Source organism: Pan troglodytes, chromosome 2, assembly GCF_028858775.2.
Source record: "Pan troglodytes isolate AG18354 chromosome 2, NHGRI_mPanTro3-v2.0_pri, whole genome shotgun sequence".
In the NCBI taxonomy this organism is placed as follows: Eukaryota; Metazoa; Chordata; class Mammalia; order Primates; family Hominidae; genus Pan; species Pan troglodytes.
In genome coordinates, this window is record NC_086015.1 from 122,424,574 (window position 1) to 122,568,752 (window position 144,179).

Genomic DNA, 144,179 nt, shown 5'->3' on the forward strand with positions numbered 1-144,179 from the left:
GGATAAGATCTTCAAAGTGTTAAAAGAAAATGACAGTCAACTAAGAATTCTGTCCAAAGAATCTCTCATTTAAAAATGAAGAAGCGAGGTGAAGCAAGATGGTGGAGTAGAAGGTTGCACTAATTGTCCCTCATGTAGGAACATCAAATTTAACAAGTATCTACACAAAAAAGTACATTCATAAAAACTAAAAATCAAGTAAGCACCACATAGTACCTGATTTTAATTTCATATTTCTGAAAGAGGCACTGAAAAGGGCAGGAAAGTGTCTTGAATTGCTGATGTTACCCCTTCCCAAACTCCTGGCAGCAGCTACATGGCATGGAAAATCTGTGCACTTGGGTAGAGAGAACACAGCAATTTGGGGACTTTGCATTGAACTCAGTGCTGCCCTCTCACAGAAGAAAACAGAACCGAACTGTATATAGCTGATACCTGCCCACAAAGAAAGCATTTGGACTGGCCCTAGCCAGAGGGAAATTGCCCATCCCAAAAAAACTTAAGTTCTAGAAAGTCTTGCCACTGTGGGTTGAAATGCACTGGGGCCCTAAATAAACTTGAAACGAAGTCTAGGCCACAAGGACTGCAACTCCTAGGTGAGTCCTAGCACTAAGCTGGGCTCAGAGCCAGTGGACTAGGGGAGCACATGACCTACTATCAGCCAGGGCAGCTAAGGGAATGCATATACCACCCCTCACCCAACCGCAGGCTGTATAGCTCACAGTTCCAAAAGAAACTCCATCCTTCCTCCTGGGAGAAGAGAGAATTTTGTCTTGCATTTTGGGTACCAGCTCAGACACGAGGATGGGGCACTGGGCAGTCATGAGGCCCTAGCTCTCAGACATTTCTAGACCTACCCTAGGCCAGAAGTGAACCCACTGCCTTGAAGGTCCCATCACCTGCTGACTAAGAAGCCCTTGGGAACTGAATAACCAGCAGTGATACTCAGGTAGTACTCTGTGAGTCTTGGGGAGACTCTCAACCATGCTGGCTTCAGGCGAGACACAGCATATTCCCAGCTGTGGTGGCTACGGTGAGAGGCTCCATCTCCTTGAGAAAAGCAGAGGGAAAAGTAAAGGGGACTTTGGCTTGCATCTTAGGTACCAGCTCAGCCACAATGGGGTAGAGTACCAGTTGGGCTCTTAAGAATCCTGATTCCAGGCCTTGGTTCTTGGATGGCATTTCTAAACCCATGCTGGGCCAGAGGGAAGCCCAGTACTCTGAAAAGTGAGTCCCAGCCTGGCACCATTCACCACAAGCTTCCTGAAGAGCCCATGCACCTTACGTGAACACTGGTGGATGCCTGGCAGTACTTTCCGTGGGCCTGTGGTGGTAGCGGCCACAGGGTCAGGTTCCTTTGCCTGTGTAAAGAGGAGGGAAGAATGGGAAGGACTATGTCTTGTTGTTTGAGTGCCAGCTCAACAGCAGTACAAGAGAACACCAAGTAGATGTCTAAGGTTTTTACTCCAGTCCCTGGTTCCTGGACAACATCTCTGGACCCACCTGGCACCTGAGGTAACTCACTGACCTGAAAACAAGAACTCAAGCTTGACTAGCTTTGCCGCTTGCCACCTGCTGATTGTACAGCCCTAGGGCCTTAAGCGAACATAAGCAGTAGCGAGGGAGTGATTACAGCAAGCCTTGGGCAAGATCCAGTGTTGTATTGGCTTCAAGTATGATGCACTGCAGCAGTCCCAGTGGTGATGGCCACAGGGGTGCTTCTGTCATCCCACTCCCAGCTCCAGGAAGCTCAGCACAGAGAGAGAGAGAGAGACTGTTTATTTCAGAGAAAGAGAAGAGAACAAGAGTCTCTACCTGGTAATCCAGAGAATCCATCTGGATGTTATCCAAGACTGCCAAGGTAGCACCTCGATGACTCTACAAGAACCACAATGTTACTGAGCTCGAGGTGCCCCCTAATGTAGATATGGCTTAGGTCATAATACCCAAATCCTTTCGATTACAGGGAAAACCTTTCTGAAAAGGATGGGTACAAATAAGCCCAGACTGTGAAGACTACAATAAATACCTAAGCCTTCTGCCCAGACGCCAAAGAACATCTACAAGCATCAACACCATCTGGGAAAACATGACCTCAACAAACAAGCTAAATAAGGCACCAGGGACCAATCCTGGAGAAACAGAGATATGTAACTATTCAGACAGAGAATTCAAAATAACTGTGTTGAGGAAACTCAAAGAAATTCAAGATTTCTTTGAAGGAATTCAGAATTCTATCACAGAGATAGGGAAGGAATTCAGAATTCTATCACATAAATTTAACAAAGAGATTGAAATAATTAAAATAAGCACACATTCTGGAGCTGAAAAATGAAACTGAAATATTAAGAAACACATCAGAGCCTTTTTTTTTTTTTTTGAGATAGTTTCTTGTCACCCAGTCTGGAGTGCAATGACGTGATCTCGGCTCACTGCAACCTCCACCTCCCGGGTTCAAGCGATTTTCATGCCTCAGCCTCCCAAGCAGCTAGGATTACAGGTGCCTGCCACCACGCCTGGCTCATTTTCATATTTTTAGTAGAGACGGGGTTTCACCATGTTGGTCAGGCTGGTCTCAAACTCCTGACCTTAGAGTTCGAGACCAGCCTGGCCAACATGGTCATCAGAGTCTTTTAACGGCAGAATAAATCAAGCAGAAGAATGAATTAGTAAGCTTGAAGACAGACTATTTGAAAATATACAGTCAGAATAGACAAAAGAAAAAAGAATAAAAAATAACGAAGCACACCTACAGGATCTAGAAAATAGTTTCAAAAGGGTAAATCTAAGAGTTATTGGCGTTAAAGAGGAGCTAGAGAAAGAGATAGGCATAGAAAGTTCACTCAAAGGGATAATAACAGAAAAGTTCCTAAACCTAGAGAAAGATATCAATATCAGAGTACAAGAAGATTATAAAACACCAAGCAAAGAAGACTACCTCAAGGAGGTAATAAATAGTAATCAAACTCCCAAAGGTCAAGTATAAAGGATCCTAAAAGCAGCAAGAGAAAAGAAACAAATAAATACAATGGAGCTCCAATACATCTGGCAGCAGACTTTTCAGTGGAAACCTTACAGGTCTGGAGAAAGTGACACAAATTTAAAATGCCAAAGGAAAAAAACTTTTACCCTAGAATAGTATATCTGGCAAAAATATCTTTCAAACATGAAGGAAAAATAAAGACTTTCCCCGACAAACAAAAGCTGAAGGACTTCATCAATAACAGACCTGGTTCTATAAGAAATTCTAATGGGAGTACTTCAGTCAGAAATAAAAGAATGTTAATGAGCAATAAGAAATCATCTGAAAGGGCCGGCAGTGCCAAGATGGCCAACCTAGAAGCAGCTGCATTTGGAGGCTCCTGTTATGCGCGTTCGTATAAGAGACCAACTGAGCAGACTTAGTGTGAGGAACAAGGCTGTTTATTCACTTGGGTGCAAGTGGGCTGAGTCCGAGAAAGGGGTCTGCAAAGGGTGGTGGGATTATCATTGGTTCTTACAGGTTTCAGATAGGCAGTGGAGTCAGGAGCAATTTTTTAAGGGCAGGGGATGGACGTTACAAAGTATATTCACAAGGGCGGGGAGGAATGTTAAAAAGTACATTCACAAGGGCGGGACGGTGTATTGTCACAAGGGCAGGGAGGAATCTTACAAAGTACATTCACAGGGATGGGGAATATCACAAAGTACATTATCACAAGGGCGGGGGAATGTCACGATGGCCTGACCATGGTGCGGCCAGCTCAGAGGACTTTACAGCTCCCATCAAAAAAAATCATAATACGCCTGTGACTCCTTCACCGGCAACCAAGGTATCCAGGTTCTCTCATCAAAATTGAGTAGAAGGCTGGCATGACCCACAGAGAGAAGGGAGAGCAGTGTGGTGCTGCAGCCTACCTGAGAGCCACGTGGGGAAGGGGAACCACCTCTCCCCAGCCAAGGGAGGCGGTGAGTGAGCATGCTACCCAGCTGGGGAAACCGTGCAACCCACAGATCAGAAGACCCCACTCGCGAACCCATGCCACCGGGGCCTAGCTTCCCAGTCCTGGAATGCGTGGATTCTTACAGCTTTTCAGCTGGAATCTGCTTAAGCCTACCAAACTCCTGTGGGGAGGGGCGACCAGCACCGGCTGCTGCTGCCTGCTCTCTAAGCTGTTTGAGCTCCTCGAGGGAGGGGCAGCAGCCAGCACTGGGACTCACAACTGCCTAACATGCTCCCTGCGTGGGAGAAGAGTGACACCCATTTCTATAGCTCCAGGCTGCGCTTTTCCGCTGCTGGAGCCAGGGAGGCTGGACGGCTTGGTCCCAATACTTGTCCCCACAGCCTAACACATTGGCTATGGCAGTCAGCAGCCAGAGTGCCTCTTCAGGTCTAACCCTGACCCATCCTTCCTCAGTGGGCGGGGCTTCCCTGCAGGATCTCCAGTAACTCCAGCCAGAGGCTCAGGGACAGAATTCAGATCTCCCTGGGCCTGAGCCCCTAAGGGGAGGGATGGCTGCAGTCTCTGCAGACCAGCAAACTTAGCTGATCCTCCTGGTGGTTCTGAGGAATCCAGGCAGCCCAGACAAGTGGGTTTCCCCCCACAAAACACACCCACTCCACCAAGGGACAAAGTGCTTCATTAAACGAGTCCTGCTCCCTGTACCACCCAACTGGGTGAGGCACTCCAACAGGGGTTGTCAGATACTCTATATAGGAATGATCCTACTGGCATCAGGGTGGTGCCCCTTGAGGTCAGAGGTCCCAGAAGAAGGAGGAGGCACCAATCTTGGCTGCTCTCCAGCCTCCTTGAATGACATCTCCAGGCAAGGGAGCAAATCAGATAAGGCCTGAAGCAAATCCCCAGCAAACTGCAGCAGCCCTAAAGAAGAGGGACCTGACTATTGAAAGAAAAACAAGCAGAAAGCGACAACAACAGCATCAACAACAACAACAACAACAACAAAAAGGAATCTACAAAAACCCCATCCAAGGGTCAGCAGCCTCAAAGTCCAAAACTAGACAAACTCACAAAGATAAGAATCAATGAAAAAATGCTGAAAACCCAAAAGGTCAGAGTGCCTCTTCTCCTCCAAATGATTGCAATGTCTCTCCATCAAGGGCACAGAACTGGATGGAGGATCAGATGAAAGAATTGACAGAAGTAGGCTTTGGAAGATGGGTACTAAAAAACTATGATGAGTTAAAGAAGCACGTTCTAACCCAATGCAAAGAAGCTAAGAACCTTGATAAAAAGTTAGAGGAATTGCTAACTAGAATAGCCAGTTTAGAGAGGAACATAAATGACCTGATGGAGCTGCAAAACACAGCACAAGAATTTCATGAAGAATACACAAGTATCAACAGCTGAATCAACCAAGCGGAAGAAAGGATATCAGTGTGAAGACCACCTTACTGAAATAAGACATGCAGACAAGAATTTAAAAAAAAAATGAAAAGGAATGAAAAAAGCCTCCAAGAAATATGGGACTTCATAAAATGACCAAACCTACGATTGATTGGAGTACCAGGAGACAGGGAGAATGGAAACAAGATGGAAAACACGCTTCAGCATATGATCCAGGAAGATTTCCCAGGATATGATCTCCTGGGAAGATCCAGGAGAACTTCCCCAACTTTGCCAACATGCAAATTCAGGAAATACAGAGAACACCATTAAGATACTCCACGAGAAGATCAACCCCAAGACACACAATCATCAGATTCTCCAAAGTCGAAATGAAGGAAAAACTGTTAAGGGCAGCCAGAGAGAAAGGCCAGGTCACCTACAAAGGGAAGCCCATCAGACTAACAGCAGACCTCTCAGCAGAAACTCTACAAGCCAGAAGAGATTGGGAGCCAATATTCGGCATTCTTAAAGAAAACAGTTTTCAACCCAGAATTTCATATCCAGCCAAATGAAGCTTCATAAGCAAAGGATAAATAAAATCCTTTCTAGACAAGCAAATGCTAAGGGATTTCATTACCAGCAGGCCTGCCCTGCAAGAGCTCCTGAAAGAAACATTAACTATGGAAAGGAAAAGCCGGTACCAGCCACTGCAAAAACACACCAAAATATAAAAACTAATGACACATGAAGAAACTGCATCAACTAGTGTGCAAAACAACCAAAGAGCATCATCATGACACGATCAAACTCCAAACATAACAATACTAACCTCAAATGTAACTGGGACTGGGCACAGTGACTCACACCTGTAATCCCAGCACTTTGGGAGGCCAAGGCAGGTGAATTACCTGCAGTCAGGAGTTTGAGACCAACCTGGCCAACATGGTGAAAATCTATATCTATTAAAAATACAAAAATCAGCTGGGTGTGGTGGTAGGTGCCTATAGTCCAGCTACTAGGGAGGCTGAGGCAGGAGAATTGTTTGAATCTGGGAGGTGGAGGTTGCAGTGAGCTGAGAGCATGACACTGCACTCCAGCCTGGGTGAGAGTGAGAAAGAAAGAAAGAAAAGAAAGAAAGAGAGAGAGAAAGAGAGAAACAGAGAAAGAGAGAGAGAGAGAGAAAGGAAGGAAAAGAAAATGTAACTGGGCTAAATGCCCTAATTAAAAGACACAGACTGGCAAAAAAAGGAGTCAAGACCCATTGGCGTGCTGTATTCAGGAGAACCATCTTATGTGCAAAGACACACACAGGCTCAAAATAAAGGGATGCAGGGAAATTTACCAAACAAATAAAAAGAAAAAAAAAGCAGGGTTGCAACCCTAGTCTCTGACAAAACAGATTTTAAACCAAAAAAGATCAAAAAAGACAAAGAAGGGTATTACATAATGGTAAAGGGAACAATTCAACAAGAAAAGCTAACTATTCTGAATATATAGGAGTGTAAATTAGTTCAACCATTGTGGAAGACAGTATGGCAACTCCTCAAGAATCTAGAACCAGAAATACCATTTGACCCAGCAATCCCATCACTGGGTGTATTCCCAAAGGAATATAAATCATTCTACTATAAAGACATATGCACATGTATTTTTATTGCACCACTATTTACAATAGCCAGGACATGGAACCAACCCAAATTCCCATCAATGACAGGCTGGATAAAGAAAATGTGGACATATACACTATGGAATACTATGAAGCCATAAAAAATGAGATCATGTCCTTTGCAGGGACATGGATGAAACTGAAAGCCCTCATCCTCAGCAAAGTAGCGCAGGAACAGAAAACCAAACACCGCATATTCTCACTCGTAAGTGGGAGGTGAACATTGAGAAAACATGGACACAGAGAGGGGAACAACAACACCAGGGCCTGTTGTGGGGTGGGGGTGAGGGGAGAGAACTTAGAGGATGAGTTAATAGGTGCAGCAAACCACCATGGCACACGTATACCTATGTACCAAACCAGCCCGTTCTGCATACATGTATCCCGTTTCTTTTTTAGAAGAAATAAAGAAAAATAAATCATCTAAAGGTATAAAATTCACTGGTGATAGTAAGTACACGGAAAAATACACAGAATATTATAACACTATAACTGGGGTATGTAAACTACTCTTATGTAGAAAGACTAAAAGATGAACAAATCAAAAATCATTACTAAAATATGAGCCATTTGAAAATAATAATTTTTCAAAAAATAGTACTATAAGATATAAATAGAAACAACAAAAAGTTAAAAAGCAGGGGGATGAAGTTAAGGTGTAGAGTTTTTATTAGCTTTTTGTTTGTTTTCTTATTCAAACAGTGTTAAGTTGCTATAAACTTAAAATAACTGATTATAAGATAGTATTTGCAAGCCTCATGGTAACCTCAAATCAAAAAACATACAATGGATACACAAAAAATAAAAAGCAACCATGTACAATGGCTCATACCTGTAATCTCAATGATTTGGGAGGCCAAGATAGGTGGATCATTTGAGCCCAGGAGTTCCAGACCAGCTTGGAAAATATAGTGAGACACTGTCTCTGAAAAGAATTTAAAAATTAGCCAGGTGTGGTGGCACATGCCTGTAGGCCCAGCTACTCAGGGAGCTGAGGTGAGAGGATTGCTTGGGTCCAGGAGGTCGACGCTGCAGTAAGCCATGATCACACCACTGCACTCCAGTATGGGCAACAGACCAAGACTCTGTCTTAAAAAAAAATTTTTTTAATTAAAAAAATTAAAGCAAGAAATTAAATCATACCACCAGAGAAAATCACCTTCACTAAAAAGAAGACAGAAAGGTCTGGTTTCTGTTCCAAGATGGCCGAATAGGAACAGCTCCAGTCTGCAGCTCCCAGAATGATTGATGCAGAAGATAGGTGATTTCTGCATTTCCAACTGAGATACCTGGTTCATCTCATTGGGACTGGTTGGAGAATGGGTGCAGCCCATAGAGGGTGAGCCAAAGCAGGGCAGGGCATTGCCTCACCCAGAAAGTGCAAAGGGTTGGGAGATTTCCCTTTCCTAGCCAAGGGAATCCATGATAGACTGTACTTGGAAAATCGGTATACTCTTGCCCAAATACTGCACTTTTCCCATGGTCTTAGCAACCAGCAGACCAGGAGATTCTCTCCTGTGCCTGGCTCGGCAGGTCTCACGCCCATAGAGCCTTGCTCACTGCTAGCACAGCAGTCTGAGATGGAATTGCAAGGCTGCAGCCTGGCGGGGGGAGGGGCATCCACATTACTGAGGCTTGAGTAGGTAAACAAAGTGGCCAGGAAGCTCGAACAGGGCGGAACCCACCACAGCTCAGCAAGACCTACTGCCTCTGTAGACACCACCTCTGTGGGCAGGGCATAACTGAACAAAAGGCAGCAGACAACTTCTGCAGACTTAAATGTCCCTGTCTGACAGCTCTGAAGAGAGCAGTGATTCTCCAGACAGACTGCCTCCTGAAGTGGGTCCCTGACCCACATGTAGCCTAACTCAGAGACACCTCCCAGTAGGGGCCAAAAGACACCTCATACAGGCAGGTGCCCCTCTGGGACGAAGCTTCCAGAGGAAGGATCAGGAAGCAATATTTGCTGTTCTGCAATATTTGCTGTTCTGCAGCCTACACTGGTAATATCCAGGCGAACGGCCTGGAGTGGACCCCCAGCAAACTCCAACAGACCTGCAGCTGAGGGATCTGACTGTTAGAAGGAAAACAAAGAGAAAGGAATAGAATCAACATCAACAACAAAAAAATCCTCACCAAAACCTCATCTGTAGGTCACCAACATCAAAGACCAAAGGTAGATAAAACCACAAAGATGGGGAGAAATCAGAGCAGAAAACCTGAAAATTCTGAACACAAGAGCACCTCTTCCCCTCCAAAGGATTGCAGCTCCTTGCCAGCAACAGAACAAAGCTGGACAGAGAATGACTTTGACAAGTTGACAGAAGTAGGGTTCAGAAGATCGGTAAATAACAAATTTATCTGAGCTAAAGGAGGATGTTCTAACCCATCCCAAGGAAGCTAAAAACCTTGAAAAAAAGGTTAGATGAATGGCTACTAGAATAAACAGTGGAGAGAAGACCTTAAATGACCTGATAGAGCTGAAAACCATGGCACAAGAACTTCATGATGTGTACACAAGCTTCACAGCAGATTCATTCAAGTGGAAGAAAGGATATCAGTGATTGAAGATCAAATTAATGAAATAGCGAGAAGACAAGATTAGAGAAAAAAGAGTAAAAAGAAGGGAACAAAGCCTCCAAGAAATATGGGACTATGTGAAAAGACCAAATCTACGTTTGACTGGTGGACCTGAAAGTGATGGGGAGAATGGAACCAAGTCAGAAAACACTCTTCAGGATATTATCTAGGAGAACTTCCCCAACCTAGCAAGGCAGGCCAACATTCAAATTCAGGAAATACAGAGAACACCACAAAGATACTCCTCAAGAAGACTAACCCCAAGACACATAATTGTCAGATTCACCAAGGTTGAAATGAAGGGAAAAAGGTTAAGGGCAGCCAGAGAGGAAGATCAGGTTACCCACAAAGGGAAGCCCATCAGACTAACAGCAGATCTCTTGGCCGAAACCCTACAAGCCAGAAGAGAGTGAGGGCCAATATTCAACACTCTTGAAGAAAAGAATTTTCAACCCAGAATTTCATATCCAGCCAAACTAAGCTTCATAAGTGAAGGAGAAATAAAATACTTTACAGACAAGCAAATGCTCAGAGATTTTGTCACCACCAGGCCTACCTTACAAGAGCTCCTGAAGGAAGAACTAAATATGGAAAGGAACGACCAGTACCAGCCACTGCAAAAACATGCCAAACTGTAAAGACCATCGATGCTATAAAGAAACTGTATCAATTAATGGAAAAAATAACCAGCTGACATCATAATGACAGGATCAAATTCACATATAACAATATTAACCTTAAATGTAAATGGGTTAAATGCTCCAATTAAAAGACACAGACTGGCAAATTGGATAAAGAGTCAAGACCCATCAGTGTGCTATATTCAGGAGACCCATCTCACATGCAGAGACACATATAGGCTCAAAATAAAGGGATGGAGGAAGGTCTACCAAGCAAACAGAAAGCAAAAAAAAAAAAAAAAAAAAAAAAGCAGGGGTTGCGATCCTAGTCTCTGATAACACAGACTTTAAACCAACAAAGATGAAAAGAGACAAAGAAGGCCATTGCGTAATATTAAAGGGATCAATTCAACAGTAAGAGCTAACTATCCTAAATAGATATGCACCCAATATGGGAGCACGCAGATTCATAAAGCAAGTCCTTAGAGACCTATAAAAGACTTAGACTCCCGCATAATAATAATGGGAGACTTTAACATCCCACTGTCAATAGTAGACAGATCAATGAGACAGGTTAACAAGGATATCCAGGACTTGAACTCAGCTCTGCACCAAGCAGACCTAATAGACATCTACAGAACTCTCCACCCCAAATCAATAGAATATACATTCTTCTCAGCACATCACACTTACTCTAAAATTGACCACATACTTGGAAGTAAAGCACTCCTCAGCAAATGTAAAAAAACGGAAATCACAACAAACTGTCTCTCAGACCACAGCACAATGAAATTAAAACTTAATATTAAGAAACTCACTCAAAACCACACAACTACATGGAAACTGAACAATCTTCTCCTGAATGGCTACTGGGTAAATAACAAAATAAAGGCAGAAATAAAGATGTTCTTTGAAACCAATGAGAACAACGACATAACATACCAGAATCTCTGGGACACATTTAAAGTAGTGTGTAGAAGGAAATTTATAGCACTAAATGCCCACAACTGAAAGCAGTAAAGATCTAAAATCGACACCATAACATCACAATTAAAAGAACTAGAGAAGCAAGAGCAAACAAATTCAAAAGCTAGCAAAAGGCAAAAAATTACTAAGATCAGAGCAGAACTGAAAGAGATAGAGACACAAAAAAACCCTTCAAAAAATCAATGAATCCAGGAGCTGGTTTTTTGAAAAGATCAACAAAATTGATAGAACGCTAGCAAGACTAGTAAAGAAGAAAAGAGAGAAGAATCAAATAGGGGTGCAATAAAAAATGATAAAGGGGATATTACCACCAATCCCACAGAAATACAAACTACCTTCAGAGAATACTATAAACACCTCTATGCGAATAAACTAGAAAATCTAGAAGAAATGGATAAATTCCTGGGCACAGGCACCCTCTCAAGAATAAACCAGGAAGAAGGTGAATCTCTGAATAGACCAATAACAGGTTCTGAAATTGAGGCAATAATTAATAGCCTACCAACCAAAAAAAGTCCAGCACCAGACGGATTCACAGCCAAATTCTAAAAGAGGTACAAAGAGGAGCTGGTACCATTCCTTCTGAAACTATTCCAATCAATAGAAAAAGAGGGAATCCTCCCTAACTCATTTTATGAGGCCAGCATCATCCTGCTACAAAAGCCTGGAAGAGACACAACAACAAAAAGAGAATTTTAGACCAATATCCCTAATTAACATCGATGCGAAAATCTTCAATAAAATACTGGCAAACCGAATCCAGTAGCACATCAAAAAGTCTATCCACCATGATCAAGTTGGCTTCACCCCTGGGATGCAAGGCTGATTCAACATATGCCAATCAATAAACGTAATCCATCACATAAACAGAACCAAAACCACATGATTATCTCAACAGATGCAGAAAAGGCCTTTGACAAAACTCAACAGCCCTTCATGCTAAAAACTCTCAATAAACTAGGTATTGATAGAACACATCTCAAAATAATAAGAGCTATTTATGACAAACCCATAGCGAATATCATACTGAATGGGCAAAAACTGGAAGCATTCCCTTTGAAAACCACCACAAGACAAGGATGCCCTCTCTCACCACTCCTTTTCAACATGGTGTTGGAAGTTCTGGCCAAGGCAATCAGGCAGGAGAAAGAAATAAAGGGTATTCAATTAGGAAAAGAGGAAGTCAAAGGGTCCCTGTTTGCAGATGACATGATTGTCTATTTAGAAAACCCCATCGTCTCAGCCCAAAATCTCCTTAAGCTCATAAGCAACTTCAGCAAAGCTCAGGATACAAAATCAATGTGCAAAAATCACAAGCATTCTTATACACCAATAACGGACAAACAGAGAGCCAAATCATGAGTGAACTCCCATTCACAACTGCTACAAAGAGAATAAAATACCTAGGAATCCAACTTACAAGGGATGTGAAGGACCTCTTCAAGGAGAACTACAAACCACTGCTCAATGAAATAAAAGAGGACACAAACAAATGAAAGAACATTCCATGCTCACGGATAGCTTCCTATCTGTGATCAACATCATGAAAATGGCCATACTGCCCAAGGTAATTTATAGATTTAATGCCAACCCCATCAAGCAAAATGACTTTCTTCACAGAATTGGAAAAAACTAAAGTTCATATGGAACCAAAAAAGAGTCCACATAGCCAAGACAATCCGAAGCAAAAAGAACAAAGCTGGAGGCATCACGCTACCTGACTTCAAACTATACTACAAGGCTACAGTAACCACAACAGCATACACAGATACACAGACCAAAACAGATACACAGACCAATAGAACCGAACAGAGGCCTCAGAAATAACACCACACATCTACAACCATCTGATCTTTGACAAACCTAACAAAAACAAGAAATGGGGAAATGATTCCCTATTTAAAAGTGGTGCTGGGAAAACTAGCTAGCCATATGTAGAAAGCTGAAACTGGATCCCTTCCTTACACCTTATAGAAAAATTAATTCAAGACGGATTAAAGACTTAAATGTAAGATCTAAAACCATAAAAACCCTAGAAGAAAACCTAGGCAATACCATTCAGGACATAGGCATGGGCAAGGACTTCATGTCTAAAACACAAAAACCAATGGCAACGAAAGCCAAAATTGACAAATGGGATCTAATTAAACTAAAGAGCTTCTGCACAGCAAAAGAAACTACCATCAGTGTGAACAGGCAACCTACAGAATGGGAGAAAATTTTTGCAATCTACCCATCTGACAAAGGGCTAATATCCAGAATCTACAAAAAACTCAAACAAATTTACAAGAAAGAAACAAACAACCCCATCAAAAAGTGGGCAAAGGATATGAACAGACACTTCGCAAAAGAAGACATTTATGCAGCCAACAGACACATGAAAAAATGCTCATCATCACTGGTCATCAGAGAAATGCAAATCAAAATCACAATGAGATACCATCTCACACAGGTTAGAATGGTGATCATTAAAAAGTCAGGAAACAACAGATGCTGGAGAGGATGTGGAGAAATAGGAACGTTTTTATACTGTTGGTGGGAGTGTAAATTAGTTCAATCATTGTGGAAGACAGTGTGGCAATTCCTCAGGGATCTAGAACTAGAAATACCATTTGACCCAGCCATCCCATTACTGGGTATATACCCAAAGGATTATAAATCATGCTACTATGAAGACACATGCACACGTATGTTTACTGCAGCACTATTCACAATAGCAAAGACTTGGAACCAACCCAAATGTCCACCGATAATAGACTAGATTAAGAAAATGTGGCACATATACACCATGGAATATTATGCAGCCATAAAGAAGAATGAGTTCATGTCCTTTGCAGGGAAATGGATGAAGATGGAAACCATCATTCTAAGCAAACTATCACAAGGACAGAAAACCAAACACCACATGTTCTCACTCATAGGTGGGAATTGAACAATGAGAACACTTGGACACGGGGAAGGGAACATCACACACCAGCACCTGTAATGGGCTTTGGGGCTGGGGTAGGGATAGCATTAGGAGAAATATCTAATGTTAATGACGAGTTGATGGGTGCAGCGAACCAACATGGCACATGTATACCTATGTAACAAACCTGCACGTTGTGCACATGTACCCTAGTACTTAAAGTATAATAATTAAAAAGAAAAAAAGAAGACAGAAAGGAAAGAAAGAAGGAAGAGAATACTACAAAACAACCAGAAAATAAATAACAAAACAGCAGGAATCAGTTCTTGCTTATCAATAATAATGTTGAATGTAAAGGGACTTAACTCCTCAATAAAAAAGACATACAGTGGCTGAATGAACAAAAAGAAAAACATGACCCAATGATCTGTTGCCAAGAAGAAACACACTTCACCTATGAAGGCACACATAGACTGAAAATTAAGGGATGGAAAAGGATATTCCATGTCTATGGAAATCAAACAAAGAGCAGGAGTAGCTATATTTATATCAGATAAAATAGATTTCAAGACAAAAACTATAAAAAGAGACAAAGAAGGTCACTATATAAAGATAAAGGGATCAATTCAGCAAAAGTATATAACAATCATAAATACATATGCACCTAACATGGGAGCACTCATATGTTATTAGAGGTAAAGAAGGAAATAAACCCCAGTACATTAATAGCTGAAGATTTCAACACCCCGCTTTCAGCATTAGACAGATCTTCCAAACAGAAAATCAACAAAGAAACTTCAGATCTTTGTCTGCAGATCCAGATATAATCTTGTATTTGGAAAAACCTCGGGACTCCACAAAAAAAACTATTAGAATTGATAAACAAATTTAGTAAAGATGCAAAATACAAAATCAACATACAAAAGCCAGTAGCATTTCTATATGCCAACAGCAAGCAATCTGAAAAAGAAATCAAGAAAGTAATGCCATTTACAATAACTAAAAATAAAATTATGTGTCTAGGAATTAATTAAAGTGAAAGATCTCTACAATAAAAGCTATAAGACACTGACGAAAGAAATTGAGGAGGACACCAAAAAGTGGAAAGATATTCCATGTTCATGGATTAAAAGAATCATTATTTTTTAAATGTCCATACTACCCAAAGCAATCTATAGATGTAATGCAATCCCTATCAAAATACCAATTATATTCTTCACAGAAATAAAAAAAAATCCTAAAATTTATATGGAACAACAAAAGATCCAGAATAGCCAAAGCTATCCTAAGCAAAAAGAAAAGTGGAGGAATCACATTACCTGTCTTCAAATTATACTACAGATCTATAATAATGAAGATGGCATGATACTGGCATAAAAACAGACACATAGACCAGAGGAACAGAATAGAAAACCCAGAAGTAAATCTATACATCTACAATGAATTCATTTTTGACAAAGTTTCCAAGAACATACATTGCGGAAAGGACAGTCTCTTCAATAAATGATGCAGGGAAAATTGGATAGCCATATGCAGGAGAATGAAACTGGACTCCTATCTCTCACCATATAAAAGAATCAAATCAAAATTAAAGACAAATCTAAGACTACAAACTATGAAACTACCAAAAGAAAACTTTGGGGAAACTCTCCAGTACATTGGGCTGAGCAGAGTTCTTAAGTAATATCCCACAGGCACAGGAAACCAAAGCAAAAATGGACAAATTGGATAACATCAAGTTAAAAAGCTTTTGCACAGCCAAAGAAACAATGAAGTGAATAGACAACCCATAAAATGAGAGAAAATATTTTCAAACTACCCATCTGACAAGGGATTAATAACCAGAATATATGAGGCACTCAAACAACTCTATTGGAAAAAATCTGATAATCCAATCAAAAATGGGCAAAAGATCCAAATACACATTTCTCAAAAGAAGACATACAAATGGCAAACTGGCATATGAAAAAGTGCACAACATCATTGATCATCAGAGAAATGCAAATCAAAACTACAATGAGATGCCATCTCACCCCAGTTAAAATGGTTTTTATCCAAAAGACAGGCAACATTGAATGCTGGTGAGGATGTGAAGAAAAAAGAACCCTTGTAGACTGTTGGTGAGAATGTAAATTATTTTCACTATGGAGAAAAGTTTGGAGGTTCCCCAACAAAAAAAAAAAACTAAAAATTGAGCTACCATATGATCCACAATCCCACTGTTGGGTATTTACCCAAAAGGAAGGAAATCAGTATGTCAAAGAGATATCTTCACTCCCATGTTTATTGCTGCACTATTCACAATAGCCAATATTTGGAAGCAACCTGAGTGTCCATCAACAGATTAATGGATTTTTAAAATGTGGTATATATATACAATGGAGTACCACTTAGCCATAAAAAAAGAATGGGGCCAGATGCAGTGGTTCATGCCTGTAATCCTAACACTTTGGGAGGCCAAAGCAGGCAGATCACTTGAGTTCTGGAGTTCGAGACCAGCCTGGCCAACATGGTGAAATCCCATCTCTACTAAAAATACAAAAATTTTCTAGGCATGGTGGCACATGCCTGTAATCCCAGCTACTTGGGAGGCTGAGGCCTGAGAATCGCTTGAACCTAGGAGGTGGAGGTTACAGTGAGCTGAGATTGTTCCACTGCACTACAGCCTGGGCAACACAGCAAGACTCTGTCTCAAGAAAAAAAAATGGGATCCTGTCATTTGCAACAACCTGGATGGAACTGGAGATCATAATGTTAAGTGAAATAAACCAGGCACAGAAAGACAAATTTCACATGTTCTCGCTTATTTGTGGGAGCTAGAAATAAAAACAATTGAACTCATGGAGCTAGAGAGTAGAAGGATGGTTAACAGAGGCTGGGAAGTGTAGTGGGGAATTGAGGGAAAGTGGGGATGGTTAAGGAGAACAAAAGCACAGAAGGAATGAATAAGACCTAGTATTTGCTAGCACAACAGGGTTAGTATAGAAAAAAAATTAATTCTACATTTTAAAATAACTAAAAAAGTGTAATTGGATTGTTTAAGACACAAAGATAAATGCTTGAGGTGACAGATACCCCATTTACCCTGATCTGATTATTACACATTGCATACTTGTATCAAAATATCTCATTTAACCCATAGATATATACACCTACTATATAACCAAAAAATATATATGAATAACAATGAAAAAATAGGTTATATATTTCCCGGTAAATAAAAACGGACATAATCACTATCAAACCATCCTGCCATATAAAATACTAAAATGAGTCCTTCAGGCCAGAATGAAAGCATACTTGATGGTAATTCAAATCCATGTAAAGAATAAAGAGCAACAGTAAAGATAAGTACATTAGGTATTTGATATGGTTTGGCTGTGTCCCCACTCAAATCTCATCTTGTAGCTCCCATAATTCCCACGTGTTGTAGGAGGTACCCGGTGGGAAATAATTGAATCAAGGGGGTGGATCTTTTCTGTGCTGTTCTCATGAATAAGTCTCATGAGATCTGATGGTTTTAAAAACAAGAGTTTCCCTGCACAAGCTCTCTCTTTTTGCCTGCTGCCATCCATGTAAGACGTGACTTGCTCTTCCTTGCCTTCTGCCATGAGTGTGAGACCTCCCCAGTCACAACTCTAAGTCCATTAAACCTCTTTATTTTGTAAACTGCCCAGTCTCGGGTATGTCTTTATCAGCAGTGTGAAAAATGGACTAATATAGTATTATAAAAGATGTTATAAACACACTTTTCTATCTAACTGTTTCCTTCTCCTACCTGTTTTAAAAGATAACAGCATAAATCAATTACAATAGCTGTGTGAATGGGTTTATAATCTCTAAAGATGTAATTTGTATGAAAATAATAATACAAAGAATGGTGACGGGAACATAGATATACTGGAGCAAAGTTTTTGTATAATACTGAAGTTACGTTAGTATAAATCCAAACAAGATTATTTTAAGCTAAGATTAAACTAACTGTAATATCCAGATAAATCAGAAAGAAAATAACTCCAAAAATAGTAAAATAAACAGCAATCAAATTTAAAAGGTACACTAGGAAATATCTATTTAACACAATAAAAGAAAGACTTGAGGAACAAAAAATATATGACATATATAAAATAATAAAATAAAACATGTATATCCTACTTATAAATCAAAAGGCAGAGATAGTCAGAATGGACCCTCCCCCCAAAAAAAAACCAACTATACCACTACGTATATACTGTCTACAAGAGACAAACTTTAGATCAAAAGACACAAATAGGTTGAAAGTAAAAAGATTTTTTAAAATATGCCATGCATGAAGTAATCAAAGAGAGCTGGAGTGGCTATACTATGAGACAAAATAGATTTTAGGACAAAAATTGTTACTTGAAAAAGTACATTTTATAATGATAAGAAGGTCAATCTATCAGGTATATATAATGATTATAAACACATATGGCCCTAACAACAGAACCCCAAAAATATGTGAAGCAAAAACTTACAGAATTGAAGTGAGATATGGATAACTCAAGAATATAGTTGGAGATGTCAATACTCCACTTTCAATAATAGAACCAACTAAGCAGAAGATCAACCAAGAAAGAGAAGACTTAACTAACACTATAAATCAACTAGACCTAACAGACTTCTAGAGAACATTCCGCCCAACCGCAGCAGAATATACATTCTTTTAAGTGCACATGAACATTATCCAAGATAAACCATATGTTATACCATAAAACAAGCCTCAGTAAATTTTAAAAGATTAAAATCATACAAGGCCAGACACAGTGGCTCATGCCTGTAATCCTAGCACTTTGGGAGGCCGAGGAGGGTGGATCACCTGAGGTCAGGAGTTCGAGACCAGTCTGGCTAACATGGCGAAACCCCATCTCTACTAAAAATACAAAAATTAGCCAGGCATGGTGGCACATGCCTGTAATCCCAGCTACTCAGGAGGCTGAGGCAGGAAAATTGCTTGACCCAGGAGGCAGAGGTTGCAGTGAGCCGAGACCATGCCATTGCACTCCAGCCTGGGCCACAGGAGACTCTGTCTCATTAAAAAAAAAAAAATACAAAATATATTCTGCAATCACAGTGAAATTAAAAGATAAATCAACAGAAAAAATTTAGAAAAATCAGAAATATGTGGAAATTAAACAACACATTCTTAATTAACCAATGGATTAAAGAAGAAATCACAAAAGAAATTAGAAAATACTTTGAGATAAATCCAAATGAAAACACAACATACTAAAACTTATGGGATACAGGAAAGCAATGCTTAGAGGAAAATTTATTGCTATAGAGGCCTATATTTTAAAAACAACAAAGGTCCCAAATCAATAGCCTAATTTTCCACCTTAAAAAACTATAAAAAAGAGCAAACTATACCCACACCAAGCAGAAGGAATGAAATAATAAAGATTAGAGATATGTTAATATAATGGAGAATATAAAATGAGAATATAAAAATGACAGAAAAATAATTTAAAGGTTGTTTTTTCAAAATATTAACAAAATTGAAAAGCTTTTAACTAGGTTGACCACATTAAAAAAAGACTCAAATAACTAAAATAAGTAATGAAAAAAGGGACATTACAATATAGATTATCTATATTATCTAATATATTAGATACATTAGATAAAATATCCAATATATATTTCTAATATCTATATATCTAATATAGATATATATTATCTAATACAAATGGGCACATTCTCAGAAAGGCTTAAATATCAAAACTACTGTGCTATCATGTTTATTGTAGTATTATTGTGAATAAATAGCCAAGATATGGAAATAACCTAAGTATCCATCAACATAACTCTCAGGACGGAAAAGTGGCTATAAAGAGGGCATTCCTCAAAAACATTGAAAGGCAACCTGCTGGCATCTGGGTAAAAAGACTAAAATCATGGTTAAATAACGGACACACTGAAAGTTTGGGAGGAAAAGCTGGGGAGAGAGATTATTTGAATAATTAGTGTATCAAAAAGTTTCTGGCCGGGCGCGGTGGCTCACGCTTGTAATCTCAGCACTTTGGGAGGCCGAGGAGGACGGATCACGAGGTCAGGAGATCAAAACCATCCTGACTAACACGGTGAAACCCCTCTCTACTAAAAATACAAAAAATTAGCTGGGCGTGGTGGCGGGCACCTGTAGTCCCAGCTACTCGGGAGGCTGAGGCAGGAGAATGGCGTGAACCTGGGAGGCGGAGCTTGCACTGAGCCGAGATCGCGCCACTGCATTCCAGCCTGGGCGACAGAGCAAGACTCCATCTCAAAAAAAAAAAAAAAAAAAAAGTGTCTGCATGTATTGGACATCCAGAAAAGCACATGCATGCCCACGGAATGATGCAAGTAACATACAAACTGTCCAGACTTTACCTTTTGTTTTTTTATTATGAAGTATGCAAAGAAACAACAAAGTATGGCTAGGAGAAATTAAAATAAACTGCTACTAAGGAAGCACAGATATTGGACCAAAACTTTAAATCAACTGTCTTAAAAATGTTCAAAGAGCTAGGGGAAGATAGGTCAATTGAAATTCTTCAGCCTGAAGAAAAGGAAGAAGAATGAAGAAAAATTTATAGAGCCTCAGAGACTTATAAGACACCCTTAAGTGTACCACTTATGCATGGTGGGAGCTCCAGAAAAAGAGGAGAGAGAGAAAGGGAAAGAAAAAATATTTAAAGAAGTAATGGCTGAAAATGTTACAAATTTGATAAAAGAAATGATTGTACACATTCAGGAAGCTCAACAAACTCCAAAAGAATAACATAAAAGATCCACACTGATACATGACAATAAAACTTTCAAAAGAGAAAGACATTTTGAAAGAGAAAATATTGAAAGCAGCAAAAAAGAAGTGATTCCTCACATATTAAGATACTGAAGGTGAACAGTCAATTTCTCAGCAGAATTCATGGAAGTGAGAAAGCAGTAAGACAACATATTTACAGTTGAAAAAGATACCATCAACCAGAAATTCTACATTCAGCAAAACTACCTTTCAGAAATAAAGAAGAAATTAAGACATTCCCAGATAAACAAATCCTAAGTTCATCTATAGTAGGCCTGCCATACAAGAAATTCTAAAAGGATATCCTCAAGTAGAAATGAAAGATATAGTAACTTGAAGCCATATGAAGAAATAAAAAAAAACTGGTTTTGGTATCTATATAGGTGATTTAATAGCCAGCATTGTATTTTTGGTTTGAACCTCTTTTTATGTATGATTTAAATGATGGATGTACAAAATAATTATAATAAATCTATGTTAATAGGTACACACTGTATAAAGATGCTATTTGTGTCAACAATAACACACAAAAAAGGAGAGACAGACATGTATTATATAATAGCAGGGTTTTGTATACCATTGAAGCTAGGATGGTTTTAATTCAAAATAGGTTGTTATAAGTTTAGGAGGCCAATTGTAATCTCTAAGTAACCACTAAGACAATAACTAAAAATATATATACAGAAAAGGAATGAGAAAGGAATCAACATGATACACTATAAAAAAAATCAACTAAACACAAAGGATGGTAGTAATGGAAGAACTGAGGAACAGAAAACATGTAAAAATAAATAGCAAAATGACAGAAGTCCTTCCATAGCAGTAATTACTTTAAATGTAGATGGATTAAGCTTTCCAATAAAAAGACAAAGATTGGCAAAATAGATTTTTTAAAATGTGATCCGACTATATAGTGTAAGATTCTTTTTAGTTTCAAAGACATTAATAAGTTGAAAATACAACTAGGGAAAAAGATATGCCATGCAAATAATAAACAAAAGAGAGCTGGAGCTGCTATACTAATACCAGACAAAATAGACTTTAAGTCAAAAACTGTTATAAGGGACGAAGAAGTGCATTATATATTGATAAACGCGTCAATTAAACAAGAAGACTTTATTTCTTCTTGTTTATAATATTTATTTATAGAAAATAATTATTTGTAGAAAACAACAAGCTCAAATTATATGAAGCAAACATTGACAGATTTGAAGGGAAAAGCAGACAGTTCTACAATAAGAGTTGGAGATTTTAATACCCCACTTTTTTTGTGTGAAATAGGGTGTCACTCTGTGGCCCAGGCTGCAGTGCAGTGGCACAATCATGGCTCAGACAGCCTCAACCTCCTGGTCTCAAGCAATCCTCCCACCTCAGCCCACCAGTAGCTGGGACCACAGGCGCACACCACCACACCCGGCTGATTTTTTGTGTTTCTCACTTTGAATAATGAGTAGGACCCTAGACAGAAGGCCAGTAAGAAAATATAGGACTTGAACAACACTATTGACCAATTAGACCTAACGCATATGAAGAACATTCCACCCAACAATAGCAAATACACATTCTTTACATGGAATATTCTCCAGGATAAACCATATGTTAGGCCACAAAACAAGCCTTAGTATATTTTAAAAGATTGAAACCATACAATGTATCTTCTCTGAACACAGCAGAATGAAGCTAGAAATCAATAAGAGAAGGAAAACTGGAAAATTCATACATATTTGGAAATTAGACAACATACTTTTAAACAACCAATGTATCAAAGAAAAAAAATCACAGAGAAAATGAGAAAATATCTTCAGATGAATGAAAACATAACACCAAACACTTGAGAGATGCAGCAAAAGCATCAGCTCAGAGGGAAATTTGTAACTATAAAACAGCTACATTAAAAAAAAGATCTCAAATTGATAAATCATCATTTTGTAAAATATATACATACCTATAGATATAGACACATAGATTTGCATGGGGGTATTTCCAGAAGGATAAACATCAAAATGTCAATAAAGGTTATCTCTTGAGTGTTTGGGAATTTTTTTCTTTACGCTTTCTTTTTTATATTTCTATGATTATTACATTTAAGTTATAAAATGGAAAAATAAATCTCCAAAACCAATAGCACTTTGAAGCTACAAGCCATAACCCAAGACCTATTTTACTCTAAACACAGTATCCAATGGTGTCATGCATTTTTAAATAAATAAGGTAGATAATTCATAAAGTGACATTCAACAAGCACTTCTTGAGCACCTATTATGTTCTAGGCACTGTTACATAAATGACTTTACTTCAGTGTGCTTAGATTCCCCTTTCCATTCCTAAGTATGGTGTCAAGTGTATCCACTCTCCCTGTCACACTTCGATCACAAGTATTTGAATTCGGATTTTAAGTCTCATTTCTAATTGTTTAATGCAGTTAAATCCCTACTAAAGGAATATCTGGCATCACACTACCAACCCTTGGCCTGCCTCAGTGATTTCAGGCTTTGCAAGGTCAAAGTAATTTGTCTCATCAATCACCACCTCTGTACTGGCCTACTCCTGAAAGTAGACAGCCTACTGACTCTGAGGTGCATTCTTAAGGTTGATTGCAAAGGGGGAGGACCAAATCTCAAAAACTGGGCCCCACTGGCCAACACTATCAAATACAAATTCTCCACTTGCTAAATATTCCTTCTGGTATCTTTCTCCCACTTTCCTTACTCCCTTCTTTTCTGGAACTCTGATTTGGCCTCCTTCTAACTCGCCTCTCTGCTGTAAGACCACTAGATGGTGCAGTTTTAGAACCCATTCTCACTGGATCTTCTCTCCTCTCTCTGGCTCTCCCGCCACAGATCACATGTCTAATCCAGCAAGAAAACACCTTGGGGCAGGAGTTTCCACTGCCAAGACAGCTATACCCAAAGGGGATGGCAATAGCAACAACCTCTGTTCAGTTTTGTGGTCCTCGCGCAGCTGGTTGTGTGTTCATCTGTTGACATTTGGAGGTGCGGTGGGGGATGTTAATCAGAGGAGCAGTACCTGAGAGAGGGCCTCTTTCTCACACACTGCGGAGAACCTCCGTGAACAAGGAAGAGGGTAACACTCTAGGTGGCGATGCACGGAGCCCCGTGGCCTGGTTGCTCGGCAGGGTGAGGAGAAGCTGTAACTGCCAGAGCCTGAGAATCGCCCCTTCTCAGGACATGGCGTACTCCCCGCGCTCGCCTGCGCACTGCAGGGTCAGCTGACTGCCGTCCCTCCACTTACAACAGCGGGACGGCCACTCGCCCTGACGCACGCAGTGACCCGAACAAAGCCCGTGGGAATCATGGGGCGTTCCTGGAGGGTCGCCTAGACGACCCAGCCCAACCCCACCCACAGTGCCTGGCAACCTAGACCAGTCAGGGACGCGGCAGGAAATGGAAGAGCCTCCGCAAGAGGCTCTGGCTGAACCCTTGAAACATGAAAGCCCAGGCGCTCCCTCAAGTGCTGGCCACACTAAGGGCCAGGAAGAAGACGACCAGAAGAACCAGGCCGAAAGGAAGGCAGATAACCACACTGCTCACAGAATAGCTGACCAGACTGCCCTAAGAGTGCCTAGCCAGGCTGAATCCAGCATATTTAGCCAAGCTACCAACGGAGTAGCTGAACAAAATGGGCATAGTACACCTGGTCAGGCTGGCCGCAGAGCATCCAACCCTGCTGATGTTTCTGACCTTAGAGCAGATGATCAGGTTAACCAAACACCGTCTGAACAGACTAAAGGCAAGGCATCTAGCCAAGCTAATAATGTACAGCATGAACAGAGTGATGGTCAGGTGTCTGGCCTGACGGAGGAAAGAACTGCTGAACAGACTGAACGAAGATTACCTAGCCAGGCTGAGAGAAGAACTTCTGGGCAGATTGATGGTAGACTGGCTATGCCATCTGACCAGAGAGGTTCCAGACAGACCGACCACAGAATGGCAGGCCAGTCTGAGAGAAGAGCTTCTGAGCAGACGGATCGCAGAATGTCTGGCGAGGCTGAGCGAAGAAATTCTGAGCAGATTACACACAGATTATCCAAACTATCTGAGAGAAGACCTTCTGTGCAGATTGACAGTGGGTCATCCGTCCCATCTGACCGAAGTCCTTCTGTACAGATTGACAGTGGATCGTCCGTACCATCTGACCAAAGACCTTCCATACAGATTGACCGCAGAATGTCAGGGAAAGTTAGGAGAAGAAGTTCTGAGAAGACTGACTACAGATTGGCTGGCCTGGCTGACCCAGGAACTTCTGAGCAGACTGACCTCAGATTGTATGGCCTCGTTGACCACAAAACATCTGTAAAGACTCACCACCAAGTGTACGGCCAAGCCACTGAACTAGCTGAACACCAGGCTATTGACCAAGCTCATAGTAATGCTGATCAACCTCCAGTTGACAATGCTCACTACACTGAATCTGACCAGACTGACCACTTAGCAGACAGACAAGCTAATCATAAAGACCAGCTGTCTTACTATGAAACACGTGGCCAGTCTGAAGACAGAACATTTCCCCAGTTAGGCAACAGCAAAGAGGACAAAGAGGCTGACTACAGAGTACAACCCTGCAAATTTGAGGATAGCCAAGTAGACCTCAATTCCAAGCCTTCAGTTGAAATGGAAACTCAAAATGCAACCACTATCCCAGCCTACAACCCAGTTGATGCCAGATTCACCAGTAACTTCCAAGCAAAAGACCAAGCCCTTTTCCCAAGACTCCCCTCCATCTCATCCAAATTGAACTATACCAGCAGTCAAGAAAAAACTCAAGCCATAGTAACCAAATCTGTAAGTTAAATGGGCGTTTGATACCTACCTGGGAGATCAGAGATCTAGACGGGGCCTGGAGAGTAAAAATAGGGGTACAATGGAAGGGCACATGTTGCATCAAGGATAAAGAATAAACCCACATGTTGTGGTATGTGTGACCCATAATTTCAGGAAGGGCAAGAGAAGGATGGGAAATAAAAGAGAATTATTGCCTTCTCTACTACCCAAAGGCCATTCAGGAAGGATTAATAAACCAGGATTCAGGAAACCTGCATTTTAAGTCCTGGTTCTGCAACTAACTCTGTGATATTAAGTCATTTTCCCTCTCTGGGCTTCTACCAGGAGAAGGGAATTTGGAGTTGATTAGACATCCCTGTGAAGGAAAAAGTACTTGAAGTTGATTGGCAATGCCTAAGGTACCTCCCAGGACATGAGGTGCATTATATTGCACCTGGAGACCTGGAGGATTATCCAAGTCTCTCTTAAAAATGTGTATTTTCTCCAACTCCTTGTGTTAAGATCTCATCAACATCAGGTTTCACTGATAATGACAATTCCTAGGCCCTTCAGGTTTACTAAGGACTTTTTGGTGGGGGGGATTTAAATTTCAGGATGAATTTTCAGAAATTGAGCAAGGAAAGGGTTATCATATACGCAATCAAACTTATAGAAGGTTCCCTTCTATAGTTTATGAAGATCCTTACCAAGTTTCACTCCAATACATGGAAAAACACCACATTCTGCAAATATTCCAGGTAAACCTCTCAATTCCTCTCTTTAATTATAAGTTTTTCAAGAGGTACAAGAAAGAGTGTATTCTGTAAAAAGGGATATATTCTAATTGAGAAGACAATAAGTGCATTAAGATGTAGTTACCATAAGTAGTAAATGATAAAACACCAAATAGATGATACCATCATATGAAGCCATTCAGAGGGATTAGAGATCAGGTAGGTTGGTTGATAGGGAAAAACTTGGCCAAGGGTTAAATAGCCAGTCTAGGAAGGAAGGACAAAATATTATCAATTGAAAAGAAGAGAAAAAGGCAATCCAGGCAGAAGTATTATACCATCACGTGTTGCTTAATAACGAGGATATCTTCTGAGAGTTCTGAAACATGCATCATTAGGCAATTTTGTCACTGTGTAAACATCAGTGTACTTACACAAATCTAGATGATATAGCCTACCACACACTTAGGCTATATGGCATAGCCTATTGCTCCTAGGCCACAAACCTGTATTGTACATTATTATAATGAATACTGTAGGCAATTGTAACACAATGGGAAGTATTTGTGTATCTAAACATAGAAAACATACAGTACAATTACCGTATGAGAGATAAAAATGGTACACCTCTATGGAGTACTTAACTATGTATGGAGCTTGCAGGCCTGGAAGTTGCTCTGAGCGAGTCAGTGAGTGGTGAGTCAGCGTAAAGGCCTTGGATGTTACTGTACAATACTGTAGACTTTAGAAACATTATACAGTTAGGCTACACTAAATTTTTTAACATATTTTTCTTCAAAACCAAATTAACCTTAGCTTACTGTAGCTTTTTTACTTTATAAATTTTTAATTTTTTTAATCTGACTTTTGTAATAACGCTTAGCTTAAAATACACATAGTACAGCTATACAAAAATGTTTTTCTTTACATTCTTATTCTGTAACCTTGGTTCTATTTTTAAATTTTTTTTACTTTTATTTTTCTACTTTTTAAACATTTTTGATAAAAACTAAGGCACAAATACACACATTAGCCTATGCCTACAGGATCAGGATCATCAATATCACTGTCTTCCACCTTCACAACTTGTCCCACTGGAAGGTCTTCAGAGGCAATAACATGCATGGAGCTGTCATCTCCTGTGATAACAATGCCTTCTGGAATACCCCCTGAAAAACCTCCCTGCTGTTCTACAGTTAACTTTTTTAAATAGGTAGACAGAGTACATTCTAAATAAATCACATAGGAAGTACATAAACCAGCAGCATAGTCATTTATTTTCAAGTAGGATGTACTATACATAACTTCGTGTGCTATATTTTTATACAACTGGTAGCAAAGTAGGTTTGTTTACACCAGCTTCACCACAGACACATGAGTAATGCTTTGCACTATGGCATTATGACAGCTATGACGTCACTAGACAATATGAATTTTTCAACTCCATTAAAATCTTGAAACACATCACTATATGGAACACGACTATACTTTCAAAAGATGACCAGTCTCGTGACCATCTAAGAATGCACATTCTCTAGAGGGGAAAAGATATACTTTAAAATTGCTTCTAATTCTTCAAATTACAAATCTCATTGACCTCAGAATGTGGTGCTGGAACTTGTGGTTAGAAAGGTGTAAAATAAGAATGGCTTACCTCAAATGAAAACCTTTAAACTGAAAATTTTTGAATGCAAAGAAGTAGAGCATGGAGGAAAGAGCACAGATTTTGTAATCTGTTAGCCCAAGTCTCAAATCCTAACTTTGCACTTCTTATCTTTGTGATTTGGGAAAAATTATTTAACTTTTGTGAACCTAAGATTCCTCATATAAAATAAGGATAAGTGATGTCTACTTCATTAACCTTGGTCTATGCCTTTTCCTTTTTCAAACGTCTTTTTGTTGGAAGAGTACTAATGTCTGGGTTTCTGGCTTTAATTAAAGAACTACTAATTATTAAACTGAAGGATGAAAGCTGTTGAGAATTCCATTGAGACAGTAGAGTTTTAATCATTTTATAATTTTCTTCACCTGTGAAGAAAAAAACTGCTTATGCGTGCAACATTGTTATAGGAAAAAATGGTAATTAAATGTGTGTTCAACAGAAATAGATATAAAATACATAATGGAATGATGTTGGTGCCTTAAATAGACCTGATTATTTTATCCTGAAATTTGCCTGATTTTTATGCCCTGCAAGTGAGAATTGTGCTTACTTTATTATAATTTTTTAATTTATTCAATAACAACAAAAGTATGAAGTGAATCTAAAGTTTTATATATACTTTTTCATAATATTATAATACTGAACATCATTTTTGCCATTTAGAATCAAATGTCTCAGAAGGAAGTTTCTATGCCAAATTGTGCAGTGTTTTAAATTTTTTATTCAGAAGGTTTTTCTTGTACTGTTCTTCAAAGAAAATAATTTATTAATTTCTCAATCTAGCAAGACCACAGTTCTCAAAACAAATATTATCTTCCAAACTTTCTCCCTATCTCTGTGATCTTGGAAACTAGTAAAAATATCAATTGCTATTTATACTAAATTTCTATTTCTCTAAATTTTACCTTAATTTGCCTAATTTTATTAGTAATAATAAAGTAAGCTGTTACTTTGTAGAAATACATGAATTTCTTCAAAATACCATAGTGAGCCAGAAATAGTGGTGTGCACCTATAGTCCTAGCTACTCAGGATGCTGAGGCAGGAGGATTCCTTGAACCCAGGAGTTTGAAGCTGTAGTGAGCTACGAACTATGATAGTACCACTGCATTCCATCTTGGGTGACAGAGTGGGAACCCATCTCTGAAAAAAACAAAAGCTATGGTATGTGTTAGGTTAGTGGGAAAGATAGCATCAAATATAACCTGACCACATAACTTTTGCTCAGAACCATAATGTGATGCCTTATGCTCTCTTTCTCAGCAGATTACTGAAAACTTAGTCTATGAAAAGCCAGAGGACCCCCTGAATTTTATGCTGTGCCAGGTATAGAATTGGAGAAAAAGAACAACCTTTTTATTCTCTTTATTGTAAAATACAGCACACATACAGCAAAGTGTATAGAACAAAGTACGTACAACTCTGAATTCTTATGAAGTAAACATACCTGTAACTACCATTCAAGTTTTTAAAAAATAAATAAAACATAACCAGCATCCCAGAAGCCCCCTTCCTTTCCCTCACAGTTATTACTTCCCACAAAAGGATTCTTTATGACCTTTATGACAATGACCTCCTCACTTTTCTTTATAATTTTTCACTGGACCTGAATCATGAGACACTTGTGTTTATATTTGTCAGCTTTTGAACTGTATATAAAGGGAACCATATCATATATAATCAATTGCATCTGGTTTCTTATGCTCAAAATTATGTCATTGGGATTGATCCATGCTGTTGTATGTGGCTATAGCTCATTCATTTTAATTGGCATGGGTGTCCAATCTTTTGGCTTCCCTGGGCCACTTGGGAAGACAAATTGGAGCCACACATAAAATACACTAACAGTGATAGCTGACGAGAAAAAAAAATCGCAAAAAAAAAAAAACTAATAATATTTTAAGAAAGTTTATGAATTTGTGTTGGGCCTCATTCAAAGCTGTCCTGGACCACATGCAGCCCACAAACTGCAGGTTGGACAAGCCTGCTGTACAGTATTCATTGTGTAGAATACCAGAATTTATCCTACTTTCAATGGGAATTCAGGTTGTTTCCAACTTGGAGTTATTACAAAAATTTTTGCTGTAAACCTTCTTTCACATGTCCTTTGGTAACACATTTCTCTTGAGTGCATACCTTGAAGAGTAATTGCTGGATCGTAGGGTGTGTGTTTCCTCAGCTTTAGTAGATTATTTCAAACAATTTCCCAAAGTGATTATATCAATTTGTGTTCCCATCAGCAGTGTGTAAAAGTTCCAGTTGTTCCACATCCTTACCAATGCTTACTACTATCGGTGTTTTTAGCATCAGCCATTTTGATAGGTGAATAGTAATATATCATTGCCGTTTCATTTTGCTTTTTCCTGATTACTAAGGCAGTTGCACATCTTTTCATTTGTTTATTGGCCATTTGGAAATACTTATTTTTCTATTGTATCGTTTGTCTTTCTGTGCCTGGCTTATTTCACTTAACATAAAGACCTCCAGTTCCATCTGTGTTGCTGCAAATAATAGGACTTCCTTCTTTTTATGTCTGCATAGTATTCCGTTATATATATGTGCCACATTTTCTTTATCCATTCATGTGTTGATAAACACTTAGGTTGATTCCTTACCTTGGAACTTTTGAATAGCGCTGTAGTAAACACGGGAGTGCAGGTATCTCTTCAAAACAGATTTCCTTTCCTTTGGAAATATAGCCAGCAGTGGGATTGCTCAATTATATGGTAGTTCTATTTTTAGCTTTGTTTAGGAAACTTGATATATTTTTCATAATGGCTGTAATACTTTACATTTCCACCAATAGTGTGCAGTATTCCTGTTTCTTCATACCTTCACCAGCACTTGGTTTGTTTGGTGGTTTGCTTTTTTGTTTTAGTTGTTGGTTGGTTGGTTTGTTTGTTGGTCTTTTTGATAATAGCCATTCTAACTGGGAAGAGATGGCATCTCATTGTGGTTTTGATTTGCATTTCCCTGATGATTAGTGATGTTGAGCATTTTTCCATGTACATCTTGACGATCTGTATATCTTATTTGGAGATATATATATTCAGATCTTTTGCTTATTTTAAAGTTGTGTTATTTTTTGCTGAGTTGTCTGAGTTCCTCTAGTTGTTAATCCCTCGTCAGATGAATAGTTTGCAAATATTTTTCCCACTTTGTAGGTTGTCTCTTAACTCATTTTGTTTGCTGTGCAGAGAAGCTTTTTTTAATGAGGCTAGATTACTTGAGATTACTTGATGTAATCTCATTTGTCTAGTTTTGCTTTTGTTGCCTGGACTTTTGAGGTCTTACCTGAAAATCTTCATTCAGATCAATGTCCTGTTGCATTTGTCCAATGTTTTCTTCTAGTATTTTTGAAGTTTCAGGTTTTACATTTAAGTCTGTAATACATTTTGAGTTGATTTTTATATATAGTGAAAGATAGGGATGCAGTTTTATTCTTCTCCATATGGACATCCTGTTTACCAAGCATCATTTATTAAAGAGTCTGTTCTTTCCCCAAAAATATGTTATTGGCATCTTTGTCAAAAATGAGTTGACTGTAAGTGCATGGATATATTTCTGAGTTGCCCATTCTGTTCCGTTAGTCTATGTGTCTGTTTTTATGCCAGTACCATGCTGTTTTGGTTACTGTAGCTTTGTAGTATACTTTGAATTCACCTAGTGTGATACCTTCTAGTATTCTCTGATGGTTGTTTGTATTTCTGTGGGGTCAGTGGTGGTATCCCCCTTATCATTTCTGATTGTGTTTATTTGAATCTTCTCTCTTTTCTTCTTTATTACTCTAACTAGCAGCCTATCTATTGATATTTTTTTAAACCAGCTCCTGAATTCATTGATTTTTTTGAAGGGTTTTCTGTGTCTCTATCTCCTTCAGTTTCACTCTGAGCTTGGTAATTTCTTGTCTTCTGCTAGCTCTGGGGTTTGTTTGCTCTTGGTTCTCTAGTTCTTTTGCTTGCGATGTTAGGGTGATGATTTGAGACCTTTCTAGCTTTTCGATGTGCATTTAGGGCTATAAATTTCCCTCTTAAGACTGCTTTAGCTATATCCCAGAGGTTCTGGTATGTTGTCTTTTTGTTCTCATTGGTTTCAAATAACTTCTTGATTTCTGCCTTAATTTCATTATTTACCCAAAAGTCATTCAGGAGCAGGTTGTTCAATTTCCATGTAGTTGTGTGGTTTTGAGTGGGTTTCCTAACCTTGAGATCTAATTTGATTGGACTGCAGTCTGAGAGACTGTTTGTTATGATTTCACATCTTTTACATTTGCTGAGAAGTGTTTTACTTCCAAATATGTGATCAATTTTAGAGTAAGTGCCATGTGGCACCAAAAAAAAATTGTATATTCTGTTGTTTTGGGGTGGAGAGTTCTGTAGATATCTATCAGGTCCAGTTGGTCCAGAGCTGAGTTCTAGTCCTGAATATCTCTGTTAATTTTCTGTCTCGACAATCTGTCTAATAGTAACAGTGGGGTATTAAAGTCTCCCACTATTGTTTTATGGGGGTCTAAGTCTCTTTGTAGGTCTTTAAGAACTTGTTTTATGAATCTGGGTGCTCCTGTATTGAGTGCATATGTATTTAGAAGAGTTAGCTCTTCTTGCTGAATCAAACCCTTTACCATTTTGTAATGTCCTTCCTTGTCTTTTTTGTCCTTTGTTGGTTTAAAGTCTATTTGGTCAGAAACTAGGATTGCAACCCCTGCTTTTTTCTGCTTTCCATTTGCTTTGTAAATTTTCCTGTATCTCTTAATTTTGAGCCTGTGTGTGTCTTTGCATGTGAGATGTCTCTTGAGTTCAGCACACCAATAGGTCTTGTCTTTTTCTCCAGCTTGCCATTCTGTGTCTTTTAATGGGGCATTTAGCCCATTTACATTTAAGGCTAATATTGCTATGTGTGAATTTGGTCCTGTCATCATCATGCTGGCTGGTTAATTTTAAAGACTTGTTAACATAGTTGTTTCATAGTGTCGTTGGTCTGTGTACTTTGGGGTATTTTTATAGTGGCTGGTAATGGTTTTTCCAAGTTTGTGCTGAGAGGTCTGCTGCTAGCCTGATTGGGTTCCCCTTGTAGGTTCCTGACCTCTCTCTCTGGCTGCCTTTAAGATTTTTTTCTTTCATGTTCATCTTGGTGAATCTGATGACTATGTGCCTTGGGGATGCTTGTCTTGTATGGTATCTCACAGGGGTTCTCTATTTTTCTTAAATTTATATGTCCACCTCTGTGGTGAGACTGGGGAAATTTTCATGAACTATATCCTCACTCTGTTTTCCAAGCTGTTTATTCTCTCTCCTTTTCTCTCAGGAATGTCAGCGAGTCATAGATTTGGTCCCTTCACAATCCCACATGTTTTTGGAGGTTTTATCCATTTTTTAAATTTAAAAAAAATTTTCGTCTGACTGAATTTATTCAAAAAACTGGTCTTCCAGCTCTGATATTCTTTCCTCACCTTGGTCAATTCTGCTGTTAATGATTCTAACTGTATTAGTCATTCTTGAAGTGAATTCTTCAATTCCATAAGTTCAGTTTGGTTCTTTCTTAAAATGGTTATTTCATCTTTCAGTTCCTAAAATGGATCATTTTAGTGGATTCCTTGGGTTGGGTTTCAATTTCTGCTGGATCTCAATGATCTTTCTTGCCATCCAGATTCTGAATTCTGTCTGTCATTTCTATCTGGTTTAAAACCATTGCTGGGGGACTAGTCTGTTAATTTGGAGGTAAAGGGTCACTTTGGCTTTTGGAATTACCAGAGATTTTGCATTGATTCTTTCTCATGTGTGAGGGCTAGTGTTTCTTTAACTGTGATGGAAGTTGAGTATAGTCAGTTGGCTTCATTTCTGCTTGCTTTCAGAGGTCCAAAGCTCTGTGCAGAATTTTTGTGGCTGGGTTTTTACTTTAGGTTTCACAGATGCTGTATACTGGCAACATATTTTTAGTGTTATAATTTGGGCTGAAATCCAGTAGACGGTGCTTAAGAGTAGTAGCCAGCAGATAGGCTCTTAGCCCTCTGCTCTTTTGTATTTTGACACATTCACAGTAGTGCTCCACAGTAGAGAAGAGAGAGATGACCACTCCCCCCTCAACTAGGTTCACTCCTGGGCTTTGGGGGAGCCACCACCAATCACTAGCTCTGTACCTGCCTTTCCTTTGTTAGGTGTTCTGGGCTGCAGGGCTCCCTCAGGCAGGGGCCACAGCTGGCAGTCAGGCCATACCCTTCCCTAACTGGCCCTGTGGAGGGAGGCACACCCACTCCCCAACCAGCCTGAGAACCTGGGCGTCTCACCAGTTTCATTGCTCTGAGAGTGGGAGCTTCCCCCTTGCTTGGGAGCTGCACAGATCAGTAAGTCCCACCTAGCTAGAAACAGCAGGGGTGAATGAAGCCACCTGGTCCATTATCCAGGCATATCCTGGGGGAACACAGAGCTGTACCCACTCACAGAGTTCAGGCAGAGGTGTGGCCACTGTGTGGAAGCCCCAGCCAGGGAGTCTTTTATGTCTAGGAGCAACGGTTGGGTGGAGTAATCTGGCCCACCATCCAGGTGCTTCCTGGGAGAACATGTAGCTGCACCTGCCCACAGAGTTTAGGCAGAGGCAGGTCTTCTCTGCTGGAAGCCCCATCCAGCATGTCACACTTGCCTAGGAGCAGCAGGAGTGGGTAGAGTAACCTCATCTGCTGTTTGGGTGCTTCCTGGAGAAAAAGCAGGAACTGTGTCTCCTGCCAGAGTTCAGGCAGGTGTGGGACCACTGTGCTGGAAGCTGACACTGAGCCTTATCTGTTGAGGGGGAGTGGAGCAATCTGACTGCTCTCTGGCATCATGACTGTGGCCTTTATTGGGGCTATGGCAGCTTGCAGCAGGCTGCTCCAGCACCCAAGGCCTGTGGGTGTCCCTGTGGACTTTAATGTTGCTTCTGCAGAAATCTAGATGGTTCTCAGTATCAGTCTAGAGGCCCTGTGGGAGTCATGGGTGTTCTTCCATTCCTAGGATTGCATAAGTCCCTGTGGGTAGTGTGGATCCCCTGTGGGTTCTCACCTTTTCCCCTTATTGGGGAGCTTCACTTGCCTCCAGGCCAGTCCCAGGTGACTGGCTGCTCAGCTTTGCTCTTCTCTGTTTTCTATGTCCTCTCACTCCTTTGATGGGTCCCCATGTGGTTTCTTCAGTTCCTCTTTTTTTACTTTCTGTCTTCTATTTCCTACATTTTCCTTCATTTCTGGTGTATTTTCCTTTATTTGATTGAGCATAGTTAGTTATTACAGCTGCTTTAAAGTGCTTGTCTAGAGCCAAGTGCAGTGGCTCATGCCTATAATCCCAGCACTTTGGGAGGCCAAGGTGGGCAGATCACTTGAGGCCAGGAGTTCGAAGTCAGCCTGGCCAACATGGTAAAACCCCGTCTCTCCTAAAAATACAAAAAATTAGCCAGCCGTGGTGGCAGGCACCTGTAGTCCCAGCTACTCAGGAGGCTGAGGCAGGAGAATGGTGTGAACCTGGGAGGCAGAGCTTGCAGTGAGCCGAGATCGTGCCACTGCACTCCATCCTGGGCGACAGAGCGAGATTCCGTCTCAAAAAAAAAAAAAAAAAAAAAAATTAGCTGAGTGTTGTGGTGTGTACCTGTAATCCCAGCTACTTGGGAGGCTGAGGCACTAGAATCACTGGAACCCAGGAGGTGGAGGTTGCAGTGAGCCAAGATTGCACCACTGCACTCCGGCCTGGGTGACAAAGTGAGACTCTGTCTCAAAAATAAAGTGCTTGTCTAGTAACCTCAATACCAGATCATCTTGGAGTTGGCATCTATTGATTGTCTTTTTCATTTAAAGTGAATATCTATGTTTTCTATAAGCAGAATAATTTTAGATGACCTGGGATATCGTTAATATTATATTGTGTAGACTGAGATTAGCTATAGTCTTCTGATAAATGTTGATTTTTTTAAAATGGCAGTTAATATGGTTAGATTCAAAGTAAGTTCTTTCTTACCTCATGTGATTAACAGGTCATCGCTCAGATCAATTCACATTACTTTGAATTTGTCCTATGAGTACACGTTCTAGGGGTCAGCCTGAAGTTCATACACAATATTGGAGAATCTTTTTCCCCTTTCAGAATTCTCCCTCACTCTTCAGAATCTGGTCATATTTGGCCAGGCCACTTCCCCTGATTCTTCCATACAGAAAGACAGCAGGATTTCTTATCAGAGTTTTAGGCGTTCTTGCACTGCCACAGCTGTCTATGACTGTTATTACTATTGGGTCAAAGTTGAAGAAATGAAGAACTCATTTTGGTCACTTGGTCCAAGTTTAGACTTTCCTTTAAAATTTATCTGTCTTTGTTTAGGCTCCAGAGCCTTCAGGAAGTTATGTTTTGGTTTGGTTTGATTTTTGTGTTGGTTTGTTTGTAGTGGGTGAGGTGGGTGTTTTATTTTGTCCATTGTATACAGCTGTTACCTGCAGGAGTCATTTTTAAGTGCCTTTTGTGTATTTAGGAAGCAGAACCTCCTTGTTAAAAAATAATATTTGCATTTAAAGCTTTATCACATAAATTTAAATATATAGTATTTTCATTTAATTTAGTTCTAGATAGTTTCTAATATGTATTATAATTTCTTCTTCAACTTATGGGTTTGGGGACATTATATTATTTGTACAAATTATTAGATATTGGATTTTGTAGTTATCTTTTGGTTTCTAAGTCAATTGCACTTTGCTCATAGAACATACTTCGTATAACATCAAATCTTTGAAATGTGTTTACTTGCTTTATGATACAGCATATGGTTAATAGTTGTGAATAAATTTTTTGTAGTTTAAAAGAAAGGTTTATTCTGCAATCATTGGCAAGTGTTCTGAATGTATCCATTGGGTCAGGCTTACTAAACATGTTGTTCAAGTCTTCTAATATGATTGTGAATTTGTCTGTCTCCCTATAGTTCAGTCAGTTTTTGCTGTGTATATGTGCTTGGGGTTATGTTATTAAGTGTATATGAATTTAGAATTCTTATTTATTTCTGGTAAATTGAACTATTTATTATAAAGAGGTATATCACATACTCTGACTACTTGGTTCAACATTATTGTGGCTATACCAGATTTATTTTTGTTAACATGTAAATGGTACTATATTTTTCTATCCTTATTACTTTTAATTTTCCCCTGTTCTTAGGTTTCAGATATGTTTTTTATAAATAGCATATAGTTGAGTTTTTGCTTTTTTATCATTAGTATTCAAATATGGCAAGTTTTTAACCATTTACAATTAGTACAATTAAAGATATATTTGAGGTTCAATCTCTTGTTTTGCTATGTGCTATTTGCCCTACTTGTTATGTTTCTTTTTCTTTACTTTTTGCCTTCTTTTATCATTCCATTTTTTCCCTCTGTTGGCTTAGAAGCTATCTACTTTTATTTTTTGTTGTTTCTTATTGGGGAAATTTTTTAAATTAGTGAACTTTATTTTTTAGAGCAGTTTTAAATTTATAGAAAAATTGGGCAGAAAGAAGTTTCCATATATCTCCTTACCCTTCCCTCATCTCCCACCACTAATTTCTCCTATTATTAACATTTTGCATTAGTGTGGTACACCTGTTACAAATTGGTGAGCCAGTATTGATACATTATTATTAACTAAAGACCATAGTTTACATTAGGGTTCTTTCTTTGTGTTGTACATTCTGTGGGTTTTAGACATATATATATGACATGGATCTACTGTTACAGTCTTATACAGAATGTGGTCACTGCTCTTATAATCCTCACGATATTTTATAATGGTTCCCACAGAGATTGTAACATATGTCCTTGATGTATCAAAGTACAAATTATTTGCACCATCTCAATATAAGGATTTCTGTATTTTGAATCTCTACATATTTTAGCCTCACAAAATATAGTAATTCCAAGTAAACCAAAATTGCTAGTGGAAAAAATTGTTTTTCATTCTCCCTAGGTGCAGGAAATGATGAAAAAGAGAGACAAAATGTGAAATCTACAAAGAACGAGCCTCTCTTCAGTATTGTTTACAATCATGTGTCAATACTATGTTCTGTTTTCCATCTGAAAAAAAAATGGTTTTGAATAGACATTAGTGGTGACTCTACCTGAATGCATTCTTAATTTTTAAGTAAAAAATCTATAGAATATCTATGTAAAATTTACATAACAATTACAGATATCTCTGGATAATCATACAAAAATATGCACATTATACTTATGCATGCATTGATATTTCAATACTCATTCCCCTAAATCTCTGAATAAGTCCACAAATCACAACTAGCAATTTATATGTACTTCTTATAAAGCATATAAATCTGTCTCCAAGCTATTTACAAAATGTCTAATCAAAAAATGTGTGAAAAAGAATTTATCACAGCATTTTTTTCTTAATGAAAGATTATTGTTGTAATATCTCTTATTTATTTTTGCTGTTTCTTCTTTAACCTTGTTTGTTATATTCTGCCATTAGTGGATGTGATTCTAATCTTTTCCTATGGATAGCTCACTTCTGATTTGTAACCTACAGCAAAACTCAAACATGTTATACTGCTCCGTACACACCTGTGGGTGAGGCAGAACATCACTTTCTCATTACCTTTTCCCTTAAAGAGTATCTGCATCATGTGGAATGTATAACCAGTTCAACTGGTATTTTAATGTAAAAATTCTTAACTTGGTCTGTCTGGTATGAGTGTGTCTGCCTAAAGATCATAACTGAGATGATCATCTGATACTACTTTTGTGATATGAACCCTCCATTTAATTTCTATTTGAACATTACAGGAGACTTGAGTTTTTACAATGTTTAGTTGATGAATTGGTATTGTTATATGGTTGAATTACAATAAATTAAGTTTCTGCTTGAACAATCACACACAAACTCTATTTTTTTATATCTTTCACTTCTTAAAATTACATAAAAATCACTTCATAATTTCAAAGTTTACTTGGTTTTTTTTTTCAGTTGTCCACAAAATGTACATGTGCTCAAACTCAATAAATTGTTCTCATTCAAACAGATAAGGAGCTGTGTTGACTGTGGGCTGGCAAAACTAGGTGAAAGCTGATAAACTTGCAGTAAACCTGTGGGAAAAGTTTGAGTTACACAACTAAGGTCATACCAATTAGTTGGGTGAATAAAATAATCCAAAGATAAATGGACCAATAATATTTTAGTGACAAAAACTCAAATGTTATCAACAACAAATGAAATTAATGATTAAGTTTAGTTCACTGGTTTTCAATCCTAAGACCAGACAGTTTTGCCATGCTTCTTAAAGCAGAACATTTGAGACCCAACCACACCAGCCACTTCAGCCTTTCTTGTTGGCCTTCTGGGATGCCTTTCACAACTTCATTTTTGACCTTTCAGAATGAGGCAATGGATAAGGGGGATGGGCTTGGTATGGTACAGTGAACCTGTCTGAAAATGTTTGTCTAAGAAGAAAAGGGAGAAAATGAAGATCAAGCTTCATATGCAATGACTCAGGCTGTCTACTGAAAGAGCTATCTAATATAGAAGACCAATCAGCTAAAAGTGTATTCAGCTCTTAGTACCTAAGTGGAAGGAAGTAGTCCCAGGCCAGGAGTAAACACTAAAAAATCTGGGTGGAACTTACCATCAAGCAGAAGAGAAAGAGGCATCTTAGAACTGGCCCTTTTGGAGTAAAACTGAAAGAGGACGTGGATGGCTATGTCGAATATAAAAGGAAAATAAATGTTTCAATGTCAGAGTAACTGGAGATCAAAATACATGACCTCCCTTGAAGGAATCCTTTAAAGAAGCTTATGCAAAACAGGTTTTTCATACAGCTATGAAGTATGAGCGTCTCAAGTGTTGTTAGAGATGTTTATAAAAACACTTAGAACAGTAATGGATATTGTTAGTCCTGATTATTTTAGTAATGTTATCAACGGTAGTAATATTGGATTTTACCTGAGCAATTCTGATTACCCTCCCTCAAATCATTCCCCAGCCACCCTGATTTCCTCACAGTAATAGCAAAGCTACTAGAGCAGTTTTCCTTCATCTTTCTCCTCCCTTCTTCCATTTAAAGAATAAATATGACACCATTAGTCATTAGAAAAATGTAAATCAAAACGACAGTGAGATATCATCTTACACTCACTATAATCAAAAAGACGGTAAGTTTCAGTGAGGATATAAGGAAATTAGAACCCTCATACGCTGCTAGTGGAATGTAAAATGGTGCAGCCACTTTGGAAAACAGTTTGGCAGTTCTTCAAAAAGTGAAACATTGTGTTATTACATGACAGTAATTCTACACCTAGGTTGATAGGGTTTGGCTGTGTCCCCACTCAAATGTCATCTTGAATTGCAGCTCCCATAATCCCAATGTATCACAGGAGGGATGGGTGGAAGGTGATTGAATCATGGGGGCAGGATTTTCCCATGCTGTTCTCATGATAGTGAATGAGTTTTCATGAGATTTGATGGTTTTATAAAGGGCAGTTCCCCTGCACATGCTCTCTTGCCTGCCACCATGTAAGACATGACTTTGCTCCTCCTTCTCTTTCTGCCATAATTGTGAGACTTTCCCAGCCATGTGGAACTGTGAGTCCATTAAATTTCTTTTTCTTCATAAATTACCCCGTCTCACGTATTTCTTCACAGCAGTATGAAAATTGACTAATACATAGGTATATATCCAAGAGAATTGAAAACATATGTCCACAAAAAGTCTTGTTCACGAATGCTCATAGCAGCATTCATAATAACCAAAAAATAGAAACAACCCAAATATCCATCAACTGATTAATGGATTTTTTAATATAGTCTATAAATACAATGGAATATTATTTAGCCTTTAAAAAGAAGGAAATCTTGTCAATTGCTACATCATAGGTGAACCTGGAGGACATTATGCTAAATGAAATAAACCAGTCACAAAAAGCAAATATTATGAGATTCTACTTATATGAGGTATCTAAAGTAGTCAAATTGACAGAAACAGAAAGTAGAAAGCTGATTACCAGGGACTAAGAGGAGGGCAAATAGGGAGCAATTTAATGGATTTACTTTCTGTTTTGCAAGATGAAAATTTTGTGGAGATCTGTTGCACAACAATGTGAATATACTTAACACTACTCAACTGTACACTTTAAAATGGTTATAATGGCAAATTTTACTTTATGTTTTTACCACAATCAAAAAAATTTTTAATTCAAAATGAAAAAATGTGATATATCTATACAATGGATTATTATTCAGCCATAAAAAGGAATAAGGTTCTGATACACAACTATGACTTTTATAAGTCTGGAAAACATTGTGTTAAATAAAGGCAGCCAGACATAGAAAACCACTTGATTTCATTTCTATGAAGTGTCCAGAATAAGAAAATCCATAGGGACATAGGTAGATTAGTGGTTGTCAGGGGTTGCAGTGAGCAGGTAATAGGGAGTGACTGCTAATGGGCATGAGGTTTCTTTTGGGGGGAAGAAAATATTCTGGAATTAGGTAGTGATAATATTTGCGTAAGCGTGAATATTCTAAAAACCACTTAAATTGTACACTTCAAAAGGGTTAATTTTATGGTGTATGAATTATATATAAACAAAGCCATTTTTAAAACGTGGAGGTTAATATTTTTAAGTTCCACCTTATGACAGGGAAGAAGAAGAATAGTTGTGAAACTCAGAAACAACAAAAACAAGAGTATCTTAGCCTTCCAGGAGAATTATTCTCCTATTTCCCCTACTCTTTACAAATTCCCTTGTTTTATTCTTTGGTCTTTGGTCTCTTGAATATGATTTATTTTTAAAATTAACCTTGTAGTATTTCATGACTAGTAACTCATTCTCAGCTCTACTCACCCACTCTTCTCCACCTATCTTCTTTTGTTCTTATGTATTTAACCTGTTTAATAACTCTATTCAAACTCACCTATTCTTGAGAATAAGTTATGAGTATGTAAGTGTAATTATGTCTGTTAGTGTTTTCTGCTCACATGTGCCTAGATACATGTGTGTGTATAGGGATGTGGACAAGTGTGGTTTCAGGTGATTCTGTGCCTGTGCTTCAATCTTCATGTCAATTTTTTGGTTGGAAACATTGTAAGGATGAAACTCAGAAAACTCTGTGTTTTTATTTGTAAGGATAAAACTCAGAAAACACTGTGTTTTTATAAGAGACAAACAATATGCTAATATTGCCAGTGTGCTAGTACCTTAGAATCTCAGGCTATTTTTTTTAGACTGTTTGCAGAATTTGTAACAGTCTAATACCAGATGGAGAGCAGTACTGTGGCCTATTATTATGAACACCTAGGGGATTCCAATAGGCAGAATAAATTGTTTGCCTAATTCAGTATTTTAATTTTTTAAGAAAAAATCCTCCTCAAACTCCACTAACATTTCAGTAAAGATTTACAAAAGGAAGTAAATTCACTGTAATACTTAAAGCAGAAGAGAAAGAGACCAGAGATTTTTATGATTTCTGATAACAGAAAGCAGATGGGATAGCAGTGACAGATAAACTAGAGCACAGTGGGGAGGAGCCAAGATGGCCGAATAGGAACAGCTCTGGTCTACAGCTCCCAGCGTGAGTGACACAGAAGACGGGTGATTTCTGCATTTCCAACTGAGGTACCAGTTTCATCTCACTGGGGAGTGCCAGATAGTAGGCGCAGGACAGTGGGTGCAGTGCACCATGCACGAGCTGAAGCAGGGCGAGGCATCGCCTCACACTGGAAGCGCAAGGGGTCAGGAAATTCCCTTTCCTAGTCAAAGAAAGGGGTGACACACTGAAACAGACGACTATAAAACATCAAAAAAAAAAAAAAAAAGAAACGGGTGACAGACAGCACCTGGAAAATTGGGTCACTCCCACCCTAATACTGCGCTTTTCCAACTGGCTTAAAAAACGGCACACCAGGAGATTATATCCCGCACATGGCTCGGAGGGTCCTATGCCCACGGAGTCTCGCTCACTGCTAGCACAGCAGTCCGAGATCAAATGGCAAGGCGGCAGCAAGGCTGGGGGAGGGGCACCTGCCATTGACGAGTTAGTTGTTTGATTAGGTAAACAAAGCAGGCTGGAAGCTCGAACTGGGTGGAGCCCACCACAGCTCAAGGAGGCCTGCCTGCCTCTGTAGGCTCCATCTCTGGGGGCAGGGCACAGACAAACAAAAAGACAGCAGTAACCTCTGCAGACTTAAATGTCCCTCTCTGGACAGCTTTGAAGAGAGTAGTGGTTGTCCCAGCAGGCAGCTTGAGATCTGAGAATGGGCAGCCTGCCTCCTCAAGTGGGTCCCTGACCCCCGAGTAGCCTAATTGGGAGGCACCCCCCAGTAGGGGCAGACTGACACCTCACACGGCTGGGTACTCCTCTGAGACAAAAATTCCAGAGGAATGATCAGGCAGCAGCATTTGCGGTTCACCAAAATCCGCTGTTCTGCAGCCACCGCTGCTGATACCCAGGCAAATGGGGTCTGGAGTGGACCTCAAGCAAACTCCAACGGACCTGCAGCTGAGGGTCCTGACTGTTAGAAGGAAAACTAACAAACATAAAGGACATCCACACCAAAAACCCATCTGTACGTCACCATAATCAAAGACCAAAGGTAGATAAAACCACAAAGATGGGAAAAAAACAGAGCAGAAAAACTGGAAACTAAAAATCAGAGCGCCTCTCCTCCTCCAAAGGAACGCAGCTCCTCACCAGCAATGTAACAAAGCTGGATGGAGAATGACCTTGACGAGTTGAGAGAAGAAGGCTTCAGACAATCAAACCACTCCGAGCCACAGGAGGAAATTTGAACCAATGGCAAAGAAGTTAAAAGCTTTGAAAAAAAATTAGACGAATGGATAACTAGAATAATCAATGCAGAGAAGTCCTTAAAGGACCTGATGGAGCTGAAAACCAAGGCACGAGAGCTACGTGACAAATGCAGAAGCCTCAGTAGCTGATGCGATCAACTGGAAGAAAGGGTGTCAGTGATGGAAGATGAAATGAAGTGAGAAGAGAAGTTTAGAGAAAAAAGAATAAAAAGAAATGAACAAAGCCTCCAAGAAATATGGGACTATGTGAAAAGACCAAATCTACGTCTGATTGGTGTACCTGAAAGTGACTGGGAGAATGGAACCAAGTTGGAAAACACTCTGCAGGATATTATCCAGGAGAACTTCCCCAATCTAGCAAGGCAGGCCAACATTCAGATTCAAGAAATACAGAGAAGGCCACAAAGATACTCCTCGAGAAGAGCAACTCCAAGACACATAATTGTCAGATTCACCAAAGATGAAATGAAGGAAAAAATGTTAAGGGCAGCCAGAAAGGTCAGGTTACCCACAAAGGGAAGCCCATCAGACTAACAGCCGATCTCTCAGCAAAAACTCTATGAGCCAGAAGAGAGTGGGGACCAATATTCAACATTTTTAAAGAAAAGAATTTTCAACCCAGAATTTCATATCCAGCCAAACTAAGCTTCATAAGTGAAGGAGAAATAAAATACTTTACAGACAAGCAAATGCTGAGAGATTTTGTCACCACCAGGCCTGCCCTAAAAGAGCTCCTCAGGAAGCACTAAACATGGAAAGGAACAACTGGTACCAACCACTGCAAAAACATGCCAAATTGTAAAGACCATCGAGGCTAGGAAGAAACTGCATCAACTAACAAGCAAAATAACCAGCTAACATCATAATGACAGGATCAAATTCACACATAACACTATTAACGTTAAATATAAATGGGCTAAATGCTCCAATTAAAAGACACAGACTGGCAAATTGGATAAAGAGTCAAGACCCATCAGTGTGCTGTATTCAGGAAACCCATCTCACGTGCAGGGACACACATAGGCTCAAAATAAAGGGATGGAGGAAGATCTACCAAGCAAATGGAAAACAAAAAAAGGCAGGGGTTGCAATCCTAGTCTCTGATAAAACAGACTTTAAACCAACAAAGATCAAAAGAGACAAAGAAGGCCATTACATAATGCTAAAGGGATCAATTCAACAAGAAGAGCTAACTGTCCTAAATATATATGCACCCAATACAGGAACACCCAGATTCATAAAGCAAGTCCTTAGTGACCTACGAAGAGACTTAGACTCCCACACAATAATAATGGGAGACTTTAACACCCCACTGTCAACATTAGACAGATCAACGAGACAGAAAGCTAACAAGGATACCCAGGAATTGAACTCAGCTCTGCACCAAGCGGACCTAATAGACATCTACAGAACTCTCCATCCCAAATCAACAGAATATACATTCTTTTCAGCACCACACCACACCTACTCCAAAACTGACCACATACTTGGAAGTAAAGCACTCCTCAGCAAACGTGAAAGAACAGAAATTATAAGAAACTGTCTCTCAGACCACAGTGCAATCAAACTAGAACTCAGGATTAAGAAACTCACTCAAAACCGCTCAACTACATGGAAACTGAACAACCTGCTCCTGAATGACTACTGGGTATATAATGAAATGAAGGCAGAAATAAAGATGTTCTTTGAAACCAATGAGAACAAAGACACAACATACCAGAATCTCTGGGACACATTCAAAGCAGTGTGTAGAGGGAAATTTATAGCACTAAATGCCCACAAGAGGAAGCAGGAAAGATCTAAAATTGACACCCTAACATCACCATTAAAAGAACTAGAGAAGCAAGAGCAAACACATTCAAAAGCTAGAAGGAGGCAAGAAATAACTAAGATCAGAGCAGAACTGAAGGAAATAGAGACACAAAAAACCCTTCAAAAAATTAATGAATCCAGGAGCTGGTTTTTTGAAAAGATCAACAAAATTGATAGAATGCTAGCAAGACTAATAAAGAAGAAAAGAGAGAAGAATCAAATAGACGCAATAAAAAATTATAAAGGGGATATCACCACCGATCCCACAGAAATACAAACTACCATCAGAGAATACTATAAACACCTCTACACAAATAAACTAGAAAATCTACAATAAATGGATAAATTCCTCGACACATACATCCTCCCAAGACTAAACGAGGAAGAAGTTGAATCTCTGAATAGACCAATAACAGGCTCTGAAATTGAGGCAATAATCAATAGCTTACCAATCAAAAAAAGTCCAGGACCAGATGGATTCACCGCCGAATTCTACCAGAGGTGCAAAGAGGAGCTGGTACCATTCCTTCTGAAACTATTCCAGTCAACAGAAAAAGAGGGAATCCTCCCCAACTCATTTTACGAGGCCAGCATCATCCTGATACCAAAGCCTGGCAGAGACACAACCAAAAAAGAGAATTTTAGACCAATATCCTTGATGAACATCGATGCAAAAATCCTTAATAAAATACTGGCAAACTGAATCCAGCAGCACATCAAAAAGCTTATCCACCATGATCAAGTGGGCTTCATCCCTGGGATGCAAGGCTGGTTCAATATACGCATATCAATAAATGTAATCCAGCATATAAATAGAACCAAAGACCAAAACCACATGATTATCTCAATAGATGCAGAAAAGGCCTTTGACAAAATTCAACAACACTTCATGCTAAAAACTCTCAATAAGTTAGGTATTGATGGGATATATCTCAAAATAATAAGAGCTATCTATGACAAACCCACAGCCAATATCATACTGAATGGGCAAAAACTGGAAGCATTCCCTTTGAAAATGGGCACAAGACAGGGATGCCCTCTCTCACCACTCCTATTCAACATAGTGTTGGAAGTTCTGGCCAGGGCAATCAGGCAGGAGAAGGAAATAAAGGGTATTCAATTAGGAAAAGATGAAGTCAAATTGTCCCTGTTTGCAGACGACATGACTGTATATCTAGAAAACCCCATCATCTCAGCCCAAAATCTCCTCAAGCTGATAAGCAACTTCAGCAAAGTCTCAGGATACAAAATCAATGTACAAAAATCACAAGCATTCTTATACACCAATAACAGACAAACAGAGAAACAAATCATGAGTGAACTCCCATTCACAATTGCTTCAAAGAGAATAAAATACCTACGAATCCAACTTACAAGGGATATGAAGGACCTCTTCAAGGAGAACTACAAACCACTGCTCAATGAAATAAAAGAGGATACAAACAACTGGAAGAACATTCCATGATCATGGGTAGGAAGAATCAATATCATGAAAATGGCCATACTGCCCAAGGTAATTTATAGATTCAATGCCATCCCCATCAAGCTACCAATGACTTTCTTCACAGAATTGGAAAAAACTACTTTAAAGTTCATATGGAACCAAAAAAGAGCCCGCATTGCCAACTCAATCCTAAGCCAAAAGGACAAAGCTGGAGGCATCATGCTACCTGACTTCAAACTATACTACAAGGCTACAGTAACCAAAACAGCATGGTACTGGTACCAAAACAGAGATATAGATCAATGGAACAGAACAGAGCCCTCAGAAATAATGCCACATATCTACAACTATCTGATCTTTGACAAACCTGACAAAAACAAGCAATGGGGAAAGGATTCCCTATTTAATAAATGGTGCTGGGAAAACTGGCTAGCCATATGTAGAAAGCTGAAAGTGGATCCCTTCCTTACACCTTATAGAAAAATTAATTCAAGATGGATTAAAGACATAAATGTTAGACCTAAAACCATAAAAACCCTAGAAGAAAACCTAGGCAATACCATTCAGGACATAGGCATGGGCAAGGACTTCATGTCTAAAACACCAAAAGCAATGGCAACAAAAGCCAAAATTGACAAATGGGATCTAATTAAATTCAAGAGCTTCTGCACAGCAAAAGAAACCACTATTAGAGTGAACAGGCAACCTACAGAATGGGAGAAAATTTTCGCAACCTACTCATCTGACAAAGGTCTAATATCCAGAATCTACAATGAACTCAAACAAATTTACAAGGAAAAAACAAACAACCCCATCACAAAGTGGGTGAAGGATATGAACAGACACTTCCCAAAAGAAGACATTTATGCAGCCAAAAAACACATGAAAAAATGCTCATCATCACTGACCATCAGAGAAATGCAAATCAAAACCACAAGGAGATACCATCTCACACCGGTTAGAATGGCAATCATTAAAAAGTCAGGAAACAACAGGTGCTGGAGAGGATGTGGAGAAATAAGAACACTTTTACACTGTTGGTGGGACTGTAAACTAGTTCAACCATTGTGGAAGTCAGTGTGGCGATTCCTCAGGGATCTACAACTAGAAATACCATTTGACCCGGCCATCCCATTACTGGGTATATACCCAAAGGATTATAAATCATGCTGCTATAAAGACACATGCACATGTATGTTTATTGCAGCACTATTCACAATAATAAAGACTTGGAACCAACCTAAATGTCCAACGATAGACTGGATTAAGAAATTGTGGCACATATACACCGTGGAATACTATGCAGCCAGAAAAAAATGATGAGTTCATATCCTTTGCAGGGAAATGGATGAAGCTGGAAACCATCATTCTCAGCAAACTATCTCAAGGACAAAAAACCAAACACCGCATGTTCTCACTCATAGATGGGAGTTGAACAATGAGAACTCATGGACACAGGAAGGGGAACATCACACACCAGGGACTGTTGTGGGGTCGGGGGAGGGGGGAGGGATAGCATTAGAAGATATACCTAATGCTAAATGACGAGTTAATGGGTGCAGTACAGCAACATGGCACATGTATACATATGTAACAAACCTGCACGTTGTGCACATGTACCCTAAAACTTAAAGTATAATAATAAAAAAAAGGGATATTGTGAAGAGTAAATTTGGCAGTACCTGGGACTTTTACTATATATTAAAAATATTGTAGACAACATCATGTTTTGAGAAGTGTTTTTGCTGAAATTGGTAACTAGAGAAAGCAAAAGGCATTAAATAACCCACTTTCCGAACTTCCAGTAGGGAGGCAGCCTCTTTCTCACCCAGTTTGCACTATAACTCCCTACCTCGCCATAGGAAAGTCAATTTGAAGTGAGGGATCTGTTAGGGAATGCAGAGAAGACAAACATTCCAGTGGTCCCTTGCCCCGAAGATGACAGAGGAAAACCTCATGAGGACTGAAAAGTTTGAGTGTGTATGTAGGACCAATTCTTCTAGCCCAGTTAAATATCACATGAGTCACCAGGCCTGCTAACTTGCCTTGGAACTACCACACAGAAGGAAAAGCTTTGGAGGGTGATGATGCAGTGGTATGGCCCAACAGAGAAGGGGACAAGCATGCCACCTTTAGTTCTAGGTTCCTGAGATGTGCAGAAGGTAGAACCCAGCCACCTGAGAACTGGGGTCCTGGAGGGTAGGTGAGATTGAAGGACAAAGACTGGCTGCAAACCAATGAATGAGGCAGAGCACCCTCTGAGGCTTAGGAACTCGTGGGGTTCAGTAGGGCTCTCCTCGGCCAGCCCTGTGCACTGGCCCTTGTCTACACTGCTGCTGGTGGTGGTGAACTAGACAGTGGGGATGGCCAACAGAAAGGGATAGAGCCTCTCTCTGGCCACTCACACAGGATGACATCATTTCCCTCTCAAATGAACATACACAGGGAGTTGGGGGGTTATTAAAGACCTCAACTTCTCCCCAAAACTACTGGAGTCTGTAGTTTGAATTGTGGTGATAGGAAGAAAATATCTAAGTGTTTCTAACAGAAGTGAGATATTAGTAATGAGAATTCACTGATGAGCTTGGAATCAGGTTAAGATGTGGGTAAGGGAGCCACCTCGCCAGAGAGAAAGAAAGATTAGCAGAAGAGAGTTAGAAATCAATTAACTAGAAAAAAATAAGCCTGTCATACATTAACGACTTGACGTTCCTCATCTATTCAGTTGCAGTTATTATCTGAAAACTAATCTTCCTTTTCCTAGCTAGTCTCTTGTCTCTTGTTATTGGGTTTGTGTTCACATTATCTATTTTGAAGATTTTCAAATCTTTTTGTTTTCTCCCCATATAATCATGGTAATGGAACATAAAATGCCTAAGACATGAATGAAAATTCATATGTCCTTGTTTGCTTCCTTGCTACTTTATCACAAATATTTCCAGGACAGCACATGTTTTTAATAACTTATATGTTCTTATAATTATAATATAGATCCTTTGTAAACATATGAACTGCAAAAATAGAAGACTGTAGAAGTCACCCATATTTTACCATTCAGATATATTCTGGTTAATGTTTGCTGTATACTATTTCTAACTTTTTAAGTCATATATAAACTTTCTTAAAAATTAAAATGTGTCAGATTACACAAACTATTTTGTAAACCGCTTTTTCATTTTCAGCCTCTAGAAGAGTGCCTGGCACATCCTAAGTTTTCAATAAATATTTGTCAAATAAATGGCTGAACTTATTTCCATACCATTAAATGTTTATCTGTGGTGTCATTTTTAACCATTGCACAGAATTCTATTGTGTGAAATATGATAATTTACCTAACCAGGCCCTGGAGAGCTGCAGAGGAATAAGGCCTTGTGATGGACACAGAGGTGCTCCATGCAGTCCCCCTTGAAGGGGGAGGTTGCCCTGCTGCTGGGAGTACTTGCAACCTCCAGCCTCCAGTTATCAGCCCCTTTCAGGACTTGCCTCAGCTACAGAAAGCTGCCTTCCCAGGGTAACCCACATTGAAGGGCAGATCATAGAGGAGCCCAGTGTCAGAGCTACTCTGACAGGCCATCTTCCTCCAGAGTTTCCTGAGGAGGGCTGCTTAAGACTGTCCCATCTATATTACAGCTCAACTTCTTCCTCTGCCCAGTCCTGTTTCTCCCCTCTCCCTGCCATGGGTGTTAATCTCAGGGCACTGTCTAATAAATATATTGCACACTAAATTTTGTCTCAAAGTCTGCTCCTGAACAACCTAACCTGCAACAGAGATGATGCTGACCTTTGAGGAACTCCCAAGTCTATTGGTAAAAGCACTCAGTAAATTCTAACATTACTGCGGTTACTGATTCCTAACTCAGGTTAAACAAGCGATGGCGCATGTATACCATGATAGGTTATGCAGCCATTAAAATAATGTTCTGGGTGCCATGTATAACACATGATGGCTCCAGAAGTCAGGGAAGAAGGAAAAAAGAAGGGAAGGGAAGAGAAGAGAAAGGGAGGGAACAAGAGGGGAGGGAAGAATTGGACATCAGATAAATCACTTGAGCCCTCTCTCTGCGTGAATTTTTCCCAATCTGTTTCTTTCCACATCTCTTGCTCCTTATCAGTCTTTGGGCCACCTACAGTATGAGCATTACCTGGGCAATTACTGTCTCTCTGAATTTGGCATATGCAAGTTATAGAAACTAAAACTGGACATGGCCCTACACAGGTAAGCACATATCAGCATCGCTGTGAGCGGTCAGGACTAACAAGCCTTCAACACACAAAAGCAGGAGTAAGGATCAAATTACACAAATCAAATCAAATCAAATCAAAATAAAATCCCTGAGTTTGTATTCCAGTAAAGCCCAGACCTAGGAGGGATCCAGGAAAGCGATGAGTGTGGCTGTCAAGGTGCTTCCATCTGTCAGAGTCACGCATTCCAAAGCAGCAGAAATCAACTGACAGCCTCCGGTTACTCCCCCGCCTCAGCGAGGCAGGGCAGGCAGCGGCAAGCTTAGCCCATGTGAGGTGCCTCCTGCCAATCACAGACCACCCTTCCCTGGTCCTGGAGGTTCAAAGAATTGCAGGAGGGTAGAAAAGCACCCGGGTCGGGTGCAGACTGCGGAGCGGGCCCTACCGTGTGCGCAGAAAGAGGAGGCGCTGTGAGTAGACCGCTTTCCCTCTGCAGGGAATCTCCCGGGCTCAAGGGTTGGGTTGCTCTCCTGGGAGGGAAGCTAGCAGACTGGGAGGGAAAGGGGAAGAAGTTAGATTCTTGATTCATAAAGTCTGTCATTTTTTTCTTTGTAATTTAGGGTATTGTGACTGTCCTGTTCTCTTTTACTTTGAACCGTTGAAATTGCTTTCTTAATACCCTTGATATAAGTCTTGTTCTCATTAAACTTCTGGAGATATTACGCAGCCATCCTGCTTTCAACCTCAGATATCCCCACAGAAAGAACAAGAAAATCCAAGCACCCCGAGAAACCCTATATCTCCTGATTAAATCGCACATAGACAGTCACCCTTGTAGACCCCCAGTTTCCTTGTGGAGTCAGAAAAGCAATAGAAAGTTTAACGAAATAGCTCGTGTTATTTCTTAATAATCTGTTCAGGCTAGCAGAGAGAAAGTTTCTTGGTCTTCTTGTCAGAAATCATTTGGTCCTGCCAACCTGTAATGAAATGTGTGAAGCAATTTACTCCCAGTTATTCTCTGCAAACACTTCTGCTTAATAAATGTGTCAGTTGAAGTAAGTCAACAAAGTAGCTTTATCTACGCAATGTTATTTTTACATAATTTGTTTTTACTCCTTACCAATTCTTTGCTCCACCATGATCTGCAGGACATAAAGGTATTTTTCATTCTGATCACATTTTCACACAAAATACAAATTTAAGTTTCAAATAATGCTAGTATTATTTTATGTTTGCATTTGTTTATAAACCTAAAACTCCACTTCTAACTAGTTTTAAAGATTTTTAAGCCATTTAAGAATTGGTAGCCAGTCACAGTGGCACATGCCTGCAGTTCCAGCTATTCGGGAAGCTGAGGCCACGGGATCAGGAGTTCTAGTCCAGGCTGGGCAACATAGTGAGATCCTGTCTCTAAAAAAAATAAAAATAAATTTTTAAAGAAGTTTTGTTAACTTGAATGTCTTCTTTTAATGAAAGACAACGTTTCTTGAACATTTCTTGCCTGAGTTGCTAAGCACAACAGGAAAGAACTCATTAGGTTTTATAGATATATATACTTTGAGTATAAACAAAATTTAGGTTACATAGTTTTCAGACCCTATGAAGAAGTGGATTTTCTTTTTATTAACCTTCTCAGTGAGGAGAAAAATTTCTTACTTTGCTTTCTGCTCCAACAGATTGTTTTGCTTTCTGCTATAAAATAGTCTTTAAAATCAACTCACCTATTTTTTTTTTTTTTAACTGCTGGGAAGAATCATAGACTTTTACATCCAAAGGGGACCTTAGACATCATTTAATCAAGGGGGAAAAAAAGAAACTCAGAACTTTTTTTTTCTTTTCTTTTCTTTTTTGAGACGGAGTCACTCTGACGCCCAGGCTGGAGTGCAGTGGCGTGATCTCTGCTCACTGCAAGCTCCGCCTCCCGGGTAGATGCCATTCTCCTGCCTCAGCCTCCCGAGTAGCTGGGACTACAGGTGTCTGCCACCACGCCCGGCCAATTTTTTGTATTTTTAGTAGAGACGGGGTTTCACCGTGTTAGCCAAGATGATCTCAATCTCCTGACCTCGTGATCCATCCACCTTAGCCTCCCAAAGTGCTGAGATTACAGGCTTGAGCCACCGCACCCGGCCAAAACTCAGAACTTCTTTTTGACTTCTGCTTAACAATCTTAACCAGAGTAAACACCAGTCAGCCTTTAAATATGCTCTGGAATTTGTGCCTGATAGCCATGCAGGCTTCCCACAAACTTGATGGGCCACCATTCACCAACTGGGACAGAGACCACATTGGTGACGGGGCACCATCATCACACACCGCCCTACCTGCCTGCCCCCCGCCCCGCCCCAAGGACTCTCCATAGTACTCCTGCCCTGGAGCTGGGCATCTCTCTGGCAATGCCCACACCTGAGGCCCTCGTGCAACTGAGTGCTCCTGAGCCATTGCTTACAGCTAGTCCCTGATTTCCAATGGGTGGATGACTCCCATCATACTGGGGGCACCAGGAATCAAGAGCAGTGCTGTCCAGTAAAACTTTCTGTGATGAGGGAAATGTTCTAGATAATAGACACTAACCACATGTATCTAGGGAGTGCTTGAGATGTGGTTGGAGCAACTGAGGAACTGATTTTTACTTTTATTTAATTGAATTCATTTGACTTTAAATAACTGCATGCAACTACTAACTACTGTATTAGTCAACACAGGTTTAGAGCTTTAAAGCAAGAAAAACTTATGGGCACTGTGAGCCATGGGTGACAGCCCTGGGAGAAACCTCCTCTTTTTGTTATTTCCAGGGACTTATCCTACCTTAAGTTGAAGCAGACCAGCAATTGTTGTGACCTACAATCTCCACACCCATCTTTACTCTGAGCCAAGCAAGTGTCTGTTCTTGTGCTGAGTTTCAGGGTCAGGGCTAAGGCAATCGCATATTGTGTTTCTTCGTTTCTTCCTCTCCTATTTTTCCTTTTCTTTTTTTCTCCTTTGTTAATTCAAATTTCTCTAGCATGAACTAAAGTTTGAGGTGTGGTTTGTGTGTTCTCTGGTACAACAAACTTGGGTGAGGAAAAGAGGTAATGAACTTGAAAAAATGATCTCATGCTTACTGGGCGAGTCTCACTTCTTTTTCTTCTGCTTTGCAAATTGGTTTGTTTAGTGAGCAATTGTTTTTAGACCTTTCAATGTGTCTGGAAACATCAACACTACGGGTATGATTAATTTTTATAGGAAAACAAACTGAGTGAAAGCACAATAAAGAAAAAACAAGAAATATAATTCTAGCTTTAAAAAAATCTGCACTCTTTAAAGCAAAGGAACTCCCAGGGTATTGAGCAATTTGAGTAAATCATCATCATACCAGGCCACAGGGCAGTTTTCCCACAGGGCGGGGTGCACAGGGGCTATTCCTTTACATGGAAAATATTTCGAGGTGAGTTGCGTACTTTCAGTCTGGGGCGTTCCATCTCTAACGCGGGCAGTTGCTGCTCTGCCCTCTGCCTTCCACCGCTTTCCACTTGTTAAATGTAACTCATCCCATTGGTTTCCTTCCCACCCCTGCCAGCTAAGTAATCCAATATAGTCAGGGAGGCATTGTTTTAGAATAACGTGGGGAGGGTTCAGAAGACCACATATCTAAAACAGTTTCTACATACTGTGGGCTAAAAGAGAAGGCAGGAAAGAGGACACATCATAACATTAGAAGTCAGTATAGCCAGAGAGACAGACCCAAACCCCCAAATCATAAGTTACCAGGTTTGTCTTTTTAGGTTCTACCCTCTCCTTGGGTCTCTTTCCTTCTCATGGTGTCTTCCCTCGCCCTTTGAAAATTAAATAAGAGAAGGGAGCTGATAAATGAGGCATTGACATGGATGGCTCATGAATCTCAATGTGCCTCTTTTATATGAGCTTGCATTTTAATCAGGAATGAAGGAGTGAGTCTCAAATTGTGGCATTCAGAGGTTAGGGTAAACGGTGAGGAAGCCTTTGAATGAAGGAAAAGGATAGAAGGCTTTCTCCCTGCCAGCTTTGTTTATGTGGCTCCCTTTCTGGCTTATCTTGTAGTGAGTCTCATGGGTAGGCTCACAGGTGGGAGGTCAAGAGTTTCTCTTAATTTAAAAAGACGTAAAGGGAAGTGGATCTCCCTACCTTAAAAAGAATAATCATTAGTGACAAACCCAATAGAAGGCTGGGTTAAGAGTTAGGAAACCTGGACTTGAATCTTAACTCTTTTAATAACACATCATGATCGTGAACAAGTCACTTTCTCTCTGTGAGCCTTAAATTTCTCACCTGTACAAAGTCTCCAAGTTTGCAGCCAGAACTGATGTATCATGCTGTGAACAGGCACCTGGCCAATAACTGTCCTAGGATGAATGACACTTTAATGTCTCTCAAATTACATATCTTCTAAGACAAACAAAAACTACCAAAAGTGTAGTCATTGACTTCTGAGTGTGACACCCGTCAATTAATTTAAAAGTTTATAATTTTGCTTTTTAATGCAATTATTTGTTAAATTGGCTTTTTTGATGCACAGCAATCCAATTTTTGTGGCTTCAGAATATCTTATTAAACAAACTTGGGTGAAGAAAAGACGTAACAACGTACCAGACTATATTGCTGTGGCAGAGGCTAGTATGGAAGAAAAGCCATAAACACATATCCACAATGGTTTCAGCTTCCCTGGAGAGCTATTTTCTAAAGGCAGAGAGAGGGATATAGGGAAGGAAGGATAATTCTGGGTAAGAGAAGTTGAGGAGAGAAGAGGTTTTTCAGCTGGGCTTCGGAAGGTGGTAAAGAGTTCGATAGGCAGAAATGGGAGAAGGGATTCCAAAGACAGGGACACCCTAAGCACAGCATGGTGGCATGACCAGGACACCAAAGGGTTGGGGGGGTGGGGCACGCAGTGAAAAATGGCAGGCAGGCCATTTAGAACCTGGATGGGTGCTGCCTTGAATACACACTGAGGAGTTTGTACTTTATCTCCTAGGTGGTCCAACCACTCCTCCACTGGCTGAATGGAAAATAAAATAGTTGGGTCTGGCCAAATACTATAGACTGGTCTTTCAGAAGGGAACAGGAGCAAATCTGGATTCAAAGAAACTGGTCAGCAACAGAGAGTGGGGGGACAAGTGATGAACCTGGCAATAGGAAGTAAGTAGGAGCTGGTGGCTGGGCTTGTAAGTGCAGAGGGAATGACCGAGGGCTCTCCTTTGAATTTAGGCTACAGGGAACCTTTGAAGGGTTCTAAGCAGGGGGGAGATATAAATTCAGAGCTGTGTTTTAGGACAGTGGATCTCAAGATTGGCTAAGTGGCTGGCACTTGGAAACCATGTTTATCTTTGTAGAATACCAGAAAATTTTGGTCTACTAAATTTAAAATAAGTAAGTAGATCATTTTGGCCTAAATTCATACCAAAAACTAGATTTTAGCATAGACAGGTGGTAGTAGCATCCACAATTTAAGAAAAATGTGTAAGAGGAAAATGTTTAAAATCACAAATTTTTATAGTAATTTTTCCTCAAATTAGGAAATGACTGGAATCATTCAATATTGGCATCAAAACATGTTGTCCCAGTAAATGGAACATCTGTGCTTTGGAGGATCATTTGAGAAACTCTGCTTGAGAAAGTTCACCATGGAAGCACTGTATGGAATGGAAACAGAAAATGTTTAATTCATCTGATCCAGAAGTTAGGGGCTGGCAGTGGGAATTGGTAAAATGGTATCAGGAGACATCAGAAAATGATCATATGTGCTTCTATCAAAAATATACATCAATCCCAATTGGGATGGTATGTTACTCAAGGTTCTTTCAGAGATAGAACCAAAAGGAGATACATAAAGAGAGAGAGAGGCAACGTATGGTGGCTCACGCCTATAATCCCCACACTTTGGAAGGCCAAGTCTTGAGGACATGAGTTCAAGACCAGCCTGGGCAACATGATGAAACCCCTTCTCTACAAAAAATTTAAAAATTAGCCAGACATTGTGCATGCACCTGTGGTCCTAGCTACTTGGGAGGCTGAAGCAGGAGGATCACTTGAGCCTAGGAAGTCAAGGCTGCAGTGAGATATGATTGTGCCACTGCAGTCCCTAGGTGACACACAAAGACCCTGTTGAGAGAGAGAGAGAGAGAGAGAGGGAGAGAGAGAGAGGGAGAGAGAGGGAGAGGGAGAGAGGGAGAGAGAGGGAGAGAGAGATATATATATATATATATTAATTCTAAGGAATTAACCTATGTGATGTGATTGTGGGGGCTGACAAGTCCGAAATCTATACAGCAGGTGGGCAACCTGAAAATCTGGGGAAGAGTTGATGTTGCAGTCTTTTTTTTTTTTTTTTTTTTGAGACGGACTCTCACTCTGTCGCCCAGGCTGGAGTTCAGTGGCGTGATCTTGGTTCACTGCAAGCTCGGCCTCCTGGGTTCACGCCATTCTCCTGCCTCAGCCTCCCAAGTAGCTGGGACTACAGGCGCCTGCCACCACGCCCGGCTAATTTTTTGTATTTTTGGTAGAGTCGGGGTTTCACCGTGTTAGCCAGGATGGTCTCCATCTCCTGACCTCATGATCCACCCGCCTCGGCCTCCCAGAGTGCGGTGATTACAGGCGTGAGCCACCACGCCCGGCTTTTTTTTTTTTTTTTTTTTTTTGAGACGAGTGCAATGACGCAATCTCGGCTCACGGCAAACTCCGCCTCGCCCGTTCAAGCGATTCTCCTGCCTCAGCCTCCTGAGTAGCTGGGATTACAGGCATGCGCCACCACCCCCAGCTAATTTTGTATTTTTAGTAGAGACGAGGTTTCTCCGTGTTGGTCAGGCTGGTCTCGAACTACCAACCTCAGGTGATCTGCCCACCTCAGCCTCCCAAAATGCTGGGATTACAGGCGTGAGCCACCGCGCTTGGCCTGATGTTGCAGACTTAAACCTAAAATCTGCATACTGAAAACTTAGAGTTTCTCTGTTACAGTCCTCTTAGGGCAGAAATGCTGCTTCTTCAGGAAACATCAGTTTTTGCTCTTAAGGTTTTCAGCTGATTGGAGGAGGCCAGCCACATTATGGAGGGTAATCTGCTTTACTGCTTTACTCAAAGTCTACTGATTTAAATGTTAATCACATCTAAAGAATATCTTCACAGCAATATCTAGACTGATATCTGACCAAACACCATATCCCAGCCAATCCCACCATATCCCAGCAATATCTAGACTGATACTGACCAAACACCATATCCCAGCCAAGTTGACATACAAAATTAACCAGCGCAAGGTGTTCATTACAATACTTCTTTATCAGGCAGGCAGAGACAAAACTCAAGAAGTTATTAACAAAGGCAAAACTACTACCAAGCCCTAGAGAACACCACAGTTTATATTCTGTGTATAGAGAAGTCACCATTTGTCCTTCCCTTTTGTTCTTTCTCCATGCCTATCCTCTATGGAAAGGTCAACAAATTCATAATGTTTTTTTTTTAATATCCATTAGTGTGGAACTGTGTCAAAGCTTTTCTTTTTTAACCTAAAAAAAAAAGTGCATTACTCTACCCCTATGCACAGGCATTTATTAATCTTCAAAGAACCCTAAACATCAGCCAGGCCTGATCTTTTCCTTTTGTAGAAATTATGTCACCTTTCCTCTAAGTGTGCCAGGAAAGCAGCTCTTCCTAAAGATCCATCCAGCTAATGTATTATAAAAGTAAACTCACTTGTCTCAGTTTTCCAGGACTTTTCTAGACGTCTTCCATTGAATGAGGGACAGGGGGAAGTCTCTGACACAGACTTTGTAAGGTCAGCTAACACGTTGTGACCAGTTTTTCAACATCACTTTTGAGTGTCCTCTTACTTCTTGGGTAACTGTCTTCTGAGCTCAGTAATTTGCCTATTTCTTTCTTTTCCTTTAGCTCTAGAATAGTAGTTTACAATCGTTCTGGGGCTAGCTATGTGTTTAGGAGGTTTAGAGCTGGTGAGAAGATGCTCTGTGAGCCCAGGATTCCTACTCTCGTTTCAGCCAGAGAAGTACCATTCTGATCTGATTTCATATATTAGAGTTCCCTACTGAAATCATATTTCCCTATTTCCTTTGAAAATGTTGCTCTGTATCAAAAAAATAATAATAATAAACCACTGGTTTTAGTTACCTTCACCAACCACTGGGCTATTAGCTCTAGTCTGTCTCCTTTATAAGACAAAAATAAGCAAAATTAGTATTGGGTAACTAATATTGTATTAAAACTTCACATATATTCTCATTTAATTTTCATAGTAACCCTTGAAGTTAAGTATTACTATACTCATTTGAAGATAAAGCTCGAGAAGATTAAGTAACTTCTTGGGGTCACAAAACTAGTAAGTGGTAGAGCTAAGATTCAAACCCAGGTCTATCCAAAGCCCACATTCGTTCCACTTCACCATATTCTCTAACTTGCTCTTCAACAAAGCTCTAGGCAAATTACTAATCTGCACACTCATTTATTCAAATAAACATTATTTATTTACTTTATCCTTTTATTTAGCAAAACAATTGAGTGCGCCTACTATATGTCAGGTACTATGCCACTTTGGACCTAGAAAGACAAATAAAACAGGGTCCCAAATGCCTCCTCCTACTTTGGAGACTCTTGGAATAAAGTGCAGGATGCCCTTCACAGGTTGGCAATGGGAGGAAAGAATGCAAAAGGGCAGCAGAGCAGAATCCTCTCTGAGTAATGTCTGTGTCAGGGAGAGAGTGGCCCCAGGACAAGGACAACCTCAGGGGCCATCTCTGTATCACCTTGCAGTGTGGGGCAGAGGCCTTAGAGCTGGCCAAAGGCAGAGGGATGAGGCCCAATGGCGAGTGTTAACTGTTCAGGAATGCTAATGGCATGCAAGGCGGGCCCCTCCCATGTGGATGTGCAGCTTGGTACCTGACTCTGGCCGCACCCCAAGCACAACTAGGAAGTGTTTTTCCTTTTCTCTCATGAATTCATCTATGGAAAATAAAAAGAAGTACAAATGGGTATCTTTGTGTAAGCCCTCCCAGTCCTTCCAGCAGAGCAGCCCCTGTGCAGTGAACAGAGGGAAGGTGGAAGGAAGGCTGCTTCTCCTCAATCTAAGAGCCCTTGGCTGTGAGACCAGTCACTGTTAAAACCTCCCTTCTATCCCCCTGCGGTCACTGATATATAAAACAAAATCATAACCCAATACCCTGCCCTTCCTAAATATCCTCTGGTTATAATTAATAGTTTCTTATATGTGTAAACAATCTTAGTGCTTACCTATTACTTTTGTATCTTTTATCTCATTTAGTGATCACAGCAACTCCATCTAACAAGTTATTGTCTACTAATTTTATAAATGAGGAAGTAGATACTAAGGAAAACATTGTCCAACTTTACACAGTAATGATAATGACAGCACAAAGCTGGGACTTGAACTCTGGCATTCTGATGCCAAGTCCAGTGTGGTCACCATTATACTACAGATATTAGACTGTGCTGTGAGCCACTGGAAGCCTACACTTGGCTCCCTCTTGACATCTGTGGCCATTTGGGGGATGCAGCAAATGTTTTAGGTCCTCTGGACACCAACCTAGTCTAAAATACAAGTGGCCAAGTAGAAGCTATGAAATGCTAACCTCTCATTGACTTGCACATTGCACATTTTACTTCTAAGAATTCTGGTCTTGGGGGTAGGTGGATGAGCTGTAGATTTTTGATACATCCAGACAGGTTTTCTGGAAAAGCATGTGGGTACAGCACTGAGTTTGGGGGAAATATGCAAATATGAGCATCGTGTCTAGGAGCTAAAGAGACAAGAAGCTGGAGATGTAAGTGAAGAAAAGCCTAGTGTTTCTGACCTTTGCAAAGGTAGAGTCTCCTGAGCAGGGAAATGTGTCTGTTCTCTCCACTCCAGGTGTTTCTATTTCTACTGAAAGCATTTGCTATGTAGCAAGACTTTATAAACTGTAGAGTGTTTAGCAAATGATCTGGCGCCAGGCAGACCTGTGTTTCAGTCTCAGCTTCTGCACTTTTTAGCAATGTGGCCTTGGGCAAATTAATCTCTCCAAGCTTCCCTTTTATTTATTTATTTTTTTTTTTTGGAGATGGAGTTTTGCTCTGTTGCCCAGTGCAGTGGCCCAATCATGGCTCACCACAACCTCCACCTCCCAGGTTCAAGCGATTCTCCTGACTCAGCCTCCCAAGTAGCTGGGATTACAGGCACCTGCCACCATGCTCGGCTAATTTTTGTATTTTTAGTAGAGATGGGGTTTTGCCATGTTGGCCAGGCTGGTCTCGAACTCCTCACCTCAGGTGATCTGCCCACCTCAGCCTCCCAAAGTGCTGGGATTACAGGCATGAACCACCATGCCCGGCCCCTTTTCTTTATACAAACAATGGCAAGACAACAGCTTCTCCCCCTAGATCCTTCAGAAGAAACATAGCCCTGATTTTAGCCTGGTGAGACTCATTTTAGACCTCTGCCCTCCAGAACTGTAAGATACATTTCTGTTATTTTAAGCCACGAAGTTCGTGGTAATTTGTTTCAGCAGCAATAGGAAATGCAGACCTGAAATACCCATCTCTCAGGTCTGTTGAGAAGATGAATATCAAATGCCTAACATAGTGCCCAGAGCATTGTAAGTGCCCAATAAATGGCAGTTTTCATCACTATTTCCTTATCTTGGAAGACAGGAGTAGCTAAATTATCATGTGCCATTGATACCAAAGGCCTAAGGGAGAAGAAGAGAATGCATAGTGAAAAAGGAGAACATTTTAGTGGCCAGAAAATTCAGAATATCTTGCCTACTGATATATCACCACCTTCCAATAACCAACCCGCAGCTGGGCTGCCTCCCTGGCATTTTCTGTCATGTCCTTGCCTAGGTTTCTTCAATTTATGCTTTTCTTTTTGCTCAGAGCAAGTTTCTACCTTCCTTCTTTTCTCCCACTTTTATCTGCGTTTTCCACCCTAATTGTGACTCCTGCAATTCTCCCATAGAATATTCATTTGCTCTTTCCCCTTTGTCTAAACTCTGTGTGGCAGAGTCATCTCTGGAAAAGTCTGTATGTCACGGGGCATAATTGGGTCACCCAGGCCACCTCCCTTGATCGGGGCCCCTGCAGTTCCTTTCTGGACCAATAAAGCCCCTCAGCGGTGCCTCTGTCTTTCTCCACAGCCCTCCTTGTCCCCTTGATGTGCACGGTCATTTTTCCTTTGAACCCACGCTGTAATTGCACTTTAAACTCCTTGAGGCCAGGCGCAGTGGCTCACGCCTGTAATCCCAGCACTTTAGGAGGCCAAGGCAGGAAGATCACAAGGTCAGGAGTTCGAGACCAGCCTGGCCAATATGGTGAAACCCCATCTCTACTAAAAATACCAAAAAAAAAAAAAGCCAGGTGTGGCGGTGGGCACCTGTAGTCCCAGCTACTAGGGAGGCTGAAGCAGGACAATAGCTTGAACCTGAGAGGCAGAGGTTGCAGTGAGCCAAGATCGTGCCACTGCACTGCAGCCTGGGCAACAGAGCAAGACTCTGTCTCAAATAATAATAATAATAATAATAAAAATAAACTTCTTGAAAGAAGAAATTGTCTTATTTCACACAGTACATAATCAGTACGAGTTGATATCGGTGCTGAATTTGGCCTCTACTGATTTCTGCCCTTTCCTCTCTATGCTTCTGTTATCTGAACTCCTACCTTTCACAGTCTATTTACTTTTGTCTCTAGTTTAGATACTAACCCAACTGGTCAGGAATAATGTCTGTACATACCAGTAATGAACTTTACAATGTGACTCAACCAGCTACATGAGTAAGTTTCCCCCTTGGGGGGGTTTGTGCAGTCTAACACGCAACAATAACTGGAAAGAATGAATGAAATTTCTAAGCAGAAAGAAATGAATGGCATTTCTAAGCAGAAACTACACAGAGACGCAATGGCCCAGATTCTTCCATTTCTCCAGCAAACATGAATTGAGTACCCACTGTGTGCCAAATTCTGAGCTAAAAATGCTCATAAATTTTAACTGAACTTGTCACAGCTACCCAGGTAAACAGATAAAGGAAAACATTTAGAGATGTCTAAACTTACTTGGAAGGTTGTTAATACTTACAGTGTAACAATGAGGTTAAAATTTAGCAAGGCTTGAGACAAATAGAAGGTTTGCCTCCCACTACTACCCTACAAAACTAGGACTTTGGCCAAATTGACTGGTTTGCTATCTTGTGGGCACCTTGCTCTTCTGTCTCTACTCCCTAACTTTTCCTTTCTCTTTACCTGGAATGTCACCCACCCCCACCTCACTCCCACACATATCCACCTCTACTCTACATATCAAACCATACACATCCTGCAAGACTTACGTCTTCCCGCCTCAGGACTCTCACAATATTTCATCTCACTACATGTAGTATAATTGTGTGGGAATGCATCTTAGTTTCCCTACTAACGCAAAAAATCCTAGAATACAATAATCTCCCTTACATATCTTTGTATGCCTCAGAATGCATATTGAACCATTTAATACATTTTTTATTTACAGCAGGAATGCATGAATTGATTAATTAAATGTTGAGAGCTGTAGATGGCTTTTCTCAAGGTGCTTCAAGTGCAGAAGCCCAAGTGATTGACCCACACACTTACCTTTGTGTTCCTTCCAGAAAATCCTTGGGGAGGTGAAAGACCCATGTTCAGCTGTGTATGGCACCAAAGTCTATACATAGTTTCTGGGAGTCACTGTGGGCTGTGGGGAAGCACGTGGACTCTGGAGTCACACACACCAAGGTCTCTAGCCTAGCTCTGCCACTTACTGGTTGTGTGACCCCAGGGAACTTAATTTACAAATTTAAGCTTTAGTTTCCTCATCTGCAAAATGGAGCCTCCTTGCCTTTCTTCTTTTTCTACCGAACTGGGTTATGAGAATTAGATGCGTGCATGCAAAGCACCTGGTAGAGTGGCACACACCTGGCAGAAGGAAGTAAATTCTAGTCCCCGTTTTCACTTACCCTCATATACAACGGGGCACTTTTTTATTTGCCAACTATTTCTTTGAAGATAATAAAAGAGTCAGAAAATGATAGTTTTTAAAAGCACCCTACAGTCCACATGGGAACCAACCACTACCTCTGGCCATGAGTTTACCCTTTGGGTTTCCATTTGTCATAGCCAAAGGCAGTGAGGGCTATGCCAGGGACCCTCAGTGTGTTTGGCCCTGCCCAATCACCATCTCAGGTCTACCCCTTGTGCATTCCACCTTGCAGGGCTCAGTCCACCACTCAGAAGGATGCATTCTGCACACTCCTTGCCTGAAAGAACTCCTGAAAGGCACTGACCAGGCTCTGGAAGGCTATATTCTTTTCCTTCTTTATAAAAGTTATGTGATTACTAAGCTCAATAACCAAATGTCCTTCATCGCTAAAAGATTATATGGCTTTGGTTTGGATGCTTTGGGAACAAGGAGGCAATACGCAATGGCTTGGTTTACTCATGTTACAGAAACTGTAGCAGTTATTTGGTAATGCTTTCAACAGTGCCTTCAGCTTGTGGGAAATCCTGAAGATGGCCAAAGACAACTCAACTGTTCGTTGCTTCCAGGGCCTGCTGATTTTTGGAAATGTGATTATTGGTGTAAGTAATGATTATTTTCCAGGAAATTCTGCTCTTCCTGTAATCATAATTCTAGATGAATCAAAAGTAAGAGTTTAAAGGAAAATAATGCTGTGATTACTGGCTTCCTATATTTTTGCTTCATTTTAAGAAATGTGTTAGTAAATATGCTAGCTAGAATTTAACTGTATGTCAAAAGATCATGGTTGAAAAAGTAGATATTTTCCTCCCAACTTTAAAATATAAGTATCTAAAAGGAGTCATGTCAACCATAGTCAGTGTCTAAACACTCTGACTACGAACACACTTCACTGTTTCTTTTCTATGTCACCTTGGTTTGATTTCCATGGGACTCTGCTGTTAAGGTTTTTTGGGACAGATGCTTGCATCTTGTTCTCCTCATACAGAGGCTAGTACCAGGGTGTAAGAATAATACAGAGGCCATACTGTGTGGGTCTGGTGGCATAGAAGAACATTTGTTTTGGAGTCCAGAGCTCTTGGCCCAGCTCTCCCTCTGACTCCCCATATGACTCTGGCCATCACCTTTCAAGGCTGAGATTCCTCATCTATAAAATGTGGGTGTTGGCAAAGATAAGCAGCAAGGTTCCTCTCAGCTGTCATTGATAAATATGACCAGGACCAGCTCAAATATTACAACCCAGAAATGTGGGTCATGACATGGGGGCAGGGGGAGATCATTCTCATACCAGAAAGCATTGTTTGAGTGATTCATGCCCCAAGGACATTGTGGATAGTCTGAAATTGTGTGGGTCTGTTTCTAAATAGACAGAATAACATGTGAAGGGATGTATGCAACCAGTTAGTAGGATAGAAGTAGTTGTTTGATTTCCTGGCAATGGGGAGTTTAGATTAGTTGCATAAAGCCTGTGCAGGAAAGGGAGCCAGTCACTCTTACCTTCCCCACCCTCCACCCCCTTTCCCAAAGCTGCACTCCTGATGGAGCCCACCTTTCATTTGCCCCCAGTGTTGCGGCATTGCCCTGACTGCGGAGTGCATCTTCTTTGTATCTGACCAACACAGCCTCTACCCACTGCTTGAAGCCACCGACAACGATGACATCTATGGGGCTGCCTGGATCGGCATATTTGTGGGCATCTGCCTCTTCTGCCTGTCTGTTCTAGGCATTGTAGGCATCATGAAGTCCAGCAGGAAAATTCTTCTGGCGGTAAGACCTCAAAATTCTCTGGAGTTGTCTCCCTGAGCCAATTGTAATGGATTATTTCTTCTTCACTGAGCAATGCTTTGGCTTTCAGTGGGGGAGCAGGAAGTACCAGATAAGGGGTGAGGAGGGGAAGACTTTCCCTGCAGTGAAATGGTCCACATGGAGGCAGAGATGCCCTCCACTATTGCAAGCCCAGAAGGCTCCAGTACAGAGAAGCCAAAGGGGAGACACCTGGGGGTGACCTAATGAGTATTTTCCATATTGTGCCTCTACAGCTGGTGTCTGCATACACCCAGTAGGTACAGCTAGGAGCTATATAGGCCAAAGGAGAGACACAGTGAGAATTCATTCATTAGATTTTTTTCTCTTGGCAATAAGTTGTTTAAAACATTTTGATATTAATTAGGCATTAATATATTACGATATAAAATACAAAATATGCACACATTTTTAAAAGAAAGTATAAGCTTTCAAAGATTTTTGAGCTCAAGATTGATGATTCTGTATCATAGCCTATACTCCCCACATTATCATCCAATCTGCTTTTCAGGGACCCCAAAAAACCTTGATAAGCACCACTGTAGAGTGAGCCTTCAGCTCATACCTGCCTGTGGGGGCTTTAACTCTGTACATCAAGGAGAGGCTTCTGCCCCAAACCACAGACAGCAAGACCATGCCCTGCCTTTGCAGATGAAAGCAAATTTGCAGGCAGCAGAGCTGAGAAACCTGTTTCAGACGTGGACCCCTACTTTCTGCCCTAATACTTAGGGCAGCAGTTTCACACTATTATGGAACACGCCTCCAATCCCCCACCCCTGAAATAACCCTTTTATTCAAATGCTGCAGGACCTCAGTTCCCCCTTTATAGAATGAGTCCAGCAATGTAAGGTGCTTGTTAGTTTACTCTTCCTTTTAACTAACCACTGTCCTGGTTCCAACGGATTACAGAACATTTACATTCTCTGGTTCCTTAGTGTGCGTAAGTTCCAGGGCAAAAGTACCCACTTTTGGTGGGTGGGGAAAGGAATACAGGAAAAAGGGAGAGGAGACACAGGTGTTCCTAAAGACAAATTCACTTGCATCCCAGCCTCACTTTGGGCCAGCCATGTGCATGCCTGACAACCAGGAGAACTGAGCTGGGGAGGCAAAGGGGCTAAAGGAGGAAACACCTCACTGCATACCTCCTTTCTGGAGCGTCTTTACCAGGAGCCAGCAAAGCTCTTGGCAAGGAGCAAGGCAGCAGCTAACACAGGAAAAAAATGTTCTGGGGCCTCTGAAGGTGCTCCTGCTGTTGACTGTAGCCAGAGCTTTATTCTGGGCTGAGTAGTGAGGGCAACAGAGGGTCCTGCTCGGAGAGCCTCCCATACCCAAAGAGGACGACAGTTTTCCCTGCCTACCCTGCTGACACTGACCACAGTGCCCCTTCTCCCAAGAGTGTGTGCAAGGCTGGGGAAGGCAAAGCTGGAACTCTTGCAAACAGTCCCCATCCCAGATTCAGAGGTCATTTGCTGTTCAGATATTTTCCAGCCAGAAATAGCATCACTGTCATGTGGAGGCATCACGTGCACATGCACCCATGTGCCCACGCACCCATGTGCCCATGCTCATGCACACACACCACCACTACCACACACAGCAAATGCCATTTCACTCAACTGAACCAATGTACTTTGAGTGTGGGTGCGTGTGAAAGAACACCCACAAATGCTGTGCACTTGGAGCCTGCCTCTCCTCTGATGAGACTGGATGCTTGTTAGGAAAGACCCTAGATGTTCAACATTATCCAGTTCATCTTTTTCTGAACTCTGTGATTCTAAATTTTCAGCAAATTGTAAAGAAAATTTCTCCAAAATTCCAAAATTAAAGGGGATTTATGAGGCCCTATACTGTATGTGATACACTAAGACTCTCTTGCCACTCACTGAGCATGCACATGCATGTAAATGCACACATGTAAATGAGCATGTAAATGCTCACATGTGTGTGTGCACACATACACACCAGTTCATTCTCTTGTACTTGTTTTTCCCAGTTAAAATAGAAACTCAGGAAACTGGACTGAGGAAGGTCTGTATTCAATGGCTATTTGTTCTCTGGAGAAAAGGAGAGAATTGAGCTGACTAGCACCAAGCCTCAATCCAAGCCACTGGTCAATGAGGGTTTGTTGAATAACTACATGAATGATTACATGATTATATGATACATTTGCTGAAAAAACATAATTATTTGGGCAAGTCGCTCTTTGATGGGTAAATGTAATTCTTTTGTCTCATTTATTTCCCTTCCAGTATTTCATTCTGATGTTTATAGTATATGCCTTTGAAGTGGCATCTTGTATCACAGCAGCAACACAACGAGACTTTGTGAGTACAACCTCAAAAAGCAAAATAATATGAATTATCATTATTATAACAACCAACATGTATTAACCCCTTACTATGCGCCCAGGCAATCCAATATGCACAGTAATAATACATATATCATTTTACTTAATCCTCATAAATCTATGAAATAGGCATTATCACTCTGGTCATTTGAGAAAGGAAAAAAAATGAGACAGAAAGGTAAAATGACTTGTCTAAAGTGACATAGTTGGCAACTGAAAGAGCAAGAATTCTGAACCCAGATGGCCTGACTCCCAGGGCCCAAGTTTGTAATCCCCTGTGGGTTTCACCACTCTGCCATGGCCATGGGCCTTCCAATGGGAGGATCTCTGTTCTACCTCAGCTAAGACTTGCTCTCAATTCTACATCTTTCTTTCTCTCCCATTCTCTGTTTCCCTAGCCTAAGCCACCCTACAGTATGTGTTCCCCTGGCCTCATAGTGATTTCTTTTAAGATGAGAGTCTCTTCTCTGCATGGGGACTTATGCCAACCTCAGCCAGCTGTACTTGGTGCCTCTGAGTACAGTTTTGCTCCAGGAGAGAATGTTCAGTGTCACCAGGAAAAGACAGAGAAGAATATTTTCCTCTCCTTGAAAATTAGCGTGCTAACTCTCCCTCTTGTGTTGCCTCTTCCTACTATAGTTCACACCCAACCTCTTCCTGAAGCAGATGCTAGAGAGGTACCAAAACAACAGCCCTCCAAACAATGACGACCAGTGGAAAAACAATGGAGTCACCAAAACCTGGGACAGGCTCATGCTCCAGGTAAGACCTGCGGTCTTGGGGAGATGCCATTTTTATTTACTGGTGGGAGTGGGTGTCATACACATGACTCAGTGGGACCCTATATTTTATTTCAAGCCATGATGATTAGCTTACATTTGTTGGAATGATTTTGTCAAGAAACTTAGGTTAATCATATACTCTCCCTCTTAGAACTCAGGTATCATTTACATTAAAAGAAAAATATTTTCTCTACCCACAGTGAACTCGAGTGGTAATTACTGCCTGTTTTGCCTTTTGGGTACCTCTTCACAACTCCTGTAACTAGTCTTGCCAAGGACCAGGCACTATATCTTGATTTGATCACCCAATTTTCTCCAACTGGCAATCATAGTTTATGTCCATGTTTATCTCCAATGCCATCGAAAGTCCAAGTCTTCCAGAATATCCATCATCACCCCCACATTGCCCTCTGTATGCAAATTGTTATCCTCTACATAACTACCAATGTGACCCAGCTTTCTTACTGGCCCCTGCTCCTACTCCACACCCCACCACCAACTTTTTACAGTCTGTCATCAGCAAACTCCCTTATAGCCACCACTCCTTCTATGAACTCTTTACTATCTTTTTCTTGCTTCATTGGAAATTTGGCTATCTCCTGGGAGTGCTACCAGCCCTTCATTTTCCTCCCATATCCATGTACCATAGGACCTGGAAATTGGCTAGGTGTCCTTCTTGCTCCCCTTGGCTGCCATACTATTTGCTTCCTTGATCTACATCACCCCTTATCCCTCCTTGCCATTACTTACCAGCCTCCCTACCCTCAGTCGTTCTCCTGCCTTCATTAGGGATTTCAATATCTCACTTACTGTCTACCTCTTCAGTCATACTCCTGATATCCCACCTAGAAACTTCAGCAGCCACATGGATGACTCAGCAACATTTAGTCTCACAATTCCTTGTCCTACCCCATTCCAAAGATTTTGTCTTTCTCCCCACCTCCACCCTCTTCCATGACCATAGTCAGCATGCCATCACCAGTAACTGTGCCACTAAGAACATTCCATTCTCTGACCATTAATTTCTATCATTTCTTTCATTTATTCTAATATCTCAATTCTAATAATTTTATTCCATTAGGACCTCCAATTAATTGACCACTTTTTAACTTTCTATCACCCCTTTCATGTTTTCTCTTTCCTCTTTGCCTAACCCATATTCAGGTCCAGCCCCATAGCCAGTCCTTCCCTACCCTTCTCTGTTGGTCACTCTTTCCTAACCAAGCCCACCGAGTAGAATACAGCTTTTTGCTCACTCTTCGTTTATGCTCTAAGAGCTAAACATTGCTGAGAAAAGTCACACAACCATGATCATTTCAATTTAAACTTGTGACCACAGAGCTCAAATGGGCACACAACATTTCCTAGTATATTTTCCCAGAAAATTCACTTGTCACTATTTCACATGTTCTTCCTTCATGCCTGCCACACCTCTTCTCACCCTCCCTCTCAGTTGATGACCCGACCTCATATGTTTTGAAGAATATAGAAGAAATTAGACAAGAACCACCTCATCTTTCTACCACCAAATCTACATTGATCTACACCTGTGCACTTTGCCTTCTCTCTTGTTATCTCACACAGGCTGTCCTTTGTCCAGCTCTTTTGATTCTGTTCTGCATTCCATCTCCTTTGCCCCAACAGTCTTCCCTGCTCTGATCTGCCTCATCAGTTTCTCCCTTTCAACAGCCTACATGGACACCTTAAATTGTCTATCTTATAAAAAGACTCCCTTGTCCAACATTCACCCACTATTCTGTTCTACTACTGTTTTGTTTTATTCCACAGCAAATCTCAGAAGAGACGCCTACACTTGTGGTCCCCATTTTCATCCCTCTCATCTGCTTTCATCCAACTACAGTTGGCCTCTGGCCTCACCACTCAACAAAAACAACCCTGGCCATAATTACCAATTACCTCCATCCTGCCAAATCCAATGGCCAAGTCTCTGTCCTCATCTTCTTTGACATCTTATCAGCATTTGTCTCACTGACTACTCCTGCTTAGTCTCCTCTGCTGGATTGTCACTCTTTACCCAAATCTGAAGCTTGGAGTGCTACAAAGCTCAATTTTGGACCCTTAAATCTTCTCTGTGCCCACTAAATCCTAGTTTGAAATAAGCCTGGCTTAGACTTAACCATTTTTCCCAGAATGCAGAATAATTATTTTTCTTGGTTAGATATTTCCCATAATATAGTGACAAAATTGTATATCCTTTAAAGATGGTTGGTTTATCATCAAGTTTACTTGAATACATTCATTCTAAAAGTTCCAAGATACCCATGGTTTTAACTTCCTCCCTTTTGAAGGATTTTAGCAGAATTGATAATAAAGAAGGAAAGCTATATGAATTGTGTTTTGTCCTCTATTCTCAATTCTATCCAGAGTGTAAGGGATGTATTAATTGGTCTCCCTTCTCTATGTGGAGACATAGCTCTGTGCCACCAGGTTATTTTTTTCACTTTATTTTCTCCCATTATAAAAATAATACCTAATTACTCTAAAAAATGTTTAAATGTATAGAAAAGCAAAACAAGAACAATTACTCATAACTTCACCACTAAAATTTTTAATTTTATGATTCTCAATTTGCTTTTATATAATCTTTAATTTTATGATTCTCAATTTGCTCTGATATATCAGAATAATTATTCCTCTCTCACATTGTTATATCAATATATTAGTACAGTATCAATCATAATTAACATTTATTAAGAGTTTACCATAAGCCAGGCACTGTATTGAGCACATTAAGTATATTAACTCATTTAATCCTTAAAAAAACTCTATGAATAGGTACTATATTCCAATTTTACAGTTAAGGAAACTGAGGCTTAGAGAGTTTAAGTAACATGTCAATGGCTACAGGGTTCACTAATGACTAGTAAAGTAGTAAGTGTAAAAATTCTTTTACAAACTGTAAAATGTAAGTTGTAAGTTATCAATACCTTCAGCTGTCATTTGGGGATTTCTTAGTAAATGTAAGATATGGTACACTTTCCGTATCTTCTTTCTCTATAAAATTTCAGTTGCTACATTAATGGCTCTAGTAGGGACCACGAAAGAGAATTTTGTATCTCTCATCTGCTGACAGGACAATTGCTGTGGCGTAAATGGTCCATCAGACTGGCAAAAATACACATCTGCCTTCCGGACTGAGAATAATGATGCTGACTATCCCTGGCCTCGTCAATGCTGTGTTATGAACAATCTTAAAGAACCTCTCAACCTGGAGGCTTGTAAACTAGGCGTGCCTGGTTTTTATCACAATCAGGTGAGTTCTCTCTCCTCCCAAGACTTCCCAGGAGGTTCTGCTGCTCTTTATGAGAAAAATATTGGTCAATTGTAGGAAATAGTCTTTCAGTAAGGAATTCTACATTCTTTTCCCTAAAACTCATGTTAACTATTTCCTTCTCTGTTAATAAACTGCAAATGCTAAACCAGGACTGATAGGGGCAAATTTACATTTTAATAAAATTAACAAAACATGAGAATTGCAATAGCAGAACCCAACTTTGTTTAAATAAAGACAATTTGCACAATGTATAGAATTGGTATGTCAAGAAATATTTACATTAAACAAAGTTTTGCTCTAGTTTTGCAAAATGTAAATTGGAAGGGATGATGTGCAAAAAGAATGTTTTGCCAATTCTAAAGCAATGACTATTGCTGAGGATAAATGTAGTAATTACACATCCACATTCCTTATTCAATGGTAAAGTAGGACAGTCTTAATAAACATTAGGTTGGTGATTTGGATGGAAGGTAGTTTACATACAGATAGTTTTTGAAAAAGTTTCCAGGCTGATGAGGATAATGTGATTACGATCATGAAAACTAACATTTATTGTGTACTTACTAAATGCCAAACACTGTTTCCAGTGCCACACATACACTATCTCCTTTAATGCTCAGTAGTAGGTGCCAGTAGGATCCCTGTTTTACAAACGAAGAACTTAGACATAGAGATACTAATAAATACCTTGCTGAGGTCACACAACTAGTAAATGTCCGTCTTTTCAAAAAACTCTCTGGCTTTTGAAACATGAGTTTTCTGGCTTCAAGCACAGACGCTAAGCCAGTGAAGACTTGTTAATATTCCCCAAAAGCCCTGATGAGAACCTCCAGGTACTTGAAGTCAGCATCTGCTGACCCTGTACACTGAAACGCTGTGCTCTGCTCAGGGAGTTACCTCTTTAAGGAAAGCTAGTTGTGTACCAGCTCATTAAATAATTGAGAAATGTCAGGCTGTTTTGTTTGGGAGCAGTACAAACTGCATGTTCAGATTGAGGGACATGGCACTGTTGCTGACAGGGTGCCTGGACTAGAACTGGATGCATTATTCCAGAAAAGGGCATGGGAGTGTTCTAGATTATTTTGCAGCAGTGTCCAAAGCAACCCTCATTGAGCTTTACTGCAACATTGTCTGGCATTGTTTTAATCAATTATATTCAGACTGTTATTAAAAATTAAATTTGCTGCTTATAATCAAGGTGTGCAATATAATTATTCTCAGGACTATAAAAGGCTTTTGATATTTCAACACTGGAACTGCTCATGCAAACAAATCTTGATTGGATTGTAATTGTGTACAAACTGTATTACCTCTTTGAAAGGGATAAAAATAGGACATTTGTCTTCAGATAACCAGTTTATTTCATAGTTATACCTTTTTCCCTAGCACATATAGTATTTTAGTTATGAGGACAAACCTGAAGCTTTTCTCAAGTTTAGATAGATGAGAAATTGAGGAAAAGATACAAATGAACTATTTTCCTCTACCTTGGGACCTCCACACCCATTTTGACAATGCTTCTAACACGTTCCCTTACAGTTCCCTGGCCTCATCTGTTCTAACAATTCCACCTCCACTACCCTACACTTCCCTGGCTTTATCTGTTCTAACAACTCCACCTCCACTACCTACCAACTACAAATTCATCATCACTCAGCCCTACTCCTCCACCAAATTCCTGAATTCTGAAATTCCTCTCTCTGTTCCTGACTTCCTGTGCTCCTTGTTTCTCAACCTCACTCATTCTGCTCCTTTGACATAATCTCTTATCTATTAGTCCTTTCTGATTCTCCCTAGCCCAGCCTCCCAGATTCCCACACACCACCATTCTCCCTGACTCATAGGTCTTGCTAAGTCCCCTCTTGCCATCCTTTTCCACCAAGCAAAAGGTGCTACCCCAAGACCTGGTATACTTTATTTCTATTATTGCATTCACTACCTGGAACTATATTTGTTCCCAAGTCTATTTTTTCTGAGTCTCCTTGAGGACTATGTATTATTTGATTCTACAGATTTGATATTTTTAGTACTTAGCATAATGCCTGGCACAAAGCAAGCACCGACGTTTGATAGATGGGTGAATAAAGAAGTGAATAGTGAATGGTTTTTCTTTTTCTTTTTCTTTTTCTTTTTTTTGAGATGGAGCCTGTCTCACTCTGTCGCCAGGCTGGAGTGCAGTGGCGCTATCTCGGCTCACTGCAACCTCCACCTCCCAGGTTCAAGTGATTCTCCTGCCTCAGCCTCCCAAGTAGCTGGGACTACAGGTGCACGCAACCACACCCAGCCAATTTTTGTATTTTTAGTAGAGATGGGGTTTCACCATGTTGGCCAGGATGGTCTCGATCTCTTGACCTTGTGATCCACCCACCTCAGCCTCCCAAAGTGCTGGGATTAAAGGAGTGAGCCACCGTGCCCAGCCTGGTTTTTGTTTTGTTTTGTTTGAGAGACAGGGTCTCACTCTGTCACCCAAGCTGGAGTGCCATGCTGCAATCACAGCTTATTGCAACCTCAAGCTCCTGGGCTCGAGTGATCCTCCTTTCCACCTCAGCCTCCCAACTAACTACAGGCATGTACCACCAGGCCTGGCTAATTTTATTTTTTGTAGAGATAAGGTCTCACTGTGTTGCCCAGGCTTCACTTTTTGACAACCATATTGTAGGTTTTCAGGATCTACAATGCACAAATGTGCTGCTATAGCTGTGAAGACTAACAAAATTAGGGAAGTCACTATAAGCTTGTTAATAGTAGAAATTAACTAGAATTTCACACAGCATGTCAGATGCAAATATATATATATTCTATGTTATGGTTTATGTGACTCAGAAATGCTATGTGCAAATTGTGATCACTATACCTCAAAAATGTTATAATAAAATGAAGGAAGATCAAGTAAAGTACCACTAAATTGACTAGCATCATGAAAAGGCACTAAATGATGGTGAAAAAAATGGGGCTTCTGTCTGTGAGCTTCATGAAGGCAAGGCCCATTTCTGTTTGCCACAGCTAAATGCCCAGCCAGTACTTGGCACCTGGCATAAGTGGGCTCTTATATATATATTATTAGATGAACGACCACCTCCCAGGATTGTTGGGAGGACCAAGGAGTAGCAGATATGGGAGTGTTTTGTGAACCATCAAGTGTGTTGCAAATTATACTATTGTAAACATTAATGTTCCATTCATTCTGTAAATGTTTATTACGTGTCTACTATGTGCCAAGCACTTGTTCTAGGTTCTAGAAATTCAACAGTGAACAACATAAAATCCCTGCCCTCATGGAGCTTGCTTTCTAGCATGGGAGACAGAAAATAAACATGTTACCAAACAAATACATGATAAAATTCCAGGCCCAAAAAGGCCATGAGCAGAAATAAGGCAGGGTGAGTATATAGAGTAGGATGGAGAAAGAGTCTTTTTCTCTGTCACTGTCAGGAAAGGCTTTGTTGAGATGATATTTGCAGAGGTCTGAATTAAGTGAGAAAATGAGACACTGGAAGATTGGGGAGGAAAGTTCTACATGAAAGGAGCTGTGAGTGCAAAGGCCCTTAAGTGGGAGCAGGCCCAGCTTTTTGAAGGAGCATAAAGGAGATCAGTATGACAAAGTCAGAATGAGTGAAGGATGAGTAGATGACAAGGATGGAGCTAGATTTTTTGTGGCTGGGGTCCCCCACCCCCACCCTCACACACAAATTATAGGGAAGGATCCTTCTTAGGAAAAACAATAAAAATATGCATACAAAATTAGGCACAGGGCCTTGAAAGGGTCTTGCAAGTAAGGGGCCCTGAAGCTTAAGCTCATTCGCTTTATAGAGAAACCTCCTCTGGTAGTGGAAGATGGGGTGAGAGGCAGGGCTGCATGGTCCATGGAACCAGCCCTGGTTATTGCATTTCCTAGGCATTCCCTTTGGTTCCCAGAGCTTTGGTAGAGGCTGCTCAGATGGCAGCTCTAGCCTTACATGTGTGTATCACTCCAGAACTTTGCACAGTGACTAGGATAGAGTGCGCCATGTATAAATACTTACTGGATTGTGGCATGCATGAATGGATGATTTGGTGAATAAAAAAATTATTCCTTTGCATGCTCACTGTGACCCTTCAAGGTCTCACTAGAATCCAGTAAAGATATGTTGAAATATAACATCAAGTGAGAATTCAGGGAGCATAATGCAGGGGTTCCTTTAATGATTATTAAAAATGGCAACAGGGGACCTCTGGTTTTCATGGACAGAAGAATTTTTATTCAAAAACAAACAAATCAAAAAGTAACTGCCTCCAAATAAATCACCAATGAAGCCTTTGGGGAGGGAAAAATTCTAATTGAATTAAGATTTTTGAATTTATTGTCCACATGTTCAGTATAGAAAGAGGGTTATGCTAAAATAGCAGTAGTTTTTAGTGAGATTAAGTGATAAAGACACAAATAAATGTGTTGTGGAATCATTGTTCAACAGTATTGTTTATGTTCCCTTAGTAAAACACTATTAGTAGCTGGCTGTCCTCAGAGATGTGGAAATAGCCTGGATATGTGAAATCAGAATTTTGAGTAGCATTGATTCCAATAGGAACCTGCTTTCCCATCAATCTCTTCTCTGCTTTCTGGTTCTTCTCACACTAATGTGGAATTGCCCACTCCTTCAGGGCTGCTATGAACTGATCTCTGGTCCAATGAACCGACATGCCTGGGGGGTTGCCTGGTTTGGATTTGCCATTCTCTGCTGGACTGTGAGTATTTCCCAGCACATATTTTATCTGAGAGGATGATCATAGGGAGAGACCTTGAGAGTGCCACTGGTTACCTCAACCACACTAGAAAGTCTAGAAACAAAACCTCAGGCCTGAAGGCTAGTCAGGAAACTTCTGGCACCGGAAGAAGGACAGTGGGTTCTCTTGAGAGGCAAGGAGTTAACTTCCCCTACCAGGGAAAGGCTGTGCCCTGCCAACCAGCTCCTTCTTCCGGCTGATGGGCAGCTGCCTTTAGAGGGCTGGAGAGCCTCTTTCCCTTGCCAGAGTTCTTAGTGAACTGCTCCTCCTGGTCTCCAGATCTCATTAATTCATTTCATCCACATATCAAAGACTGTCACCTATCTAGATGGCCCCTGCCTGATACTAATATGCCCAGATCCTTCTAAAGAGCTGCCTCTGGCAGATTCATCCTTTCCTACTGCCCACTTTATCTGACGCATATGCAGCAAGAGGTTGGAGCGGTGGTTCTCAGCCCTGGCTACACATTAAAACGCCATGGGGAAACTTTTTTTAAAAATTGCTTGGATCCCAACCTCTGAGACTTCGATTTAGTTGACCTGGGGGTTGAGCCAAGGCACTTTTATTTCCCCCAGATGATCTGCTGTCAGGGTTGACAACCACTGCCTTAGAGAAGCAGTCACAAACTTTTGATTTCAGAACCCCTTTACACTCTCAAAAATTATTGAGGACTCCAGAAAGCTTTTCTCTATGTGGCCTATATCTATTGGCATTTACCCCATTGGAAATTAACATAGAAAAATTTAAAATATTTATTTTAAAATAATAAGCCCATTAAAAGTTATCACAACACATTTTTGTGGAAAAACAACTATTTTATAATAGTGACTTTTTTGCAAATCTCTTCAATGACTAGCTAAATAGAAGACAGTTAGATTCTCATATTTGCACCTTCATTCAATCTGTTGTAATATGTTGCCTAGGTTGAATGATCTGAAGAAAATGCATCCTTCATATAGACATGTAATTTAAAAAATAGTGTTTTAATAATATTCACCCAGTAGCTGGGACCACAGGTGCACACCATTGTGCCTGGCTAATTTTTTTATTTCTTGTAGAGACAGGATCTTACTTTGTTGCCTAGGTTGGTCTTGAACTCCTGGCCTCAAGCAATCCTCCCACCCTGGCCTCCCAAAACACTGGGATTATGGCCATGAGCACTGCACCCAGCCCACAAGTAGTAGCTTCTTAAAGATCAGTTGCAATTTGGAATCTGAAATTCTGTTAATGAGCTTTTCATACTCTGTTATGTTAAAATATATTCCATTGGTTTGTCTTGCACTTTGCATATATCTTTCAGCCATTTATAATTCTATAACATCACAGATTGCTTATTTGGAAAAAATATTAGTTCATTGTGTTATGCAGATCTTCCAAATGTTAACTGATTTATGTATGCAATATCCAGAAAATCACATGTGGCATTGATATTGCCACATGGAAAATACCTTAAGCAATGGAATGCTATCAAGTTCACGGTGACAACTACAAGTTTTCCAAGGTTCTGATTTTTGCTTGAAAGTTCAAATTTATCATTGGCAATGAATATTGTCAGTTGTTTTCCTTGAAGTGACAGACTCACTTTGTAAATTTTCAAGAAAATGTCTGCCACATGTCCAAGTCCAAACAACCATAGTGTGTCTGTTCATCATTTTTTAAAGTAAAAGTGGTGTTTCCTTTTTTAAAAAAAAATAGTTCAGTACACAAGTCAATCATGCAAGTGCTTTTAAGACAACCATATTACACGAAGCAACAGACTGTTTTATGAATGAATACTTCCTTTTTGTCATGCAGAATATTTAAAAAGATGTGTACTCAAAGGCCAAAATGTAATAAAATTAGTAGTTCTTACTGCTTCATTGAGGACAATCTCAAGTGAAACTGGTTTTTTTAAATTTTTTTTTTTTACTGCAAGTGCATAGCAGTGAAGACACAATGATCACTAACAAAGTTTAGTGACTCTTCCCTGATTCTTGCTAATACTCCGGGAGTTTTACTTCCCACTGCATTTACACCATCAGTGCAAATATGAAAACAGTGAAAAAGGCAAATAAATTCTCATTGTTATTCAGATAGCCTTACATAATGGACTTCTGAACTGTCCCTCAGGTGTTTACTATGTGTATTAGTCCATTTTCATAGTGCTATGAAGAAATATCCAAAACTGCATAATTTATAAAGCAAAAGAGGTTTAATAGACTTACAGTTCCACATGGCTGGGGAGGACTCACAATCATGGCAGAAGGCGAAGTAGGAGCAAAGACATGTCTTACATGACGGCAGGCAACACAGCGTGTGCAGGGGAACTGCCCTTTATAAAGCCATCAGATCTCATGAGACTTATTCCCTGTCACGAGAACGGCACAGAAAAAAACCCGGTCGCATGATTCAATTATTTCCCATCAAGTCCCTCCCATGACATGTGGGGATTATAGGAGCTACAATTCAAGATGAGATTTGAGTGGGGACACAGCCAAACCATATCACTATGCTTTAAGAAATGCTAGCTTAGGGGGTGATAAACTGAGTGAGGCAGGAAGGAGAGGGAAATCAACTCCTTCAAGGGGTCTTTTATGATCCCTCAACCCAACCTGTTAGGAGCTCTCACAACATCCTGGGCACACCTCTATGATGAAACTTCTCCATGATGATGTATTTGACTGCAAAAAGCTGAGAACTAGCTGTTCTTTGTACCCCCAGTGCCAAGCATAGCATGTAGTAAGGGCTCAAGCATTTGTTGAATGAATGAAAGGTAACAGTGAAGTTTCTATTTGTGCCATATTAGCAGGAACTGTGGGATAATGTTTAAAGGCTTTGAGTATCTTAGAACTCCAAACCAGTTGTAACCCTTGATTTTCCACAAGTATCAAATAAACTCTAGATCTAGTTAATTCCCTCTTGAAATTCAAAAGAGGGAAGGGAAGGGAAGGGAATTAAATGATTAAATGTATTGAGGGCCTGCTATAAACAAGGTACCATGTCAAATATTTTTAATATTAAATCCCCACAACAGTAGCTAAGCAGGTAGCCAGTCTCCTGTCTTACAAGGAGCAGAGAAATTCAGTGGGGCTCTCAAGAATTGTGCTTAATAAGAGCTCTTAAGCATGCCCATTTCACTGTTGCTTGCAAGGGGCTTTTTCTTAGTGATTAACTAGATAAGCTCTGAAGCTGACTGCTTGGGTTTGAATCCCACCTCCACCACCTACTAGTTCTATGACCTTGGGTAAGTTACTTCTCTGTGCCTCCGTTTCTCCATAGGGTTTTGGAAGCATTAACTTCAGTTATACGGGTAACACTTAGAATAGTGAGTGATGCATAATAAGGTATTCTAATAAACATTAGACCCTGTTATTATTTCATTATCTCATTCACTGCTCTAGCTCTGGGGTAGGTAGAGATGTTATATTTATTTTATAAATGTAGAAACTGAAGCTCAGGAAATTTAAGTGACTTGGCTAAAGTTACCCAGGAGTAAGTACCAGATCTAAAACAGAGCCCAAATAAACTAAAATAAAACTCAGCCCTTGCCTAAGTCAGATATCTTGAGTTCTGTGGCATTCTTCAGAGGCAGCCATTCCAGGTCACAAGCATTTTAGGAAAAAATAGAAGTTCCCTGGGAGAAGTTTAATACTAGAAGCAAGGAATGCTTACCCCAAAATGGTACATACTAGAAACAGGAAGGCATTGGAGGATAAGTGGCCTTGATGGCAAAAAGAGTTTAGCACAGACGAGAAGGGCAACCCCAGAAGACAAGGAATCTAGGATGAGAACTGGGATCAGAACGTGGGGAACACAGAAGTTGCTTCTGAGTGGCAGGTAATAAGTGATACTTTGGAGCAGGATGGATTTGGTGTCACATCTGGCCCAGTGATGTTGCTTATAATGAGATTACTCTTAAAAATCTGATCTCTAACAAAGACATGGAACCAACCCAAATGCCCATCAGCAATAGACTGGATAAAGAAAATGTGGTCCATGCACACTATGGAATACTACACAGCCATAAAAAGGAATGAGATCATGTTTTTGCAGGGACATGGATGAAGCTGGAAGTCATCATCCTCAGCAAACTAACACAGGAACAGGAAACCAGACACTGCATGTTCCCTCTCATAAGTGGGAGTTGAACAATGAGAACACATGGACAAAGGGAGGGGAACAACACACACCAGGGCCTGTTGAGGGGTGAGGAGTGAGGAGAAGGGAACTTAGAGGATGGGTCAACAGGTGCAGCAAACCACCATGGCACACGTACATCTGTGTAACAAACCTGCACGTTCTGTACATGTATCCTGTTTTTGTTTTTGTTTTTTAGAAGAAATAAAAACAAACAAAAAAATCTGTTGTCACCTAAGCCTGAATGAACCTAACATCCACTTTTTCCAAGAATGAGGTGTTTCTAAAACAATCCCTTGTTTATTTTTCCTTGTTTTTTTCTATTCCAGTTTTGGGTTCTCCTGGGTACCATGTTCTACTGGAGCAGAATTGAATATTAAGCATAAAGTGTTGCCACCATACCTCCTTCCCCGAGTGACTCTGGATTTGGTGCTGGAACCAGCTCTCTCCTAATATTCCACGTTTGTGCCCCACACTAACGTGTGTGTCTTACATTGCCAAGTCAGATGGTACGGACTTCCTTTAGGATCTCAGGCTTCAGCAGTTCTCATGACTCCTACTTTTCATCCTAGTCTAGCATTCTGCAACATTTATATAGACTGTTGAAAGGAGAATTTGAAAAATGCATAATAACTACTTCCATCCCTGCTTATTTTTAATTTGGGAAAATAAATACATTTGAAGGAACCTGTGTTATCACAGTAACCCAGAGCTGTATTTGGCTAGCAATCTGCCTGTATCTCTCACTATTATCTAAAAGAAACCTTCCAATGCTTCTGTTGATCTCAGTATTGTCAGGGGAACAGAGAAGTTGGGAAAAGATTATTGAAATATACCTTTTGCATTTCTTTCTTGAGTAGCTCCCATGTATGGAGATAGGTGATTCTCTTGATGCCACCTTCAGATCCTTTTATTCTCCAGAATAATTCTTAACAGTGGTTCAAATTTCCTTTCATACCTTGAAGTATGTGTTTAGTAGCCTCAATTCTCCATTAATTAAAAGTGTGGGCTGGGCGTGGGGGCTCATGCCTGTAATCCCAGCACTTTGGGAGGCCGAGGTGGGCAGATCACCTGAGGTCAGGAGTTCAAGACCAGCCTGGCCAACATGGTGAAACCCCATCTCTACAAAAATACAAAAATTAGCCAGGTGTGATGGCAGGTGCCTGTAATCCTAGCTACTTGGCAGGCTAACGCAGGAGAATCACTTGACCGGGAGACAGAGGTTGCAGTGAGCTGAGATCATACCTATTGCACTCCATCCTGGATGAAAGAGCCAGACTCTGTCTCAAAACAAACAAAAAAGCGTGGGGACTTCTGGGGACAGACAAGGTGCCTGTTATATATTTACTCAGTCTTTGCCCTGAATGGTCTCAGCTTGAGACCATTTCAAACTGGAGAGAAGCAAGCCAGCCAATAGAATGGGGTGATTTACAGGGATTTCTGTTTACTGTCAAAATATTTCTCATCTGCACTATGTTTCCATTTGTGGTCCTGAAGGAAATTCTTATAACTCAACATTTGTCTGGTCTTATAAGTAAAGACAGCTTTAAAATCTGTTCACTTTCATTTTTACCAATGTCATATATGAGTCTAACAAAATGGGTTTTCCAACAGAAAAGCCTAAAGCATGGGAATTAAAGTGGAGGAGGCAGAAACTGCAGACACAGGGTATGGCTTCCTGCTGGATGCTGGCAAACCCTGCCTTACAGTTAAACGGTGGGAACTTCTACGCTCACTTTTACTTTTTGCTCCTGCTACACTTACCCCAGAAGCAGTGATGAGACTAATGCTCTTCAAATCATTTACCTCATGCAATTGAAAGCAGTGGAAACCTCGCCAATGCTAACTGCAGAACTGTGGGTCCTTCACGAAGAACATACCTGTCACTTTGGCGTCCTGCTCCCAGCTGACTCAGACGCAGGCAGCACCCCCATCCCATGCCCCCACCAGGTACCTGTGAGTGAGGCTGAGCGCGGGGGTAGGGGAAAGACAAGGAGGATTGGAGGGGACTTGCCTCGGTTGTAAAGCTGGCGCAGGAGCCTGATGCCTGATTCCCAGGAGAGGGAACCAAATGTCCATGTCCTGACAACACAGCCAGTTCACCTCTCCTTGGCCTGCCTTGTCTCTACTGAATGAAGATCATGGGATATCGAGATAAATGACACCTGTGCTTGGCTGAGAAGGTTCTCTCTGTGGTCCTTTAGAAGACAGGAGGACAGGGAAGGAGCTTCCTCTGGGCAAAGCTTTGAAACAGCCGTGCTCTCATTTTCCTCCGCACACTCTCTCCTGTGTGTTCTGGTGCCTTTTGCCTCCACCACTCACTGGGCTTTCCAGTGCCCTCACCTCCCGACTACCTGAGCAATTCCTGCCCCAAACCCACTCCTACTTCCCTTCCAGGGGTTCATGCTCCAAAATTCTCTCTACATGCAAAATTCCCCGCCTCCCTCCTTTTTTTTTTTTTTTTTTTTTTTTTTTTTTGAGACAGAGTTTAACTCTTGTTGCCCAGGCTGGAGAGCAATGGCACGATCTCGGCTCACTGCAACCTCCACCTCCCAGGTTCAAGCTATTCTCCTGCCTCAGCCACCCAAGTAGCAAAATTCCCTTCTTATGATTAGATCTCGGCTAGGTTAGGGGAAGGTCTTTTTGGAAACCAATTCATACTAAGGAGTGGGTGACAACTCAACTCCACTCTCAATCTCTATGACGTTTTCTTGATAACTGAGGCTGATCTCTAGTTGGTGGAATCCAGCACAGCAGTGGGAGCATGAAAGAGCCATTGCGGGACAAGATGGCCCACCTACTATTCCTTAAATCTTATCCCCTGACTTCCTTACCAAGCAATAACTAAAAGAGAAAGGGCCTTCAGTGAGCTACTGCCCCCTGCCCCTTCTCCAGCTAGTTTCCTTCCTGGAGCCTCAGCCTCCTTTACAGAAGGTGCAAAGTCCACTATAAATGGGGGCAGGCTCTGCTCCTACCAAAACCAAATAAGGTCCTAAACACAGGCACCCACTATGTCCTGGGGCTCCAACACTTGAGGAGGACACACCTTTCAGCTAAGACAGAAACGAGGTCTGAGGATCACCCTGCAGAGTCTGGCCATTCAGGACTCCTGCACTTCCCTCTATAGGGCTCTCCTGTTTAAACCTCAGGACAGTTTCTATTCTGCCCAGTTCCTGCTCCCATGTCCCTCCACCTTCCCCGGAGGCCCAGCCTTGCCCCTCTTCCTTCTGGCTCCAGGGACTGGAAGTGGCCCCAAGCCAATGCTCAGGCAGGCCCAGGCTCAGCCCCAGCCCCAGCCCCAGCAAACCAGGGAGGCAAAGGGGAACCAGGCGGCTTGGCTCTAGGGATCTGGCAGCTTGCTGAGTGTGAGACAGGCCCAGACACAACTATCTTATGAAACTTCCCTCTTCAACACCTGCTTATCAGGTGGGCAAAGAATAATTACTAACACCAAAAATGTGTCAGGCTAATTTGGGTAAGTTTTACTTGATTGCAACGCCAGGCAGGTCATCATGCTCTCTTGGCTGGCCATTTCCCTCCCTAGATTGCTCCACAGGCTCCTGGCAGGCAAACAGTCTGTCATTTAATTTTTAAAAGCCCACTGCTCCTACTTGTCAGCCTTGTAGCTTTTCTTTCTCTACATCAGCTGGAATAAACAGGAACTGCTTCTATTTTAAACAGAAGATCAGATATTTTCTGGCTACCCATAAAAGGAATACTAGTCATGTGAACTAGAAAATCTAATCTCCTCTCAATCTCACACCCCCACCCCAACCAATCTGACAACCTGTGTTGTGGTTGAGGAATTAGAAACTAAGCTGGTTTCTCATTTCTATTGATGGAACAATTTCCTTTCTCCTTCTGGGTCTATTATTTCCTCTAGTGTCTCTTCCAGATCCTTCTCAGCCTGTATAAGTGAGACTGAATCAAAGAAGAACCCCAAAGGAGGGTAGCTATAGACTACTGAGTTTGCTACTTACTGTATTATAAGGCTCAAGTGGCCAGATCCCGTAAAGGGATCCAGAAACATTGTAGAGAATGGCAGCCTTGCTGAGAAACAGAGATCCCATACCCTTCTCCAACCAACCCTTCCCCCAGCACACACCCCCACTCCACATTGTTAAAGACACAAATAGCCAAATCCTGGAGTTTGGAGAAATGGTACTGTCATGCCCTACTTTCTAGTGGTTTCTACCCTGAGTTCCTCTTGAAAAAGAACTACAGAGCAACAGATGCTGGTGAGGCACTCACAACTAGGCTCAACTATTCTCCTGTTAGACATAAACAATCTCACAGAATACCAGCCTCATAGGGTCACTCTGAGACCATGATAAAATGAGGCAAGCCAAGGCCACTGCATAATTTTGTCTATGCATAGACAAAAACAAGGTCACTGTGCCACCCACAAAATACCAAACACCTGCTTTCTTGGCTAAAATTAGTGACTGCTATGTCTTCCCAATTACAGCTTTATTCTCTTGCTAGTCTCCCTCCCTACAAATAAAACTTATTGAAATAAACAACCATGGACTTGCCCCTGCTTTCTGATAATATCCAACAGAGCAAACCCTTTCTTGGACCCTCCCCAAATGACCCAACCAAAGCCCAAATGCTGTAATAATTCTAACTTCCTTCTACTGAGTTGCTTCATGGATCCCCCACGGTGTGTTCTCACTGACTGCAACAATTGCAACTAGTCACAATCCCAATTTTTTTCAAAATAGAGCTCTTGAATTTATTCCTCCAACTGAAATTTTGTACCCTTTGGTCAACTCTAACCCAATTAATTTATCTGCAATGTGTTCCTGGGGGGTTTTGGCTGAAGAGCATTGACACTCTCCAAGTTAGTCTTCCAATCCTTATTTCCTCTAGGAAATAAGATGTATTTATTCCTTCCTGGTGTAGGTGTATTTATTTATCCATCACCATGAAGTGGTTAAGAACATGAACTCTGGAGTCAAAGCACTTGGCTCCAAATCCCAGCTCTTTGACAAGTCACTTAGCTTCTTAGAGCCTGCTTCAGAAAAGCTGGTCTCTCCTCATACAGGACTGGGAGGATTCAGTAAGATACGTAAAGTGTGCATCAGTCTATAAGAGATGCCAATCAGGAGGTTATATCAGGGAAACTGATATAGACCAAGCACTTAGTTTATTATTATGTCCCACCCTTCACCAACCTCTGCTCCAAGCCCCCACATCTCTCTCATTCTCTCTCTCTCTCACACACACACACACACACACTCACACACACTCCACACATGGGCACACAAGGTTTGATAATTTTATTTAAATCTTAACAATTATCAATGGAACAATGGAGGCTTTACCTGTACAGGTGTACTTCCTAGGGGTGGAACCTCTAAACCACTCCCTTGTGTATACTTTTAGAATGATCAGGCCCTCTCAGCAGGTATAAGATGGTTATGCATATACCAAAAAATCAACGAAGGTAGAAATAGCATAAAATATCGAAGGCACTAAGGATAGAGGTTTTTTTTTTTAAGTTATAGAATGTGATTGGTGAAAAAGAACTTATGAAATGTACCTGAATATGCTTCATCTTGCAGAACATGTTAATGGTTTTTGGTAGGGACTGCATATATGAATGGGATTGGGGAAGTGAATTTCAAGTCTGGGAGAAAATGTCTTTTATCTCACTCAAGTCTATTCACAGAGCATTTTGGGGCTCCCAGGAAATCTATCCATTGGGGCTTGAGTGGAAGTGACGGGGGTAAGGGCAGAAAAATTACGGAGGGAGTTGGGGACAAAGTTCTGAGAGCAGCTGAGAACAGGAATGCACTTTCCAGGGTCCAGACAATACTAACTCTCTGTAGGAATTAAGACAACGACACATATTCAGGAAAATTACCACAAAGAAGAAGAGAAGCCAAGAAGAAGGCAATATGATATAATGGTCTTGAAAGTCAAAAGGCCCGAGTTTTGCTCTGAATCTGCCATTTGCTGCCTGTGAGACTCCTGGCAAGGCACCCTCCTGGCTGGGACCTCTACTTACTCAACTGCCCTCTTACCTCAAGAGTCAGAAGCATTGGCCAGGCACATTGGCTCACACCTGTAGTCCCAGTACTTTGGGAGGAAGAGGCAGGTGGATCACCTGAGGTCAGGAATTCAAGACCAGCCTGGCCAATATGGTGAAACTCCATCTCTACTAAAAACACAAAAATTAGCCAGGCATGGTGAGGCATGCTTGTAGTCCCAGCTACTTGGGAGGCTGAGGCAGGAGAATCACTTGAACCCAGGAGGTGGATGTTGCAGTGAGCTGAGATTGTGCCACTGCACTCCAGCCTGGGTGACAGAGTGAGACTCTGTCTCAAAAAAAAAAAAAAAAAAGAGTAAGCGGCACCAATAAAGTGTGTGTAAAGATATCACAAACTGCAAAGCACTATAGAAATGAATGTCAGTATAGGTGAGGAAAAAAAAATCAATGAAAACTTCAAAGTAACACACTCTTTGTGTTAGGTAGTTGTGATATCCAAATAGCCTGCCCCCATATAATCCTTAGCAATTATAGTAGGCATAGCTGTCTCTACAATATTTAAAATGGTAGGCCTCTTTGTGGCAACTATGAGAAAATGCACAGGGCAGGAACTGGAGGAAGCCAGTTCCTTTGAAGCCAAACCCCCTGCCCAGTGGGGAGGCAAGAGCAGGGAGGGAGGCAGCAGTGAGTGGGCAGGTGGCCTCATGCCCTGTGTCACCAGCCTTTGATGCCCCAGTGCGGGAAAGTGCCACAATGGCAGTGTCAAGGTCTTAAAAAACTATCTTCCACCTCAAGAAGTTCCATAACAAGTCATTTAAGGGATTTTTAGATTATCTTGGTTGAAAGAATTACCTGAAGAAAAATAAAAGGCATCATTCAGTGGTTTCCAACATTTAAAAATTGCAGATGTCAAAAAAACACAGAGAGTTTCTGCATGGTACTAGCTATATTCCATTTCCATTGAGTAAGAAATTTAGTTCTCAAATACAGATCTTCAAATTCCTTGCACACACCATTCTCTTCCATTGCCCTTCCCAACCATGATGAGGGAGGGACCTACAACCTCTCAATTACCGTCTGTTGATATGGTCATAGTCAAGCAAATTGGGACAGAGCTCTAGACAAAGTTTCTACAGAAAAGAGAAGGGACAGTGAGGGAGAGATTTACTCAACACACTACAGCCCCATTAGCAAATCTCCCAAAAATGAAGCTCCTTTTCAAAGTTTGAGCAAAAAACATGAAAACCCTGAGTATTTCTCTGCTAAGTAAAGAAAAAAACATGGCCAGGCAGTGTGGCTCACACCTGTAATTCCAGCACTTTGGGCACCCCAGGCAGGCAGATTGATTTTAAGCTCTAGAGTTCAAGACCAGCCTGGGCAACATGGTGAGACCCCATCTCTACTAAAAATACAAAAAAATAGCTGGGAATGGTGGTGTGCGCCTGTGGTCCCAGCTATTCAGGAGGCTGACGGGGGGAGGATTGTCACTTGAGCCTGGGGGGGTGGAGGCTGCAGTTAGCCGAGACTGCACCTCCGCACTCCAGCCTGGGTGACAGAGCAAGACCCTGTCGCAAAAAAAAAAAAAAAAAAAAAAACAACCACTTTTGCTCTTTTGCTCCCTGTGCTGAGTTAAAAGCTAAACCAAGCTAGCCCTAGGTAAACGTTTCATGTCTATGAAGTGTATTGTCCTTTCAAATTCTCCTTCCCCACTTGGGTGGTGACAACTCCTGTTTTATCTTAGGAGCACCAAAACTTCCTACTCCCTCTCTCCCTGCTTGGGAAGGATTAGATATTATTTAAACTTCCTGGCTGGCACTCATTCTTGTTAAAGTTTAACTGTTGAGGCGTCATACAATAATGATGGATTGAGAACCCCTAGGGCTTGCATGATAAGCATAATGCATTCACAGAGAGGCCCAGGGAGTGAGACATGGATGGGCCTATCGTAAGATTGGAGCTGGTTCCACAAGGAGGTCACACATGAGACAAACAAGAGAGGGACAGAAGGACGGGAGACAGAGGTAGTGGAGGGCTTTGTTTCATTTGTTCTGTTTTTAAGCTCTTTAGAATTATGGATACTGAAATGAACATATCTGTAGGCCTCAAAGAACAATAAAAAACACGAAGGAACACTCAAAGCTTTTTCACATTTTACTACAGAGGTATTTGATAGACATATTTATTATTAGTTACTATGTAAACTTGTAAACTGCTAATTCATATCCTACTTGTACAAAATCATTTTACAAAAACTCTTTAAAAACTAATAGAGAATGTATTCTCTGGTGGGCATCACTGGAAGGCATACGTGGGCAGGTGCCTCCTCTGAAGGCTATTAGCAGCTGCAACCAGCTCAGCTACTGCTGCCTTTGCAGCCGACACTCCACCCTCCTGCTACCTCTTCATTCCCAAGTTCACTGCGTCTTGATTTGCCACCTTTTCTCCCCTCTTTTGTGGACGCCTTCTCACCTAACACCCACCACTTCACAGATGATTGTACAGGATAAATGAATAACAGTATTGTATCTTCGTACCTTTCTACCTTGGACGAGAACAACTCTGGTTCTCTCAGACATTCAGCAGTCTTATTTCCTGTGGCCTTTTATCCCATAATATATTACTTCAAATTTAAATAAGTCTCCTTCAACCAGAGTCCTCAAATAGCGTTCATTTTATCCTTTGAGTCATCCTTTTATATAAAGTCCTTCAAGTATCCATATTACAATATTTAACCCTCATGATCAGAACGACTAAGAAAGCTGTCTTGTTACAACTGTTTTATACTCTACATCACCAGGAGCTCTGCTAAGAAAATACAAAAAGGAAAAATTCAGCTCAACAATGAGCTGTAACAGGTTCTTAATGTGTGCTACTATTTGAAGTCTCTAGGCCAAAATTATTGCAAACAAAGAATCAGGTCTTCCAAACATCACCAAAAGATCCAGGGTCATGCACCAGACCAGAAATCCACTGTGATGTTGATATATAAAGGATTGTGTTCCACAGATACTAATTTATAAGAACAACTACTCAACCCATCTGTTCTCCAGACTCGTGACACTTGGTGTAAGAGCTTCATCCTAAAGATAAAAAGAACAAATGTGAATGATAAGAATTTAACGTATGTCTCCACTGCATTTTGCCTTGCCCTGAAATGTGGCAAACATATTTTTGTAAATTATTGTGCCTGTTGTGTTTCCTACCATTACAAAGTTTGTTTTCCCCATTGAAGGTGACAGACATGATAGCCATGTATTCATGTGTCAGACTCCACGTGAGAACCCGGGGACCCATGATGAAAAGTGTCACTGCACTCAGTGAGCCCCCCCAAGTCTACAGGACAGAAAGATGTGCAAGGAATACAGATACAACAGGATATGTACCATCCATTGCTAACTGATCCTTGGCTGAGCTTCAGGGGATCTCTGAATCTTCCTATGTTATAAGGAAAGTTTGTCTGTAGGTGGGTACATAGCTTTCATGAGCCTCCAAAAAAATTAGAATGTATGTAGATGAGGATGAATGAAGGGGGACCTAACTTCATGAAGAAGTCGGGTGAGGTGTCAGGGAGAAGGAAAATTTCAGTAAGGCTGAAAGAGAGAAATCCACCAAGTGAAGAAGGTGAAGGAAAAAGCACTCCAGGCAGAGAGACCACCCTGGGCAAGATGCACAGATGCAAAAGAGCAGGATGCATTTAAAGAAGTCACTAGTGTGGCCAGAACCATGGAATCTGGGAAGACAAGTGGGCAGTGAACTGAATAGGTTCTACTTGTTCAGCAGTGAAGACAATAAATGCTAGTTACCCATGACAATATGGATGGGGATCAGATGCATAATGTTCAGCTAAATAAAGTCAGAGAAGAATAAATGCAGTGTGATTTCATTTACATAAAGTTGAAAAACATGCAGAACTAAGCAATCTTTTGTTTAGGGATACAAACATATGAGAAAACAAGAAAACCAAGAAACAGCAGAAATAACTATCATTATCACAAATACTTATCACAAAAATTCAGAGAAGTGTTACTTGGGTAGGTGGATAGGGGAGATGTGAAGGAGGAGACTACAGAATTAGGGAGGACCACACAGGTCATGCACTCAAAGTAGGGGTAGGAGATACCAGCAGTGTTCATGGCATCAAGAATCTTCATACTTTTCATACAATTTAGGAATACTCTTTTGTATCTACTCAATAATTAATTTTTTTTATATAAAGAGAAAAATGCATACCTATGGACAATGACTAGAAAAACACAGAAAATAGAAATAGCTATTTTGTTGGAGTGGTTGACTCTACCAAAAGGGTGAAAAGCCATTTAATAATGCTTTAAAATATAAACTTTAGGCCAGGCATGGTAGCTCATGCTGTAATCCTAGAACTTTGGGAGGCTGAGGCAGGAGGACTGCTTGAGCCCAGGAGTTTGAGACCAGCCTTTGGCAACACAGGAAGACCCTGTCTTTACAAAAAATAAAAAAAAATTAGCCAAGCATGGTGACACACGCCTGTAGTCCCAGCTACTTGGGAGGGTGAGCTTGGAGGATTGCTTGAGCCTGAGAGATCGAGGCTGCAGTGAGCCATGGTCATGCCACTGCACTCCAGCTTGGGTAACAGAGCGAGACCCTGCCTCGGAAAAAAATAAATGAACTTTAACAGGACTGTTTAATATCAGGCTAAAAGCACTTTAATATTGTTTTAAAATGTAGACTATGACAAAAGCACTAAAAACCCCTTAAGACTGTTTGAAAATTTAAGGGGAAAAATCAGAACAAAGAAATATAGATTCTTCAATCAAAGCCTCATAAGAACTGGCTTATCTGCCAGGATTCCTTGGTGAATAGGCCAATTCCCAAGGCAGGAAAAGTACAAGAAGAGCCTAGAACATTTCATCACAGCAGAGCACAGGGAGGGAAGCTCTTGAGGACTACTGGGATTCAGGACCCAGCTTGAAGAAGATCCCATTGGCCAAAGATGAGACAATATGAGTACCAAAAAGTACAAGAACTACATCCTGAAGGATGCTAGGAAACACCAAGTCATTAGTCTGAAAATTTTTTAATCAGTGCTTGACTCTTTTCTCTTTATTCTGCCTTTCCTATAAAAACTATACCCCAGAGTACCCAAATACATGAAAAGGGCAAGTACTTTGTAGAAAAATCTAATAAATGCAGAAGGAACAATAGAATTAGAATATCACAATTTTGCAACTCCTAATTAAATAATAAATTTAGAAATCAAGCATCAATGACTGCTGAAGTCATTAGGTAAAAAACTGATGAGGAATCTCACAATGCATAGATTAGACTGGCAATATCGAAATTCATAGATCAATCCTAACATCACAAAATGACACAACCAGACATTACATCCTCCTGTTGTGACACTGGAGGAAGTACACAACACCATAGATGAAAATTCTTGCCCAAAAATAAGATTCTGTTCAAGTCTCCAGAAATGCAGAGAAATCCCAGTGTGACGGTTAATATTGAGTGTCAACTTGATTGGATTGAAGGATGTGAAGTATTGTTCCTGGGTGTGTCTGTGAGGGTGTTGCCAAAGGAAATTAACATTTGAGTCAGTGGACTGGGAGGGGCAGATCTACCCTCCATGTGGGTGGGCACCATCTAATCAACTGCTAGCGAGGCTAAAATAAAGCAGGCAGAAGAAGGGAGAAGCCAACTTGCTGAGTCTTCTGGCCTTCATCTTTCTCCTGGGCTTCCTGACCCTGAACATCAGACTCCAAGTTCTTCAGCTTCCGGACTCTTGGACCTACACCAGTGGTTTGCCAGACTGAAGGCTGCCCTGTCGGCTTCCCTACTTTTGAGGTTTTGGGACCCGGACTGGCTTCCTCGTTCCTCAGCTTGCAGGCGGCCTATTGTGGACTTCACCTTGGGATGGTGTGAGTCAATACTCCTTAATAAACTCCCCTTCATATATACATCTATCCTGTTCGTTCTGTCCCTCTAGAGAACCCTGACTAATACAACCAGTTTATGAGAAAATAGAGGTCAGGAGGACATATTAAGTTATACTACCAGGATGCAATTGGAAAAATCCATAATGCAAGGAATTCTATTGGACAAATAATCTGGCTTGTTCCACAAATAAATATCAAGGAACACATAAAGAAGGGGAGAGGGAACCTACAGATTAAAAGAGATCATTCAAATGCAATGTGGACCTTGTTTAGACACTGATCTGATCAACTGGTTTTAAAAATAAAAAAGCACTTAACACTGACTAGAGATTTGATGACATTAAGGAGATATTGTTAATTTTATTCTAGGTATGATAATGGTATTCTGATTCCTTTTTTAAAACCACTTATATTTTAAGAATACATACTGAAGCAGTTACACATGAAATGCTATGATATCTGTGACACATTTCTAAATCCAGTGGGGTAAGAAAAAAACTGAGGGAAAGAAGAGAGGCCATGAGTTGAGAACTGTAGACGTGAGGGTTCAGTGCACCACTTTCTCTCCTTTTGTGTGTGTTTGAAAATTTGCTTAATAAAAATCTTTTAACACAATGAACTGGCTCAAATCTGATCAAATTCAACATAGTCCTTATTGACAGAAAAGACTAGGGAGGTAGCCTGCCAGGCAGGTGAAGCCAGGACTTACCGTTCTGCGTTCACCTCATTGCCTTTGTCTCTAGTGTGGAAGACCATTGTATATTTACCCACTTCAGGCAGGGGCCGGGAAATTTTCATTCTATGGAGCTCAACCCTAGAAAAATAATAGAGATTTTTTTAAAGTCCATCCTATTTATCTACCACTAGGCAAATAAAAAGCATCATTTGCAAAAATTTATACACACACACACACACACACACACACAGTGTCACAAACAGCTTGATTATTGGAGTATTAAAAAAAGAAAAACTTCTAAAATTTCCAATTTCTTATAATGGTGGAACTTCAGGCAATAAGCCCAAAAAAGAATGAGATTCAGCATTTATTACTGAGGTACAAAGGAGATGTGTTAGTTTATACTTAGTCATTTTCAAAAAGAAAAAAAACTGATAAAGTACTTATTTCAAAACATCCTGAAGAATAGGAGAATCAAGTCTGTTAGGATCCCCAATTTACTTAGAGTTGCCTTCTTTTAACAAAGAAGGGAATGGCCATTTATGGTCACAAGCTTTAAAGCTACAATCCTAGGTTCAAATCTGGACTCTGTTATTTACAACCTCAGTAAGTCAGTTCACAGTTCCAGGTCTCAGTTCCCTCATCTGTAAAATGGCAATGGTGATAGGGAGTTGATTTCAAATATTCAAATGATATAATCTGCATGGAACATGCTTGTACTCTGCAATTTATTATATGTATTATATAAGTACAAAGAAGGGTAGTGCCTGTTGCACAGGCAAATAAATAAGCAGTAAATCTCAACCAACTTTCATATTCAAATCATCTTAGTTTATCCACCACATTAGTCAAAAACCATTCTGAAGGCCATGATGGTCTTTTCAAATGAAAGCAAAATTGGAGGCTCCCCTCTACTTTGAAGCTGAAGCATAGCAGGAAAGAAGACACTGAAGATATGTGATCAGGGCAAAATTCTACTAATCACCCCAGTGAAGTACATTTGGGGAAGATAATGGGGATTGTTTATCACTAGCCTTTGCTACTCTTGTCCTGAAATGTAGCAGGTACCCTCTGTCCAGTTCCTAAGCCATGACCACATAGGATGCTGATGGGCTGGGCTGTGAAGAGCTGTTGCCCATCACTACGGCCATTTCTGTAGAGCCCCTGGTCAGGGGAATCCACTCCCTCCTGCTAGAAACATTCCAGAGGCTCTCAGCCTAGACATGGGAACAAGAGCAGCATGAAGCCCCTGGGTTCTTTATGATGAGGCAACAAAAAAATTTCTGACAGTCACGTAACTAATAATTCAGAGCCCCAGGTTAGAAATTTCCTTTCCAGCCAAGCACAGTGACTCACACCTGTAATCCCAACACTTTGGGAGGCCAAGGCAGACAGATCACCTGAGGTCAGGAGTTCGAGATCAGCCTGGCCAATATGGTGAAACCTGGCCTTTACTAAAAATACAAAAAAATTAGCCAGACACGGCGGCACACGCCTGTAGTCCCAGCTACTCAGGAGGCTGAGGCTGGAGAATCACTCGAACCCGGGAGGCGGAGGTTGCGGTGAGTCGAGATCGCGCCACTGCACTCCAGCCTGGGTGACAGAGCGAGACTTTGTCTCAAAAAAAAAAAAAAAAAAAAAAAAATTTCTTTTCCAAGAGGCAACAAGCAGGAGGGAAGGGGGCCTCCTGACACCCAGAATGGCCTTGTGATTACAAGTCTAAAGATACCAGCCTAAGCTCTTGAATAATTACTTATTTCTGGGAGGCAGGGATAACTATAACTATCTGGCCCCCAAATCCAAGTTGAGGGGAAGAAGCTGTGGGTGGAGGCCAGACTTATTCCCTTTGAGCCCCTCAGAGCAGAAAGCAGTCCAAGAGAACCCAGGGTAATGTCAACAGCCCAGAGTCAGGCCTGGGTCAGGCCACCTGCAGTCCCACAGTGTGCAGGGCTGCCAGGGCTGCCTAACGCTTGAGGAGAGGACCTCTTTGCCTGCTTCAACATGTGCAGCTCCCCAGAGGCTGCTGGCACTCCCTGCAGGGGGACACTGGGAACTGTGTCCCCAAGGGGTCTGAGAGAAAGCATGAGGCTCTTAACAACCCGGTCTCCAAATTGCAGTTCAGCAGACACCTTGCAGTTTGGGGTTTCTCACTCACTGGTGTCTCAGTAAGTCTTTCTCACTGACAAGTACATGAGGCCTCCACCAACACTTCTGGACCCCAAATGCCCCCAGGCCAGAAGTAAACTGCTACTGGCACAGAATGATGTGGGCCATCCTACCTTCCCTCCACCCCCTGCACCCTTCAAGCCCAAATCTGCAGCCTAGTGACCTGCTGGACTGGGATCTAAAGGAATAAATATAAATGCAGGTCTCCAGAGCCACACTGAGTGCAGAGCCCCGTGAAGGGGACCTTTCTCTGTTGTTCACCTGAGTCTGAGGTCATCGTCTTCGCCTCCCCATCCCCAGTAGTTGTTAGAGAATCCATTCACCTTGAAAAACTGCTCTCTGCTTAGGGCAGTAACACCCCCAAAATATCCACTGTAACGTAACCTGGAGCAAAAGAGATGAGAGAAATGGTAAGAATATTCGCACCAAAGGTCTCTGATTTCAGGGCTGGCGTTCTAGGAACACCTGGGAGACCATGTACTTCCACCCACCCACTCCTGCTTCTCCTGCTTGACACCCACCTCCCAATGCTCCTGGCCTTCCCTGTCTTGTCTTCTTTCCTCTATCTAGACAAACGCTCACCTCTGCTCACTGAGCAAGGTGCCACCCAGCTGTTAATGGTGACGTTTGTGTGTAGAGGCCTATAGAGATACCTGTCAATGTGAACCACACCATCAGATATTGATAAGATTTCATGTCATGTGCCAATCCAAGGAATGGTAACAGTTGCCAAGGGCACTGGGTTAAGAAGGATTCTGAGGCTGCATCCAGGTTCAGCACGAATGCGTGTCATGATGAATATACCTTTCTTTTTTTTCACTTTCACTTTTGCAGGGGAGGGTTGAAGGCAGGAGACAGCTCCTGCACACACTCTGTATGCAAATCTCCACTTCTCAACATGCATCTCCAGCTCAGAGTATGTTTCCTGGATAACCCAACACATGTCAACACCCTCTGAAGTTTCTGGCCTGCCAACCAGACAGAGTCTAGGTAGTGCTTTTCATGAAAATAAGCTGTACAGAACAAGAATTAGGTTTTGAAAGGAAGGACAGTGAATCATGCTTTAGATAAGCTGAATTTTAGATAGACCTGGGGCTTTGCCAGTAGGCAAAAGGATACAGGCTCCAAGCTCACAAGAGAGGAGCGACTACAGATATGGCTTTGGAAATAAGCTGTTATCATGTAGTACCTGAAGGCATAGGTCGAGAAATCTCCAACAATCTAGTTGGTGAGAAGAGTACAAAGGGTAGACCCAAGGGGCTCAGCTCTGTGGAACCCTAGGAATACCGAAAAGAAAAAGAGGCAAGAGGAGAAAGATCAGGAGGTAAAAGTTAGAGAGCACCTCCCAGCCTCCCAGTTATATAGGACTCTTATTATCAGTGGACGAATTTGTAAATCTCAGAAATAAAGGTATCCCTTAAATATAACATTTGAACAATTCAGAAATGCAAGTTAAGGTAGCTTAAAAACTTGGATGTTACTAAATAAAAAGATGTGAATATCTAGAGAATTTTTAACTTTAACTTCAGGTCAAACTGTTCCAGGACCGATAAAATATTTATGATTTTCTAGATAAAAAGAAAAACCAAAAGGAATGATCAATAAACATGTAGACACTGGCCATCGAACAAGTGGCATCCCAAAAGCTAATTTGTAGTTCAGTTGTTTCTTTCTACGTTCTGAGAAAAGACTGGGGACTCTGTTTAACCCATAAGAGAAGCAGATTTACTTATATGCCCCTAACTTAAAATTCTGGGAAATTGTATTTTTGCAGCCTATAATAAAACAAAAAAAAGGAAATAAAGTGCTTAGAAGGTAAATATCACTGACCAAGACATCTACTAGCAGTGTCTCATTACCATAGTTATCAGAATGCATTTTATAGAGGGGAGGGATTCTTAGCTGCCTGAACACCAGCTGCCTGATCAGGATGCGGTAATAAGGCAGGCATAACCTGCTGACACCAACAAGCAATCAGCATGAGAACAAGGGAATGATGTGGTAGCTTATCAAAACCAATATCCACCATGTGCAAGACGGCTGGCTAAACACGGGAATGCGGGAGCCCCGCCCTCAGAGTTTATAACCTAATGAGAGGTGAACATTATCAGGGTTCTGAGGAGAGAGGTGTCGCCACATCAGGAGGAGGGGGCCTGGAAGGATTCAAATAGGCAGAAAAATGGGGGATCTCCTGGTGACCACAACTCCGTGAGGCAAAGCACAGGAGGGAGAAAGACACAGGCTGCCCGACGACCACCTGGAGAGGGGTGAGCTGGAGTGGGGAGGGGCAGAAGAAGACAAGTCAGCAAGAAGGGTTAAAGAATTGTCTCTCCACGCCTGTAATCCCAGCACTTTGGGAGGCCAAGGCGGACGGATCAAGAGGTCAGGAGATCGAGACCATCCTGGCTAACACTGCGAAACCCCGTCTCCACTAAAAATGCAAAAAATTAGCTGGGCGTGGTGGCACGTGCCTGTAGTCCCAGCTACTCGGGAGGCTGAGGCAGGAGAATCTCTTGAACCCGGGAGGTGGAAGTTCCAGTGAGCCGAAATTGCACCACTGCACTCCAGCCTGGGCAACAGAGTGAGACTCTGTCTCAAAAAAAAAAAAAAAAAAAAAAAACTGTTTCTCAGGTGCCTGTCAGATGACAACTATCTCTGTGTTTATTGATCTTTGTTTTTGGTTTTTCTTCCTACCTGTAAAAGCATAAATATTTAACTGGCCCTGGAACCGTTTTACTTATTTTTGAAGCACTGTAAGGCCCAAGGGTGGGGAAAACGTAGTCATAAAATAACAATAGAATCCTTGTAGGAAGGAGGCTGGTACCAAAGGAGTTCTTGCCAGTAAAATTTGCCACCGGCTGGTCCAGAGCTTCATCACTGATCCCATAGGCAGTGAGAAACAAGATTTGTTTCTGGCTTCATCAGAGTCTGAGAGACTTGGGGCAACTTACTTTAACTTCTTCCCTCTGCATGTGTGTAAGGTGAAAACCTTTCTTGCGCTTGTACTCGTGGGGCTGGTGTGACAGTGATGAGGCATGTGCTGACTTAAGCTCTGTGGCACTGGGGCACACAGTTGCCAGCATGGGGCAGACACTCAGCTGCCTGGAAATGAACTTGCCTGCCACAGGGACTTTGCCCAAAGCAGCAAAAGCAAGTAGTCCAGGAGGAGGGCAAACTCCTACCTACATTACTTATACATATCTCTCTCCAGCCACAAAAGATGAGGCTGCTTACATGATACATACAAAAAAGAGAAAATCATAAATAATAAACCAGGACCCTAGAAACATTTAAATCAGAATAGAAAATTAAGATGGGAAATACATTAGAACCCTGATCTGCAAATAAGATTCTTTTCAATTTCTAAAAGAGGGCCACAGATTTGGCTCAGAGCCTCTCGATCAAAAGGGGAAACACACTCAATTACCTGAATCATATTAAGAAAACCTGTCAGTTACTCAACAAAGGCTTTCTGATACCTAGTTATAAAAGAAACATCTGACCAGTTAGAATGGCAAGTTAGAAACAGCAAGAGTCATACATATGCTGTTTCTCAGAGTGAGCGGCATCTGATGAAATCCACGACTGTGACACCAAAGCATGAGTGAAAATCAGTTCCTGGCAGGAATGTCCAAGAGCTCAGCCTTCTTATGGTTCAGCTTAATAGAAAGATAAAATCTAGAATCCCAGCAAAAAAACCTGTCCTTAAGCAATCCTCTGTGATGGCTTAGAAATGAATGGTGCAACCAGGTGTTTAAAAAAATCTGGGCAATGGGAAGTTTAAGATTATCATCTATGGTAAGTGTCTAAGGTACAGGTGTTCTGTGTTGTAAACAGTGACATCTTACTACAGAGTAAGTGAACAGATAGTGACATGCTTTTGAAAAAACCAAGTTGCCCAGCCATGATACACTGCTTTCCTCAATGCAGAAGTGACTCAAAGAAACCAGAAAACAAAACCCCTAGATAATAAGATTAGATCCAAAGATCAAGTTTCCCCAAAGAGAAAAATCATGGGATTCTCTCCTTGCCCTCTGGATCCACAGCCCCCGCCCTAACTCAGACATGTGGCGTCACTCCCCTCAGCTTTCCCCTCTTCCCTTGCTTCATCCGATACATTCAAAATCAGCTGAACCAAGCTTTCTCCCATCCTTCCCCAGCTGTAACGTGTCAATAGCTCCCCAACCCCTGCCACAGCAACTTCGAACTCCGTATCAGACTAAAGAAGGCCTGCGTAATCTGGCCGCTGCTTAGCCTCAGTTCTTGCCTCTCCTCGCAGACATTCCTTCTAGAATACCAGTGAACTATTGCATTTTCCCCAAAACTGTGCTGTGCTCTCTGGCATGTCTTGGAACTCTGCTGAGAAGCTCTTGTTGTTCCACAAGATTAAGGTACCACCTTACCTGGGTAACAGCTTTAAACCCTTCCCTTCAAGGTGTTTCTTAAAGACACTGTGCTCTCACCCACCATAGTTTGTTCTAGGTGTTTATGTCCTGCAGCTTACACACAGCCTGGGTTTAAAGTCAGTACCTGAGGTAACAGTCACCTACATCAATGTTATTTAAGAATTCTCTTAAATTGCCCAATGTGAGAGAGCAACACGGAAGCCCAGAACAAATGAGGTATCAAGAGACTCACTTTCCACTTCACACTCACGTAGAGTACATACTGGTGGAATCTCCAGCATTATTTGATAGTTTCACAGTTCTTTCTCTCCTGGCTTCCTCTTCCTCTCTTCATTTGTCCCTCTCTCCCCTCCTTACCAAGTGCTTATAGTTGTATTTGCAGAAATGCAAAATTAACGCAACTCCACTGTAGCTACCTGTCTCCCCACACTGATACTCAACGGGGAGCCCTGTGAGGGCAGGTGCTCTGCCTTATTCAAACTGGTCTTATGGCCTCCAGCACAGTCAGCACCACAGATATGAGCACCCATGAACAGCAGGGCCTGGGGAAAGCTGACAGGTAAGTGTGCACACAAATGAGGGAATATAGTGTTTCATTTGCAGAGAAACATTCTGTGTCACTATTCCCGCTTGGTTGTGCTTGAATAGGAGCTGGTGAATCAAATAAGGCTGAAAAGCAGCTACACCCTTCTTAAGGGTGGAGGGGATGGGGAATGACACAGATGATGACATCTGGCACTTCTCACAGTGGCTTTGAGAGAAATGAACTTGTCCTGGGTGTCCTGGCTCCCGAGAAGTCTACTCAGAGGACATGCCCTCCGCCACCTCTCCCCATACTCTAGAAAGAGGCCACAGTCTGGAAAGTGATGTCTCAACAGAGGTCTCACTAAGGACACCAGCCTGTTGCCTCCTAGAGGGGGAGTCAGGAATAGACAAACAAGTTACTTGCATTCTAGTCAGTGTGCGAAAGCTTGCGAAAGCCCCCCGACAGGGGCGCTGCGGGTGAGACTGGCCACCACCTGCAATGCTTGGATGATATTTCTCTCCAATGCTTTCCCTTGTTTTTGTGATCCTCTGCTGAAGTTGTAGGGCTTTTTCCTCCTTACATTCTCTAACTTCTGTTTTGCACTTTAAGTGATGTATACATTATGGACCATTTTTTCTATTTCTCATTTTCTTATGACACCCTGGATGCTTGTTCCACCCAGTCGTGATCACAATAGTTGAGCCTCTCGACCTAAGCCACCCTCAGCAGAACCACCTTACCTGTACCCAGTGCTGTTCCTGCCAACCACCAGATGCTTGGGATGCTCCTCACACTTGTAAAGGTTAAAGTCATTCTCGGGTACCAGGTCCACATCGTGGAATATAAAGCAGTCCCAATTTTCTTCCTTGAGGGCTTCTAGATAGCCCACATTCAAGAGTTTGGCTCGATTAAACTTTTTACCTCCAGCCTAGAGATATGAAAATTAAAACTTGAAAAGCTCCTAAGATAAAGTTTCATATTGTTTGCCTCTTAGTTAGGATTCAGGAGATGGTATTATTCTAATTATTCTACGCACGAGACTATACTTGTGACATAAAGATCTGACAGAGAAGATGCAATGACAATAAAAGACCATTTGATTTTTTTCTTCGTGCTTCACACATACTTATATTCCAGAACTTAGAAACATTCCTTTAAATCCAAAGAGTTGTTGTTTAATGATAGAGAGTTCCAGTTTTGCAAGATTAAGTTCTGGAGATTGATTTCATAAATACACTGCATATATTTATGCAACCAATACATTGCATAATTATGCATAGATACATTGCATGTAAATATTCTTAACATTACTAAACTGCACACTCAATAATAGTTAAGATAGCAAAAATTTTAAAAAGTTAAAAAAATGTTAAGATGGTAAATTTTACGTCATGTGTTTCACAATTAAAAATTTTTTAAAAGCAGCTTTAAAATACAAATAACTCAAATAATCAATAATAATGTACACTTAAAATGTATTAAGAGTATAGCTCTCATGTTAAATATTCTTACCACAGTTAACAAAAAAAATTTTCACTTAAAATTTTACAAATACCTTTACATATTCTGTATAAAACTACAAAACCTTTCTTATATACTAGTCATGTCAATTAGTATTACTGCTTCACAGTTCAACCCTAGGTAATCCCAATCTTACCCTCTGTTATGAATTTACACTAAGCTTCTAAGAGACTTAGTTAATAGCTTGCCAGAAAGGATCAAGAAATCTCAACCTATAAAAAGAGAAGGTTATTGCTAATATTTCTAAGCTACTTTAAAGTTTCTCAGAAATCCCTGTAAGAGAATCCTGTTATAATGCTACTGGTGGAGGCTAATCCTCACAGTGGCCTTATGGAGGTAGATTTGTCACTGGGCAATAAAAGAACACAGTTTGACCTGTAATATGATTGAAGCTGTAATTAAAAAATTAAATAATTTTTTCATGGCTGCTTCATTCAAATTCCTTCAGAATGAATTCCAGTTAAGTGGTTTATCATAAAAGTGCAAGTATTTCTCAGAAGTTACCACAATGTTTTCCTGATAAGAATAACACGAAGCAGACATATTTTTCTCTTTCTCTTTTTTTTTTAATTTGAGATGGAATCTCGCTCTGTTGCCCAGGCTGGAGTGCAGTGGTGTGATCTTATCTCACTGCAGCCTCCACCTCCTGGGTTCAAGTGATTCTCCTGCCTCAGCCTCCTGGGTAGCTGGGACTACAGGCATGTGCCACCACACCCAACTAATTTTTTTTTTTTTTTTAGTATTTTAACAGAGTATTTTGTATTTTTAGTAGAGACAGGGTTTCACTATGCTGGCCAGGCTAGTCTCGAACTCCTAACCTCAAGTGATCCACCCACCTTGGCCTCCCAAAGTGCTGAGCCACCAGGCCTGGCCCAAAGCAAACATGTTTTTCTATTCATAAAAATAGTACTATACCTTGTAGGTTACTGTCCTGAGCAAGAACTCAGAATCGAATAAATCATAACTATGACCAACAACCTTAAAAACAAAAATAGCTATAAAACAATATAATAGTAACATTTTGTTCCAAGTACTAAAATACAGACATAGGTGTGCTATATAAGCACACTGATTTTCAAGAGCCTCAGTTTATCACCAAGTCTATACTGCAGAGCTGGTCCTCTGAGTTGTCCAAAGTTTTATCTAAAAGAAATATTACCTGTTCTAACAGTAGTGATGATTTTGCTGACATTCTTAGAATTTATAAGAATTTGAGGGGGAATTATCCCTCTTCTTGGCCTCCTTGGATGGCCAAGGATAATTGTGAAAAGTTTAGACACTGACGTTTAAACTGATGTCTTAGTTTTCTTTCAATAAACTTTAATGCCAAATAGAGGTATCTTTAATCATCCACTCCACTGACCTCAGAGGTAAGCTCTTCAAAAGCAGCCGATAGTTATGCTGTGCTCCTACCAAATCATGCTTCTGGAAGTCAAATAAATGAATCCAGAAAGTGAAAATCAAACATAACATGTTTCACATAATAAATAGTGGCAAAGTTCAGGGCAGAAATGTGGTGGCAGCCATAGAGCACCGCAGCTACTAATACAGAATGTTCTTTCAAATCCTCTGTCTAGATCCCCATTGAGTCGCTATGGTCGATAATGACAGACAATTCCAGAATCTCATCATATAGTGCACGGCATGCACAGAAAGAAACAGAAGGGGCCAGGAAGCCTCCGGGGAAATCTGAGGGCAGTCATTGGCTAACATGGAAGGGCTCACAAAACAGGCTTCCTCCAGAGGTTCCTTTAAGGGCAGTAAAATTTCCCAGAACTTGAACCCATAACTCCACACTCTGAGACAAGAATTTCCTCTACTCCTTTAAGGATAAATGAGGTAAGAGAACTCGTTTTTGACGATAGTCTGATGTTCCTTTTACCCAACATAGACAAACAGTCACATGGCCAAGTCTGGCAGAGAGAGGAGGGTCGAGGGCAGGCCCTGGTCTGCCCCCACGCTCACCTGGTGGATGACGTAGATGCCATAATCCAGCTGCTGCCTCTGCAGGAAGGGATGCAGATGTTCCAGCAGGTACATCAGGTGTTTCTCTCTGTTCCGGTGGGGAATGAGGATGGCGACCCTCTGTAAAGCTTTACATTCCTCAGGGCGATACCGGCCTCTGGACACTTTGGGATTTTCTGCCTGTACCTCTTCCAAAGTGAGATCTGGTTTGAAAATGAGCTTGCTCTGGCCTCCTACAATGAACATAGGACACAGACAATAACAGTAGCTACTTCAAAAAGTGTTGAGGTTTACATGAGCTAATATGCATAGAAAGAACACTGCCCAGCTCACAGTGGGTACTACAAATGTCAGCTTTTATTATGATTACTTTAAAGGCTCATTTAGTCATGATAATGGCCAGAGCATCATGTCACTAAGGTTACTGGCTGCAAAAGCAAGTGGCGGATATATAATATAAGCATTTCCTTGTGGCTGGGTAATCAACTTGCTCTATGATCCATCTGTAAGAGGGAATATCCTGGTGATCTCTGGTAAGAGCAAAGGGCAGGGCTAGATAGAGTAACTTCAACTTTGGTCTATCCTCTTTTCCTTCGCCAAATTCCAGGAGGAGGGGAAAATCTCTTAAATATCAACAGCATTCCACAGAATCAAGCTCCTGGACAAGGCACTCTTCCCACCCCTTCCCTAAACTCTGGAACCACCCTGGCTCCCTGTAAGCAAAGCACTAAAAAGAAGTAGAAACCAGTCTCCCTCCCTAACCCAGCTATAACAGGTATGTGTGGCACTGCAACAACTCTCCCATTTTGCCACCACAACAGACGTTTCCAATCGAGCACAGTATTTGCTCAGTGTCTGGAAGCAATCCAAACAGATGAAACCCAAAGCCATCCACAGGAGGAAACAGCTCAGGTTTTTTTGTTTGTTTGTTTCTAAATTCCACGTATACTGGTCAGGCTGTAAAATCTCAAGATGCTTGCAAATTGAGCTATCCCCTTCTGAGTAAAGCAGTTATAGGCCCTTCCTGTGCGTAAGTCGCCATGACTTGTTCCATGTAACCATCCCCTACCCTGGCCATGGCTGCTTAGACCAGGCTCACGTGTCTAATGGCACCTTGGTGCTCTGCTCAACAGCAGGCAAGGTAAGTAACTTCTTCAAGCCACCCAAAGAGAATAATTGGCCTACGAGAGCCTTCCTGCAGGGTCTACATGCAAGACACAGCAGTCAGTAATGCCCTAAAAACAAACAGTAAGGAATGGAGTTACACAGATGACAAGTACTAGAGCTGATGCTGGGCTATCAAGCTACCAGAGATAATGGGGTAGCTGTTGAGATGGTCTCCTGCGTGGCCTGTTCACAATCCCCATCGTTAACCTGACTGTGTCTCTGTTCTTGCGCGCTCAAAGAGCCTCATGCAACAGGTCTAATATAAACTAGTCCCCCGGCTCACCTTCTCATCGTCATAACTTTTTACGTGCCCTAACCTAGTATCTGCTTCCACTTACTCTCTATCAGTCTCCCTATCACTCCCCCTACCCCAACATCTTCTCAAGATCTGCCCCTCCTTGGGTCACTAATGGCCCATTTTAAGTCATCACCAACCACATCACCTTTAGTCCAGTACTTGCCCAGTAATGCATCACTGCCCCACTATTCTTTATGAATGAATTTACTGTTTAAATATACTGTGAGCATTTTAAGCAAGGGGAATAATCAGCCAGTAAAATTTGCATTTCCCTGACTCATTTTTACATTGCAACTTGTATAATCTGTGAAGGAATACACAATCAGGAATAACACTTTGACTCTTCCATGACTAAAGAGAAGCAGCATGCCAATATGAATACAATACAGGACTGTGACTCAACTAGGAAAGGGGTACACAGACTGAATGTCTGTGTCCCCAAAAATTCATATGTTGAATCCCTAATCCCCACTGTGGGGCCTCTGGGAAGTAACTAGGTTTAGATGAGATCATCATAAGGGTGGAGGTGCCAGGTGGGATTAAAGCACTTATAAAAAGAGCAAGAGGCATGAGATCTATCTATCTCTGTCTTTCTCTCTCCCTCTTTCCCTTTCCCCCTGCATGTATGTGTGTGCGCACACACACCAAGGAAAGGCATGTGAGGACAATATCCAGTAAGAGGGCCCTGACCATGCTGGCACCCTGATCTTAAGACTAATTTACTGTTTAACATAAGTTGAGAGGCAAGACATAAAAGGTGAACCAAAACATACAACATATTTAAGAAATAAACACTAAAGACCACATTGAAAAACTTACCTAGTCTCTGTCCCTTGACTCCATAGTTTTGGCCAAAGGAATACAACAGATGTGACCCCACTGAGGCTTGAATGTGCTTGCATTTCTCCTCTCATGCTCTGGTGCTCTGCTCATGCCATGAGGAGAACATACCCAGGCTGGCCCACTAGTTTCAGGAGGAGGACAGGAGGCACATGGGGCAGAGCCACCAGCCTAGATCAATGGACGCTATTAATGTGTGCTGCTGAGACTTTTGTGGCTGGATAATAAAAGTGGGTCTGTTCCTATGACGGAATACTATACGTCAATGAAAATGGACACACCATAGCTGCACGCAACCATAAGAACAGATCTCACAAAAGTAATGTTAAGCAACAGAAGCCAAATACAAAAGAGTACATAACGTATGCTTCCGATTTGTAAAGTTCCAAAATAGGAAAAATCTAATGTGTAGAGTTAGAATCTTGAAGCCGGAGTGGTGACTGAAAGAAACATGGGAGTTCCTATGGTTCCAGCAAGATTCCATTTCTTAATTTACATGCTAGTTAAACAAGTATGTTCATTTTCTGAAACTTAACCAAGTGGTACACTTCTGAGTTTTGTACTTTCTTGTACATGTTATATTTATTTTATTTGAATGTATAGTTTTTGTGACACAGGAGATATATATATTTATGGGGTACATGAGATGTTTTGATATAGGCAAGTACATATTATATTTAAATAAAAAGTTTGCATACTACTTAATCAAAGGAAAAAAGGAACACTTACTGAGGTAAGGAGACACAGAAGGGCAGTTGTCAAGTTCTGCCTTCTTCGTGGATGCTTCATTAGTCAGAGTTTTTCCCTTCCCCAAAATGAGGGTCTTATGGAAATTAGCCATGAACTCCTTTGCTTTAGGAATCTCTTGAATGGCACCCACGAAGTAGTTACTGGTGGCCCACCCAACCACTGTCAGGCACAAAGTCAACAGGAACAGTAATCGGAATTTGTAGGAAAGGTGGAAAGTCAGGTTGAAGCCCATGTTTTTTATTACGTGAATAATATCTATCTCTCTGCTTCACTGCAGGCAAGAAAGCTTCAAGTTGAGCTTTTCCAATCTGATTGCGAACTTGATGACAACTGAAGATACAATGCCTGCTTTTTCTCAGTAGTTCTGCTCCAACAATCTAAAACGCAATCACAAAAGACACGTTGTTTCAAATGGAAATTCTATCCTGAAATGATTCACTCCAGCACAAACTGAAAACCCATCCCCGATGGACCTTGACTAACCGTAATGGTAGGTCTTCCACTTAGCATTTGGAGATTCGAAAACCAGAGGTTTTAGAGGTTCCAAGCATCGATAGATCACAGAAGCACTCTCTAGGTTATCAGCCAGGCTGTCTGCCACCCAAGAAGGGAAGCAATTTCCAAATGCTGGACAGAACAAATAGGCAAAGGAGACAAGGAGACTGCAAAGACCTGAGCTGGACACAGCCTAAGACATAGCCCTAATGGTTCTCTGCCTCAGTTGCCCCTTCCTGGCACAGTTTTAAGGGAGGATTTAAAAAATGTGAAGCCTTGTTACAGAAGCACATTTTGACCCAAAGAGAAAACAAGGGAAAAGGGAAAAGTTCTTCTCCCCTGTGACAGCTAGAAAAACATGGTCCTCAACAACAGGGAATGAATGCTATATTCTCAAAGAGGCACTGGCACAGGGCACATTGCAATGGGGGCCAGGAGGAAGTCTGTCAAGAAACATTAAGAGAATCCCAAACAGGAGGTCAACAATCTATCTGTAAGAATAACAAAACTACAGCACAGTGTTTAAGATCGGGAGTTTGGACTTAGACAGAAACTACAGCTCTACCACATAACAGCTACATAACCTTGGGCCAGTCATTTAACTAAGCCTCAGTTTCCTTATCTGTAAAATGGGGATAAAAATAGTATCTACCTAGAAAAGTTATCGTGGGGCTTAGATGACCTAATTTATTAATACGTAAAGTGTTATCCCACCTTGACCAACAAGTAGACACACTGAAACACCACTTTTTGTACTGTATTTCTCACTGTCAGCTGATAAATTGCCACTCTGATTTCATACTTCAGTAGCATGAGATGGGATAATATGAATTCACTTCTAAGAGGGGGCTATGCTCTTATTGACAAAAATCATGTTTTTAAGACCACCTAGCTGAGGGCCCACCCTGGACCAGAGAAAATACACTAAAGTGGTAAAGGCTACCTGACAAGGATACCTGGTTTGCCGCCAGCAACATCCACTATATCCTCTCTGTGTGGACAAATCACGTCTCTCCTCAAATTCTAAACATGTTCTCAGAACACAGAAAATGCTAAAGCTAGGGCATAGATAATCTCCATAGACAAACATATTCTCAAACAAATAAAATGGAGACCAAAATATTTTCTATGCTAAATAATCACATGGAAACACTTATGATTAAATCGAAAAACAGAAAGTAAGCCCTATATCTGTGCTATGATTACAACTAACAATATATACAATTAAAGAAAGTCTAGAAAGCTAATAATAATTATATTAGGAGAATGGGATTAGCTGGGGTGGTTTTTTTTCTCTTTTCTTTTTAGAATTTTTAATAATATATTTTATATTTTTAATAATTTTTATTTTATTTAATAATTTTTAATAGTATATTTTATAAAATATAAGATATAAAATAATGTATTTTATATTTTAATATATTTTATATTTTTAGAATTTTTAATATATTTTATATAAATGTATATATTTTTGTATATCACATATTGTCATATTTACATATATTTTACATATATCATTTTATAATATGGCAGTCTTACAACGAAAACAAAGTGAATTTTTTTTAATGGTGAATAGAGAGGCAGTAAGTACCTGTAAAAAACAACCACCACCTCAGAAACTCTCAAGATAGTTTCACACTTACTAAAGGATACAACTCCAAAAATTTAGTTTCAGGTTAGTTTGAAGGAAACCTAGAAAATATTTCTCTCTAAACACAACGCTATAGATGAAAAGGGAGGTTAGTTCTTGGGGAATGTTTGACCCAGGAAGCAATTAAACAGTATGGCCTGTGTTCAGGGTCCTGTGAAGGTATCACAGGAAGTCAATGCTGAAGGCAGTAATAACTAATAAAAAGGGCAATTTATATGTGCATTTACTCTGTGCCATGCACTGGGGTAAAATCACTTATATTAACCTATTTAATTCTCATTTAACCATATGATGTAAGAATTACTAGTCTCCTCATCTTACAGGTAAGAAAAGGAAAGGAAGGTTTGGAGAGATTTAAGTACCTTGCCAAAGCCCACACGACTAGTAAGTGGTAGCGTGGGGTCTCCGCCCAGGTGCTCAGCTCCACATCCTTCACATGGATATTTCCTCTTTTCTCCCCTTGGTGCCTGGGTAGTCCCAACACAGACCCTTGAATATTCAGGTTCCCTTGGGGGCCTTCTACCTCTCTCCCACATCTGCCTTCCGTTTCCTAGGGACTGTCTGATCAAATGCCTTCCTGGAGGTCTGTTCTCTTCCCACCAGGTGACAGTAAGTCATCAGGTTCCTGGGGCCAATCAGACAACCTCTTGTGGACTTAAGTGTAGGAGGCTTAAATGCTAGGATTGGCAATTTTTAAAATAAGGATCTCAATCTTAGAAAATTCAGACTGGGAACATTGCTTATCTTTATTTATTTCTTATTTTTATTTTTTGAGACAGGGTCTCGCTCTATTGCCCAGGCTAGAGTGCCGTGGCACAATCTCAGCTCACTGCAACCTCCACCTCCCGGTTCAAGCAATTCTAGTGCCTCAGCCTCCCAAGCAGCTGGGATTACAGGCGTGCACCACTACGCCCAGTTAATTGTTGTATTTTTAGTAGAGCCAAGGTTTCACCATGTTGTCTAGGCTGGTCTTGAACTCCTGGCCTCAAGTGATCCATCCACCTTGGCCTCCCAAAGTGCTGGGATTACAGGTGTGAGCCACCGCACCCAGCCCTGGGAACACGGCTTTTCTAAGAGCTATTTTTAGAGGGAGAGTCCCCTGGAAGAGAGAATCGCCAAGTGGAAGGAGGTTATGACCATAAAATTACTGCAGTGTTGAAATCAGAAAAGATCTTAAAGACCACACATCCACCTCCCTCATTCTACAGAGTGGGAAGAGATTTAAAAACCTACCCAAGGCACGGGGTACATGGAAAATCTCTGTATCTTCTGCTCAGTTTGGTTGAGAATCTAAAACTGTTCTAAAAAATACAGCTGAACCTTGAACAACATGGGTTTGAACTGCACGGCTCCACTTATACTCAGATTGTTTTCAACCAAATGCAGACCAAAAATACAATATTCCCGGTATGCAAAACCTGTGTATACAGAGGGCCAACTTTTCCAATATGTGGGTTCCTCAGGGCTGACAAAAGGACTTGAGCATGCATGGATTTGGGTAGATGCAGGGGTCCTGGAGCCAATCCCTTCCATATACTGAGGGATGACTGTAATTTAAAAAAACAAAAACAAAAAAACCTACCCAAGAATAGCTGCGAATATTCATAAACTAACATTGCTCAACTGCAGCTTACAGACTCTGTTCAAAGGTAAGACATTTATTCTAAAAGCAAGGAGCCATTATTAATAATTACTTAAGTATTAGGCCTTCATTACTAATCCTGCTTTTGAGACATCTGACCCAGTTAAAAAATAATTCTTACCTATCTTTCTAAGTCTAAGTGCTCTCCCAAAAACTGTACAGAGAGCCAGCATAAGGAAGTTCAGAAGTAAGGTTTCCTTGGCTCCTGTGAGTAAACATCTGAAGTGTGAAGGGTCTGTCATCTGTCTGTCCATCTATGTTTCAAGAGAGACCAGCCAAGTGACTGGAGGCAACCCCTCTCACCGTTGTGTCCCAGCTATAAAATGATGAAAAATATTTATCTCACAAAGTTGCTCTAAGAATTTAATGAGATGATGCACCCAAGTACACTGTTATATCTGGTACATTTCCAGGACACAAGTTTTTTTTTTTTTTCTTTTTTGAGACGGAGTCTCCCTCTGTCGGCCTGGCCGGAGTGCAGTGGTGTGATCTCAGCTCACTGCAACCTCCGCCTCCCAGGTTCAAGCGATTCTCCTGCCTCAGCCTCCCAAGTAGCTGGGATTACAGGCATGCCCCACCATACCCAGCTAATTTTTCTTTATTTTTAGTAGAGACAGAGTTTCACCATGTTGGCCAGGCTGGTCTCAAACTCCTGACCTCAAATGATCTGCCCACCTCAGCCTCCCAAAGTGCTGGGATTACAGGTGTGAGCCACCATGCCTGGCCAGGAACACATGTATTTATTGGCTCTAATTACCAATGTGATTCATGTTCAAATGTTATCAGAATATTGCCCAAGATAATGTTATCTCTGGGATTAATGAGATGATTTTTACTTTCTAACTCTGTAATTTCCATTTTTTCTTTTAATGAGTATGTAATATTTTTATAATTAGAAAAACATAATGACTTTTTAAAGAAAGTTATTTTTAGGGCAAGTGACTCCTGGTTGGTGTTTGGGAAAGTGCCATCATATTGCATTTATTTACACTAACATTTAAGTAATTGAGAGACCCTTAATTCTCACAAGAGTCTCAGAGTTATTTTCTTTTTCAGTCAAGGCTGTCTTGAAGTGCCAAGGGACTACATCATCAGTATTGAGAACAAATTCAGGCAACATGAAAGAAGTTATTTAGGGCAAGATTTACCACTCTTTTCCTTTCTAGAAGTCTGCCCCGTAGTTAGTTAAAAATGGTCATGTTTTCATATTTGGTTTTCCTCCACTCAATTCAACCAGTCTTTTTCTGACTACCTGCTATTTTCAAGCAAAGGGAAAACGATATAAAGAGAATTAAAGCCTAGTCTTTGTACTCAGGGTTTATTTCTATCTTTTTCTAGATCTCAATGTCTGCAATTTCCTGTCAAATATGAGAACAACATCCCAAAGTGGGAGAACAGATGAAACAAGATGGATAAAATACTGAGAAGTCTTGAATATAAGTGATAGGTACCTGAGAGTCCTTTCTTTCTCTCTACTTTTGTGAATGCTTGAGATTTTCCATAATAGTTTTTAAAATCTGGCAAGGAAGATAAGCTATAACAAAAGGAAAGGAAACGTAAGTGCTAAGTATCATTCTTGGAGAATCTCTAACCACACACATTTTTACTCCACCAAAGTGGGTGGGGAGGACACCATGTATCACTCTAAAAATATTTACTAAGCATTTGCACCAAGGAGAAAGGGTGTGTTCATTCAGCAGCTATGAGCACCAAAATCAGCATTCCAACATCTCTGAACCTATCAGGTAATTTTGCAGACACAGGGCATGTGAGTGGGCTTGATGTTGTCCCAGGCACATGATCCTGATGCCTTGGGGCTCCCTGGGGCAACACCAGAAGAAAGACTGATTATTTTGCTACTCTTTTTACTCCTGCAGAGTTCCTAGGAGTTTACCTTTTACACACACATTGCCCCACCTTCCTTAGGCCTTGGTATTCATTATCCCAATTACAACTCCTTTAGGAGGCTTCTAAATGATCACTGGCCAGATCCTAAAGGGACAGTGGTTCCCTGGGCAGGGTAGGAATGGGATCAAAATGATGACAGCCATTTACATGTACAAGTCATTTAAACCCAGAGATTAAGCTCCTAACAGCCCAACCTAGAAGCATTTGAGTAATTTAGAAAAAAAATGATGGCACTGTATTTTAACCCATAGGATAAAGTGACTATCCACTAGTCTACACTGATAAAAATGATCAAACAAATAAATGAATAGAAGAGAAGGGACGGCTCTTTTCTTAAATTCCAACTAGTAAGAAAGTGAGCGATGGAAAAAAAATCACTCTCGGCAAACACCACTTAATAACTGTTGCAGACAAGGTTCACCAATGGATGCTAAACTAATAGGCAAAAATTTGAGGATAAACAGTATAGTCTCAAAGTATCTCCCCCAAGATAATTCTTAACTACAAAGGGAAAGACAGTAACTTTGTAGTGGAGAAATCCAATCGCTCACCACAAGTTCATTCCACGATATACCTAACTGGTACTCTTCGAAGAATCAAAATCATGAAAGACGAGGAAAAACTGAGGAACTATTTCAGATTGGAGGAGACTAAGGAGAAAGAAAAACTAAATAAAATGCAGGATCCTTGATAAAATACAATGGGAACAGAAAAAAAAAAACAGACATTAGTAGGAAAATTGATGAATTTTCAATAAAGTTTGTAGTTTAGTTAATAGTATTGATCAATGTAGTATGGTTATGTAAGGGGTTAATATTAGGGGAAGCTAGGTGAACTCTCTGTATCATTTTTACAACTTTTCTGTAAGTCTAAAATTAACTAAAACTAAAAATAAAGAGTCAGAGACTAGGTATAACCCGAGTCAACAAATGATAGTAAATTAACTTAATTCTCAAGGAGAATCATTGTTTTTGTATTCCTAGTGCCTCAAACCAACCTGACACATAGCAGGTACTCAATTTAGTAACAAATGACGGACTAGGATATACTAGTTGAAATACACAAGGACACATCATAATTCCAGGCTACTGCTAAAAGAAATGAAACACAAAAAAAGAAGGTGGGAAATAAAGATTAATTATATGAGTACAAAATTCCATCTGAGGAGGATTTTAAAAATTAAAAAGGCTCACCCCGATACTAGCTCCCTTCAGTTCACTAATATTAACACTTTTCTAAGGGTAGGGTCCTCACCTTTAACAAATGGCACTTTTGGTCACACCCACTGCCTTCCGCTCCTCTGCCTCTAAAAGTGATACTTCTCCTTGGCTTGGGGAGGAAGTGTTGCGTGGCCTGCCTCTTCCTTCATGAAGCCACAAAGTGCCACTGCGTGAGTTCCGTGGCACATTGGAACACAGTGTACCCGCCTCTGGGCAAGAGCCGTGGAAATCCACACATGAAGCCAGGTGGTCCTGCAACACCCAAACAACCAAAGTTATTTTGTGTAGTATATGTTATGCAGCATAATAGAGAATTCACCAGAATTTCTGATGGGAGGTTCCAATAGAAGTTCATTGTGTACTTATATGTTACTTTCAGCTGTCCCTAAGAAACCAACAGTGGAGTCAGTAGGAGTTTACTTTCTGCAGTCATTAGGGGCACCTCACCCTAAACCTTCTTAAAAAGGTTTAAAAAGCTCTGAGATCACGGGTATAACAGGGCTCTGAAGTCACAAAGAGCTGAGTTCAAATTCTGGTTATCAGATGCATGAATGGCTTTTGACAAGTAACCTAAATGTTTTGAGTCTGTTTGGCCATTTATTTAAAAAGCATTTCTCAACATCTGGTTCCAAGAGAGCCTTTATCAAATACATAAAGGAATGTGTTAAAACTGCAGATTCCTGGGCCCCACTCCAAAGCCAACGGGTCAGAACAGCAGCCTCTAGGACTCAGAAAAATGAAATTTTAACAAGCTCCCCAAATGATTCTTATCTGCATTAAAGTTTGAGAACCACTGATATAAGAGAATGGACCTGGAATGCAATCAATCTTTCAGATATGTTAGTTTTCCCTCTGGTAAGGAAAAGCAGTAAGAAGATATGTGAAAATGAGATTTTAAAAATGCATTTGAAAGGTTTTTGATTCCATCATTTAGAAATGTATTCTAAGAAAATAATCAGAGAGGTATACCACGATATTCAAACCAACATTGCTAAAATAACCAAAAATTGAAGAGTCTAAATGTTAACAATAGCGATCTGATTTAATTAATTATAATACATCCATATGATGGGACATATGCTTTCATTAAAATGTTTACAATAACTACACAGAAAAATGCTCATAACAGCTAAGTAGAAAAAAAGATATAACAATGTATATGAAATAAAGACTGGGTGTGATGGCTCATGCCTGTAATCCCAGCACTTTGGAAGGCCGAGGCGGGAGGATCACTTGAGGCCAGGAGTTCAAGACCAGTTTGGCCAACGTGTTGAAACCCCTCCTCTACTAAAAGTACAAAAGTTAGCTTGGCATGGTGGCGCATGCCTGTAGTCCCAGCTACTTGGGAGGCTGAGGAAGGAGGATCACCTGAACCCGGGAGGCGGAGGCTGCAGTGAGCTGAGATCATGCCACTGCACTCCAGCCTGGGCATCAGAGACCCTGTCTCTAAAAAAAAAAAAAAAAAGTATATAAAATATAATACCAATTATGCAATACATGTGTGTGTGCATACCTTTTACATACAAAATGATAGTCACTGGTGGTCATCTCTTAATTACAGGATTAGGAGAAAACTTCTATTTCTTCTGTATCTTCTAATTTTTCTAAAATGGAGTTTTCATCAACAGAAACAATATTGTTTTCTGATAAAATGACTACATAGTTTTCCTTTAAAATATAGTAGTCCTTGGTTTCACTTTCTGCGGTTTCAGTTAACCACAATAAAATACGGTAAGATATCTTGAGAAAGAGATGACATTCATATCTTTTATCACAGCATATTGTAACTGTTCTATTATTAGATATTATTCATCTCTTACTGTGCCTAACTTATAAGTTATACTTTAGTATAGATATGTATGCATATATAGAAAAAAACAGCGTATATAGGGTTTGGCACTATCCACGGTTTCAGGCATCCACTGTCAGTCTTGCAACATATCCCCCAAGAATAAGGAGGACGACTGTACATTAAAATTTAAAGATAACATCACAGACAGGAATTATAACTTTTAGTTACATAAGTTTGACAATTCATTCATATAACCTTTAAGAAAACCTGTTCTAAATAGGCCAAAAAGCCCCAATCTCACAGAAAAACTTCAGAGGCTGTTAGTAATCTTCAGTGCCAGAGAACCCTGTGGCCTGTGTTTGAAATGCCTATTCCCAGGCTCCAGCCCCAGAGATTTTTATTTCAAAGGCCTGAAGTGGGGTCAAGAAATTGATATTTTTGCCTGGGCCCATGGTTCACATCTGTAATCCCAGCACTTTGGGAGGCAAATGGATCACTTGGGGTCAGGAGTTCCAGACCAGCCTGGACAACATGGTGAAACCCCATCACTACTAAAAATACAAAAATTAGCCGGGAGTAGTGGCCTGGGCCTGTAGTCCCAGCTACTCGGGAGGCTGAGGTAGGAGAATTGCTTGAACCTGAGAGGTGTAGGTTGCAGTGAGCCAAGGTTGTGCCACTGCACTCCAGCCTGGGCCACAGAGCCAGATTCCATCTCAAAAAAAAAAAAAAAATTATATTTTTATCAAGAACCTAGGTAACTCTGAGTCACACAGCCAGGTTTTAGAAACCACTGTTCAATGATGGCTTAAAACAAAGAATAGAAAACCATCACTGATTTGCTTTGGATGTTTCCACTGAATAAAAGATCTTCAAAAAGAAGGTTAGTTCCCAAAACATTTGCATGCATCTCTGGAAAAGGCAGGCATTACTATTAGCTCGGCTTAAAGTAGATACTAAATACTTATTATATTAAGTGGCATATAAACTACAACCACAGAGCTGATTTTATTGCCCTCTCTATCCACTTCCCCTTAGATTATGTAGTCAAACAGTTCAATCCAGGTCAGTACTTTTTCACAACGTATGTTTTCAATCTGATCAAAGCTATAGGTAGACGAAAGTTATTGCAATTTCATGGGGTTTACAATTTCCATAAAGAACAAACCTGCTCTAGAAGACAAAATTCCAAAAACTTCTGAACTATATCCAATCAAGCATTATCTCCTCTCCCAAGAGAGACCTTCCAGCACTCCCCGCCTGGGTCTCGGGAATAGCCCTCCTCTACTGAATCCCAGTTTCTCAATCCGGACCCTGAATCCTATTCATCCTGACCTCTCCTTGATTTTCTTGCATCTTAAAGGTGTTATTTTCCTTTCTTTAAAAACTAAAAAAAAAAAAAAAGCCACAACTTGCCTCCACGCTCAGATTACCATCTTCTTTTTCCTCCTTTTCATCACCAAACGGCTGAGGAGGTCTACCAGTACCCTCACCACCTCCACGTCCCCATCTCTCACCCACTCTGGAACACTTTGCAACAGGGTGCACGCCCACCCACTGTTGATAACTACTCTCCTAAGGCTACCAACCCATAGGCCTCTTCTCGATGCAGAGTCCTTTGGACTTTGTCTGTTTTTTTTCAAACCAAGAATTAACAGCCCTTATCTAATGGAAGACAGAACATCAAGGGATACAGATCAACAAACACTGGATGGCTGTCTCCGAAGTCTTTTATAATCCAGGTGACCAACCCCTTTGGAGAAAGGTCAAAGGTCGCCGGCCCCTCGCAGGACTGGGGCTAGTGTCAGCTGATCAGTTTCCCCGTTGAAACGCTGGAGAAGGAAGGTTTCCAGGAAGAAGGGGCTTTTTCAGGTTGATGCACCCGGCGGAGAGGTGCTGGGGGCGACCCCGGAATCGTGACCTGGGGTATGAATGAGCCCTGGATTTTTTCCTACCTGGCAGCACCTCGTCTGGCTCCCCCGGCCCGCAGCAGAGGCGGCGCCGCGCGGGACGCCAGCACCTGAGCCGGTGCCTCCCGCCAGGCTCGGCCTCCGTAGGCCCCCGGCCCGGCCCACCGCTCCGGCTGAGGCGGCACTGCCCCACGGACGCCGCCACGTCATCCCCACGCCCGCCCCGCTACAGCCCTGGGACTGACCCCGGCCGTCGCCCGGCTACCCTCGCACGGCGCCCGTGTCCAGGGAACTGCATTTCCCGGGCGCCGGCGGAGCCAGCGTACTCACCCCGGAGGCGGCCGCGGCGAGCTAGCACTGCCCGCGGAGAGGAGAGAACGCGGAAAGCAGCTCGGGGACCGCCCCAGCCGCCCGGGAGGCGGCTCTTGAGTACGAGCTCCGCCTCCCGCCTTGGCCCGAGGGGCGGGTCCGCCCGGCTCTGCACGCGCCTGGCGCTCCACCCCCGCCAAATCGACCACACCAGGCGCTGGAAGGAGCACCGGGAGGGAAACGGAGGGTTGACGCCTCGGCCTCTGGGTGGCTTTAAAACCCTGTGCCAATAGTAGACTGGGTGCTGAGCGCTTCCCAAATTCCATCCCCTTAAATACTCACAAAGCAGTAGGAAAGAGATAGAGACCCTTCCATTTTACAGAATGGGAAACTGAGACTTCAGACAGGCTAATAAACTTAATCACCCTGCGAGATTTCAGCCCTCTCAACTGCAAAAATGATAATAATAATAATATTTTTCCCATGTTGCAGGTCTGAGAATATTAAATGATTTTTTAAATCCGTATTTCTTCAAAGATATTATTACAGAAAGCAAAGACAATTATATTTATACTAAAGATTTGAGTGAAAAATTATGGTAGGCTCTGTTTAGGCAGTCAGGATAGCTAGATTCTCCAATATAGTCTCCCACTGCACTCACGGGAAAGTAGTAGATTCTCCAAGAACCACACATCCACTCCACCCAAAAAGGAACAAACCATAGCTAGAGCCAGTGCTGGGCTCATTAAGCTTCATAGCAGGAAATCTGAGGCTATACTGAGGCCGCATAGGCCCAATGTAGGCCCTTGGAAGCTGGAAAAGAGGGCCACCTAGTGGCAGTTGAGCATAGGTCAGTGAAATAGGTCAGCACTGCTCCTGAACAAGGTCCAGTGTGAAACTTATTTTTTTGTGTTCCCTTTGTAACATGCTGTAAGGGTGTATAACCACATTTAGTGAAAAAGGACATTACTGGATTTAATCCAGTGGCGTTATACAATCAGTTACTTATACCCACATAGTTCCCAGGTCTTGAGCATATGATGCCTGGAAGCATAATATATACCTTTTGCAAGAATCACTCAGCTTTTCCCCTCCCCCTCCCCCTCTCTGTCTCCCTCCCCATCTCCCTCCCCGCTTTGCACGGTCCTCGTCTCCCCTTTGCATGGTCTCCCTCTGATGCCGCCCCGAGGCTGGACTGTACTGCCGCCATCTCAGCTCACTGCAGCCTCCCTGCCTGATTCCCCTGCCTCAGCCTGCCGAGTGCCTGGGATTGCAGGCGTGCGCCGCCACACCTGACTGGTTTTCGTATTTTTTGGTGGAGACAGGGTTTCGCCGAGTTGGCTGGGCTGGTCTCCAGCTCCTGACCGTGAGTGGTCTGCCAGCCTCGGCCTCCCGAGGTGCCAGGATTGCAGACGGAGTCTCTCTCACTCAGTGCTCAATGTTGCCCAGGCTGGAGTGCAGTGGCTTGATCTCGGATCGCTACAACCTCCACCTCCCAGCCGCCTGCCTTGGCCTCCCAAAGTGCCGAGATTGCAGCCTCTGCCCGGCCGCCACGCCGTATAGGAAGTGAGGAGCGTCTCTGCCTGGCCGCCCATCGTCTGGGATGTGAGGAGCCCCTCTGCCTGGCCACCCAGTCCGGGAAGTGAGGAGCACCTCTTCCCGGCCGCCACCCCGTCTAGGAAGTGAGGAGCGTCTCTGCCTGGCCGCCCATCATCTGGGATATGGGGAGTGCCTCTGCCGCGCCACCCCGTCTGAGAGATGAAGAATGCCTCTGCCCGGCGGCGACCCGTCTAGGAACTGAAGAGTGTCTCTGCCCCGCCGCCACCCCGTCTGGGAGGTGAGGAGCGTCTCTGACTGGCCGCCCTGTCTGAGAAGTGAGGAGCCCCTCTGCCGGGCAGCCGCCTGGTCCGGGAGGTGGGGGCAGCCCCTGCCCGGCCAGCCGCCCCGTCCGGGAGGTGGGGGGCGCCTCTGCCCAGCCACCGCCCCGTCTGGGAGGTGGGGGGGCCCCTCTGCCCGGCCGCCGCCCCGTCTGGGAGGTGGGGGGGCCCCTCTGTCCGGCAGCCCAGTCTGGGAAGTGAGGAGCCCCTCTGCCCGGCCACCACCCCGTCTGGGAGGTGTACCCAACAGCTCATTGAGAACGGGCCATGATGACGATGGCGGTTTTGTCCAATAGAAAAGGGGGAAATGTGGGGAAAAGAAAGAGAGATCAGATTGTTATTGTGTCTGTGTAGAAAGAAGTTGACATAGGAGACTCCATTTTGTTCTGTACTAGGAAAAATTCTTCTGCCTTGGGATGCTGTTAATCTATAACCTTACCCCCAACCCCCTGCTCTCTGAAACATGTGCTGTGTCCACTAAGGGTTAAATGGATTAAGGGCGGTGCAAGATGTGCTTTGTTAAACAGATGCTTGAAGGCAGCCTGCTCGTTAAGAGTCATCACCACTCCCTAATCTCAACTACCCAGGGACACAAACACTGCGGAAGGCCGCAGGGACCTCTGCCTAGGAAAACCAGAGACCTTTGTTCACTTGTTTATCTGCTGACCTTCCCTCCGCTATTGTCCTATGACCCTGCCAAATCCCCCTCTCCGAGAAACACCCAAGAATGATCAATAAATACTAAAAAAAAAATAAATTAAAAAAAAAAGAGAATGTAGGCCAACAATAAGCCACAGGATAATATCTCTGTCTGCCCAAATCACATTATGCTGAGGAAGTTTAATAATAAAGGAGAATAATAAGGAGCCAAGCAAGTTAATCTAAAAAAAAAAAAAAAGAATCACTCAGCTTTTCTATATTTGGTAGCTGGTAGGTTATTAATTGGAGAAGTTGGATTATTGCTTTCAGTAAGTGTAGGAAAGCAAGTAGCAGTGATATCTACAAAATTAAAGATAGCTTTCCAATCTGCTTTTGAGGTTTTAGGGTGGCTTTCATTTCACAGAGAGGCATTGGCATTAATAAAATTGTTTCCTAGGGTTTTTTTTTTTGGCATCAGTCCAGAAACCCAACAGTTGCTCTAGTTTTTCTTGTTAGAGGATGAGCCTTAGCTAAAGCCATCTATATATTATGGTCCCATGGATTTCCCAGCAGGAAATACGGAAAAAATAGAAAAAAAGATAAGATAGTCATGATAGCAGAGAAGTCTTGATCCATGATCTTGAGAAAGCTGTCCATGTCTAGGATGCCATCTGCTTCTGGGGAGAAACTTCCCTACCTTAATATCTCCAACAGGTGTATAATTCCAAGAGTTTGAAGGGGCTCTTTTGAGTTACAAGGTATGGACCAAAACTCGAAGCCCTGAAGTTTTACTGTGGGTGGTGAGAGAAGTACGTGATATAATCTCTTCTAATGGGATACAAGAGCAGTTTTTCTCAGATGGGATGTTATTTCCAGAAGACTCAATCTCTGAGTTCTAGATTGTGAAAGGTTGGTTGTACTCAGTGTATCACAAAAGGCTTTTACCTGGGGAAAACACACTTTCATATAATGGATTAAAGCTTTGCAGTATTTAGTTACAGCAAAGCTTATAAGAGCAGGAGATACATGAGAGTCTATTATTAAGGATATAGGTCTTCCCAGAACTAGTTTTTTGTCTACTCCATGATGAGTAATGGAGTACAGAGTTTTTAATAATGGAAGATTTAAGGACTCAGGAAGAACCAGGTGGCCATATGGGGCCTCCATGAGTCCACACTTAGCAATAAATTTACATCCTTTTAAATATGTTTTGGTTACCTAATGTTAAATAACAAGTTAATGGGTGCAGCACACCAACATGGCACATGTATGCATATGTAACTAACCTGCACGTTGTGCACATGTACCATAAAACAAAGTATAGTAAAAAATTAAAAACAAAAAAAAATATGTTTTGGTTTGTCTATCTGTTCGAAGATGGCAGGTAGTAGGCAGTGCTAGTGTGCCTCTCCCACTTGAAAGGACAGAACAGTGCGTAGCAATTAACACTGTGAACTTTTATTCCAAGAACCACTGCAGGAAGTTACCAGGAAATCAAAAGAATTCGCAGATCCTATGAAAGAAGGAGCACACCACAGCAAAGTCTGTGAGACAGGCAAAAAACTGAATTCTCAGTGTAGGAAAAGGGGAGAGCCTGCCTCTGAACACACATTCCTACTGTGGAATCTGAAAATCCAGATGATGGGAGAAGGCTTTAGCCTTACCTAGAGCTGGAATGGACTTAGGAAGCAGCACAAAATATAAAAGTAGAAGCAGCAGCAAGAAGAGCCTTGGAGGCATTCTCAGTCTCCAGCTTGAGCCCAGGGAAGCCATCCCTGACCATATCTAACAGGGGCCCTCAGGGAAGGCAGCCACCAAACTTAGGAAGGAGTCCCAGAGTGAAATAAGCTACCAACTGAGTTCTGTGGTAATTTCAAGTGGGCATGAGCACCCTTGAACAGAATCCAGGGGTGGGCGGACAAATGGAAACTAATGCAGATACAAGGGCAGAAGCTGGGCACCCAGCATTGCAGGCAGATGGGGAGGGGTGTGACCTGAAAGCCATGCTTTCTTCCTCAGCAGGGAAGCTAATGGCCCAGGGCAGGTCTGAGTTCTACACACCAGCTGCCTGGATCTAAACTCAGTGCTGTTAGTGGGGCACCATGGGAGCAAGACTGGCCTCACCAACTCTGTGGGAGCTGGACGAGGACTTTCACTATGAGCTAATCCCCACTCCCCTTGCAAACTCTACTGCACAGCAGAAGCAGCCATACTCCCCTCTAGAACATAACCCCATTGGCCTGAGATCCACCCCTCCTATCCCCCAGCAGGCCATGGCAGGCCTTGCCCAGGGAGAATCTGAACTCAGGCCCGCCCAACCCTGCCCCGACCTGATGGTATTTATCTACCTGCCTTGTAGCTTAACACAAAAGACATAAACTCTTGAGAGCCTTATGGCCCTGCCCATTGCCTGGGAAACCAGAATACTTCCCCTAGACAACTTAGGCCAAGCTCAAATGTCACTGCTACTACCACAGCTGGTGCTCTCTTGCAAGTGTCCCCTCCTGGCTGGAAGCCAGCCAACTCAGGCCATTACAGCAACTCTTGGCAGAATAACGCTTCTTCCAGGAAGGAGAAAACAACAGCTAATACCACTCACTGCAACACCCTGGCTAACTAAAGGTCCTGAGTCTGTCCACATGACAACTTCACCGCTAGCATAACCAGCATTCAAGAAAGCCAGCACACTGAGTCTATCTACAACCAAGAAATCTCACAGACTACATCACTCCCCTGCCACCTCCATCAGAACAGGTGTTGGTATCCATGCTGGGAAACCTGAAGACAGATCACATCACAGGACTCTTTGCAGACATTCCCCAGCACCAGCTCAGAGCCTAGCTGGGTGGCTAGACCCAGAAGAGGAATAACAATCACTTCAGTCTGGCTCTCAGGAAGCCCCATTCCTAGGGGAAGAGGGAGAGCACCACATCAAGGGGTCACCCCATGGGACAAAAGAATCCAAACACCAGGCCGTGAGTTCCAGATCTTTCTACTGGTGGGAAGTTTCTCACAGCAGAGACACAATTGCAGTGCTGGGTACAGTAGAGAAAGTCTGCACCTCTACCCCAACAGGCAGGTGGCGATTATGAAGGGCACTAGAGAAAGCATCCTTGTTCCCCCTGGCACTACACTGCAGACACAGCTGAAGCTTCTTCCACAGGAATGCAGCATAGAGGCAGCTATAGACAGCCTTGCTGGAACAATCCAGGGTAAGCACAAGCCCCACAGGAGAAGCACCCCGCCAGATTCAAGCCTGCACAAAAGGCAAGAAACATCAACATTCCTGTAGATGAAAAGAGGTCCTGACTGATCTGAATAGCTGAAACACTGGGACAGGAATGAGACTGTGAGGTGAATAGCTTGATGACCTGAGAAGGGAGCTGAGGTAGCTCCTACTCCTCACCCTGATAAAACCTCAGGACATCAAATTGTGAGCTCCCCCAGCCATCCTCATCAAGGCTGGGGCCTGAGCCCACCATTGGGATTATATCTATTCACCTGCTTTAGCTACAACTAGTACCTACCCAAGAATACCTCCCCTATTGGCCTGAAGCCTGAATCGTCAACTCAGTAAATAAAATACTGGGGAAAAATTAAACAAATAAATATAGACCGCAAGAGAATGAGATAAGCTTCAAGAGATCCCTGCCATTCCAACTTCATAGGAGACAGTGAACTTGCCCACATACCAAGTACATAACTACTACAATCAGCATCAGGAGAGCCAGCACACAAAGACTCTCTATAACTAAGGAACTCATACAGAGTCTTCACCCCTGCAAGCACCAAGAATCAAATTAGACTGGAATAAATATTAAGGTCTAATCCTTAAGAGGGAAAAAATAAATTAAAAAAGCACAATCCAATCAAAAATAAATTCAAGAACAATTTGAAGAAATAGTCTACCAAAAGGAACCAGAAAAGTAATTCTGATAATATGACAAAACAGGGTTCTATGATACCCCCAAAATATAGTAGCTCCCCAACAATGGATCCAAACAAACAAACAAAAAATCTCTGAATTGCTGATAAAGAATTCTGAGGGTTGATAATTAAGCCACTCAATGAGAAGCCAGAGAAAGATGAAAACCAAATTTTCATTTTTTAAAAAGAAATTTAAAAAACAATACAGGATATGAATGAAAAATTTTTCAGAGAAATAGATATCATAATGAAAAAGCAATCACAACTCCTGGAAATGAAAGACATACTTACAGAAATACCAAATACAGGGGAAAGTTTCAACAATAGACTAGAACAAGTAGAAGAAAGAACTTCAGAGCTCAAAGACAAAGCTTTCATATTAACCCAATCAGACCAAAAAAAAAAAAAAAAGAAAGAAAAAGAATTTTAAAAAATGAACAAAGCCTGCAAGAAATATGGGATTATATTAAATGGCCGAAGTTAAGAATAATTGGTATTCCTGAGGAAGAGAAATCTAAAAGTTTGGAAAACTTATTTGAGGGGATCATTGAGGAAAACGTCAATGGCCTTGCTAGATATCTAGACATCCAAATACAAAAAGCTCAAAGAACTCCTGGGAAATTCATTGCAAATAGACCACCACCAAGGCACATAGTCATCAGCTTATCTAAAATCAAGACAAAGAAAAGAATCTTAAAAGCTGTGAGACTGGCTGGGTGTGATGGCTCACATCTGTAATCCCAGGACTTTGGGAGGCCAAGGTGGGAGGATCAACTGAGGTCAGAAGTTCGAGACCAGACTGGCCAACATGGTGAAACCTCATCTCTACTAAAAATACAAAAATTAACCAGGCATGGTGGCACATGCCTGTAATCCCAGCTACTTGGGAGGCTGAGGCAGGAGAATTGCTTGAACCTGGGAGGCAGAGGTTGCAGTGAGCTGAAATCATGCCGTTGCACTCGAGCCTGGGCAACAAGAGTAAAACATCATCTCAGAAAAAAAAAAAAAAATCTGTGAGACAAAAGCATCAGGTAACCTATAAAGGAAAACCTATCAGATTAACAGCAGATTTCTCAAAAGAAACCTTAGAAGCCAGAGAGGACTGGGGTCCTATCTTTAGCCTCCTTAAAGAAAATAATTGTCTACCAAGAATTTTGTATCCAACAAAACTAAGCTTAATCAATGAAACAGAGATAAAGGTTTTTTCAGACAAATGCTGAGAGAATTTGCCGTTACCAAACCAGCACTACAAGAAATGCTAAAAGGAGTTCTAAATCTTAAAATACAATGTTTAAATACACCAATATAGAACCTCCTTAAAGCATAGATCTCACAAGGCCTATAACGCAATAACACAATAAAAAAAAAGTATTTAGGCAACAGCTAAAATGATGAATAGAGCAGTACCTCACATCTCAATACTAATGTTGAATGTAATGGCCTAAATGCTCCACTTAAAAGATACAGCATGGTGAAATGGATAAAAATCCACCAACCAAGTATCTACTGTTTTCAGGAGACTCACTTAACACATAGGGACTCACATAAACTTAAGGTAAAGGGGTAGAAAAAGATATTTCACCAAATGGAAATCAAAAGCAAGCAGAAGTAGCTATTCTTATATCAGACAAAACAGATTTTAAAGCAACAGCTGTAAAAAAAGAAAGACGTTATATAACAATAAAACAATTACTCCAACAGGAAGATATTACAATTCTACATATATATGCACCTGACACTGGAGCTCCCAAATTTATAAAACAATTACTACTAGACCTAAGAAATGGGATAGACAGTAACACAATAATAATGGAGGACTTCAATACTCCGCTGACAGCACTAGCCAGGTCATCAAGACAGAAATTCAACAAAGAAACAATGTACTTAAACTATACTGTAGAACAAATGAACTTAACAGATATTTACAGAACATTCTGCCCAACAACTCCAGAATATACAATACATTCTTCTCATCAGCACATAGAATATTCTCCAAGACAGTCCATATGATAGGCCATGAAACAAGTCTCAATAAATTTAAGAAAACTGAAATCATATCAAGTATCTCCACAGACCATAATGGAATAAAACTGGAAATTAACTCCAAAAGGAACCCTCAAAACTAGACAACTACCTGGAAATTAAATAATCTGTTCTTGAATGATCTTTGGGTAACAATGAAATCAAGATAGGAATTTAAAAATTATTTGAACTGAATGATAATAGTGACACAATTTATCCAAACCTCTGGGATGCAGCAAAAGTGGTGTTAAGAGGAAAGTTCATAGCATTAAATACCTACATTGAAAAGTCTGAAAGAGCACAAATAGACAACCTAATGTCATACCTCAAGGAACTAAAGAAACAAGAACAAACTAAACCCAAACCCAGCAGAAGAAAATAAATAACAATGATCAGAGCAGAACAAATGAAACTGAAACAACAACAAAAATACAAAAGGTAAATAAAACAAAAACCTAGTTCTTTGAAATAATAAACAAAATTGATAGACCATTAGTGAGATTAACCAAGAAAAGAAGAAAGAAAATTCAAATAAGCTCAATTAGAAATGAAATGAGAGATATTACAGCTCATACCACAGAAATCCAAAGATCATTGAAGGCTACTGTAAACATCATGAACAGCTTTATGTGCACAAACTAGAAAACCTAGAGGAGATGGATAAATTCCTGAAAATATACAACCGTCCTAGATTAAAACAGAAAGAAATAAAAACTCTGAGCAGACCAATAACAAGTAGCAAGATTGAAATGATTGAAACAGTAATTTTAAAATTGCCAACAAAAAAAGTCCAGGACCAGATGGATTCACAGCTGAATTCTATCACACACTCAGAGAATAATTGGCACCACTACCGAAACTATTCCAAAAGATAGAGAAAGAGGGAATCCTCCCTAATCATTCTGTGAATCCAGTATTACCCTAATATCAAAATCAGGAAAGGGCATAGCAAAAAAAGAAAACTACATACCAATATCACTAATGAACATAGATGCAAAAATCCTCAACAAAATACTAACTCATCAAATCCAACAGCACATCAAAAAGATAATCCACCATGATCAAGAGGATTTTATACCAGGGATACAGGGTTGGTTTAACATGTGCAAGTCAATAAATGTGGTATACCACATGAACAGAATTAAAAACAAAAATCATATGACCATCTCAATAGACTCTGAAAAAGTATTTGACAAAATCTGGCATCCCTTTATGATTAAAACCCTCAGCAAAATGGGCATACAAAGGACATACCTCAATGTAATAAAAGCCGTGTATGACAAACTCACAGCCAACATTATGCTGAACGGGAAAAAATTGAAAGCATTCCACCGAGAACTGGAACAAAACAAGGATGCCCACTTTCACCACTTCTATGCAACATAGTACTGGAAGTCCTAGCCAGAACCATCAGACAAAAGAAAGAAATAAAGGGCCTCTAAATCAGTAAAGAGGGAGTCAGACTGTCACTGCAAGTGATATGATTGTATACCTAGAAAACCCTAAAGACTCATCCAAAAAGCTCCTAGATCTGATTAATGAATTCAGCAAAGTTTCAGGATACAAAATCAATGTACAAAAGTCAGTAGCACTGCTATACACCAACAATGACCAAGCTGAGAATCAAATTAAGAACTCAATCCCTTTTACAACAGCAGCAAAAAATAAAATAAAATACTTAGGAATATACTTAACCAAGGAGGTGAAAGATCTCTACAAGGAAAAATACAAAACACTGCTGAAAGAAATCATCAACAACACAAACAAATGGAAACACATCTCATGATCATGGATGAGTAGAATCAATATGGTGAAAATGATCATATGGCCTAAAGAAATCTACAGATTCCCTGCAATTCCCATCAAAACACCATTATCATTCTTCACAGAACTAGAAAAAACAATACTAAAATTCACATGGGACCGAAAAAGAGCCCTCATAGCCAAAGCCATACTAAACAAAGAGAACAAATCTGGAAGCATCACATTACCCAACTTCAAAGTATACTACAAGGCTATGGTTACCAAAACAGCATGGTACTGGTATAAAAATAGACACATAGACCAATGGAACAGTATAGGGAACCCAGAAATAAAGCCAAATACAGCCAACTAATCTTTTACAAAGCACACAAAAACATAAGGCGGGGAAAGGACACCATATTCAATAAATTGTGCTGGGATAACTGGCAAGCCACATTAGAAAAATGAAACTGGATCTTCATCTCTCACCTTATATAAAAATCAACTAAAGATCAGTAAAAGACTTAAATCTAAGACCAGAAATCTTAAGAATTCTAGAAGATAACATTAGAGAAACTCTTCTAGATATTGGTTTCAGCAAAGAATTCATGACTAAGATCCCAAAAGCAAATGCAACAAAAACAAAAATAAATAAATGAGACCTAATTAAACTAAAAAGCTTCTGCACAGCAAAAGAAATAGTTGGCAGAGTAAACAGATAACCTACAGAGTGGGAGAAAATATTTGCAAACTATGGATCTGGCAAAGCACTAATATCCAGAATCTATAAGGAGCTCAAACAAATCAGCAAGGAAAAAATAATTCCATCAAAAAGGAGCTAAGGACATGAATAGACAATTATCAAAAGAAGATATACAAACAGCCAATAAACATATGAAAAAATGCTCAGCATCACTAATTATCAAGGAAATGCAAATAAAAACCACAATGAGATACCACCTTACTACTGCAAGGATGGCCATAATCAAAAAATAATAGATGCTGGCATGGATGTGGTAAAAATGGAACACTTTTACACTGCCGGTTGGAGTGTAAACTAGTACAATTGCTATGGAAAACAGTATGGAGATTCCTTAAAGAACTAAAAGTAGAACTACCATTCGATCCAGCAATCCCACCACTGGGTATTTACCCAAAGGAAAAGACGTCATTGTATGGAAAAGACATATGTACATGCATGTTTATAGCAGCACAATTCACGATTGCAAAAATATGGAACCACCCTAAATGCCCATCAACCAATAAGTGGATAAAGAACATGTAGTATATAGACACCACAGAATACTACTCAGACATAAAATGGAACATCATGGGCTTTACAGCAACTTGGATGGAGTGGGAGGACATTATTCTAAGTGAAGTAACTCAGGAATGGAAAACCTATTATCATATGTTCTTGCTTATAAGTGGGAGCTAAGCTATGAGGATGCAAAGGCATAAGAGTGATATAATGGACTTTGGGGACTTCAGTGGAAGGTTGAAAGGCGGGTGAGGGACAAAAGACTACATATTGGGTATAGATACACTTCTTGGGTGTTGGGTGCACCAAAATCTCAGAAATCACCACTAAATAACTTATCCATGTAACCAAAAAACCACCTGTTCCCCAAAAACTATTGAAATAAAATTAAAATTAATAACAGTGTTGTTTCTCTAATTTAGTGCATAGCATTGTTTGTTAAATAGGTTAATGAATGTAATTTGAGACTGATCAATCTTTACTCAAATTTATTCAAATTGCATATTGTATTAGTCCATTCTCACGCTGTTAATAAAGACATACTCGAGACTCGGTAACTTATAAAGGAAAGAAGTTTAATTGGCTCACAGTTCAGCATGGCTGGGAAGGCCTCAGGAAACTTACAATCATGGCAGAAGGGGAAGCACACACATCCTTCTTTACATGGCAGCAGCAAGGAAAAGTGCCAAGCAGAAAAGGGGAAAGCCCCTTATAAAACCATCAGATCTCATGAGAACTCACTCACTATCACCAGGACAGCATGAGGGTAACTGTCCCCATGATTAAATTACTTCCTACTGGGTCCCTCCCACGACACATGGGGATTACGGGAACTACAATTCAAAATGAGATTTGGGTGGGGACACAGCCAAACAATATCACATACCTTAACAATTTCAATACTGGCTCACTTAGTGTGAAAATCTGGCAAAGCATTTCTTTGGTTTCAGTTAATTCTTGTCCTGCTTGATGTTGGGTTAGTAGTTTTATGAACCAATCAGTTTCCTCATTAGACTTATGGAAATTCTTAGTCCAGTGGTATGATATTAAAGTTATCAGAAAGCTGTATTTGTCAGAATCTCTTCCATGAATCTTCTAAAAGACAAAATGCTTTAGGTATATACTGTAGTTGCCTGCAACAGCTTTTAGGGAAGTACGAGAGTAAAACAATTAACTGTCTGTGAATCACAACACTTAAAATGGCCATGTTAAAGATTTGCTGAGAGTTCATCATAACAACGACACAATTGACGAGGAACTTTGGTTATTTCAGTGGCATACAATATTTTAAGATAATAACTAGAATCATGACTGGACTGTAACTAGAATATTAAGACTATCAGATTTCTAGGAATTTCATACAACTTCTGGAATACATATTAATAACACATCCATACAAATATAATTCAGTGAAGGCTTAGCATCATTTCTTATTTGAAAATGCTTCACAGCTGGGCACAGTGGTTCATGTCAGTAATCTCAGCACTTTGGGAGGCCAAAGTGGGAGGGTCACTTGAAGCCAGGAGTTTGAGACCAGCTGGGGCAACAAAGCAAGACCCCATCTCTAAAAATCTAAAGCATAAGTAAAGTAAAAGAAAATGCTTCCTATATAATTTAATATATAATCCTAATTAGTTTAATATTTTGTTTTATAAGGAGGGAAACAATCCTTTAAGACATTCAAGATGCCCTCTAGAACATTCTAAAGTTAGTTCAAGGGTTAAAAAACTTAATTTAGAATATGATATTGGAAAGTTGTCAAAAATGTCAGAAGGTTTAAAATAATTTTAAAAGATCACAAGTTACTGTAAAGCAATATCATAGTGACAAAATATTTTAAAAGCAAAATGCAGAAAGTTAAGTTGTAAAACAAAATGAAACAAACAGAAACCTTAGCTCTAATACTGAGAAGGCTCATTTTTCTTAAGTAATCAAAAACCTAATAAAAGATAACATGAGGCACAAGAAATTATCTTGATAAAACCCAAGTCTTTGTTTCCTAAACCAATTAACAGGTAAAGATATCTTTACATTATCAGACTAATACTCCAAGAAAATGTTATTTTAACCAAGAATAGTAAATTATAGTTTTGCATCAGTGTACTATAAATGCTAAAGCTAATTTTAGTACAGACTTTTAAATGAATTCATCCAATCTCAGCCAGCTTTGAAAGAAAGGTAAGATTTCTTTCCATGACCTTTTTTTTAATTAGCTTTTTTCCCTTCCATTTTTTTCTCTCATGCTGGAACAAGCAGTCATTCTATTTCAGTACAGAATTAATTACTCCTTTTTCCCTTAACAGAAAACACACTGTCATGCCTTAGAACTTTCCTTATCAAGAATACCTTTTGTTTTTTTCTATATTTGCATACGGAATTGTTTCCCTTGTGATTTCTAGTTTTCACTACACATATTAATTAGAATTTTAATCCTTAGTAATTGTGAGCAAGCATTCTGTAACACTATAACTTTTAGAAATGTGCTTCTTCATAGTATAATAGTTCATGTCTACTAACAAATTCAAATATATTTAACTTCTCTATAACCGTATTAAAACAAGATGCCAAAAGCATATAACGTTAAGCCTATATTCGACAATTAGAATTTCAGCATTTTATCTTATTTGGAAATGATCTAAATATTCAATAATATCCATTTCTTAGCCTAGCAAAACTCCATTAAGTGTAAGTTACCGAAAAGGCTTTATAATATGTCTATTAAAACAAAGCTAGCCATCATTGAGTTATTTCCCTGTTAGTACACATATGTTAGGCAGTCATCACAAAGGCAAGAACCTAAAAGTTAAATATGTGATTTTGTTTGTTTTACTGCTGTGCTTGATATATACGGAGTAATGGACACTGTATTTCCATTTGGACATTTGTTCGTAGGTTGAACTCACAGTTCTGTATTTGTAAACATCTGGGTTAGTTCCTATACTTCTAAGAGTTTTAGGAATACTTAATTTATATTAGTGCTTATTATTTAAGCAAATTAAATTATAATTAATTTAATAATATTGTTTCTTTAATTAATAAATGTGATAAATTTATAAAATTTAATTACTTTAATAATAAATGATTTGTAGCAATACCATCTGGAGGGAGAAAAATATTACACATACATACATATAAAGACTTACATAAACATACAGGCAGAAGCAGATCTGACAGGTTTTTGTCTGAAATTTTAGCCATGTGACAGGCACAGCAATACAAAACTCACTAGTTTATAAAAGAATACTTAGATCACAAAAAATTAGGTTTCCAGCCAATGGAGCAAGATTATCCACATCGATGGCCAAAACTTTTTACTAATATTTGTAAGAGGAAAAAAGACTTTTAACATTTTTTTATTCAGCGATTTTCAGATTTCCCTTTTTTCTCATTTTGCTTTTTCTTCTTCCCCAGAGTCATCTCCCCTAAATTTGCATTTTCAAAGGGAGGGCTCTCAGGTAAGATGAGGTAGAAAATTGACATCTCCGCCGGGCGCGGTGGCTCACGCCTGTAATCCCAGCACTTTGGGAGGCCGAGGCAGGTGGATCACGAGGTCAGGAGTTTGAGACCAGCCTGGCCAACATGGCAAAACCCGGTCTCTATTAAAAATACAAAAATTAGCCAGGCGTGGTGCCAGGCACCTGTAATCCCAGCTCCTCAGGAGGCTGAGGCAGGAGAATTGCTTGAACCTGGGAGGCAGAAGTTACAGTGAGCCGAGATCGTGCCATTGCGCTCCAGCCTAGGCAATAAGAGCAAGACTTGGTCTCAAAAAAAAAAAAAAAAGAAGAAGAAGAAAAAGAAAAGAAAATTGGCATCTCAAAGGCACATGCTTCAGGCTGAAAACCATCATTTTCCAAAACAAAAAAAGGTGAAAAGTACCTTAAACAAAGGTAACGCTTGTTATGTACATTTAAACCAGATTCCTTCCCCATTAAAAGAGTTTCCTATGATTCAGTCCTCTTTCTCTCCTGGTGCGGAAAGAGAGACAAACTTAAAAACTGAAATTTCCTTTATAGATGTAAATTTATCTTACAAAAGAGTCTCAAAATAACCAGCTGAATGCCAGAAATGAGTATTTTGGAGACCAATCCAGCTAGATAGGCAGCTTCCCAACCCAGTTTCTGTTTTTTAACTAGATTATTGAGTCAGATTGGTTCATTCTTTTTTTCTCTTTATAAGATTCAAAAACAGATCAGTCTGATTTTGTGTCTTTTTGTTTTTATTTTTCTGTTTTTCAGAAAATACTTTATGGATGAATTCTAAGAGATCATCTGCTATTTTCCTAGTCTCTTTGGTCCATCCCTAAAAGAAACAGGAGTTGAGTCTTTGATATCTTCCTTGGGTACCTCTCATTTGGCCTCAGCCCTCCATTTATGGGCTTCTTCAGGTCCCCACGTCATGTGTATAAATTAGTAAAGATCAAGGAGCTCTGGATGAGATGCTCCAATTAGAATTCTAAACTTCTTAGCAAATTTCTAGGAGTTGTCCTTTAGAACACAGAAATATTTCAATATTGCTCAGAACTCCAGATTTTGAACAAGGGATAAAGGTGGTTAAAGCAGTAGACATGGTTGATCTGAGGGCCTAAATTTATAAGGCATTTTTCTGGTTTTATTTTTCCCTTTGGGATGAGAAGTTAACAGAGTGAAAAGTTTCGAAGGTTCAGAGTATGCTGAGGAAAATAAAGAGAAAGAGAGAAGTGCAATCAGAGTTAAGTCAGTCAATGTACAATTCTAAATTATTTTAGACAAGGTTGACTCATTTCTCTAGAAAAGCACAGGTTTCAAAATGGAGAAGCCCCAGGAACCTTGGATTCAGATGAACCCATTATTGCCGGTCTTCTTGTAACCTTATGTACCAGAGGCCTTTTACGGAACCCAGCCCAGTTTCTGTTGAATCCAATCTGACACAAAACCCAGTCCAACTTGTGAACCCAGTCTGGATTTAAGATGCTCAGATAAACTCAGGGATCACAACACAAGTTATGGAGCTCATATTCAATTGGGACTTGCTGATGACAACCTCCAAATGTGCAGTGAGAAACAGTGAGCATAAGGGGTTTAGGAAGATACCTACAACTGTTTGCTCATTGCTCCTAAAGGTCGTCATCAGGAGGGCACCTTTGGATCTCACTTACAACGTAGCAGGACAAGCCGCAGACAAAACCTCTCAGACACTGAGTTAAAGAAGGAGGGGCTTTATTTGGCCGGGAGCATCAGCAAGACTCACGTCTCAAAAACCGAGCTCTCCAAGTGAGCAATTCCTGTCCCTTTTAAGGGCTCACAACTCTAAGGGGGTCTGCGTGAGAGGGTCATGATCAATTGAGCAAGCAGGCAGTACATGACTGGGGGCTGCGTGTACCGGTAATCAGCATGGAACAGAACAGGGCAGGGATTTTCACAGTGCTTTTCCAAACAATGTCTGGAATCTATATATAGCATAACCTGTTAGGTCAGGGGTTGATCTTTACCTACCAGGCCCAGGGCGTGGCGTTGGGCTGTCTGCCTGTGGATTTCATTTCTGCCTTTTAGTTTTCATTTCTTCTTTCTTTAGAGGCAGAAATTGGGCATAAGACAATATGAGGGGTGGTCTCCTCCCTTAACAACACCAGATCTGTTCAAATAAAAACTTTCAACAAAGTAAATTTAACAGTTTGTTTCAGAAAAGAACAATTTATGCATCAGGCAGCTCTCAGGACCAGAAAAGGTTCAGAGAGCTCCACTCTGAAGGGGGGCAGTGAGTATTTATAGACAGAACAGGGAAGTAAAGTTCAGAAATAGCTTGATTGGTTATAGCTAGACACTTGCCTTATTTGGACATGGTCTGCACAGTTGGCAGCCTGTGATTGTCTGAAGCTCAGCTGCTTCTGATTGGCTGAGAAACAGCTATCTTATATGAAAAATGTGCTTCTAAGTTAGGTTTCAGTTTGTTTACATACTAAATTAGGTTGCAGTTTGTTATGCAAGGACTCAAAATATGTTTTGGTTGTTGTTCTTTTCTTTTTTAAAACGAGCTTTCTCTTTTCATTTTCCAAAAAGATTCAAAATATAAAGACAGCCTCAAGGCCAAATTTAATTTAACAGACAACAGATATTGGAATTGCCTGGCACAGAATACAGAAGAGCTTTTTTTTTTCTTGAAATTTTTAAAGAAAAAAAATATTTCCCTAGAGATTACTTACCAATCACAAAGGGAAACAGGGACCTTTCCTTCAGAGAAAACTGGCAGATACCACCTTAACCAAGCACTAAAGTTAATTTCACCAAAAGTAGAAATTGACATCACATCACACATGAGATGATACTTTGAGGATATAACATTATTTTATTGTACTCCTACCAAAAATGCATACCTTTAATGAGGAAACAGACAAGCTCAAATTAAGGAACATTCTATGAAACAACTAACCCATACACTTCAAAAATGTCGGTGTCATAAAAGACATGGAAACATGAGGAACAGTTTCAGATTACAGGAGACTAAGGAGATTTTACATCTAAATTTGATACCTGGTCTTGGATTTGCAAAAAAAAAGTTATTATAAAGTACATTATTGAGAACTGGAAATAACTACATACTGTGTGGTAGATTAAAAACAGCCTCAAATTATTTAACATTCCTCTCACTGAGGAATGGGGACAGATTTCCCTTCCCTTTAAATCTTGGCCGGTAGTCTGTGACTGTTTGACAAATGTATAGTGAAAGAGGAAGCAGAATCAGCCTTGTAAAGGCTGCGCTCAGAACTGGCATAGCTTCACTTCCACTCTACTCCATTTGTCAAAGCAGTCACAGACCAGTCAAGATTTAAAAGGAGGGGAAATATACCCCCATTCCTGAGTGAAAGGAATGCCAAAAAATTGAGGCTATTTTAAATCTACCATACTGTACATATTCATTTCCAATTTTCTTGATAATATACTTTATAGCAACTTTATTTCCAATCCAGGACCACACATAAAGAAGTCCCTTTAGTCTCTGTCACGGGCTGAATTCTGAATTGTGTCCCTCATCTGCCGTTCCCGGCCCCCACAATTCATGCTGAAGCTCTAACTAACACCTAGTACCTCAGAATGTGACTAAACTTTAAGACCGGGTCTTTATAAAGGTAATTAAGTTAAAATCGGGTCATAAATATGAGCCTTAATCCAGCATGACTGGTGTCTTTATAAGAGGAGGAGATTAGGACACAGATAACACAGAGGGATGACCACATGGCTGTGTGAGGACCTCAGCAAGAGGGTGGCTGCCTGCAAGTGGAGGAAAGAGTACGGAAGAAACCAAACCTGTTGATGTCTTCAACTTGGACTTCCAGCGTCCAAATTTGTCAGAAAATAAATATCTGTTGTTTAAGCCACCCAGTCTGTGGCATTTTGTTATGCCAACACACTAGCACATAGATACAGTCTCGTTTAATCTGAAACAGTTTGTCATTTTCCTCGTCTTTAAGGACACTGACATTTTTAAAGTATACAGGTCAGGTGTTTCATAGAATGTTTCCTAATTTTGACTCATCTGATTGTTTCTCATGATTAAATACCAATTACGTATTTGGGGCAAGAATATGATAAAGGTAATGTTATGCCCTCAGAGCATCACCTTGTGTGGGATGCCAATTTGTATTACTAATGACCCCTAGAAGCATTCATGCTTGGAACCTTGAGCCACCATGTTGGAAGTTCCACTATCCTGAAGGTGCCGTGCTGTGGAAAGCCCAAACTAGCCAGGTGGAGAAGCCATGTGGAAAAAAGAAAAAAAGATATTCAGCCACCTCCCAGCGATTCCAGCCCCCAGCCACTGAGTCACCACAGCTAAGGTTGCAGACATCATACAGTGGAGAAGAGCCCTTCCCAGGGTGCCATATCTGAATTCCCCTGACCTGCAGAATCATGATACAGGAATAGTAAGTTGTTTCAATCCTCTAAGTTTTGAGATCATCTGATACACAGCAATAGACAATCAAAGCAGAACATATATTAGATATATATTAGATAATATTCTCTCGATGTTAAATTTCCTGAAATTCATCATTATATTGTGGTTATATAGGAAAATTACTTTGTTCTTAAGAGTTATTTAATGATGAAGTATCATAATGACTGCAATTTACTCTCAAATGATTTAGCTAATGTGTGTGAAAGAGAGAAAGAGAGAAATGGGGAGGAGAGGGATAGAGAGAGAGCACACAAACATAGAAAAATGTTAACGATGGGTGAATCTAGAGAAAATGCATACAGGCATTCCTTGATAATTTTTACAACTTTTCAAAGACTTGAAACTTTTCAAAATAAAAAGCTGAAATGAAAAAGAGAAAATATTCAATCTCAAAGAGAAAAAGCGATGACTAGACTTCCCCTTCTGGCCATGATGAAGTAGCAGGAAACAGATTTACCATCCCACCTGAAGCATCTAAAAAAAAAAAAAAAAAAAAAAACAGACAAAGCATATAAAACAATGTTCAAAACATTTGATATCAGGCAACAAAGAACACTGATTTCTGAGAGACAGGAAACAAACAAGTTGAGTCCTACAGTTGCTTCATCTTACTACCTCAAAGGAGTTTCCAAACTGTGACAGAGGGAGGGAAAATTGAGGCAGAGCCTAGCAGACTCCCTGAATTGAAGAGACAAACCCTGGAGTCCAAGAGACCTAGGCAGCTACAGTTCATAGGACAAAATACCAGAGATAAGACGGATGCACACAGACAGAATCCTGGAGATCTTCAGGGAGTCGCCCCCAAATATGCATGATCAATGCCTGCATGTAAGGAAAACACCCCAGGCCAGGAAATATACATATGTAAAGATTAGTGGGAACAGTTCCTGTCACTCACACTGGCCTGAGGATAATGTGCTTCCAGGAACTAGACAGGAAAAACTCATAATTAACAAGGCATTAGGTGGAGTACTGAGGATGGTCTTGCCCCAGTAACAAAGAAGAATAATCCCTACGCTGAGCAATAGTCCAGACCTGCCTAACATAGTATCAAAACAAGGCCCAAAAGAGGCTGGGTGCGGTGGCTCACGCCTGTAATCTCAGCACTTTGGGAGGCCGAGGCGGGCGGATCACAAGGTCAGGAGATCGAGACCATCCTGGCTAACATGGTGAAACCCCGTCTCTACTAAAAATACAAAAAATTAGCCAGGCGTGGTGGCACATGCCTGTAGTCTCAGCTACTTGGGTGGCTGAGGCGGAGCTTGCAGTGAGCCAAGATCGTGCCACTGCACTCCAGTCTGGGTGACAGAGTGAGACTCTGTCTAAACAAAAAAAAAAAAAAAAAGACCCAAAAGGATAAAACTTTATCCAAGTAATTTAAGTGCCTCCCAGAACAAAGCTCAAGAAGATTTATATAAATGCAATAATATCTAGCACAGAAGATAAAATTCACAATATCTAGCATTCAAAGATTACCAGGCACACAAAGAGGCAGGAAAACATAATCAATAGTGAAGACAATAATCAATTGAAAGCAACCCAGAGCTGACATAGATGTTAGAATTCACAGAGGACAGTAAGACAGTTAATTTCATTGTATTTCATATATTCAAAAAGTTAGAAACATTTTAGTATAAAGAAAAACCCAAATTGAACTTGTAGAGATGAAAAGATCCATGACAACAATAACATACATGCCAAAAGAGAAGAAATGGAAGTATACTATTGTAAAATTCCTATACTATATGGGAAGGTTTTACACAATGTGAGTATAATACAACTTTAAGGTAGACTGTGATAGATAAACATGTACAGGCATACCTCAGACATACTGCAGATTCAGTTCCAGACCACTGCAATAAAGCAAATATTGCAATAAAGTATGTCACACAATTTTTTTTGTTTTTCAGTGCATATGAAAAGGTATGTTTATACTATACCGTAGTCTGTTAAGCGTGCAATAGCATTATGTCTAATGAAACAATGTACATACCTTAATTTTAAAATACTTTATTGCTAAAAATGCTACTGGAGTGAGCTGAGCACATGCTGTAGGGAAAATGGTGCCAATAAATTTGCTTGGTACAGGATTACCACAAACAAAAACAAAAAACACAGTATCGGATAAGCACAGTGGCTCATGTCTGTAATCCCAGCACACTTTGGGAGGCCGAGGAGGGCAGATCACCTGAGGTCAGGAGTTCAAGACCAGCCTGGCCAACGTGGAGAAACCCTGTCTCTACTAAAAATACAAAAATTAGCCGGGTGTGATGGCAGGCACCTGTAATCCCAGCTACTCCTACTCGGGAGGCTGAGGCAGGAGAATCACTTGAACCCGGCAGGCAGAGGTTGCAGTGAGCCAAGATCACACCATTGCACTCCAGCCTGGGCAACAGAGCAAGACTTGGTCTCAAAAAAATATTAAAAACCCCACAATATCTGTGACATGCAATAAAGCAGTGCAATAAAATGATATATGCCTATATACTATAAACCCTTGAGCACCACTAAAAAAAACAAAATAAATAATTATAGCTAATGTGGCAATGAAAGGGATAAAACAAAATCATTTAAAAATTGATTAGTTCAAAAGAAGGTAGCAAAAGAGAAAAACTGGAACAAATAACAGATGGGACAAATAGAAAACAAATAGCAGGATCACATGTCAAACCTAACATTAATAATCAAATTAATGTTAATAGTGTAAACACCCTGATTAAAAGGCAGAGATTGTCAGATTAGATTAAAAAAGACCCAACTGTATGCTGCCTACAAAAGCATACTATAAATATAAAAGTAATATAATAAATAGATTAAAAGAATGGAAAGGGCTATACAATGCTAACACTAGTCAAAAGAAACAAGACAGGCTACTTTAAAATCAGACAAAATAAATTGCAGAGCAAACAATATTATCAAGGATAAAAATCATTTTATAATGATAAGAGGTAAATTTATCAAGAGGAAATAATAATCCTAGACACTTATGAGCCTAATAACAAAGCTTCAATATACATAAAGTAAAAACTATTAGAACTACACAAGGAAATAGACAAATGCACAATTATAGTTAGAGATTTCAACATACCTATTTCAATAGTTGCTAGAGTAAGTATAAAGAAAATAAGTGAGATTATAGAAGATTTCAACAATACTATTAACACTTGACCTGATTGACAATTTTATAATACTGTACCCAGAAATAGCAGAATACACACTTTTCTCAAGTGCACAGAGAACTCTTCTGGGTTACAAAACAAGATTCAATAAATTCAAAGGAATTAAAGTTTTACAAAGTATATCCTCTGACCACAGAGGAATTAAATTAGAAATCAATAATAGAAATATCTTTGGAAAATCCACAAATATTTAACAACAAAACAACACCCTTCTAAGTAACCCAGAGATGAAAGAAGAACTCAAAAGAGAAATCAAAAAATATTTTGAACTGAATGAAAGTGAAAACACAATATATCAGAAATTGTAGATGCCACTAAAGCAGTCTCTAAGAGAAAATTTATAGCATTAAATGTCTATATTAGAAAAGAAAAAAGTTCTCAAAGCAATGATCTCAGTGTCTACTATACAAAATTAGAAAGAGAAGACCAAATTAGACATGAAGTAAGCAGAAGGAAGGAAGTAATAAAGATCAAAGTAGAAATTAATGAAATAGAAAAGAGAAACTCAATAGAAGAAATCAAAAAAGGCAGGGCACGGTGGCTCATGCCTGTAATCCCAACATTTTGGGAGGCCAAAGCAGGCAGATTGCTTGAGCGCAGGAGTTTGAGACCAACTTGGGCAACATTGTGAAACACTGTGTCTACAAAAAATACAAAAATTAGTTGGGTGTGGTGGTGCACACCTGTAGTCCCAGCTACTCAAGAGGCTGAGGTGGGAGGATGGCTTGAATCCAGAAGTTGGAGGTTGCAGTGAGCTGAGATCATACCACTGCACTCCAGTCTGGGCAAAAGAGCCAGATCCTATCTCAAAAAGAAGAGAAGAGAAGAGAAGAAAAGAGAAGAGAAAATCTGGTTCTTGAGAGGATCAATAAATATATTAAGCTCTTAAAGGACTGATCAGGACAGAAGAGAAAATACACAAATTACTCATATCAGGAATGAGAGAAGCGACATCACTATAGCTTCTACAGATACTAAAAAGATAAGAGATAATTATGAATAATTTTATGCCAGTGAATTCCATAATTTGGATAAAATGGACACATTCTTGAAAGATATAAATTATTGAAGTTCACTCAAGAAGAAATAGGCTGAGCGTGGTGGCTCATGCCTGTAATCCCAGCACTTTGGGAGGCTGAGGCAGGTGGATCGCCTGAGGTCAGGAGTTTGAGTCCAGCCTGGCCAACATGGCGAAATCCCATCTCTAATAAAAATACAAAAACTAGCCAGGCGTGGTGGCACGCGCCTGTAATCCCAGCTATTCAAGAGGCTGAGGCAGGAAAATTGCTTGAACCTGGGAGGCGGAGGTTGCAGTGAGCTGAGATTGAGATCATGCCACTGTATTCCAGCCAGGGCAACAGAGTGAGACTCTGTCTCAAAAAAAAAAAAAAAAAAAAGAAGAGAAGAAGAAGATGAGGCAGAAGAAATAGACAACCTAAACAGCTCTGTATCTCTCTTAAGGAAATTTAAATTATAGGTAAAAGCCTTCCCACAAAGAAAACTCCAGGTCCCAGATAGCTAGTGAATTCCACAAACAGTTAAAGAAGAAATACCCAGGCATGGTGTCTTACACCTGTGGTTCCCGGAATTTGGGAAGTTGAAGTGGAAGGATGGCTTGAGTCCAGGAGTTCAAGGTTATAGTGAGCTATGATTGCACCACTGCACTCCAGCCTGGGCAGCAGAGCAAGACTCTATCTCTAAAAAAGTAAAAATAAAAATAAATTTTAAAAGAAGAAATAATACTAATTTTACACAAACTTTTCCAAAAAAGTTAAAGAGGAGAAAATACTTCCCAACTCACTCTGAGCCCAACATTATCCTGATACCAAAGCCAGTCAAAAACATTATAAGAAATGAAAACTAAAGACCAATATCTTTCTTGTACATACATATAAAAATTCAAAACAAAAATTTAGTAGATTGAATCCAATACTATAAAAAGGATACTACAAAGCATGACCAAGTGGGGTTCATCTCAAAAATGCAGGATTAGTTTAATACTCAAAATTTATTCAATGTAATTCATTATATAAACAAACAAAAAAATCATATGATCATCTAAATAGATATAGAAAATGTATTTCACAAAATCCAATTTCCTTTTTCTGATAAAAATTCTCAGCAAATTAGGAATGTGAGAGAACTTCCTCAACCTGATAAAAGGCACTTATAAAAATCTGTAACTAACATCATACTGAATGATGAAAGACTGCTTTTGTACTAAGATCATTAACAAGACAGGCATGTCTTCTGTCACTACTTCTATCCAACATTATACATAGGTGCAAAATTTCTAAAGACAATTGTAACAAATCCAACAATGTATAAAAAGAATAATACATCACGACTAGGTAAGATCCATTCCAGGAATAAGTATTGGTTTAATACCCACAAATCAATAAATGTCATTCATCATATTTGTAAACTAAAAAGAAAATCCATATAAAACCATAGTTTTAAAAAAATTAGAAGAATCCTGATTAGAAAGGAAGAGAAAAACTGTATTAATTGATGGCACCATTGTCTCTGTAGAAATTCCAACAGTGTACACAAAAAAGCTACTAGTACTAATAAGTAAGGTTAGTGAGATTGATGGAACAAGATCAATATAAAAAAGCAAATTGAATTTCTACATATTGGCACTTACAATAGCATGAAGTCAGTAAGAAAGATCAATTAACCAGTAGTAAAATGGGCAAAGTATCTGAAGGGATAATCACAGATAAGGAAATGTAAAAACATCTTTATTTTATGAAAAGAAGCTCACTCTCTTTTCTACTAAAATTAATACAATTCAAACGTCAGTTAAAACTACACTGAGAGAATCAGAGACACAGATTTTTTTAAACTTGTATTGATGTTGGTGTGGAACAACAGGCAATCTTTTAGATAGCTAGTGAGAATGTAAATTAGTTTAACTTTTGTCAAGGACAATTTGTCAATATTATTAAACTTTTAAAAAGCACATTGTGGCTGGGCATGGTGGCTCATGCCTGTAATCCCAGCACTTTGGGAAGCCAAGGTGGGCAGATCACCTGAGGTCAGGAGTTCAAGACCAGC

At 40.6% G+C, this 144,179-nt stretch overlaps 4 protein-coding genes across 55 annotated transcripts in view; 2 read left to right on the plus strand and 2 right to left on the minus strand.

Annotated features, from left to right (window-relative positions):
- IGSF11 (immunoglobulin superfamily member 11) overlaps positions 1 to 24,187 on the minus strand; it is a 446,505-nt gene extending 422,318 nt beyond the window's left edge. For 7 of the 30 annotated variants that reach the window (XR_010155729.1, XR_010155727.1, XR_010155728.1 and 4 more), the window contains exon 1: positions 23,918 to 24,165. Coding sequence is in view for 1 of the 30 variants with exons in the window: in XM_016941700.4 (XP_016797189.2) it covers positions 23,823 to 23,877 (55 nt within the window). In the remaining 29 variants the exon portion in view is untranslated. Of the gene's footprint in view, positions 1 to 23,822 lie in introns of all 30 variants that reach the window. The other 23 variants (XR_010155719.1, XR_010155718.1, XM_063807029.1 and 20 more) reach the window with 15 other exon arrangements.
- Positions 24,086 to 38,155, plus strand: TEX55 (testis expressed 55). Of its 14 annotated transcripts, none has more exons than XR_010155713.1 (4): positions 24,201 to 25,692; positions 26,286 to 26,429; positions 29,334 to 29,477; positions 38,006 to 38,155. XR_010155713.1 is itself a non-coding variant. In XM_009446219.4 (4 exons), the coding sequence occupies exons 1-4, from the start codon at positions 24,295 to 24,297 to the stop codon at positions 38,039 to 38,041; spliced, it is 1,641 nt and encodes a 546-aa protein (XP_009444494.1). In that variant the 5' UTR covers positions 24,234 to 24,294; the 3' UTR covers positions 38,042 to 38,155. The 14 variants fall into 14 exon arrangements, 8 of the variants coding, with proteins under 8 accessions (XP_009444498.1, XP_009444494.1, XP_016797184.1 ...); XR_010155712.1 differs by having other exon boundaries at positions 24,234 to 25,692; positions 29,331 to 29,477; XR_010155714.1 differs by having other exon boundaries at positions 24,234 to 25,692; positions 26,362 to 26,429; positions 29,331 to 29,477.
- Positions 38,156 to 51,591: 13,436 nt separating this feature from the next.
- UPK1B (uroplakin 1B) lies at positions 51,592 to 82,949 on the plus strand. Its single transcript, XM_526274.7, has 8 exons — positions 51,592 to 51,765; positions 64,795 to 64,891; positions 65,856 to 66,056; positions 68,342 to 68,416; positions 69,079 to 69,201; positions 72,316 to 72,495; positions 77,155 to 77,238; positions 81,723 to 82,949. The coding sequence occupies exons 2-8, from the start codon at positions 64,823 to 64,825 to the stop codon at positions 81,771 to 81,773; spliced, it is 783 nt and encodes a 260-aa protein (XP_526274.3). The 5' UTR covers positions 51,592 to 51,765; positions 64,795 to 64,822; the 3' UTR covers positions 81,774 to 82,949.
- On the minus strand, positions 79,509 to 118,713 carry B4GALT4 (beta-1,4-galactosyltransferase 4). Of its 10 annotated transcripts, none has more exons than XR_010155736.1 (9): positions 118,564 to 118,686; positions 114,569 to 114,786; positions 112,858 to 112,940; positions 107,598 to 107,995; positions 104,564 to 104,796; positions 101,818 to 102,005; positions 96,469 to 96,529; positions 94,013 to 94,117; positions 89,527 to 90,468 (listed from the first exon to the last, which is right to left on the minus strand). XR_010155736.1 is itself a non-coding variant. In XM_003309935.5 (9 exons), the coding sequence occupies exons 4-9, from the start codon at positions 107,848 to 107,850 to the stop codon at positions 90,336 to 90,338; spliced, it is 1,035 nt and encodes a 344-aa protein (XP_003309983.1). In that variant the 5' UTR covers positions 107,851 to 107,995; positions 112,858 to 112,940; positions 114,569 to 114,786; positions 118,564 to 118,686; the 3' UTR covers positions 89,527 to 90,335. The 10 variants fall into 10 exon arrangements, 7 of the variants coding, with proteins under 7 accessions (XP_054536905.1, XP_003309983.1, XP_063663114.1 ...); XM_003309935.5 differs by having other exon boundaries at positions 96,407 to 96,529; XM_063807044.1 differs by lacking the exon at positions 118,564 to 118,686 and adding an exon at positions 118,279 to 118,419 and having other exon boundaries at positions 96,407 to 96,529.
- Between the last annotated feature and the right edge of the window lie 25,466 nt (positions 118,714 to 144,179).

Bases quoted from the DNA above. Each gene is read 5' to 3' on its own strand.
- TEX55 (XM_009446219.4), top strand. From the start codon at position 24,295: ATGGAAGAGCCTCCGCAAGAGGCTCTGGCTGAACCCTTGAAACATGAA. The intron at 25,693-26,285 runs GTAAGTTAAATG...TTTAAATTTCAG, and splicing joins AAGCCATAGTAACCAAATCT to GATGAATTTTCAGAAATTGA. The intron at 29,394-38,005 runs GTATAGAATTGG...CATTCTCCCTAG, and splicing joins TGAATTTTATGCTGTGCCAG to GTGCAGGAAATGATGAAAAA.
- B4GALT4 (XM_003309934.5), bottom strand. From the start codon at position 107,850: ATGGGCTTCAACCTGACTTTCCACCTTTCCTACAAATTCCGATTACTG. The intron at 102,006-104,563 runs GTGAGCGTGGGG...TCATATCTCTAG, and splicing joins GCATCTACGTCATCCACCAG to GCTGGAGGTAAAAAGTTTAA. The intron at 90,469-94,012 runs GTAAGTCCTGGC...TTTTATCTTTAG, and splicing joins AATGAGGTGAACGCAGAACG to GATGAAGCTCTTACACCAAG.
- UPK1B (XM_526274.7), top strand. From the start codon at position 64,823: ATGGCCAAAGACAACTCAACTGTTCGTTGCTTCCAGGGCCTGCTGATT. The intron at 64,892-65,855 runs GTAAGTAATGAT...ATTTGCCCCCAG, and splicing joins TTGGAAATGTGATTATTGGT to TGTTGCGGCATTGCCCTGAC. The intron at 69,202-72,315 runs GTAAGACCTGCG...ATCTGCTGACAG, and splicing joins GGGACAGGCTCATGCTCCAG to GACAATTGCTGTGGCGTAAA.